Genomic DNA, 144,179 nt, shown 5'->3' with positions numbered 1-144,179 from the left:
CTCACTCAATGTACATTCCTTTGAACATCCTTTTGCATAAAAGTTTCTAATCTAGTCATAGATTTTTCAATATTCAATTCCCAATATAGACACATTTCCATATTTTCCATATGACAACTTATTCTTAATAGAATCTTATCTATTCATAATAATGTCGCTATGGTCCATCCAATATGGAAATATTTCCATATTTTCCAATACTATACTTCCAACTACTCACAAGCGACCAATCCTCGTCGAACTTTGGATTGTCCTTTGATAGTTGTTTAATTATTTTAGTCAAAACCGATTCTAGTCCCTTTTCCCTCTAAATGCGCTCGACATTTGGAAAATTTTAGAATGGTCAAATATTAAAGCATTTGGAATCGATCCTATACCCGAAGCGTATGGGACACGACGCATAATGTTTTATTTGCTATGTTCTCAAAATTCGAATTGTGAAGAGGAATGTCGTAATCATAATCAAAATTTTAAGAACACACTATGTACCTTTGACTAAATTTATTAATATTTCTCAACCTAATCCTTTAGATTTGACATGAAGCATAATACTCTCTCCCTTAATTATAGCAAAACAACTTTACAACCCTTACGACTTTGCAAGGTATAACTCTTGTTTTCTATAATTAATATTGCCAACTTGCAATACGTGCCTTAATAACCATACAATCATAATATTTATGCTCCCACTATCATGATGATTACTATAAAACATAACACTTATGCTCGCACTAGCTTCGACATGTATTCATAAACATCTTAACTTCCAGAAAGACAATACCTATTGAATTTCTTAAGTCCATGTTTCTAATACCTAATGCTTTGATAATCTTTTATCAAGGCCTTTTAAACTTATACTCCTTTGCCTTAGATAGTTCATATGTGTGTCTAAACAATTAAGACTATTGTCAAACCTCACAATTCAAATTATGGAAAGGGATACCGTAACCATAATTGAATTCAAAAATGCAATTTTACAATCACTATCTTCTTAAAATCTTTCTTAGTGAAAGCATTTCCTCATAATCATTTTCATGAAGGAGGAAATCTTATGACACTTAGATTTAAACGGTGTATTTGTTCCTATCCATGTGAATTTGTCAAAACCAAAGTTTGCGACAAATTCAAACTCATATGAATCGAACTTTCTTGATCTCGATTTCCTGCCTTTATGGTAGCACAGCTGCCCACCATGTCTTTTAAGTAGTTAAGCAGCTCACCTTTTCCTATCAATGTACCTTTCATTGATTAAGGTGATTGCCTTTTATGCATTCAAATGAGAACTCATAGGACTCACATGCATAATTAACTCGATTGGATTGGCATAGAAACAAAATAGTGTCAACACGATAGGTTGTAAACTTCAACTCGTGTGCTAGTGATGATTGATAAGGTTTATTTGATTTGTTCTTGAAACCTTTCAAGACCATTAAGACTCCCACTTACTCCTTGACATATAAGATTCTCTTGTCAAAACATTTCTTGACAAACAAATATTCAAGAGTTAGTGTACCTTTTATCAAAACACTTCATAAATTGGTCCTAGTTGGTCTTTGTCTTATATCCAAGACATCACAACTTTCCACATTTGATGAATGTTATAAACCTTCTTAATACTTATCACTCAATTTCACAATCTTAACTTTAAGACTTGTTTTTGGAACGAAGTATGATTGACTTATTGATTTAACCATTTCTTCAATTCTTGATTCCTCTTCTTAGACATACAATTGTACTAAGACTCATTTAGAGGATCAATTGAGATATGGTTCTTAATCATTAAGACCTATCATAAAGCATAAAAGGTACTCTCCCATCTTCTTAGAATGGAAAAACTTTTATCTTTCTGCCTACTTGATTCTTCTTATTCGTTCTGCTATTGATCTAAACCCTTTAATCAATTTAGAATTACACTTAATCTTGTAAGTATAATCATATTTACTAAACCTTTAGTAAATCATGACGAATATCTTTGTTAATCTTATGGTGGAATTGATCAACACGCAACTTTGTGTATTCGATCTCCAAGTCCTTCACTTGACACTTTGTCAATGAATTAGTCTAATTATCAAATATGAGATTTCTCATTCATCGTGCAACCAAGTTGCGTGATTCCAAATTTCTGTCCAATTGAAACTTGGGCGATGAGAAACTCTCCCTATTTGGTAAACTCTCGACTTTCCATAAATAACATAATAAGAACCAAATCTATTATAGAAACATTTTAACATCAATTTTTCATACACGCCATTGCAAGGATAAATAAATAAAATTTAAAATCAAAATTCATTTTATTGCGGAAAAATTTGTCCTTACAATGCAACTCATTGAAAAACTTATGCTAATACATCTTTCTTAGCAATCTAACTCTAACTCTAAGTAGTAGCTTAAGAATCTAATCTTCGAGAAATGCGATCGAAATCCATTCCTTCATGGTTAGATTCTGCTCACTTCTTCCTTTAAGCTCCCTTTCTTTTCTTCGATTCTACAAAACATCAATTGTAATCTTATCACATTATGTATTAAGAATCTAGAACAGAAACTTAAAAGAGTTAGTTAGTGGATTTTACCTATATTAGAGCCATACGTTTCGACTCTCCCATCTCTTAGATTTGTTAGGTAAATGGGGCAGCTTCGTCTCCAATGCCCTTTCTCTTGGCAATAAAAGCAAATTCACTCTTTTGGAACATGACATGGAACTACTTTAGGCATTGTCTTTCTCTTATGATCAAAATTTTCGATCATAGCATGTCTTTCGTTGCCATTGTCTATATCCATAGAGGTCTTGAAGGTAGATTCACCAATCAACTTTGCTTTTCCATTGCGACAAACCATTGCTGATTCAGCAGCAATAAGCATATAGGTGAGATCTATAAGGTTCACATCGCGGTTCATCATATAGTACTCTCTTACGAACTCACTATATGAGTTAGGAAGTGACTGAAGAACCCAATCAACAACCATTTCCTTACAGACAACGGATCCCAACATTCTTAACCTATCAATGTGTGACTTCATCCCTAGGACGTGTGCACACACTGACTTTCCTTCTTTATGCTTACTTGCCAAAAGGGCTTGAGTGATCTTGAACTTTTCAAGCCTTTGAACTTGTGGGTTAGGGAGAATAATTTGATGAGGAGGAGGAAGTGAAGTATGATCTCTTGTTCCTCGATCGAATCGTGAAATATCATCTTCATGTGGAATGCTTGTTCCACGGGATTTGGGAAGACCATAGTTGTCGAATTTTGACATCTACAAAACGGGAGAAAATGAATTCAAGTTAGTTGATTGAATGAGTCCTTAGCAAATCACCTAAATGAGATACTAAGGCTAGGACCCAACACAATATTCTACAACTCGGGAGAGGGATGTCGTAACCCTAATTGCAGAATTTTTGAAGGTAAGTGAATGACGATTCACTAATTTCCACCATGAAAAATGAAAAAGAAAAGTTAAGATTTAAATCTATGAAAACTCCTAGATCCTTTCAGATTCATTGAACTTTCAATGGCATGTTTAAATCTCGATATTCCCCTCTTGTTTGTGACTGGGATGCCGAGGATCACAAAGCGGGTGTGAATAACCATGCAAACTACATGGTGCCCTCACATGTTACAGTCACCTATTCAATGTGTCGGTAAACTACACACGCTCCACCGAACTATGACAAACATTGAGTCACCCTTTTCTACCATTGCTTAGAACCATTTAGTGTGCCGGTAAACCACACACGCTCCACTAACGTCTTCGCAAGGGCAGAAAGTGTAATTTCATGGAATTGCATCAATTCACTTTTGCCTAAGTAACTAAGATTGGGAATTTTATGAAAACATTTAGTTACTTGAATAATTCATTATACTTATAATGGAAGGTTTCGTCCTATCCTACCCGTTCGGCTAACGACCCTCCACTAGTTAAGAGTGCGGTGGGTAAGAGTGGATACCCATTCAATCGCCATTTTATAGGCAATTTCCTTAAACACCCCTTATAGACCAGCTTTGTGAATGAGGCCTACTAACGGTAAGACTGACTTTTACTCGTACATATATATAATGTTAGACTTTTAATGTTATATATATAATATAGGGTGTATTTTACACTTTTAAAATATTAGGTGGTCAAATTTAACGATTATACTTTTAATTCAATTAAATTTTAAACCTAAACTTTTATGGATTTATTAAACCTCTGTTAATTATACACCTTAATTAATTAATAAAACCATAAGGGTGTGATTTGAACTTTTTCAAAACAATACTAGAGTTTTAGAATTTAACATTCCTAATTAAACTTTTAATCAACTTTTAAATTCCAAAACTTGAGGGAAAGTTTTGAAACATTTCAAAACATTAGGGTTTTAACTATTTAAATTTCAAAACAACAAAACTTTTGGGTTCAAATTTAAACTATAAAACCTAAAGGGGAAAATATGAAACTTTTCAAAGCACAAGTATCAAATAACAAATAATCTAAATTAACATTTAATCACATAATTATCCATATTTGATTTATTTAATGATTTCTTGCAAAACAATTTATCAATTTAATCAAAATAATTAATCAATTATCACATAAGGAAACAAATATTTTATTAATTGATAAATATCTTCAATTAGATCAAGAATATAGTCAAATATATCATAAAATCGGATTTATATTGATCTAATGTGATAAGGTAACTATCCCAAAGCAAAACCAGCAAGAAATCCCGAGATATACTCCATCTGACGAGTTGACTCGTCGAGTCAAGCTTGGACTCGTCGAGTCTGCATGGACTCGGCAAGTTCAGCTATGGACTCGGCGAGTCCAACCTCCAGAACATCAAAAATCGGATTTTTCAGTTATACAATGCATCAATACAATTGAAACCAGTCTAGGCTCTGATACCACTGATGGGTTTTAGTCATAAGACATCCTATGTGCTCATACAAACCCTAATGCTTGGATCTAGGTTTCTCTATTGTACATGCTTTGAATCCAAGACTATAAACCCTAATTCTAGCATATGGAAATCGATATTAACATATAATCAGGTTTATGATATTACCTTGATTGTTATGTAGCAATAACAATCCCAATTCCTCCTTGAATTGACTTTGGAAGGCTTAGAGTCACAAGTGTCACTCCTCTAATGGCTCACAAACACCATAAGCAAGAGGATGAAGAGGAGAGAGGATGGAGGCTGCCAAAACCGTGTAAAAACCCTAGCAAGAAGCTTAGCCACGTTTTTGGTCCTTAAGGGATCTATATATAGTGAGGCAATTAGGGTTATCTAACAAGGAAACCCTAATTTAGTTGCTTAAGCCCTAAGCAACCCATGAAGCCCTTTCCATAAGGCCTTGGACGATTTCATATGGGCTTCCCCTATAGAATTCGTCCACCTTATAATAAAAGGCAATCCATGGCCCAAATTGCAATTATCTTATAATTACAATTCCAGTCCCTTAAGTTTAATTAATCTCTTTTAGTCACAAAACTAATTACCAATTAATTATTGACTAATATTAATTAAACAATATGATTTCTCCTTTAATATATTATTCTCATAATATATTAATAAATCATATTTAATCATTTCTCTCCATAATTCATCCTATCAAGTTGCTTTGGTGAAGGCAACCCAAAAGGACCATGCACCATCGGGTCAAGTACATACCAAAATAGTTATGGACTTAAGACACTAATCCAACACAAATATCACATAAAGTCTCCAACTTTTGGGACAAAACCCTAAAATACTCTATTATGATGCACAAAAAAAAGAGTGAGAACGTTTGGAGCTTTATACCTCTTGATGAAGCTCCTAACTCAGATATGCTCAGATCCAAGGCCTGGGCTTTTTACTTATAAAGTTATGTCTTTAACTTTTAACATATTATAATTAATTTATTAGATTTAATATGTTGTTGTATGTAAACCATTATTAGTTTAAAACTACAACTTTTGAACAGTTTGGACAAAATACTTAAATTGTTAATTTAAATATAAATTTTAGTTCCACTTAAAAAAACCCAAATAATAATTTGTAAATAGTTAAAAGTGATAAATTATAGTGCTAAATGCAAAAACTAAATTTTAATCTCAATTTAACTTAAATATTTCCTAAATGTATTTTTATAATCATTAAAAGTTTTCAAATAAGTAGCTTGAAATAACTTACAATAACAAAAGTTAAAAATAACTCAATATAAATTGTTATATTGTTACCTTTAAAATCAAAAAACAATGTTTGATGTTTAAAATAATTATAATGATACAAATTAAAACGTTAAGCAAATAAATTTTTAAAAATTAATTAACAATAACAACAACTATAAGTAACATTAAACTATATATTATATTTAATTTTATTCATGAGTAACTCGCGGGTAGAAGTCATTCAAACGATTGAGATTAAGTAGTTATAATAGATGTATATATTATCATATAATTCAAAATAATCAATATATTATATCAATTTAGTATATGAATTATTATATCAAATTTAACAAAAACATAATTGTTATATTTAAAAAGAAACATATATTTGTAAAGATTTCAACTCCTATATTTTATTCCTACTTATCTTCCTACCATATCAAATGTTGAGATGTGTCACATTTAATGAAATTGATAATATTTTAGTCCACTTGTCACTATTTAGTGTGGATAAGAGGATAGTAGGAATATAATGTAAGAAGATTTTTAATCTCTCTCTCTCTCTCTCTCTAGATATATATATATATATATATATATATATATATATATATATATATATATATATATACACACACACACACACACACTAGGCGAATGCCTACGCGTTGCACAGAAACACCTATATAGTTGAAATTTTTACAAATATATGTTTTTTTCAATATAACAATAACGTTGTTGTTAAATTTGATATAATAATTCGTATACGAAATTGATATATAATATATTGATTATTTTGAATTATATTATAATATATACATCTATTAAAACTACATAATCGTAATTGTTTGAATGACCTCTACCCACAGGTTACTCATTACTGAAAATAAAAATAATATATGGTTTAATGTTATTTGTTATTGTTAATTAATTTTTTTAAATTTATTTGTTTAACGTTATAATTTATATCATCGTAATTATTTAAAACACCAAAAATTGTTTTTTTGTTTTTAAAGGTAACAATATAATCGTTTATATAAAGTTAGTTTTAATTATTGTTATTGTAAATTATTCGAAACTACTTATTTGAAAATTTCAATGATTATAAAAATATATTTAAGAAATATTTTAGTTAAATTGGTATTAAAATTTAGTTTTTGCATTTACCATTACAATTTATCACTTTTAACTATTCACAAAATATTATTTGGGTTTTCTAAGTGAAACTCAAATTTATATTTAAGTTGACCATGTAATGTTATATTTAAATTAACAATTTAAGTATTTTATCCAAACTGTTCAAAAGTTGTAGCTTTAAATTGATAATGGTTTCATATAAATCTAATAAATTAAATATAAAATGTTAAAAAAATTAAAGACATAACTTTATAAGTAGAAGTAATATATTATTTTAATATTAACTATTTACAAAATATTCTTTGTGTTGTTTAAGTTGAACTAAAATTTATATTTATGTTGACCATGCAATATTATATTTAAATTAACAATTTAAGTATTTCATCTAAACTGCTCAAATTTGTTGCTTTAAAATGATAAAGGTTACATACAACAACATTTTTCAACTAATAAATAAATTATAATAATGTAAATGTAAAGACATAGCTTTATAAATAAAAATAAAAATAATATTTTAATATTGAGTTTATATATGATTACATTTTAGGTTTGATATTTATTTAATATTCTTAACCAACTTATAATCATTATTAGAAAGAATTTGAAAAGTCATGGGAGTTTCGAATGAATGTGGTGTCTTGGGAGTTTCAAATGCATGAGGTTCAAGGAAAAATGTTAGTTCTATAATATATATATATATATATATATATATATATATATATATATATATATATATATATATATATATATATATATATATATATGTAGTCAAGATCAAATAAGAAGGAAATTTTTGGTAGGAAGGTAAGAAGTTTTTTTTCTGCATATTTTTTTTGCGAACAAACAAAATGAATCATTAGATGATTCATTTGTAAGATGATTCACAAGAAAAAATTCCCAAAAAAACATCTCGATGATTCATTTATACAATGATTTTGTTGTTATTCACTAAAATTGTTACAAAAGTGAATTTTTTCTTAATTTACTTAAAAATGAACCATAAAGATGTTTTTTTGGGAATTTTTTCTTGTGAATCATCTTACAAATGAATCATCTAGTGATTCATTTTTTTTGTTCGTCAAAAAAATATGTAGAAAAAAAACTTCTTACCTTCCTACCAAAAAAAATTTCTTACTGGATCTATATCCTATATATATATATATATATATATATATATATATATATATATATATATATATATATATATATATATATATATATACCGTTAAGGGTATATAAGCTTAGGTACCCAAAACCACAATAATTAGTCATTTTGTTTTATATATTTATTAGAATGTTCTTAAACTTCAACCCCTAACTCGATTTACTTTGAAGATTTTCGAAATTTACTATTATCTTCCTTCTACATCATATCTTTTTGCCGAACACCTACTAGGATATATATATATATATATATATATATATATATATATATATATATATATATATATATATATATATATAATAGTTGAAAATGAAAATTATGTAAGAGAAAGATAAATGTGAAATTTATAGAAATCATGGAAGTAAATGAAGTTAGAAGTCCAATTATAAAAAGCATTAGACAATTACAATGTATATATAATACAAAACGACGTATTATTGTAAGTTTTGGTACCGAGACTTATATACCCTCAAGGGTATATTCACTTTTCCATATATATATATATATATATATATATATATATATATATATATATATATATATATATATATATAATTTTCGAAGTTATACCCAAAGGAGTATATATCATCATTGATCTCTTTGGAAAAAGAACGAAAAATCGTGAACAATGGTATACTCGGTTTTTTTTCGATAAAAAATATGGGCTAAATAAAATTTTAAACGAAAAAAAGGAAGTGAGTTTTGTTATAATCCGGTGCATGTGCGTCCATTGTAAAAGTCTACGACCCTTCCTTTTACCGTTGATTGTTTTAAATTTCTACGTTTTAGATTGGTTCATTGGTTCCTTGATTAATAATGGTTCTCTATTGAACTATTTCATATATAGGGTGAGGTTCAATAGAGAACCATAGTTAACCAAGGAATCAATCTTTTTTTCAATTTTTAGAGCTTATTTTTATAAAAAAAAAACCAAAAATACAGAAATTCATAACTTTTTATTCTTTTTCCAATGATACAAAATTCGATTTTTTTACGTCAAATTCACAATGTGAATCTTTGAAAATTCACAACGTGAATCCGAAAAATATTTTTCACATTCACAATGTTAATATATGAATTTAGATTTTTTTTGATAAAGAATAAGCTCTAGAAATTGAAAAAAAAAAATTTATCGAAAAAAAAAATTGGTTCCTTAAAAAACCAATAATTATGGTTCTCTATTGAATATATATATATATATATATATATATATATATATATATATATATATATATATATATATATATATATATATATATATATATATTCAAGTTTCGAAGTTATACCCAAAGGAGTTGCGAACGACATTTTTAAAATTCTTTTGGTTTTGGTTTGTAAAAATCCTACAAGTAGATGGGGACCATAATAATTTTGTTGGTAGGCAATAACGGAGTTCGAAATGGTCATCTTCGAAGATGAAGGTCGTGCTGTCTTATTCTCAAAATATAGATCATATTATGATAATCTTTATGGAAACTGAACATTTTGTTTGACTAATCCTTTTGTTATAATATAAGATAACTTTATTTAAGTTTAGGAAGGAAATACCAAAATTCTCTTTACAAATTTCCAAAATTAATGGAATATTGAGGGCACATGCGCGTGAAGTAGACATGATTTCCAGTTTTGGGATTGAAGTACCTTTTCCTTTCGACCCAACGCGTTAGGTTATGGATCCGTTCACACAACCGGGTCCTGTATACAGTAATAGATAAGTGTTTTTGACTTTTATTCTTTTCTGATTAATACTTTTATGAAACATATTTGTTAACATCCCAGGATATTATATGTTTATAAATTATAATATAATAATTATCAGTTATGTACAGAAATTCGGAATATTCTTTAATAATTTCTTAATTACTTATTTTCCCGAAGATAAATCATTTAGGTCGCAATCCGTTTTTTTAATATATATATATATATATATATATATATATATATATATATATATATATATATATATATATATATATATATATATAGAGAGAGAGAGAGAGAGAGAGAGAGAGAGAGAGAGAGAGATGAGTTCAATTGAGAAAAATAAAAAAGGTTGAGAATGGGGGAATCATTCTCAGCCACTCATTTAATCTAAACATAAAAGACACGGTGACAAACTTGTAAATATCGTAATAACCTTCAATCTCAAATACGTAACTATAGAGAATTCGATAACTGTGCGTTCATCATCAAAAATTTTCCTCCAACTTTCAATAATCATCCAGATTTCTTCAACTAAACCGGAATTTCTTCGCTGTTCATAAAATTGGAATCGGAGTTCTGGACTCGCTGTCACAATCGACATTGAGGGACTTAGAATCGGTAGTCACAGGTTCCCAATCGGATTTTCGAAAATCAAAATCAAATTGAGAAATCGATCAGAGATAGGATGTCGCATTTGAAGTCGAAATCGGAAGTATATGATGATTTGGAATTGATAACTTGATGTTCTTAACATTTTTAAAATAGTTAACTTGTTTGCACTTCAACTGTTTGATGAAATGCATAAATAAATTACCACGTTATATTCACATATGAATATGTTTTCTCACCTAAATCAGTATTTGATTATTAAAAACACAAAACAAATATGCAAGTCTGTATGTTATTCATATGTGAATAACATATAAAAATTATATATATTTGTCCAAATACATTCAATATTCATAAGTGAATATACCTTGTAATATTCATATGTGAATATACTGTGTAATATTCATAAGTAAATATATCATCTAATATTCACAGGTGAATATACTCTGTAATATTCACATGTGATATACCATGTAATACTATGTAATATTCACATATGAAATATTATTTAATACTCATAAGTGAATATATCATCTAATATTCACAAGTGAATATAGTATGTTAATATTCACAAGTGAATTCATCGTCCAATATTAAAATATGAATATACTATGTTTATTATATGCTATATTAATATATGAATGATACTTAAATTGTAAAAAAAAAAAATCATATTTTTTATTCATAAGTGAATAACGAATGTACTGTAATAAAACCTGATGCATTGTTATTCATTTATGAATAACGATAGTTGAAAATATAAAAAAAATAAATTTTTTATTTTATCTTAAAACTATATCAATATGGATGTCTATTTGTAGAGAATAAAAAATCATGATTTTTGGTATATTCAAAATCATTTTTTGATAAAAATAGCTTATAAAAATTAAAAAAAAAATGAAAAAAACTATTTTTTGTATATATTAAAGTAATGATTAGCATAGTTTAAAGAAATATGTTATGTTGGAAAACACATGTGCATTCGTTTCCCATTTCCGCCGGTACGTTGGAGGTTTTTGCGGCAAAAATAAATGATTGGCTGAGAATGATTCCCCTATTCTCAACTTTTTTTTTTCTCAATTAAACCCTCCCCTATATATATATATATATATATATATATATATATATATATATATATATATATATATATATATATATATATATATATATATGTATATATATATATATATTATAGTGTGTGTAACTAGGGGTGAAAATGAGCCGAGCCGAGCCCGAGCCTGGTCAGGTTCGGCTCGAGCTCGTTTAAGTTATACGAGGCTCGAGCTCGAGCTCGGCTCGATTCGAGCTTCTTATACTGAGCTCGGATCGAGCTCGTAAATAATTATACAAGCTCGACTCGGGCTCGGGCTCGACTCGTTTTTTGTCTGACGTGTCTAAATAAGCTTAAGCTCGACTTGAGCTCGTTAAGAAGTTCGTTTACTAATATCCTAAATCCTTAATCCCGAAATATGTTTTTATTTTAATATATAAAAATAATAATAAATTATATTATATAAAGGCTTGTTTAGGCTCGCGAGCCTAATCGAGCTTAATGACATGGGCTCAAGCTCGAGCTCATTTAATAAACGAGCTTAATATTAAGCTCGAGCTCGGCTCGGGCTCGGTTAAAATCGATTTCGAGTCGAGCTTTTAACGATCCGATCCTAAGTAGCTCACGAGTAGCTTGGCTCGTTTGCACCCCTATATGTAACCATCAATAGTGTAATATTTCAACGTTTTTTTTTTAAATATTATTTTTAGAAAACAAATAGTTTTGTTTTTAGCTAACGTATCTGTTTGTAACGAATTTTAATATTTGCTCTTATGAGCCATCCAGCATCATGAATATGATTATTGTTTAAAATTGTACCTAGATTAGTAGGTTTATAAGAATCTTTAAGATTTTGCTCAGAGTTATTTATAGATTCTTGGATTTGCTGTATTTTTAAAAGAATATTTCTATTAGGAATACAATTCATCAAGATTTTGTTAGACATAATTAAATGATTTAAGCATGAATTTGATTAATTTGATTATTAAAAACGAGTACTATTTTAACAAAAATTTCAAATCTTGTAGAATTAATAGTTAGAATAACTCGAAATGAAATTATCATGGAGAAATAAAAACAATACAATGATAAAATATTTTAGATAGTACTTTCTTGAATTAAGCTTGAATTACAATCAGTACATACTTCTGGAGAAAGGATTATTTGAAAATCTAAAGACTTTGAACATCTACTAGTAGAAATAGAGACTCTTGGAGATTTTTTAGAAATGGGATGAACATTTTTTTAGAGAATGAATATTTTCTTGTGTCCTCTTCAACTAAAACATAGTCTCTATTTATAATCATCTTGGAGTCTTGAAATCTTCTAGTGATATTTTCCGTAAGAACTCATGGCCAATTAATATAAATAATTACTTGTAAGTAGTTGTCCTTGAAACTGGTTGTCATTCATCTTTTGAAGCAATTGTCGTTTGTAATCAATGACCATCTTCTTTTGATAAAGTAAGCCATCATAGAGCATCTTTTAAAGTTTTTTGCCTTCATATCATCATTGATGATAGATTTGATAATAAATTTGATAATAATTGTTTATACACATCATAAATACATAAATACATACACAATATTTACGCATCCGTTTTTGAAAACAAAATTTTGATAATAGAAGAAACGAAATACCCTACATTGAAGGTATTACACCAAATTTAATGATAAGAATTTCTTATTCTTCATAAGGATCATCAAAAGGGTCTTGAGAGTCTTGAAATAAATCATTTTTTATGGATTTTGGAGAATCGTCCGAAACTGATGAAGTTTGGCGAATTTCTTGAAGTAGTTTTTGAAGTTCTTCAGGAGAAGAGGTAGCAACATCTTTAATTCTTGCAATTAGATCTACATCATTTTGAGGAAGACTGTTGATAAAAGTGGCTTTAACCTTTGGTTTTTGAATATATATTTCTTGATAATGTTTAATTACTGCTTGTTCACTGGCTTGAGAAATCTTCATTTTATCCCACCATTTTGAGCGAAATTGGTGATTAAGCCAGGGAGGAGAGGAATCCTTTGCTTCTTGATAATGAAAAGTCCAAGACATTATCCATGGAACTTTAAATATCATGGTGAATTGTAACATATATTCAAATTCTGGAATTTGTTGAATAAACAATTCCTTAAATTTGAGATATCCACCATAAATTTCTTTTGGTAAACAATTTGAAAGAATTCCCAAATATTTGAACCAATTGATAAACCATCTTGGATATTCACAATTGAAGTTTAAATCAAAGAAGATAAACCATGAGTGTGAATAATTCCGAATAAAGCATGCCTTAGTCCAGGCATCTTGATAATCATAGTAAGAAAATCTGGGATAAGCAGGATACCTTATAAGAGGTTTTTCAGAGTGAAGGTTTGGAACCTAACTTTCTGGAGAAATGATTTTGATAATATGAGCTTTGCTAAAATCAATGTTTCCCTCTTTTGAATTAGAACGATGAACAAGATTTGACTGAACCAGATTCTTGCAGAATAGCTTGATAATATTCTCAGGTTTTATATGAATCAACATAAAAGGTTTTCCCTTGACCAAAGAGATGATTTGGGAGAATATGAAAACCTTGATGTAACTTATGGATTTGAAAATCTTCAAGCATTTGAACTCTTAGGAAATTTGGATTAAGAACATAATGAGTTTTTTTAGAAAGGCTAGGAGTAACAAAATTTTGAGTTTGAGGAGTGATGGGTTTTGCAAAAGGGCTTATTGTGTCGGTTGAAGTAACTTTTGGAGTAACAAGTTTTGACTTAAGGATATTAGAATAAAGTTGTGAATTCTTAGAAGTAGGAGTTAAAGGAGAAAAACGATTTTGATTTTGAAATGGAACAAGCTTTTGAGAGACTTGAAATTTTTTTTGAGAGACTGACTTCTTGTCATCATGTTTGGAAGAGGACGACGAACTCATTTTCTCTGCAAAAATTCTCAAGAAAGAAAGTTAGGAAGCGAATTATTTTCTCCCTTTATAAATTCTATTTCGAAATCAAAGTTACCTAAGAGGGCTTACCAACTAGCAAAAATTTGCTTGGAAATAATATTTTTCACATCTTTTTATAAAATAGTTTTTGCAGATTGACAATCTATTCTTAATAAAAAACTTTTCATAAATAAATCATCATCAAATTTCTTAATATATAAAACAATGCTTAAAATTTCCTTTTTGACAGTTGAATAATTTTTCTGTGTATCATTCCATGCACCAGAGTAATATCGAACCAATTGTTCTTCAGTTAACAAATTTTTGTTTTAAAATTCCTCCGACTCCAAATATCACTAGCATCGGTTTCAACTATAATTTTGGCATTGGGATGAGGTAAATTTAAACATGGCAAAGTAAAAACCTTTTGTTTTATATATTTAATTATATCTATATGTTTTTTGAGTCCATGGTTCAGGATTGTCTTTTAATCTATTATAAAGCGGTTTACATATAATCCCTAAATCTTTGAAAAAATCATGGATATAATTTAAGCATCCTAAAAATCTTTGAAGATGCTTTTTATCTTTAATTTCATCAGGAAATTTAGTAGAAAATTGCAAGCTTCTTGTAATAGGTCTAATAGTATTTTTGACAATATCATGTCCTAAAAAATGAATTTCATTTTTAAATAAATGCATTTTTGCTGCAGAGACAGCTAAACCATTTTGATAAATTAAATCATGAAATTGATTTAAATGTTTAAAATGTTGATCAATTGATTTTGAAAAAATTAGGACATCGTCAATATAAGCAATAGCAAAACTACTCATAGGAGTTATGATATCATTTATAATATTTTGGAATTCAGAATGAACATTTTTTAATCCAAAAGGCATTATATTCCATTCAAAATCCCTGAATGGAACATTAAAACCAGTTTTGTATTTATCTTCCTCGTGAAGTTGTATTTGCCAAAATCCTGATTTCATATCAAACTTTGAAAATATTTTTGAATCATAAAGCTTTTTTAGCAAATTTCGTTTATTAGGAATAGGATAACGAATCCATTCTAAAACTTTGTTTAAAGGTTTATAATTGATAACTAATCTTGGTGATCCTCTTTCTAATTCTGCGGCATTCATAACATAAAATGTTGAACAAGACCACAGTGATTTAGAAGGTCTTATGAGTTTTTTATTTATTAAATCTTGAATTTCATTTTTACAATGACTTTCTAATTCATTATTCATGTGAATGGCTCTAGATTTTAAAGGAATATCCTTTTCATTAAAAAAATTTATATATGATAGTTTTACAATATGTTGTTTTCTATTCCAAAAGGCATTAGGAATATTAGAACAAACATTTTTTTTTCAAATTTTAATTTTAAACCTATTATTTTATTTTGAATATTATTATCATTTAATTGATTAGTTATTCGAACATTATTTATTTCGTTAATAAGATATTTGGCTTGTTGCGTTTTATAATTAAGGACATTAATCGTTGAATATAGAGGAGGTTCACAAAATTTAAATATAATTTCTTTTCCAAAAACATTGGTTCTTATACCATCATCATGAACCATAAAAGGATATAGTTTTGTAATGAAAGACGTTCATAGAATTAAAAGAGAAGAGAGATCTTTTACTAAAATTAGGTGAGTTTTATAGCAGTAATCTTGGACATTACAAATATGAACATCGGAAACTTTATAATTTACAATTAATTTTGTACCTCTGGCACCAGTAAGTCTAGATGCAGTTTTTTCATAAAATTGTGTAGGAAAAATTCTTTCTTGAATACAATTCATATCAGCACCACTATCGATTAAAGCAGTTAGGTTGATTTTAAAATTATTTTTGACTAAAGTAATTTGAGTGTTTCATTTTTGAGAAACTTGATTATTTATAAGTTTACCAATACTTACATTTTCAATTTTATTTTCTTCTTCGTTATTAATTTCTATATTTTTGTTTTTAAAAGTAGAAGGTTTTTCTTTTTCTAAAATTAAAATTTTATTTTTTATTTCTTTTATTTCTTGTTTTACTATTTTAATTCTTCTTGAAGTTCTTGCATAGAAATTGGTTTTGCTTCAGTAAATCTTTCTTATATATTTGTTAAATTAAAATTTTCATTATTAGCAGGAGTTATGTTATTAGTTTTATTAAGCATCTGTTTTATTAATAATTCTTGGATATTTTTATCTTTTATAGAATCAAGAGAGTTTAAAAGATCTTTATCATCTTGCGAAAGAATATTAATGGAACTACTAGTAATTACATTGATTAAATTATTTCAGTGACATTTACCAATACACCCACAAATATCAGAATCTTCTGAACTTGAAGTAGTATTTTCGAGAATATTTAAATCATTTGTTTGAAAATCAGAAATACTTTCATCGGAATCTGAATCAGTATTTAAAATAATTTTTCTTATTTGTTCTTTCAAATCTTCAGAGACATTTAACTCATTTATTTTTGTCTTAGCATAACAATTATTAGCTGTATGACCATTACGCCCACATTTATGATAAATAATAATATCTTTTGATTTTCTTTTAGATTTTTTTATAATTTGGTTTATAAGGTTTTTATATTTCGAGGCGTAATCTTTGCCCTTTTTATAATTTTCTGGAAGATTATATTCTTTTTCCTGAAATATTTTGAAGATCTTTTCTTATATACTTTAGATTTTGAAGTAGACGGACCATTCAAGGGCTGATAACCATATTGTTGGCAAAAATTTCTCAATTTATTTTTACTGTTAATTCTATCTTTTTTGAGTTTTTCTTTAAACCTAAGATCAACACAAACTAGTAATCCCTCTTTATTAATATAGTTTATTAAATCTCCATAAGTTAAATTTTGATAAGGGATGGTATTATTAAAATTTTCTCTTAATGTTTGTCTAACTCTTTCTGCAAAGAGTTTTGGAAGGCCAACAATAAAACGTTCTTTCCAATAAGACTTTTTACAATCAGGTCTCGAAAAAAACTTTAACAAGATAATTATCTTTATACCATCTAAAATCAGTAAGTTTTCTACAATGTAAATTCATTAAAATTTCTGAAGTTTTTTCTTGAAAAGTAGTAGGATCTCCTACAAAGTTTTTGATAATAGCAAAAATTAAAGTGTTAACCATATCATCTTCAAACGTTTGTATTTGTTGTTTATTTTCTTGTTATATAATAGTTTTCTTAACAGATAAAATATAATCTTTTTCTTCTTGTGAAATATAGAAATCCCACCAGCCTTTAAGGCTGCCAGTAAAACCAGAAGTAATAATATTAACAATTTGAAGTTGAGTATTATTATGAGCTTTATAAGTATTAGCAGTCATAGTCATTTCTTGTACAATATTCATAATTTGATGTTCAGAATGGCCATCAATATTCCATTCATAAACAGAATTACCATCATATTGAGAACGATCAAATTGAAAAGTTCGTTCTTCAAGTTGAACATCTGGAAGAGAGGGTTTATTCCAATAATTTCTTATGGTTAGTTTTGGATTTTTTCCGAAAGTGCTTTGCTTTGATTGATGAATTTTATTAAGATTTGAAAAGTCATTAGTGAGTTGATTAATATCATCATTTGTATCACCAAATTGTTGAGCAAGAGTTTCAAAATTTGTTTCACTATTAATATCACTATTTTCAGATTCGTCATTTGTAAGAGTATTAATATTGTTAGTGTTTGAGATATGAAGTTTTGAAAGTCTTTTTTCTAATTTGTTAATTAAATTTGTATTTCCTAGATTAAAATTGTCATCGATTTGTCAAGGAACAAAACTTAAATTACTAGTGCTTGCCATATCAGGCTTATTAACGTTTTTATCTTTGAAATTTTTTTCTTCAATTTTAACTAAATGCTCGGTAATACTAGATAAAGTTTCATTTGTATAATTATTTTGATAAATAATTTTTTGAAGACCCTTTTCAGTAGTTAATTGATTTGGGGCTTGAACTAAAGGAGTTGCAATAAACATATCGTTAATAATAATTTCTCATTTTGGTGGAAAATTAGCAATAATTTCTTTATTTGAAATAATATCTTTATATTTTTTCTCTAGAATGGGTGTGATAGAATTATTTTTAAATGAGTAATTTATTTTATGTTTAGGGGCATAAATTAATTCAAACCATTGAAAAAAAGGAGAATGAATTTTATTTGATAAAACATAATCTTCCCAAAGGCCTAAATGGAGAAATCTTAAGTAGTATGAAAAATTTTCTTCGTGCCAAGCTCTTTTTTTTATTGTTATAATTTTTATAATACTCAATATCTTTTAAGTAATCAAAATCAACTTGATATTCTAAATTCGAGAAATTCATTTTAAAAGGTTGTTTTTGTTAGGATTGAAGAAATATGTTTTATTGATTCTAAATTATGACTTCTTGATTTTTCGTATTTTTTTATTCCTATCTTTAGCCTAGAAATTTTTTCTATCTCTTTATTATATTTATTAGTATATGGAGGTATTTTGTATAAATTATAATTTTCATGAGTTCTAGTTTCTTCTAAATGTTGAATGGTTTTGCATATATTAGAATTTATCTTCCAATGTCTTTTTAACATATTAGCCCAAAGCTTATTATTTTGTGAACAATTAATTTGTACTTTAGAACTCATAATTATTGTTTAAAATTTTGAAGTTCATCAATAAAATCTGATTTAGTAGTACTAGGAAGACTATTTTCACTATTTTGATCATCTTGATATAATGGTTTGGGAATAGAATTAGTATAGTCAATAGTTTTTAGTTTTAAAGATCTCGACTTTAATAATGAAGATTTTGAAGAGTCTGTTTCTGGGATAAAAGAAGTTGATAATCTGGATGATGAAATATTTAAGAAAGAAAAATTTATATCTACAGAACAATCATTATATTCAATAATATTTGAGATTTGTTTTGAAGAGTCTAGTGGTTTTGGATCGATAACATTTTGTAAGTTCCAATTACATGATTGAGGTATATCAGACCATTTTAATCTTTTTGGTGTGTGAACTTTGGCATGGTTAGTATTTGCTTCAAAAATAATTGTTTCATTTCTAGGACTTGATAAACGTGTTTTTGGTTCAAGTGTAGTTGTCATAATTTTGTAACAAACACGATAAATTATTGCTAAAGGCTTTGTATCATCTTTAAATTCTAAATTTTTTGTTTCTATAGTTAACACCAAAGTATCTAAAATACTTTTATCAAATAATCCTACAGAAAAATTTGGATAACAATTGAAATAAATATGTCCGTTAGCAATATTTGTTTCTGCCATAGCTAAAATATAATTTTGAAAATCTTTATGTCTCTTGTCTCTTAAAATAAGGAGAACATGGGCATCTATTCCAATTCTAAATAGAGGTTTGATAGCAATTTGGACTAAACCGACATGTAAAAATTTATATTTTGACCAATAGACAAAGTTTGTTTTGTCATTTTAATAGAATAACCTTGAAAATAATCAAAAGTTCCTATTCTATATATTGTATTAATATTAGTTTTAGGTATTGTCCAATTATTCAAACTTTGTTCTATGTTATTAACGGTTTCTTCAATAGAATTTATTTGATTATCATCATTATCTTGTTCATTGTTGATATTTTTACCAGGAATATATTTTTTGGATAGTATACCTGAAAATTTACTCATATTTAATTAATTTTGCTTTAAAATTCTATAAGAAAACTTACTTGTTTTAATAATGGTGAACAGAGGGGAATCGTCGCGACAATGATTGTGGTCCGGCACCGCGACTTACGTCCTTATCTGCGCGATTTACGCTAATCCAACCAATCACTGGTCTTGTCTTTGAATCATGCTTATTAAAACTTATAAATTTCTTATAGGATACTAATCCAAAATTAAATAAATTTGAAATAAATATACCATGCATAACCATCCCAAAAACTTTTCTTGGCTCTGATATTATATATATATATATATATATATATATATATATATATATATATATATATATATATATATATATATAGGGGAGGGTTCAATTGAGAAAAAAAAAGGTTGAGAATGGGGGAATCATTCTCAGCCACTCATTTACTTTTGCTTCAAAAGCCTCCGTCGTACCAGCGGAAATGAGAAATGAATAGACATGTGTTTTCCAACAAAATATATTTCCTTAAACTATGTTAATCATTACCTTAATATATACAAAAACATAGTTTTTTTCGGTTTTTTTTTTATTTTTAGAAGCTATTTTTATCAAAAAATGATTTTAAATATACCAAAATTCATGATTTTTTATTTTCTACAAATAGACATCCATATTGATATAGCTTTAAGATAAAATAATTTTTTTTTTATATTTTCAGCTATCGTTATTTATAAGTGAATAAAAATGCATTAAGTTTTATTACAGTACATTCGTTATTCACTTATGAATAAAAAATATGATTTTTTTTTTACAATTTAAGTATCATTCATATATGAATATATCATATAATAAACATAGTATATTCATATTTAAATATTGGACGATGTATTCACTTGTGAATATTAACATAGTATATTTTACTTGTGAATATTAGATGGTATATTCACTGATGAATATTAAATGATATTTCATATGTGAATATTACATAGTATTACATGGTATATCACATGTGAATATTACATAGTATATTCACTTGTGAATATTACATGGTATATTCACATATGAATATTACAAGGTATATTCACTTGTGAATATATTTACTTATGAATATTAGAAGGTATTTTGACAAATATATAATTTTATACGTTATTCACATATGAATAACATATAGACTTGCATATTTGTTTTGTGTTTTTAATAACCATATACTGATTCAGGTGAGAAAACATATTCATATGTGAATATAACGTGGTAATTTATTTATGCATTTCATCAAACAGTTGGAGTGCATACAAGTTAACTATTTTAAAAATGTTAAAAACATCAAGTTATCAATTCCAAATCATCATATACTTCAGATGCAACATCCTATGTCTGATCGATTTCTCATTTTGATTGATTTCCGAAAATCTGATTGGGAACCTGTGAGTACCAATTCTGAGTCCTTCAATGTCGACTGTGACTGCGAGTCCAGAACTCTGATTCCAATTTTATGAACATCAAAGAAATTCCGATTTCAATTGATTTCGTTTGCGAATCTGGGAAATTCCAGTTCCAAATCCGTTATAAACTTTAACAAATGCTTGCAAGCTACGAACATTCGGAGTATTCAACAAAGAAATCGATAAAATTGATGAATTTGGGTTGCGAATCTGTCTTGAACGGCTAACCTCCCAGACACGAATATCGATGATTGATTAACACTGGATGACATTGATGATGGTTTAGTTGAAGAAATCTGGATGATTGTTGAAGGTTGGAGGAGAAATTTTGATGATGAACGAACTGTTATCGAATTCTCTATAGTTACGTATTTGAGATTGAAGGTTATTAACATATTTACAGGTTTGCCACCGTTTCTTTTTATGCTTAGATTAAATGAGTGGCTGAGAATGATTCCCCCATTCTCAACCTTTTTTATTTTCTCAATTGAACCCACCTCTCTCTCTCTCTCTCTCTCTATATATATATATATATATATATATATATATATATATATATATATATATATAAGGTTAGGTTCAAGTGAGAACATAGTTTTAAGTGAGAACATGGGGACAAATCTTAGCCATTAGATTTAATTTATGTAAGGGCCAAAATTAATCAATAGTGATTTGTATGTATTCTATGGTGATTTATGAATGGAATAAAATTCAACATAGATGTATACGTATTTAATGAGATGTATGTAACATCCAATACTCATAAAAAAGGTAATCATATCACAAATTAAACTGATCCCAATAAACCCTCGGGGCAAAATTTACCTAAATCGTTTCCTTTTGGGTCAAATGATGTTGGCATAATCTTTTACAAAAATTAAACTACTACCGATAAACCCTTACACAAAAAATCTACCCAAATCGTTTCCATTTTGGTCAAACGATCTTAACATAATCTTCAACAAAAAATCAAAAAGATTTGGTTATTCGTTTTATGTTATAAATTTGAAGCGATGTGAGGTGGACGAGATCATAATGCTTGAGAAGGAGTTCAAGAATGATGGAATCGAGTTTTCAATCAAAGTTTACTAATACGGCTGCGAATGCTATCAATCTTGATGATGTCGACGTCTTGTACATTGAATCAGGTAAGCATAAAGATTATGTTTGTTTTGTGTTTTTTTATGTACGTTCGAATTTAGGGTTTTTCGTCAAGGGTTTTGTTAAGGAATTAGGGTATGTTTGTTGTTTGTCTGTATTGTCGAGGTTTGTCAGTAACAAGTATTTGGTTTTGAATGTCATCGTTTAATGAAATTAGGTTTGTTTTTTCAATTCTGTTGCAGTTAATTGATAGGGTCTTGACTGTGAAAGATTTTGTGTGTGTGAATGTGTAATATTTCATTATATATTCCGTTTGGAAGGAAATCATATTCACATGTTAAGTAAGAGTATGCGAGATAGTTTTTGATTATCGTATTTGGTGATGATTAGGAAGGATGTAAACAGATAATGCAATAGATTATGAAGGCTGTAAACAGTTGAGCATCTAAAAAGTGAAATTGTTGAGATTTGTTGTGTATTAGGGAAGTTTAATTCATCTATGAGTAAATGGAAAACATTAGTATGACTGAACTTGCAAAAATGGAATAGGTAAATGATTAAATGGTATATGGTAAATCTAAGTTGCTTAAAATTAAGAAATTATGTTCTATATAATTAATATTGAAAATTGTATTCATATTAGGTCAAGACTTTGATTAATATTCAAAACTATTATTCCTCTTGTGTGTATGAATGTGTTTTATATGAGTCAATATTATGTATGGAATGCTATAATATTCATTGAGATTATCCAAAAGAGTTTATTATTACCGTATTTAATGATGATTAGGAAGGATGTAAACAACTAATGCAATGGATTTATGAAGTTTATATGTGATTATATGGAAAACATTAATATGGTTGAGCTTGAAAAAATGGAACGGATAAATGGTTAATCTAAGTTGCTTCAAATAAAGAAATTATGTTCTGTGGTTAAAATTCAAAATTGTGTTTTTTGTATGTCCAAACGTTGATATTGGAAAATAAAACGTGAACGGATTTGGATGCTATAATGAATATGTAATGTATGAGTAAAAAAGTATGTGTTGAGTATGGTACTAGTGAAGTTGTGTAGTTTTTTTTTGGTTTGATGAATGTGTATTCACTTATGAATATGTGCAATTTTATTCTATAATTTGTTTGAAAATTTTAAAATTGATTATGGTGATAACAATGTACAGATTCATCAAGTGTCCGTGTACTTGAAGGAAACAATTCTATGATGAATGTAGGGAATAAAAGGGTAGCTGGTGGGGGACGAAAGCTAGAATTACCAAAAAAGAATAATAATGGAAAAGCAAATAAGAATGACAACAATGATGATGATTTTGTTGAGAGGAAAAAGAAGATGGATTCTGGAAAGAATGAGAACCAAATGAAAAGGAAAAGGGTTGAAAAGATGGTTAGGAACAAGAAGGTTAAGGTGAAAGGGAAAATTTTAATTGGATCTCAGGATAAATGTAAAGAAGGGAAGGTAGGAACAGAATTTCAAAGGTTGAGTACTCGTATGTCTCCAAACTCATTGTTTCTAGCAATTAAAAATTTGTCAAAAAATCAGCGAGAAATGGTATGCAAGATGGGTTTTGGATCTTTTTTGGGAATGAAACTTGATACATTACCGGGAAAGCTAGCATATTTTGTTGTAGATAGCTTCACAACTAGTTCTTGCTCCATAAGGGTTAAAAGTGGTGAAGTGGCAATAACAAACGAGACAGTTGAAGCTATGTTTGGACTTCTAAATAGGGGATTGGATTTTAAGACACTGGGTGAATGTGATAAGAATGATCCATTGCTTGAGGCTTGGAAAGGACAATATGGGAAGGGAAATTATTATAATGGCAACTATTTGAAGAATATAAGGAAAACAAATGTTGCGGATGAGATTTTTAAGCTGAATTTCTTGACGTTATTCATTAACACTTTTGCTGAAACAGAGACGATGGGGTCTTGTAGAATTAATTTTATTGAAAAGTTAACTCAATGCAAAGATGTGTCAAGTATTAACTGACGTGAGTACATAGTAGCCTATTTAGAAAAAAAGCAAGAATAAGTGGAGGCCAAACGACAAAAACTGCTACTTCACAGGACCTCTTGCGTTTCTAATGGTATGATATTAAATATTAGTTTAATTTGTTCAATTCTGTTACCATTGAAATTTAATTTTAATTAAAAATTATGTAATGTAATTGTGCAGATGGCGTATGCAGACAGAGTAATATGTGAAGATGTAAATCTGCAAAGGTATAGGTCATTCATCACAGAAATTGATTCAGAGCGCCTAAGAGTTTTGGAAGAATATGAAGTAAGCAGGGGTGTTTGGAAATCTAAGTTTACGGGAAAATGTTGATGGTGTGCTTTTTGATGAGATGATGAATCAAGATCTTTCAAGAGATAGATCAGTTGAGGTAAATATATTTTATAATAAATATAATAGTAATAATCACTTTTTTATGTTAGTGAAAGGTAATTGTAGTGTATTATAAAATATTAGTTTTATAAATTAGCATTAAATTTATTTAAATTGTAGGAGAGTTGTAGAATTATTGAAACCATGGTAGGATCATTGGTTGAGCAGAAAAAGGTCATATAGGCAAGTAGTTTGATGTGTATGGAAATGCATCCGAACGATGATAAGATGAAGGCAGTGATTTAGAAGGTGGTTTAAATCTTTAATGGGACAACACTAAAAGCATTAACTACCGATGGGCATGAAGATAGAATGGAGGTTGATGGTACAAATGAGCATGCAACAGGAGGAGAAAAACAGATGAGGAAATGAACCAGTTGATTACAAATTTGACCAAGAAGATGGGGAAGGATTTACTAAGTGGACCAAAGTTGTATTCTAAATCGAATATCGATAGGGATGACAAAAGAACTCGAACCCGACGGAGAAACCCGAAACTCGATTATTTCGGGTCGGGTAACGGGTCGTTTTCGGGTTTTTTAACGGGTTCGGGGTAGGGAGTGGGTTATCCTCGCCCCGACCCAACTCGCTCCGATTATATATATATATATATATATATATATATATATATATATATATATATATGTGTGTGTGTGTGTGTGTGTGTTAATTGCACATATTCAAAGATACAATACTTACTGTGGACAATCTTTTTAGTTATTAATAATCCGGTGTGAATGATCATTTTTTATGTTTTGACGTATTACACTAAACTTAAATCAAATAATTTTTAATATAACGTCGAGTTAATTTTATTAAAGTGATTCATCATATTTTTTATTTAAAAGGGAGGCTAGAACACGTATTTTTTTATAAGACATCGGGGTACCCATAAACGAAATAAAGATTTCGTTATGAATTGTTGTAAACCCGATAAGATATCCGAAACCCGACGGGACGCCCCGATAAGATACCCGAAAAATATCGGGGCGGGTTTGGGAAACCATGACCCACCCCGAACCCGCCCCATTGCCATTCCTAAATATCGATCCTACCACAAATTCAGATCTGGGAATGGAAGGAATATCCCTAAGAATTGTGAAGCCAACTGGTATGTGCAATGATAAGGTTCTGGTTGAGCATCAGGTTGGTTCAAATCAGCAGAATATGGGAATGCAAGTTGTAGTGTACAATGAGAATTCTAGTTTTGATTATCCTTGTATATTAACACCTGGTTGGATAAAGCAAGCTGATGAAATAGAAAGAAACAAATCTAAAACAAGTATTACATTTAAAAATGATTGTCCATCATTTGAAGCTAGACTTAATGAATGTGCAGATGAGATGAATACTTCGAAAGGGAATGAAGGTAAAGATGATGAAGTTGTTGACCAGGAATGTCCTAAAAGAACAAAGAGAAATATTGAAGCTGTAGTAGGGATTAACATGAGAAAAAAAGAGATATAAAGCATGGGCCTTCATTGAAGTCACCTTTTGTACAAAGAGTTGTTGACTTGAAAGATGCAGTTGAGCAAAAAGAAATTCTCGTTGCACAAGCAATTATTGGATTAGGAATGGATAAAAGGTGCAGTTGAATATTTTTTTATTTGTTTTTTTATGATTAATATAGTGTAAAATATATGATGTATACAACCGTGAAAAATGCATGGAGCTCGTATGGGAATCAAAAGAAGGGTTTGGAATGCATCTAGAGTATTACAACAAAATAACGTACCAGGAAGTTGAATTGTTTCATGAAAATTCTCAGGAAATGTGAACTCACGTTCATTGTGGTGATCCATCATGTCGACTTTTTTGAATGTGGGATTATAATCATCAGTCGAACAACATTCATCCTCACTTGACAATGATTCATCATCGACTGATGCAGTTTCCCAATCATTGATGTCAACGTCTTCATTGCTCTAATCTATATCATCAAACTCGTTGGCAAATGACAAATCCATTAACGGATTCGTATGGACAACTTTGAGTACAAGATAAATTGAATATCCGATTGAGTATGGTTTGTAACTATTGATATTAGAAAATTGGATAGTCTTACAATACGATTCCTGATAGACACCCGATTTCCTCCTGATACACACATGATTGATGATTGAAGAATTCATAAATGTTTGTTAGAAAAAATATTAAATGTAGCTTAATTATAGGAGGTTACCTTGAATATTTATTAAATATGATTAAACAATCTAAAATTGCAATTATTAATGTAAAATAATATAATTTTTTTATTTACTTAATTACATATATTGATTGGTTGAGATTTGTCCTCATGTTCTTACTCTAAAAATAGTTTTTACATGAACTTAATTCTCTCTCTCTCTCTCTCTCTCTCTATATATATATATATATATATATATATATATATATATATATATATATATATATATATATATATATATAGAGAGAGAGAGAGAGAGAGAGAGAGAGAGAGGAATGATCATTTGAGAACTCAAAGTTTCCTGAGAACTCGAGAACCGATCGTGAGCCGCTAGATCAAAATAATAAAAGGCTAGGATGCTTTGTGGCGTTTTTGTAAATACTTTAAGAAAAAGAACACGAGGGCATCATAATTATTATGAATCAGGGGCATTTTAGTAAACAAATAATTCAGACCCCTATCATCAAATTGAATCACATCAACCCCCACCTACCTCTCTCTCTCTCTCTCTCTCTCCATCTCTCTCTCTCTCTCATCCCGACTCCTATCGTCGCATTGCCACCTCCCCGTCAGAGATGACGTCTTCATCCGACAAAACCCAATGTTCTGCAACTTGCAATCTCTAGAAATAATGCCAGTCAGGCCCAACAACACAACTTTTATGGCGAAAGCTATGAATGTTGATAATCCTCACCGTGAAACATTACATAAGTTCTTCGAGTGTTGGATCTGCAATCAGAATTCCTACCTTGAAGAGCTTGTCTCCGTCTCTAACAACCACAACCCGACCGAAAATGACGACGTCGTACTGATTCCATTGACCGAGAGAGTTGTCAGGCATTACGAGCAGTACTACCAAGCAAAATAAAATTAGGACAAACGAGATGTGATTTCGATGTTTTCGCCTACATGGCGAAGCAAGCTGGAGGATGCGTTTCTGTGGATCGGAGGATGGCGGCCGACGTTAAATACAAAGATATGTCCAATGGCTCACGGTCAGGAATTCGTGGATTGAAATCGGTGATCTAATTCGTGGATTGAAGACTGGAGATCTAGGAGATTTGTCACCAAACCAAATGAATCGAATCGACGGCGAAGTAGATACTGAGAAGTAACTTTCATTCTTGATAAGGTTTGATTTTAGCTGCACTTTTGGGTTTATCTGCCTTCTTTTCCATGGCCGAGACTTCGATCACCACTCTTTCACCTTGGAAGGTTTATATCTTGTGTTTGATTACCTACATTGATATATTGGTGCCTCAATATAGTATTTTGTTCACAGGTGAGAGAGTTAGCTAAAAAAGAAGATGGAAATGGCGTCTTCAATCTGCTTCGTACTGATATCACACGATTCCTCACCACCATTCTCATTGGCACAACGTAAACCTTACAATTTCTTTTCGTTTCCAATTAAATCTTTTTATTAACAGTCATAATCTTGTTTCCAGTGTAGTTAATATCGGAGCTACTGCCCTTTTCACTGAAGCAACAACAATAGTGTTTGGTGAAGCTAGTGTTAAGGTTGCAACTGGTGTCATGACTGTATGTATCCAAAACCTAATTTTCAAATCAATACAATAAAAATTCTTCTTAAAAATCTAAATGATTTGGTTTTTAATTTAATTTCAGGGTGTTGTATTACTTCTCATTGAAATCACTCCCAAAAGTATAGTTGTTCATAATGCTATTGTTGTTGCTAGGGCTATGGTAAGTGAATGTATTTGCATCTTTTTAACAAAAAATTTGCATTTTACTATTATTTCAAAGTAATTGATGTCTAAAATAATACATAGGTGTGTCCAGTTGCATGTCTCTCAATTGTTCTATATCTAGTTGGAAGAGTTGTAACTTTTCTTTCAATGGGAATGCTTAAAATTCTTGGGTTAAAAGGGAAAAGGTTAGCCATTTGACATTTCTTTCAAAATGTAAATACTAAACACTTTAAATTTCATTTAATTTTTTAACAATTTATAATAAAATATTGCAAAAGTGAGCCATTTGTGACACAAGATGAACTCAAGTTGATGTTGAGGGTTGCTGAGTTGAGTGGGGCCATTGAGGAAGAAGAACAAGTATGCATATCATATTATCATGATTATAAATTTATAATCCATGTCAAGTTTTCATTTTTTTTAATAGCAGAATAATATTTAAATTCAAAATTTTATTTAATACAGGATATGATTGAGAATGTGTTGGAGATAAAAGATACTCATGTGAAGGAGGTTATGAGTTATGACTCCTCTTATAGATGTAGTTGCAGTTAATTCTCGAGCAACATTAGTTGATTTTCATCACTTATGGGTGACTCATCAATACTCTAGGTAAAATTTTACAACAGTTTTTTTAAAAGTGATTTTTTTATTTAAAAATAACTAATAATTGTTGAGTTGGACTCATAGGGTGTCGGTATTTGAGCAATGAATTGATAACATTGTTGGTGTGGCTTATACAATGGATTTTTTTGGATCTTATTCAAAAAGTAAGTTGATTTTGAATTATTTTATTTTATGTTGTTGTTATTTATTAAGATTATATAATTTATCTTGAAATATGTGAAGGGAGATATGCTGGAAACTGCTATGGTGGGAGAGATTGCTCATAAGCCTGCTTATTTTGTCCCTGGTAAGATTGTATATTTGGTAGTCATATAATGATATATTCATAGATTTGTAAAATTATAAAACTTGGAGAAAAAAATAATCTTGTTAATTAGGTTAAAGTTTTCCCAAATTGTGATTTTGATTCATAAAAACTCCTAATTTAGTCACATATTAGATTATTATCATAATTATTTAGTTTCTTTAAGGGTTAATCACAAAAAATGACTAAAATAGGAGATGCAAACTAATAAAATCGCCATTTTTTTCATATACATAACACAAAATAATCACCCATTTCACAAGTGAATGACATATGAATTACATGTGAATCACATGTAATATATATATATATATATATATATATATATATATATATATATATATATATATATATATATATATTACATGTGATTCACATATGAATTACATGTGATTCACATGTAAATCACAAGTGAATCACATATGAATTACAAGTGAATCACATATGAATTACATTTGATTCACATGTAATTCATATATAAATTACATGTGATTCACATGTAAATCACAAGTGAATCACATATGAATTACAAGTGAATCACATATGAATTACATTTGATTCACATGTAATTCATATATAAATTACACGTGATTCACATGTAAATCACAAGTGAATCACATATGAATTACAAGTAATTCACATATGATTCACATGTAATTTACGTATGATTCACTTGTGATTCACATGTAAATCGCAAGTGAATCACTTATGAATTACATGTGATTCACATGTAAATTACATATGAGTTACATGTGATTCATATGTAATTTACATATTAATCGTATTTAATTTACAAGTAAATCACAAGTGATTCACATATAAATTACATGTGATTCACATGCAATTCACATGTAAATCACATATGAGTTACATGTGACTCATATGTAATTTACATATGAATCACATGTAATTCACAAATAAATCACAAGTGATTCACATATTAATTACATGTGATTTACATATGATGTCATATATAAATGTGATTCATATGTGAATATGTAACACCCAGAATCCAAAAGACCAAGAAAGGAAAGAAAATCCCTTAGTCAAAGGAGTCAACTCGTCGAGTCCAAGGAGGAACTCGACGAGTCGGAGTGTGACCCGTGTCACGGATTAAGTGACTGACTCGGCGAGTCGGGGAGACTGGCTCGGCGAGTCTGGTCTGGGTTGAGAAACCCTAATTTCGGGACTTGGCACCCTATTTCAGCATCTCATTCTCATTTCTAGGTTTTCATTATAGCCTCCATTGTCCAGAGACGAAACCCTAGCCACCCAACTTCATTCTTGAGCTTGTGTGAGAAGATTAAGGCTCTTGGTGTGCATCTTGAAGATTGTGGAAGAAAGGGAGCAAGGAAAGGAGTATAGATCCAGAGTTTGGGTGACATTCCAGATCATTTGAAGGTATAAAGCTGATACCTTGGCTGTTAATCATCTAGATCCCTTTTCTATCTTATCGTTTGTTGCATTTGGACCATTTCCAAGTGGAATCTGGGTGATAAGCCTTGGAGGATGGATTAGACATTAGATCTGGACACTTTTGAGCTCTAGAAGCTCAGAGTTGTTGGCTTTATCTAGCTAAGGCTCCATGTCTTGACCTTGAACTTCTTATTAGCTTGGATTTGGTGTTCTAGCCTCATAACCCCTTGCATGCACATAAAGTTAGCAAATTTACGTGCAATACTAACATAAGGAGTCTAGATCTATGAGTTCGAAGTATGGTATAGACTGAAACGACAGATTAAAGTTGTCACTAGGAGGACTCGGCGAGTGAGTTCATGGACTCAGCGAGTCGGGTTGCAAACCCAAACCCTTCTATTATGAGTCAGATCAGTAAGTGGGGTTAGAGAAGGACTCAGCCAGTCTGTGTCCGTGTTGGACATGAAGATCATGGTACTCGACGAGTTCGAGGAGGAACTCGGCGAGTCCAAGGCAATCTCCTTAGTTGATGAAGATGGACTCGGCGAGTTGTATCACAACTCGGCGAGTCTGTTGAAGATAGTCCCGAGGTGTTAGATGAAGGAGAACTCGTCGAGTTCTCGCTAGACTCGACGAGGGGAGTCAGGGATTGTTTGGGATTTGAGGAGCATGGACTCGACGAGTTGGTAGAAGAACTCGGTGAGTCGAGTCAACCGGAAGATTGACTTTGTCCAGAGTTGACTTAGTTGACCTCGGGAGGACAGTTTAGTTTAAGTGTTATTATTGGTATTGGTAGTTCAGGGAGCTAGAGGAGAAGCATTTCAGAGAGTTTTCGGTTAGCAGCCAGATGGTTACCGACCGAGTTCTGTAGTTCAGGTGAGTATCCTTCCAGTAGGAACCACTCTACGGCCACAATGCCGACCCGTTTAGTTAGCAGTAGTTTCGGACCTCGGTCCAATGCAGTAGTTAGACTGCTTGATGTCTTCGTGATCCAAGCATGTTTTGTGTTATGTGTTCCAGACTCTGGTCCGAAGCAGTATGCAGTATATGTGCTTATGTTATATGCTATGATCATGTTATGCTATGTTCAGTTAGTCCAGACTTTGGTCCGATGCAGGGGCAAGGCCCCAGTTAGTCCGAACCTTGGTCCGATGCAGGGGGAAAGGCCCCAGTTAGTCTGGACTTCGGTCCGATGCAGGGGGCAAGGCCCCAATTAGTCCGTATTTCGGTCCGATGCAGGGGGGCAATGCCCCAGTTAGTCCGGACTTCGGTCCGATGTAGTGGGCAAGGCACAGTATGTGCTTTATATGTTATTGTATGGTATGTGGTAGTTTGGGGGAGCTCACTAAGCTTCGTGCTTACAGTTTTCAATTTTGGTTTCAGGTACTTAGTTTTCAAAAGAGGAGCTCGGGAAGATTGCAGTGCACACACCATTTGTTCAGCCTGCGATGTTTATACTCTGATATACTTGACAGTTGTTATAATATTTTGGGATATACAGTGTTTATGACTTTTATATGAGGTTTATCAACTATGGTTTTTATTATTAAATTAAACAAAATTTTCAGACTGTGTTTTTGGGGTGTTAAAGAATCGTATGTGATTCATATGTTAATCACTTGAAAATCACATATGTATTTTTGTGAGTGTTTTTGCATCAATCAATTTTTTTTATAGATTTGGAAGAAAATTTGGTGAATATTGAAGAAATGAAAAATGATAAATTGAAGAAAATAAGTAAATATTGACACGAAAACATGAAAACACTTTGACATTTGTAGCATTTTTTATTTTTTATATCTTATTTTGTATCGAATAAAATACTTATACTATTATGTTTATAGATTAATTGATAAAAATGAGATTTTATATAATTTACTTACGAATATTATAGTATTAGAAATATGCATATATGGGTTTGAAAAAATATGCATATATGCACCTAAAACTTTGATTTTTATTGTTAAAAAAACAAGTACTTTTTTTAAAATATTCTAGTTCTTTTTTTTTTTTTTTAAATTTATTGATTTTTAAAATTTTACCATTTAAAAAAAAATACAGTTGTTTTGAAAAAATAGCATTTTTTTTAATTGCAGTTTTTTTTTTGAAAAAATGCAACTTTCTTTAAAAAACTTGCAGTTTTTTTTTGAAAAAAAATTATAATTTTTTTATTTAAAAAAGCAGTTTTTTTAAAAAATTGTTGTTTTTTTTTTGAAAAAATATAGTTTTTTTTTTTAAAAAAAAATTACAGTTTTTCTATTGATAAAACTGTACTTTTTTTTTTGAAAAAAAAAACAGTTTTTTTTGAAAAAAAATACGGTTTTATGAAAATAATGCAGTTTTTTGAATTCATGTTTTCTATAAAAAAAAATTAAAAAATCTGCAATTTACAAAAAAATCACAAAAATACAATTTTTAAAAAATCCAAAAATTTGATTTATTATGTAACTTTTTAAACATCTATATTAATATGATCAATAACACAAAAAATTAAACATTATGAAGTTGGTAACCTGACCATCATGTCCTTAATGAATTAATTTTGATCTAACGCTCTACTTTTAGTTCTCAGGTTCTCGGAAAACTATAAGTTTTCAATCGATCTCAACCCTATATATATATATATATATATATATATATATATATATATATATATATATATATATATATATATATATATATATATATATATATATATATATATATATATATATATATATATATATATATATATATGGGAAGGGTTATTTGGAAAACAAAAAAACCCTAAAAATGCATAAAACAAATACCAAGACATCACAAAACTTTTTTTTGAATTTTTTTATCAAAAAATCGCAACATTTTTTACAATTTTGCTGAAAAAAAAATAAAAAATCAATTTTATTTTGTAAAAAAAAATAAAAACCCAATTTCTTTTTTTGTAAAAAAAAATAAAAAACCAATTTTTTTTGTAAAAAAAAGTTAAAAATAATTTTGTTTTTGTAAAAAAGTTTTTTTTTTTTTTTTTCAAAAATTTTTTCAGCGATTTTGACATAAAAGTTGCGATTTTTTGATAAAAAAATTCAAAAAATAGTTTTTTGATCTCTAAGTATTTTTTTTATGCATTTTAATGATTTTTAGGGTTTTTGTTTTCCATAAAACCTAAACCTATATATATACATACTATATATATATATATATATATATATATATATATATATATATATATATATATATATATATATATAAAGAAAAGTTCAATATATAACCATTTAACTAAGGAACCAAAGAACCAATCTAAAACGTCAAAATTTAAAGCGATCAACGACAAAATGAAGGGTTGTAGACTTTTACAATGGACGCACATGCAACGGATTATAAAAAAACCCACTTCCTTTTTTCGTTTAAAATTTTTTAGGCCATGTTTGTTATCGAAAAAAAAATGAGTATGACATTGTTCACGATTTTCCGTCCTCTTTTCAAAGAGATCTATTATGATATATAAAAAACAAACTTTTTTTTTTCGAAAAAACCCACTTCGTTTTCTTTGTTTAAAAAGTTAAAGTCTATTTTTTTTATAGAAAAAATTAATAAATATATCAAAATTCATATTTTTTTTGTACTTTTTAAACATAGATTCATATTTATGTAAAAAAAACGTTATTTCGGTTCAGATTCACATTGTGAACCTGTTGAGATTTATATTGTGAACCTTCTCAGATTCACAGTGTGCATAATAGTAAGTAAGATTCACAGTGTGAATTTGAAATGATCGAGCTTTTTCACATTGTTAATGTTGAACATTGAAATATTTACATTTTAGATTCACAGTGTGAATCTACACTGATCGAGGTTTTTTTTTTTAACCTTCTCCAATTCACAGTGTGTATAATAGTAAGTCAAATTCACAATGTGAATATGAACTGATCGAGATTTTTCACATTATGAATGTTGAAAATTGAAATATTTACAGTTTAGATTCACAGTGTGAATCTACACTATTCGAGTTTTTTTTAAGTCTGTGTTGATGTTTATTTATAGATTACAAAAAAACCTATTGAGATTCATATTGTCAACCTTCTCAGATTCACAGTGTGCATAATAGTAAGTAAGATTCACAGTGTGAATTTGAAATGATCGAGCTTTTTCACATTGTTAATGTTGAAAATTGAAATATTTACAGTTTAGATTCACAGTGTGAATCTACACTGATCAAGGTTTTTTTTTTAACCTTCTCCAATTCACTGTGTGTATAATAGTAAGTCAGATTCACAATGTGAATCTGAACTGATCGAGCTTTTTCACATTATAAATGTTGAAAATTGAAATATTTACAGTTTAGATTCACAGTGTGAATCTACACTATTCGAGTTTTTTTTTTTATTTTTTATTTTTATTATGTGTTGATGTTTATTTATAGAGTACAAAAAATTAATATTTTTTTGTATAATTAGTTTTTTTTTATATAAAAATAAACTTAAATATGAAAAAACTAACAAAATGAAGTGGGTTTTTTCGGAAAAAAAATCGTTTTTTATATATCAACATGGATCTCTATGGAAAAAGGATGAAAAATCGAGAACAACGGTATATTTGGTTTTTTTTTTCATAAAAAATGTAGCCTAAAAAAAATTTAAAACGAAAAAAATAGGTGAGTTTTTTTGGTAAAGAGGTGGATTTTTTGATATAATCCGATGTGTGTGTGCGTCCAATATAAAAGTGTACACCTATTTCCTTGGCCGTTGATCATTATGATTTCCGACGCTCACGATTGGCTCATTGGTTCTTTGTTAATTATGGTTCTCTATTAAACTTCACCATATATATATATATATATATATATATATATATATATATATATATATATATATATATATATATATATATATATATATATATATATATATATATTTAGTAGGTGTACACCCGCGCAAAGCAGCGACAACAATTAATACAGTTTTGACGAATGGTTTTTTAAGAAAATGTTATTTGACGATTTCAATGGCTACAAATTTTTTGGCCGATACGTTAGAAAAATTCAATAGCTAACCTTTGGACAAAGATCTTGCCCAAACTGAGATAATGCAAATCGGTTTTCAGCGTCGAGTCTTAAAAAGATGATTGAAATTAGGGTAATGTCATATTAACCCAACGAACTTTTCACAGTTGTCGGATTTGGTCACCAAAGTTATTTTTCTACGCAATACGTCACTAAACTTGTTGGTAACCTGTTAATTACATCATTTTACCAGTTTATAGGTTGCCAAGTTTGACTTGCCATTTTACTCCGATCTACGTCTCTTCAAAACCATTTTCTCCTTCTTTCCTTTCCTCTCTACACATCTAATTACATTCTTCATTCTGTCCTCTAATCACACACATTTGTGTGTGTAATTTCTCAAACCCCACCTCCATTTCCCTTCAATTTCACCATGGGAAGTGATCCAAAGATGACGATGAAGATCAATATAAAGAAATCATCCACTATTCCTCCTTCAGAACCCATTGTAGGGAGATTGGATAGAGATGAGATCGACAAAATCGTGATTAATTGTAACATAGAGGGAGTTCTATTCATAGAAGCGAAGTTGGATTCCACGTTGGATACCTTTGGCGAGTTCACGTCATCACCGAAATCCGCAGCCTTAATTTGACTATTGATTACCTTGACGACATTTCTTCCTATCCACTATCTTTTGCACAAGTACATCATCTATCCCCTAATTATCTTAGATCTCTTCGCAACAGTAAACGTAATCTTTTGGTTTGACTCTCACCTGAATTTGGATTTGACAATTGAGAATTGGGGATGATTTTGTTTGTCGATAGAAATGGAGGGGATACCATTTTCGAATTTTTTTTGTTTGTGTTGAAAATCTTGTTGTACGTTTGAAGGGTCGGAGATGAAGAAAGGGTATTAAAGGTGACTTTTTTCAGGAGCATGTTGTTTGGTAGATACTTTTGCTGTTAAAAGATATTTTCAGTGTAAATTTTTATCTGAAGAAGATGAAAGGGAAATCATGATGGTGGTTGTAGATGGTGATATAAGGTGGGAGACGGTGGTTTAAGGTGATGGTGTTTTAATGTTCTACAAACAATATGAATAATATTGGGTTTCATAATGAACATGACCAAAGAAACTTTCAAGAACAAAATAATAATAATAAACCTGGTGGATGTTGACACAACAGTTAAACCATTCCTAACATGTATATTACCTTTGAACTCGGTTTTCAGGTAACATAAGGTTATTTTAAAACAGAGAAATACAAGTTTATTCCTTTAATATGCAAAATAAATAGTTTAGTGACAAACAAACACGATAAGTTTGATGGGTTAATATGACATTTACTGTAACACTCGTGTTTCTAGCCTAGGCATTAATATTAAGGTGATAGTCTAGGTTAACCTTTGTAACTCATTTTGAAGAAATGAAAAAGGAATTATGTGAATTCTATGGAATTATGTGAATTCTATGTGTTTTATGTGTTTTATGCTTAATTACTAGGGCTTAATTAATTAAGAATAAAAATAAGCGTCAAAATTAAAGTGTGAGATAAGTCCGATATCTTTGCATAAAGTTGTAGTGGTCGAAACAAGGATTTCAGGGATATAAAGAATACCAAAATCCGAGTTATAACGAAGAAGTTATGACCTGTCGAAGTTTCGCGACAAAGCCGGCACGGTGCTGAATGTCGTAAAAAAAAGAGTTTTTGATAAACTAATTTTTAGCCTTAGTGATCTAAACTAAAGTCGTAGTATTCGTTAAACCGAGAAGTTCGATAAAAAGAACGCCTAAATCTGACTTCGTATGACGAAGTTATGATTTTTCGAAGTTTCAGCTTAGCAGTAGAAAGCTAAAAGCTCGAATTTTAGATCGAGTGATTTTTAGCCAACACAACCTAAACGAGAATTAAAGGTCTCGTCATTAGTAGCACAACGGTAAAAAGTCTGATGAAAACTGACATCGGATGAAGAAGTTATGAATTTTTAACGGATTTCCTGTCCCGTTCTGTTAAAAAATAATAATATAAAAATTAATATCAAAATTAGCCGACGAAGTCTAAACGAAAGTTGTAGAGCATAATTTTACCTACGCGTGCATATAAAGAACGTCAAAAACAGAGCTCGTATGCGAAAGTTATGGATTTTAGAAGTTTTTGCACAAAAACCGAGAAAATTCGCATAATCACGTTTTTGCCACATCACCCTCGCTCAAAACGCGCCACGTGTCTGAAGTCTGCTGAGTCATCCGAGCACTTGGCCTTATCCGAAGTGGTCCAGTAGCGATGCGACAAGTACCTTCTTGCACGAGACCAAGCCCTCGCAAGCTGCCACGATGCCTCTACTTCGGACCAGTAGACCTCGGTCCAATCAGGAGAGGACAACGAGGCCTTCACACGTGCAGCCTCGTGCGAGCCATCCCCTACGAGCTTCAGATCTACTGCCACCTGGGTGCTTCTCATCCGTCCGATCAGAAGCCTCTCCCTATAAATAGAAGGCTGCGAGCCTTCTTGGATAATTTTAAGAAATTGTACATTTTCACCACTTTTCTCATATTTCTTTCATCTTAACATCCCCCGAAGCCCCGGTACTTATTCCAAAGCCTGGAATACTCCATGAAGTGCCCGAGAAGTACGGAAAAATTATCTTTCTGGTTTTGTAGCCCGACCTTCGCAAAGCCCGGTTTCTCAATAAAACTCCTGGTTTTATTAGAAATGATTGTTTTAAGCAACGAATTGTTGCCCGATTATCATCAAATCATGTGAGTGTGTAGTCACTTTCATCTTACACCTAGGTATGAAGTATTTTCTATAAAATACGTGTTATGTGTAATTATATTAAGTGTTTATTTGAGGTGACTATTGAATAAATGTTTTATACAAGTTTTAAATTATATATGTATTTTATCTACAAAATATGTTGGGTAGAACATGGGTAGATGAAATAGTTGATGTGTGTTAAAATGGTGAGAGGCTCGATGTTGTTGTTGTTGTTGTTGTTGTAGTCATCTAGCAGAGTATAGATGATGACCACGGACCTTTCTAGACTGTCCAGTGGAACACTAGCAGGTTTGCAACTTGTAGGTGTTGATGAATTAAATGTTTATTGGCGTACTCCATCCCCCTCATGGTTGCCTTTAGGACATGTATGGCTGAGGAGACCCCTTAGCAGTAGTGTCCATCCCGATGATATTCCTTAGGCTAGGTCCCTTATGATTGGTGTTTAAGGACGTAAAGTGAGGATAACGGGAATGGGTAATCAGGGTTATTGTTGATTGGTGAACTTAATAATTATATTATGATTGTGGGTTGAACACCCTATATGCTCACCAGGCTCCCAAGCCTGACCCGCTCAGTTTTTATGATTACAGGTAGTGGACCCCGAGCATAGTCGGAGGACGATGAGAGATTTTTGATTATAGGCGAGTAGTTGTAAATAATTGTTGAAAGGCTTATAATGTCTTGTTTATGCTTTTGATCTGTATCGGAACATGACATCCCGATGTTTTGATATGAAATGAAACTATACATTTTTTAAAGAAAGGTTTTGATAAAATTTTATCATGTTTTGTTTTGGGGACCAATTCCGCAATATCTTTTAAAAAGATTTCTCTGATTTTATTTTAAAAAGCATAAATTAAATCGGTCTTTTCTGGCCGAGAAATTAGGAGATGTCACAGTTGGTATCAGAGCTTTAGTTTAAGCGAACTAAGAAATTATAGAATTTCTAGACTTGAACTTAGAATGCTAAGTGATGATTGTGAGGTGAGTGTCTACCATATTTTAGACATGAGCACTAGATTATTTTAGGAAAGGTGCCTAAAATGCCTTTATGTGCAAAATGTTATATGTTGCCATATATGCCATTATTTGTTCGGATCTATGGTCTGTTGTCGACCAGATCTGGAAACCTTATGTGTGTAGGATTCTAAGCGTATGATTACAAGATTACGACTAACATGTAAACGTTTCAGAGTGATAAGGGAATTGACATGTCTAACAAGGATAAAGCCCTAAATTCACCTTATTTGGTATATAGATTGTAATGGAAAGAACTCGGAGTGGAGTGGGAAATGCAAACAGAAACCAACAACCTCGGCCTCAAGTGGTGGAACAGGTGCCGATAGTAGGAGCTGCACCCGAACCCATCACCATGGATGGAGTACGAACTATGATTCAGACCATGCTGGTTGAACAAAGGGAGGAATCGAGGCAAATGTTGTTGAACGACAGGGATGAACCTTCAGTTCCTGTTAAACAACGTGAACTAAATGACGATCGATCTAAAGAAGGAAACAATAGTAGATTTGTTGGTCATAGTGAACCGCTTGTGGTTGGGAGAAATAACCACGATGGTAGAATGGAGAGAAATGGGTGCAAGTATAAAGATTTTATGACTTGCAAGCCATCGACCTTCACTAGAAAAGAAGATCATGTCGGAGTAATGGACTGGATCTCGGAAATGGAGTTGGCTTTCATGACTTGTGATTGCCAAGGAAAGTTACAAACCACGTTTGCAGTATGTCAGTTCAGGGGTAGTGCTGCTCGATGGTGGAGCACTTTGGGGAAAACCCTAAGCCCTAATGAGCCACTGCAACTAACTTGGGTAGAGTTCTTGGTGCACTTCAAGCGCAAGTATTGCTCGGCCCAAAATTTTCTTGAGTTAGAAAACCAATTTCTAATGTTGAAGAAGGGAAGTATGACTGTTGACGAATATACGAATAACTTCACAAACAAAATGGAGTTTGCTTTGCGTATTGTCCCAGATGAGTTGGAAAAAATAGACAGGTACGCAAAGGGACTTCCATGGGAGTATGCGGTGCCAGTACGTCAGGCACTTACTTTGGAGGCAGCTATCTGGGCTGCCAAGTCTGTTGAAGATATGATAAAAGGGAGAGCCGCCAGAAAGGTTGAAGTTGGCGAAAAGAGAAAGTTTGAAGGAACTTCAGGTTCCAATAAAAAGAACAAGTTCTCGAAGACTGGTTCGAGAAAGTTTGGAGGAGGAGCCGAAGCCAAGTGGTGTGACAAGTGTAAAAAGAAACATGTTGGGAAGTGCAGCGTGGAAGTCACTTGTTACAAATGTGGAAAACCAGGGCATTATGCCAATGAATGCACCTTCAATAAGAACGTATGTTTTGGGTGCAATGAAGAAGGGCATATTTTGAGGGACTGCTCGAAGAAGAAGGACGCATCAAAACCCAATCTACCACCAAAGCCGAAGGCGAGAGCCTTCCAGATGACGCTCGAAGCTGCGAAAGAAGAAGCCGATGTCGCTTCAGGTACCTTTCTCGTAAACGAATTGCTTGCCCAAATTTTGTTTGATTCTGGAGCCAATTACTCCTTTATTTCGCATGAATTTGGAAGAAAACTAGCTTTGCCTGTAGATAGACTAGTTAATGCTATAATAGTCGAGATTGCTAGTGGCAAGTTTGTACCTGTTAGCCATCGAATGAAAAAAATCCTCATTGACTTGGATGGGAATAAGTTCCACGAGGAATTATTGCCTATCGAATTAATTGGTTTCAACATAGTTCTAGGTATGGATTGGCTTAGCGCCAATGATGCAGAAATATTATGTAGAAAGAAGATAGTAAAAGTAAACCTGCCAGGGAAGGAGTCGTTTATGGTGTATGGAGACAAACGCAGAGTAAATTCTGGAATCAGTTCTCTAATGAAAGCCAGAAAGTGTTTGGCCAGGGGGTGTACATCGTATTTAGCATTCGTGATCGATGCTAAGAACGAAAAGCAGGAAGTGCAGAATATTCCGGTGGTATGTGATTATCCAGAAGTCTTTCCCGAAGATCTTCCCGGATTTCCCGTTGATCGACAAGTAGAATTTCATATCGACTTGTTACCAGGAACGACGCCGATAGCAAAAGCACTGTATCGATTAGCACCAACAGAGATGAAAGAACTTATGACACAACTTCAGGAGTTATTGGACAAAGGTTTCATTCGACCTAGTTCATCGCCCTGGGGAGCCCCTATGTTATTTGGAAAGAAGAAAGATGGGAGCATGAGAATGTGCATCGATTACAGAGAGCTGAATAAAGCAACAATAAAGAACAAGTACCCGTTGCCGAGGATCGATGACCTGTTCGACCAGTTGCAAGGTTCGAGCTATTTCTCGAAGATCGACCTTAGGTCAGGGTACCATCAACTAAAGGTGAGAGAGCAGGATGTCGAAAAGACTGAGTTCAGAACAAGATATGGACACTATGAATTTTTGGTCATGTCGTCCGGATTAACCAATGCCCCAGCAGCTTTCATGGATTTGATGAATAGGGTTTGTAAACCATTCCTAGATATTTCCGTGATAGTGTTCATAGATGACATTCTGATTTACTCGAAAAGCCAGGAGGAGCATGGCAAACACTTGAGAGAAGTGTTAGAGGTATTAAAGAAGGAGAAGTTGTATGCAAAGTTCTCCTAATGAGATTTTTGGATTCAAGTAGTCCAATTTTTGGGTCATGTGGTTAACCAAGAAGGGATAATGGTTGACCCAGTGAAGATTGAAGCTGTAATGAAGTGGGAACAACCAAAAAGTCCTACGGATATTCGAAGCTTTTTAGGATTAGTTGGATATTACTGAAGGTTTATCCAAGGCTTTTCTTCGATCGCTACTTCATTAACAACTTTGACCCACAAAGGAGCTACTTATGCTTGGAATGAGAAGCATAAGGAAGCCTTTGAGAAGTTGAAGAAGAGATTGTGTGAAGCACCAATTCTTTCATTGCCTGGAGGAGTTGATGACTTCGCAGTTTATAGCGATGCATCTGGAGTTGGGTTAGGTTGTGTTCTGCCCCGAAGGGATAAAGTGATAACGTATGCATCGAGGCAATTGAAGGAGCATGAAAAGAACTACCCCACTCACGATTTGGATTTGGCAGCGGTAGTATTCGCCCTAAAAATATGGAGGCATTATCTTTATGGCACAAAGTGTAAACTTTTCACTGATCATAAGAGTCTTCAATATCTCTTTAATCAGAAGGAATTAAACATGAGGCAACGACGTCGGCTAGAGTTACTCAAGGAATACGACTGTGAGATTCTTTACCCCCCTGGTAAAGCAAATGTGGTTGCTGATGCTCTCAGTCGGAAGGTAAAACTTGAAAAGAAAAGGGCAAGAGCGTTGAGAATTGAAGTTGTCTCGACAATTGTGGAAAGCATAAAGAAAGCTCAAGAGGAAGCTTTAGAGAAAAATGACTGAAAGGAAGATCGTTTGGGAAAAACGTTAGTATTCGGTACAAACAACCAAGGGTTGAAGGTATTCCAAGATAGGATTTGTGTACCTAAAACGGGCGGAGTCAGAGATCTTCTGATGGAAGAAGCTCACAAGACCATGTACTCGATTCATCCCGGCAGTACAAAAATGTATAGGGATCTAAAACCCTATTATTGGTGGCCGACGATGAAGCTCGATGTTGCTAAGTATGTGGCCGAGTGTGTAACTTGTGCTAGGGTTAAGGCACAACATCAGAAACCGTATGGGAGTTTAGAACCTTTACCTGTACCCATGGGTAAATGGGAAGACATCACTATGGATTTTGTGACTAAACTGCCCAGAACAAGGAACGGTCACGACATGATTTGGGTGGTCGTTGATCGCTTCACTAAGAGTGCGCATTTCATAGCAGCCAAAGAGAAATGGTCTATGGATAAACTTGCGAATTCTTACGTGAAGGAAATTGTGAGGCTTCATGGTGTTTCGTTAACAATTGTGTCCGATCGTGATAGCCGTTTTACCTCAAGGTTTTGGAGGAGTCTACAAGAGGAATTGGGTACCAAATTGTGTTTGAGTACAGCTTACCATCCGCAAACCGATGGTCAGAGCGAGCGAACGATTCAAACATTGGAGGATATGCTGAGAGCATGTACCCTAGAATTCCAAGGTAACTGGGATGAACACTTACCTTTAGTAGAATTCTACTATAATAATAGTTTCCACTCAAGCATTAAGATGGCACCTTATCATGCTTTGTATGGGGAAAAGTGTCGAACGCCATCATGTTGGCTGGAAGCTGGGGAAAAGTAGTTTATGGGACCTGAAATAGTCCATGAGACTGCTGAAAAGTTGAAAGTGATAAGGGAAAGGATGTTAGCTGCTCAAGATCGACAAAAGAGTTATGCTGACAAGAAAAGACAACCGATAACCTTTAAAGTTGGAGATTCGGTTTTACTTAAATTCTCGCCGTGGAAGGGACTTATAAGATTTGGTAAAAGGGGAAAGTTGAGTCCAAGGTTTATTCGACCATTTAAAGTTCTTCAGAGGACGGGAATCAAGCTTACAAGCTAGAATTACCGGAAGAACTGGAGGGTATTCATAACACCTTTCATGTGTGTTCTTTGAGAAAGTTCATGGGAGATGTGCCTGACATAATTCCTATTTCTGAGTTAAGGTTAGATGAAAACAAGAGGTTGATCGAAGAACCTGAGGCAATCGTTGACCGTAAGACTATGAAGTTGCGACGCAAGATGATTGATTTAGTGCTTGTGCGCTGGAAACAGACGAATGGACCAAATCTCACCTGGGAAACGGAGAGTGACATGATGAGTCGCTACCCGCAGTTGTTTGGTGATATGTCATTCTGGGGACGAAATCATCCTAAGGGGGAGAGAATTGTAACACCCGTGTTTCTCGCCTAGGCATTAATATTAAGGTGATAGTCTAGGTTAACCTTTGTAACTCATTTTGAAGAAATGAAAAAGGAATTATGTGAATTCTATGTGTTTTATGCTAAATTATTATGGCTTAATTAATTAAGAATAAAAATAAGCGTCAAAATTAAAGTGTGAGATAAGCCCGATATCTTTACATAAAGTTGTAGTGGTCGAAACAAGGATTTCGGGGATATAAAGAATACCAAAATCCGAGTTATAACGAAGAAGTTATGACCTGTCGAAGTTTCGCGACAAAACCGGCACGGTGCTGAATGTCGTAAAAAGTGAGTTTTTGATAAAATAATTTTTAGCCTTAGTGATCTAAACGAAATTCGTAGTATTCGTTAATTCGAGAATTTCGATAAAAAGAACGCCTAAATCTGACTTCGTATGACGAAGTTATGATTTTTCCAAGTTTCAGCTTAGCAGTAGACAACTAAAAACTCGAATTTTAGATCGAGTGATTTTTAGCCGACCCAACCTAAATGAGAATTAAAGGTCTCGTCATTAGTAGCACAACGGTAAAAAGTCTGACGAAAACGGACGTCGGATGAAGAAGTTATGAATTTTTAACGGATTTCCTGTCCCGGTCTGTTAAAAATAAGAATATAAAAACCAAATTCAAAATTAGCCGACGAAGTCTAAACGAAATTTGTAGAGCGTAATTTTACCTACGCGTGCATATAAAGAACGTCAAAAATGGAGCTCGTATGCGAAAGTTATGGATTTTAGACGTTTTTGCACAAAAACCGAGAAAATTCGCATAGTCACGTTTTTGCCACGTCACCCTCACTCAAAACGCGCCACGTGTATGAAGTCTGCTGAGTCATCCAAGCACCTATCCTTATCCGAAGTGGTCTAGTAGCGATGCGACACGTACCTTCTTGCACGAGACCGAGCCCTCGCAAGCTACCACGATGCCTCTACTTCGAACCAGTAGACCTCGGTCCAATCAGGAGAGGACAGCGAGGCCTTTGCACGTGCAGCCTCGTGCGAGCCATACCCTGCGAGCTTCTCAGCTGTCCGATCAGAAGCCTCCCCTATAAATAGAAGGCTGCGAGCCTTCTTGGATAATTTTAAGAAACTGTCCATTTTCACCCCTTTTCTCATATATCTTTCATCTTAACATCCCCCGAAGCCCCGGTACTTATTTCAAAGCCCGGAATACTCCACGAAGTGCCCGAGAAGCCCGGAAAAATTATCTTTTTGGTTTCGAAGCCCGACCTTTGCAAAGCCCGGTTTCTCAAGAAAACTCCCGGTTTTATTAGAAACGATCGTTTTAAGCAACGAATTGCTGCCCGATTATCATCAAATCATGTGAGTGTGTAGTCACTTTCATCTTACACCTAGATATGAAGTATTTTCTATAAAATACGTGCTATGTGTAATTATATTAAGTGTTTATTTGAGGTGACTGTTGAATAAATGTTTTATACAAGTTTTAAATTGTATATGTATTTTATCTACAAAATATGTTGGGTAGAACATTGGTAGATGAAATAGTTGATGTGTGTTAAAATGGTGAGAGGCCTCGATGTTGTTGTTGTTGTTGTTTTTGTTGTAGTCATCTAGCGGAGTATAGATGACGACCATGGACCTTTCTAGACTGTCCAGTGGAACACTAGCAGGTTCGCAACTTGTAGGTGTTGATGAATTAAATGTTCATTGGCGTACTCCATCCCCCTCATGGTTGCCTTTAGGACATGTATGGCTGAGGAGACCTCTTAGCAGTAGTGTCCATTCCGATGATATTCCTTAGGCTAGGTCCCTTATGATAGGTGTTTAGGGACGTAAAGTGAGGACAACGGGAATGGGTAATCAGGGTTATTGTTGATTGGTGAACTTAATAAGTATATTATTATTGTGGGTTGAAAACCCTATATGCTCACCAGGCTCCCAAGCCTGACCCACTCAGTTTTTATGATTACAGGTAGTGGACCCCGAGCATAGTCGGAGGATCATGAGAGATTTTTGATTATAGGCCAATAGTTGTAAATAACTGTTTAAAGGCTTATAATGTCTTGTTTATGCTTTTGATCTGTATCGGAACATGACATCCCGAGGTTTTGATATGAAATGAAACTATACATTTCTTAAAGAAAGGTTTTGATAAACTTTTATCATGTTTTGTTTTGGGGACCAATTCCGCAACATCTTTTAAAAAGATTTCTCTGATTTTATTTTAAAAAGCATAAATTAAATCGGTCTTTTCTGGCCGAGAAATTAGGGGATGTCACATTTACCCTTGAAATTAATTATAAAATAAAAATCCAAAATAGATGCTTTTTCAGAGAATGTTTTGAAAGTTTCATCTTTGACAATTTATCTTGGGCTATTTTCAATAGTACGAATGAGGAGGGAACTCATATCTCTTGGAGCTATGAGAGATAGAAAGAAAAGGGTGGAACAAAAGAGAATGCATTTTTGTCCAATTACCATTACTCGAATACACACTAAGCATAATGCATCTTGTTTTGTCGTGTACTACTTAACAAATCGGTCCTATGTAAATTTGTTATCTAGAGGAAAAAGCCACTCGAGATGGTTTGGAAACCGATTTTCATCAAGTCTAAACCACTTTAAATTAGGGCACAAATTTTCTTATCCATATATTCTTTATTTATGCCTTATGAATTTTATTGTGAAATATATAGTTCGTTACATTGAATTTACAATTTCAACAACATAACCAACACAAATAAATATTCTTTAAAAAACTTATTCATCTATTTTAGGTTTTCACATAGGATATGGAAAATACTTTATTTAATGTTATGTGGCAAAGATGATCAATGTAAGCTAATAATTAACCATACATGGAAAATACTTTAGGTTTTCACTAAGCATAATGCATATTGTTTTGTTGTGTACTACTTAACAAATAGGTCCTAAGTAAATTTGTTATCTAGAGGAAAAAGCCACTCGAGATGGTTTGGAAATTGATTTTCATCGAGTCTAAACCACTTTAAATTAGGGCACAAATTTTCTTATCCATATATTCTTTATTTTCTGTCTTATGAATTTTATTGTGAAATATGTAGTTCGTTATATTGAATTTACAATTTCAACAACATAACCAACACAAATAAAAATTCTTTAAAAAACATATTTATCTATTTTAGGTTCACATAGGATATGGAAAATACTTTATGTAATGTTATGTGTCAAAGATGATCAATGTAAGCTAATAATTAACCATACTTGGAAAATACTTTAGGTTTTCACATAGGATATGGAAAATACTTTATGTAATGTTATGTGGCAAAGATGATCAATGTAAGCTAATAATTAACCATACTTGGAAATGTTATAGGATTTAGTAGTTGAAAAACTTATTCTTGCACCATGTACAATCTGTATGAGATTTTCAAATTAACATTCAACCAAATACAAATTTTATAAATTAGGCGGTGAAATTATATAGCTAAGTTGGATATGGAAGCTGTTGTGCACAAATGGTTAAATTATTTGAAATTAATACAACATGAGAGCCATAAATAGAACCAACAAAGAAGATTAAAAATTTGGGTTGGAAACAAACTATAGTTTATTACCTCTAGATCGGTGGTAAAATCTCAAGCAACACTTGTAGTCTTAACCAAAAATACCAAAACAAAGAAACAAAAACTCAAAACATGTCGTTTTCTTCATTTATCATATACCTGAAAAGGAACCGTGAGAACCTGAAACGAACCAAGCTATGAAAAAGTTATGTAGGAATTACGAAAAGTAATTTTTCTTATTAATAAAAAGAGATAAACCGAAATAAGTTTCATGTGACACATATTCTTGATATTGAGCAACCTAAAAAAAATAAGCTTTAAAAAAAAATACACAGACTTAAATGTAACAACAAAGAATAATTAAAAGAGAGAAAAAGAGATCCTTGTTCTTGAGGAGCTTGAACCGACCACCCATCAAAAAGTTGGATGTATGAATGACACTTAATAGCTCTCCAATAATGCTTTGGAGAAGATAATAAATAATATTCATTGTTTTAATCCTCACGCAATTTATTAAAAATCAACTCAAGTTTTCTATAAAATTCATTCAATAGAAGAGAATATGCCCACCATATACAAATCTAATATATACATGGATATATAGGAATTCAAGAATACAAATGCATAATCTTTTCATGTGTAGATATATGAATAATCATGAATAAAAAGATGTGGCCGTGTCATGTCTGTATCAACCCCGAGTCCATAATGACTCTATGTAACAGCAAGTAGTTGTGTTGGGTCCATATTACCCCCTAGTTCATGTCAATCTTAAGTCCATAATGACTCTGAGCCTATTTTGGCTCCATGCATACAACATACAATGATACCAGTAATAGTTACATAAACAAACACATCCTACATATACAAATCAGTGGGCCTTCATTGGTGCCTTCGACCAACAAGTGTGGTGAGAAATCTAACCTCTCAGTCAATGCCCAACTGCTACTGCTCTCACTGCCAGAATACTGATGCTGCACACCACCTATACAATTATACCAGATAAGTCCACCTATACCATACAAGGCTCATGTTAAGAATTGCCTTGTTATCGAGTGAAGGGGTAGAAGGGTCTATGCTCAGTTTAGATTGAGAAGTGGATTCGAATTGGAGGTGATTCGAATGGTCTGTCTCGTGGGGAGTTAGACGGGGTTCTAGGATTATGGATTTCAGGTAGAGTAGTGATGGTTATTCTTTAGTAGTTGTTGTTAGTAGGGCAAGTATCCGTTCGTCGTCAGGGTATGAGAGTTTTGTTAAGTATGGGTTCGGTTTTAGTTTTGGAAGCTCATTATGTGCACTAGTCGACTTTTCAGTTCGTATAGAGGTTGTGAGAGTATTGTCCATGTTAACTGGCGTATCTTGAAGGTAGAAAGGAGTGATTTCGAGGATGAAATGTAGACTAAGTGGATGAGAGTTGTAACACCCTATTTCGGGTCATTTCATAATTTGATGCCATAACCCGAAGATCAAGTATGATAAGGCTCCGGGCATTGGGAAGGATAGATTTAGACCCTTTGGTGGTGGATAATGTTGGTTGTGGGTATTGAGTGTTCGACTTGTATTTTGGAGCCCAAGGGTATAACACTAAAGTGATGGTATGGTCTTTTCATGAATATGGTTTTAAGTTCAGAAGGTTTTAAGGAAAAGAAGAGTTGACAAGATTGTATAGCTTCTCATTACCTTTCCATGGATATAAGTATCATCGAAAATGGAGTTGGGACGCACATGTTATGGCCATCGGAAGATAGATCGGTAAGGAGCATGTCGTGTACGTTGGGCGTACAAGGAATGTTTGTTGGACGTACATGGCTGGAGTAATTGTGAAGGATCATTCACGTACGTTGGGCGTGCCACATGTACGTTGGGTGTATGCGACTCAGCCTCGAGCCCTAATTTAGGGTCTTAAACCGTATTTAATGGCCCTAACTCATCTTTAAACCCTCTTATCTCTAGTCTCCATCCCATTAAATCCTAAATTTGAAACCATAGCTCGTTCTTGAGAGTTCTTGATCTATGGTGGTTAACCTTTGGTTTTTTGCTCACTTTAAAAAGGAAAGAGCTTGGTGTTCAAGCATTGGTTGGAGTGGAGCTCATAGATCCAGAGTCTTCATCCATTTTGCTAGAATTTGAAGGTATAAAGTTTCTAACTTGATGAATCTGTGTCTAGATCTAGTTTTGGGCATAATATGGTCCATTGAGTCATCCTTGTGAGTATAAGCTACTCAAGGAGCTTAGAATGCTAGATCTTAGCATTTCTGAGGTTGTTGGCACATAAAAATATCATCTTAATGGGTTTTGATGAATCATACAAAAGTTGGTGTTCATATTATGGGTTTAGATGGATCAAAATGGGTTTTGGGTCCCATTAAGACATGAAAAGGAGTAAAGTTGGAAACTTTATGGATTAAAAGCTTATATAGAGGTTAGATAAGGGTTTGGACATTTTGGTATTACGCATTAAGTATTTAATGTGAAGTTTGGTCACCTGGTGAGTACGTTGGGCGTACATATGCATACGCTCAACGTAATTCATGAAATCCCCGATTTCAAGCTTAGGCAAGTTGTACCATATGCATCATGAAGCCATATGTTAGACGTGCAAGTTGGTATGCAGGGCGTACACTGTAATAGACTTTTCTTGATTTTGGACCACCTTTTGGATTTTAGGGTTTTAGGCTTATGTTGGGCTACAAGTATTATTAAGATGAGCCATTGTTAGGCTTTTGGCCTTTATGGAATGGGGCCCACATTGAGCCTTGAGTTTCTTTTGGATTTGGTCCATTATTGGGATTTAAGTGTCATTGATTTTGGGCCTCAGTTAATTGGGCCAACTCAGGGGAAGGGTGAAATAGTATTTTACCCTAGGAGTTAGGGTTAGTGAATTAAGTCCCAGTTATGGTTATGACGTGATTATTGATTATGAGTGTATTTGATTAGTTATCGCGGGGATTCTCCGGTCCAGTAGCCTGAGCATCAATTGGATTTTTAGTCGACTGGGGTGAGTTTGCTCACTATACTGTAGGACACTAGGGATTGTATGCGCTTGTAGTCTTTGTGACTCCTGTTGTATGTGTTGTATGCATGTGTACCTGTTTGCTATATGTATGTGAAGGTGAAATAGACCCGGTACAACCTTGTGTTGACATATGAATTAAAATAGAATCGGGTGTGAAATAGACCTGGTACAGCCTTGTGCTGACACATGAGTTGAAATAGTCTCGGGGTGAAATAGACTTAGGGGTGAAATAGACCTGACACAACCTTGAGTTTGCATATTTGTATGGTATGCAGTATTTTAGGGAACTCACTGAGCTTTGTGCTTACGGTTTATGTTTAAAATGTTTTCAGGTACTTTCGGTTTGAAAGGGAAGGTCCTGACTTGATCGCAGCGCACCCACTGATGTTTCCACACTTTATAATTTTGAAATTGTACTCGGATAGCTACTTTTACTATGTAAGACATTTGAATGATTGAAATGGTGTTTATGGTTAAATTAAAAATGAAAACTTATATTTTTTTAGACGTTCCATATTAGGATGTCTTAATGGATAGATTTGGAAACATTTTCCATCTAGAACATGGAAAGTTTCAAATTTGAGAATTGTGGTTCATAGGATTAAGGGTTAAGAGCTTAATCCATTAAGCTATGAGAGCCCAGTTTCCACGGCATGACAGTCTGCTTACTACGACGTGGAGACAGGTGTCACCATGACTATTTTGTCTTGTAGTTGCCACGACATGGCCAATGGGTGGCCACGACGTAGAAGGTCAGTTGTGGTTGACTTTGACTGTGGGATTTTTGGTCCACTTAAGGCTTTTATAGTGTAGACTAAGAGGGTACTTTTATATAGATGAATAGGTGATTATTAATATCGGTCTTCACTGTCAGATAGCTATTGTGTTAGTCTACTATCCGTGAAGTGAGTCTTCTCACTATATTACCTATGTCATAACATGGTGCATGTTGGACTATGTAACAAACCATTATTTCAAACCTATGTAATAGTGTAGGTCAATTTATACTTATTTGTAAATTCATAAAGAGAAATTTTGGCATACTATGTATATTTACATAATTGACTCTCAAAAATAAATTATTAAATAATCTCAATTGGGTTGAACCAAGTGATAGAGATTGTAACAAGGTTTCCAAAAATATAAAGAACACTAAAATCCGAGTTATAACGAAGAAGTTATGACCAATCAAAAATCCGCGACAAAACCGGCAAAACACTGTTCAGTGTAAAAACTAAAATTTTAATAAAAGGCTTTATAGCCTTAACAATCTAAGTGAAAGTTATAGTTTATGTTATGTAACACTCGTGTTTCTAGCCTAGGCATTTATATTGAGTTGATAGTCTTGGTTAACCTTTGTAACTCATTTTGAAGAAATGAAAAGGAATTATGTGAATATTATGTGAATTATGTGTTTTATGGTTAATTATTAGGGCTTAATTAATTAAGAATAAAAATAAGCACCAAAAATTAAAGTGTGAGATAAGCCCTATATCTTTACATAAAGTTGTAGTGGTCGAAACAAGGATTTCGGGGATATAAAGAATACCAAAATCCGAGTTATAACGAAGAAGTTATGACCTGTCGAAGTTTCGCGACAAAACCGGCATGGTGCTGAATGTCGTAAAAACTGAGTTTTCGATAAACTACTTTTTAGCCTTACTAATCTAAACGAAAGTCGTAGTATTCGTTAAACCGAGAAGTTCGATAAAAAGAACGCCCAAATCTGACTTCGTATGAGGAAGTTATGATTTTTCGAAGTTTCAACGTAGCAGTAGACAGCTAAAAACTCGAATTTTTAGATCGAGCGATTTTTAGCCGACACAACCTAAATGAGAATTAAAGGTCTCGTCATTAGGAGCACAACGGTAAAAAGTCTGACGAAAACAGACATCGGATGAAGAAGTTATGAGTTTTTAACGGATTTCCTGTCCCGGTCTGTTAAAAATAATAATATTAAATTTAAAGTCAAAATTAGCCGACAAAGTCTAAACGGAAGTTGTAGATCGTAATTTTAGCTACGCGTGCATATAAAGAACGTCAAAAATGGAGCTCGTATGCGAAAGTTATGGATTTTAGAAGTTTTGGCGCGAAAACCGAGAAATTTCGCATAGTCACACTTTGCCACTTCACCCTCGCTTAGAATGTGACACATGTCCTGCTGAGTCACTAGGCTGCTGAGTCACCAGGCTGCTGAGTCACCGAAACTACTGAGTCATGTGAAGTCACGTGTCCTCTTCTGATTCGACCAAGGAGGAGGCCCAATCCGAAGCAGCCAGCTCCCCAGCCGAAGCTTCGCCCTGCTGCCGCTTGTGTCCGAGCCTCGCTTAGCCTAGCTCCGAGCCTCGCTTAACCTAGCTCCAAGCCTCGCAGGTGCACCAGTAGACTCCGGTCCACTTAGAAGCCGCCAGCGAGCCCTCGCAGGTGCGAGCCATGTGCGAGCCTTCTCAGCCGTTGGATCAGAAGCTTCTCAGCCGTCCGATCAGAAGCTTCACCCTATAAATAGAAGGTTGCGAGCCTTCTCGGATATTTTTAAGAAATTGCCACTTTTAACCCCTAAACCCATATTTTCTTCATCTTAACATCCCGCAAAGCCCCGGTATCGATTGTAAAGCCCGGAATACCCCACGAAGTGCCCGAGAAGCCTGGAAAATTTATCTTTTCGGTTTCGAAGCCCGACTTTTGTAGAGCCCGGTTTCTCAATAAAACTCCCGGTTTTATTAGAAACGATCGTTTTAGGAAAGGAATTGCTGCCCGATGTTCACCAAAATAAGTGAGTGTGTAGTTACTTTCAATTTACACATAGATATGAAGTATTTACCTTGAAATACATGTTATGTGTAAATATGCTAATTGTTTATTCGAGGTGACTCTTGAATTGATGTTTTATACAAGTTTTAAACTGTATATGCTTTTTATCTACAAAATATGTTGGGTAGAACATGGGTAGATGAAATAGTTGATGCGTGTTAAAATGGTGAGAGGCCTCGATGTTGTTGTTGTTGTTGTTGTTGTCATCTAGCGGAGTATAGATGACGACCACGAACTTTCTAGATAGTCCAGTGGAACACTAGCAGGTTCGCAACTTGTAGGTGTTGATGAATTAAATGTTCAGTGGCGTACTCCATCCCCCTCATGGTTGCCTTAAGGACATGTATGGCTGAGGAAACCCCTTAATAGTAGTGTCCATCCCGATGATAATCCTTAGGCTAGGTCCCTTGTGATAGGTGTTTAGGGACATAAAGTGAGGATAACGGGAATGGGTAATCAGGGTTATTGTTGATTGGTGAACTTAATAAGTATATTATTATTGTGGGTTGAAAACCCTATATGCTCACCAGGCTCCCAAGCCTGACCCACTCAGTTTTATGATTACAGGTAGTGGACCCCGAGCATAGTCGGAGAACGACGAGAGATTTTTGGAATATAGGCCAGTAGTTGTAAATAACTGTTGAAAGGCTTATAATGTCTTGTTTATGCTTTTGATCTGTATCGGAACATGACATCCCGAGGTTTTGATATATATATGGAAAACATATACCTTCTTAATGAACGGTTTTGATAAACTTTTATCATATTTTGTTTGGGGACCAATTCCGCAACATCTTTTAAAAAGATTTCTATGATTTTATTTTAAAAAACATAAATTAAATCGGTCTTTTCTGGCCGAGAAATATGGGGATGTCACAGTTGGTATCAGAGCATTAGTGTAAGCGAACTAAGAAATTGTAGAATTTCTAGACTTGAACTTAGAATGCTAAGTGATGATTGTGAGATGAGTGTCTACCATATTTTAGACACGAGCACTAGTTTATTTTAGGGAAGATGCCTAAAATGCCCTTATGTGCTAAATGCTATGTGTTTGCCATATGTGCCATTATTTGTTCGGATCTATGGTCTGTTGCCGACCGGATCTGGAAACTTTATGTGTGTAGGATTCTAAGCGTATGATTACGAGATTAGAACTAACATGTAAATGTTTCGGAGTGATAAGGGAATTGACATGTCTAACAAGAATAAAGACCTAAATTCGCCTTATTCGTTATATAGATTGTAATGGAAAGAACTCGGAGTGGAGCTGGAAATGCAAACAGAAACCAACAACCTCAACCCCAAGTGGTGGAACCGGTGCCTATAGTAGGAGCTGCACCCGAACCCATCACCATGGCTGGAGTACGAACTATGATTCAGATCATGTTGGCTGAACAGAGGGAGGAATTGAGGAAAATGTTGTTGAACGACAGAGATGAACCTTCAATTCTTGTTGAACAACGTGAACTAAATGACGATCGATCTTAAGAAGGGAACAACAGTAGATCGGTTGGTCATAGTGAACCGCTTGTGGTTGGGAGGAATAACCATGAGGGTAGAATGGAGAGAAATGGGTGCAAGTATAAGGACTTTATGACTTGCAAGCCATCGACCTTCAATGGAAAAGAAGATCCTGTCGTAGTAATAGACTGGATCTCGGAAATGGAGTTGGCTTTCATGACTTGTGATTACCAAGGCAAGTTACAAACTACGTTTGCATTACGTCGGTTCATGGGTAGTGCTGCTCGTTGGTGGACCACTTTGGGGAAAACCCTAAGCCCTAATGAGCCACTGCAATTAACTTGGGCAAAGTTTTTAGTGCACTTCAAGCGCAAGTACTGCTCGTCCCAAAACGTACTTGAGTTAGAAAACCAATTTCTAACGTTGCAGAAGGGGAGTATGACCATTGATGAATATACGAATAACTTCACAGACAAAATGGAGTTTGCTTTGCGTATTGTCCCAGATGAGTTGGAAAAAATATACAGGTACGCAAAGGGACTTCCATGGGAGTATGCGGTGCCAGTACGTCAGGCACTTACTTTGGAGGCAGCTATCTGGGCTGCCAAGTCTGTTGAAGATATGATAAAAGGGAGAGCTGCCAGCAAGGTTGAAGTTGGCGAAAAGAGAAAGTTTGAAGGAAGTTTAGGTTCCAATAAAAAGAACAAGTTCTCGAAGAATGGTTCGAGAAAGTTTGGAGGAGGAGCCGAAGCCAAGTGGTGTGACAAGTGTAAAAAGAAACATGCTGGGAAGTGCAGCGTGGAAGTCACTTGTTACAAATGTGGAAAGCCACGGCATTATGCCAATGAATGCACCTTCAATAAGAACGTATGTTTTGGGTGCAATGAAGAAGGGCATATTTTGAGGGACTGCTCGAAGAAGAAGGACGCATCAAAACCCAATCTACCACCAAAGCCGAAGGCAAGAGCCTTCCAGATGACGCTCGAAGCTGCGAAAGAAGAAGTCGATGTCGCTTCAGGTACCTTTCTCGTAAACGAATTCCCTGACCAATTTTTTTTGATTCTGGAGCCAATTACTCCTTTATATCGCATGAATTTGGTAGAAAGCTAGCTTTGCCTGTAGATAGGCTAGTTAATGCCTTATTAGTCGATATTGCTAGTGGCAAGTTTGTACCTGTTAGCCATCGTATGAAAAACATCCTCATTGACTTGGATGGGAATAAGTTCCAAGAGGAATTATTGCCTATCGAGTTAAATGGATTCGACATAGTTTTAGGAATGGATTGGCTTAGCGCCAATGATGCAGAAATACTATGTAGAAAGAAGATAGTAAAAGTAAACCCGCCAGGGAAAGAGTCGTTTATGGTGTATGGAGACAAACGCAGAGTAAATTCTGGAATCATTTCCCTAATTAAAGCCAGAAAGTGTTTGGCCAAGGGATGTACTGTTGGGTTTTTGAGCATTCTAACACTCCTAAGTGTACATGCAACCCTAAATACCTTAGATCTATGTTTTCTCTATTATACATGCAAATAAGAACTTCCAAGATATTATCCTAATCTAGCATACAAATCAATGAATGTAACAAGATAGAATACATACCTTTTGATGTAGCTTGATGTCTTCAAGCTTTAAGAACTTAGCCCCAATAGTGTGGAAGCTTCAAGTGGAATCACAATCACCAAAACACTTAGAATAGCTTGAGAGAATTCTACAACTCATGAAATCGGCTAGCCCTTTCACTTCACACTCTAGTGGCCGATTTTGGTCAAGAATAAGAAGCTTATATAGTTAGGGTTACACCATGTAAACCCTAATTGACATGGCCTTTCATTTCCATGATCCATGGGTACAAATACACCATGGAGCATCCATGGACCTTCCTATGGGTTTTAGCCCAACTTGATTATCCATGGAGCATTAGCCCACTATACAAGTATGGATGATTTACACAATCAACCCATATATTTAATTAGTCTTCTTTTGATCACTTAATTAATCCTAGATTAATTCTTGATCAATACTAATTAAATAATCTTATTATTCTTATTATTAATATACTAGAACTTATAATATATTAATAACCATAAGTGTCTTATTTCTCTCATTATAGTCTATCCAAGTGCATGATGGTATGCAACCCAAATGGACCATGCCGGGTCGGGTCAAGTCTTACCAATTATAGTTATGGACTTAGACATTAATCCAACAGTCTCCCACTTAGATAAGTCTAAAACTATTATTGCGTATGACTTCAGGAACCAACTGGCAATCGTAGCTCTCAAAAGCTTCTGTCGAACTCTGACCTTGTAGATGAACTCTGACCTTTGTCAATGACTTGTCCATTAGATAAGGGATCATATATTCCTCCATTCTAGATATCATATGGACTGAGACATGGATTGTAATCATTCTCTTTGTCCATTTGTTGTTTCCCAATTTGCGATTTATGACGACTGACTAATTGAACAAATCAAATCAGTCCTGGCCCGGCCGAGCACTTCCATTTGTCATCATCAAATCATCGAGGGGCCCACAGATATCGCTTTTATCTCGAAGGTAAAAGGAACGGATAAACTTCGACTTATATGGCTTGTTCTACTACTTGTTGAATCATACACAAAGGCACGTTTTATAGCACCGAGTTACCAAATGCGTTTTCGTGCAATCAATGTACTATCAACTCATAGTAACAACTCATATCTCTAGGTTTGAAGAATATAAGATATTATCGTCTCATGATCACTCGTGATAAAATCCATGAAGTGATTCCAATGAGCGCGGGTTAAATCCAATACTCAGAACTTATGAGCACTCATGAGTGTTGTAGCCCTTTGTCCAACACCTTAGACCTCTACAAGCCAACCCATGACAGTCTTAATTCATATCTACTTCCAACATATGACCGACTGTGGATGATTTGAATAACTTAGTCATTCTGGAAGAATAACCCAGTTTATTCGGGAAGTCAAAACATGCAAAATGAAACACAATAATAATTGAATCCAATATGGTATCAACCCTTTGAACATAAATAAAACACCTTTTATTTATCACCATATGATTACACATTATTCATTGTATACTGTTTCAGCTATCAACTTTATTCTTGAATTTAAAACAATAGTTGTCCCATGCTCCAAGCATGTACACTATGTTTTCTAAACACTAGTCATGCCATACACCAAGTATGCATACTATGTTTGTCTATGACCTTTACTTTGTGAACTAGATCAATTGAACATAACTTCAATGATTCTCTTTTCACACTCCCAAATCCTTACCGCAAATGCAAGAATTCCAAATTCATGCCATTTACTGAAATCTGTTAGATTCTAAACTTATATGCATTGATCCTCTCGTAATGATTATGCACAAAGTCATAAAGACTTGACAACAAACATTACAGAGCATTCCAAAGGAGATCAGTTCCTTGGAAACATCCTTCTTGCATTAAGTTTCCTTAATCTTACACAGATTGAAAATTCTAACTTTGAAACATTTCCAGATTCCATTTTTGACTATCACTTCTGACCAAGAGTTGCCTCCTTACAGACTATGCCAATATGGTCCTTCCAGAATTATCACTACACTTCCAACTATCCTTGAGCAACCAATCTTTGGTAAACCTTAGATTGTTCTCGACAATTGTTTAATCCTTTTAGTCATATCCAGTTCTAAACCTTTTCCCTTCTTAATGCCCCAGGCATTTGGAAAATTTTAGAAAGGATGAATATAGCACATGTAATCGATCCTATATCCGAAGCATATGGGACACAATTCATGATGTCTCACATAAAGACTAAACCAGTCTTTTGCTATAACACTTCCATTTCTATTTGCCAAGTTCTCATAATTCAGATTATGAAAAGGGATGCCGTAATCATAATCGAATTTTAGAACGCAAATAAAGAACCTGTATACAGAATTTCCTTATGTTGAGCCATTCCAACATGAAATTCATATATATCCTTGACTAAATGATTAAAACCTCACGATCTAAACTTATAGATTTGAGATGAAGTATAATTTCCTCTCCCTTAATTATAGCAAAACAACTTTTTCCCAATTGAAACTTTTGTTTTCTATATTTAACATTGCTAACTTGCAATACTTATCATAATTATCATGCTCCCACTAACATGATGATTATTAGCATAACACTTATGCTCCCACTAGCTTTGACATGTACTCAGAAATCAGCTGACTTTCTTACCAAAGTTCAGATTTCTGATACTAGATTGTTTTGATAAGACTTTATCAAAATCATACGCCTTCCCTTAGATAGCACACTTGTGTATCTAAACAATTATGAAGAGGGATGCCGTAATCATAATGTTTAGACCTTTTTGCCACTTCTCACAAGTCCATATTAGTGTGCCGGTTAACCACACGCGCTCCACTAACGACTTTGAGAATGCAAATATCACAATTGCTATCTAGATAAAATCTACTTAGTGAAGGTGTTTCCTCACCATCATTTTCATGAATCGGAGAGAAACCTTATGACACTTAGATTTATTTGGTGTATAAGTTCCTACCCATATGAAGTTTTCAAAACCATAATCACAAGACACAGATAATGACAAATCCAAAACCATATGGATTGAACTCAATCTTAATTTCTTGCCACCTGGCAGCTCAAGGGCCTGCCATTGCTTCCAAGTTGTTGTGCAACCAATTGAGAACTCTAAGAACTCATATGCAAAGCCAACTTTAACTGGAATAGGCACAGAATATGTCAACATGATAGGATATAAACCTCAAGTCGTGTGCTAGAGAAGAACTTCAGGTTTTATTCTTGATTAGTTCTTGAGACTTTCAAGACCTTTAAGACTCCCACTGTCCTCTTGACCTATAAGACTCCCTTGTCAAACATCCAAGAGACAGTGTGGATTCTAATCAAGACAAACACTTCACACATTTGGCCTAAGTTGGTCTTTGTTTTATCCAAAACATCACAACTTACCAATTTCAAATGTACAAGAGTAGAAAACTTTTACTCTTACATTTGACAAGTGTTTTAAACCTTCTTTAAGACATGTCACTCAAATGACAATCTTGGAGTATGACTCTAAGACTTGTATTGGAACGAAGTATGACTCATCTTCTTGATTTAACCATTTCAACAATTCAAGATCCCTCTTCTTAGTCATAAGAATGCACTAAGACTTCCTTAGAGAACTAATTGTGCTGTGGTTTCTTAATCATTAAGATGATCATAAAAACTGATACTAAAGTACTCTCCCATCTTTTCAGATTTGAGAAACTTTTATCCTTCTGCCTAATTTGATTCTTCTTATTCGCTCTGCCTTACATTGGAACCCTTTTCCAATGTCTCAGAATTACACTTAAGCTTGTAAGTATAATCATATTTACTGAGCTTTAGTAAACTATGACGAATAGTCTTATCGATCTTATGTGGTGGACTTAATCAGTGCACAAAGAATGTGTACTCGATCCCTTAGTCCATTACTTGATTCACACATCCATGTGAACAAGTAATTAGTCTTAATTTTCCAATACTTGAAAGTTCTCATTCATCATGCTATACAACTTGCATGATTCCATGTTCCGGTCCAATTGAAACTTGGGTGATGAGAATCTTTCCTTATTTGGTAAATTTAGACATTACCACAAATGAAAGAATCAATTTCATATTTCCACTCTTGCTATTAATGGAATCATATAAGCAACAATTTTTCCTCAAATGCCATTGTAAGGATATTTTAAAATAAATAAAATCAAAAATTTTCCTTTATTTTAAAACTTTGCGGAAAAAACTTGTCCTTACAATTCATATGAAAACTTGTTGTTATCTATACCTAAGCAATATCTCATAACTCCTGAGAAGTAGCTCAAGAATCCGATCTTCAAACTATGCGATAGAAATTCATCTATGCGATCAGATTCAACATATTCCTTCTTTAAGTTTCTTCACTTTTCTTTGATTCTTAAAACATCACCATGTGACCCAGTCACATCATGTATCAAGAATCTCAGAATAGAAACTTAGCAGAGTTAGATAGTAGACTTTACCTGAAGTAGAGTCAAACTCATTGACTTTAACATCCTTAGGTAAATCTGGCAGCTTTGCAACCAATGACCCTTTCTTTGGCGATATAAACATATGGACCCTTTGATAATGGTACACGGGACTATCACAGACTTAGCTTTTCTCTTTACCATTTGGTCAACCGAGTTGACTATAGCCGATCCCTTTCCATTGGGAAGAGAATGCTTTCCGGGATTTCCTGTGTGACTATTGTCAATGTCCATCAAGTTTTAAGGAAGTTGATCTCAACAAATAGATAAGATCATTAAGGGTCTTGTCATAGTCTGTTTCATAGGTGTCCCAAAGGAACTCACTATGTGACTTAGAAAGTGATTGAACCATCAACTTTCTCAAGACTTTGACACCCAACTCTCCCGGCTTGTCAATATGTGACTACATCTCCAAGATGTGATCACACCTAGACCTTGCCTTGCCAATAGGGCCTGAGTGACCTTAAACTTTTTTCTAGAACTTGTGGGTTAGGGAGAATGGATGGAGGAGGAGAAAGAAGTATGATATCCACGGGACATCATCTTCATTAGGAAACCTTGTTTCAAAAGATTTGGGAAGATCATAGGTGTCTAAACTAGACATCTTTTGGGAGATATTCAAGATAGTTGATTTTAAAGTCCTTAATATGACACCCAATATGAAATATTAAGGCTAGGACCCAACAAACTATTTTATAACTTAGAAGAGGTATGCCGTAATCCAAGCTATAAAATATTTGAAGGTAGCTGAATGACGATTCACCAATTTCCACCAAGATAAACGAAATGTATTATTAGGTTTTAATTGGTTTTGAAACTCCTAGATCTTTGAGATTCATTGAACTGTTCAAAGGCATGTTTCAATCTCGAGTGTGCCCTTCAGGTTTTGTGACTGGGATGCCGAGGATCACAAAACAAGGTGTGAAGTAACCATGCAAATCACTTGGTACCCTTAATAAATTACCCCTCAATCGATGTGCCGGTTAACCACACACGCTCCATCGATACTATGATAAATATTAAGTCACCCTTTACCTACCTTGTTAAGTCCAAGTTAGTGTGTCGGTTAACCACACACGCTCCACTAACGACTTAGACAAAGTGTAAAGTGTAATTTCATGGATTAGCACCTTATTCACATTTTCCTAAGTAACTAAGATTGGGTATTATTAAGAGTTTAGTTACTTAGTATTATCATTAATACTTTTAATGAAGGGAGAATTCTAGTCCTGTCAAACCCGTTCGGCTAACGACCCTCCACCAGTCAAGCAAGTGGTGGGTGAGAGTGGACACCCATTAAGTTGCCATTTTATAGGCAACAACCTTATACCCACCTTATAGACTGGCTTCGTGAATGAGGCGTACTAGCGGTAAGACTGACTTTACTCTTATACATATATATATTATTAACTTATAATATTATAAAGTATAAGGGTTGAATTTTAACTTTTAAAATTCTAAGGGCTAACTTGGAATTAAAGTATTCATAAGGAAAACTTTTCAAATTCCAAAACTTGAGGGCAAGTTTTGAAACTATTCAAAACTAATTAATTCCATAACTTATGTGTTTAAAGTAGTTTTAATCCAAAAACTCTTCAAGTTCCATAACTTGAGGACAAGTTATGGAAGACTTTAAACTAATAAAAGAATTAACTTTTCTTTATTTTATAACTTATGAAATTAATTATGGTTACATATTTTTCTTTAATGAAGTGACTCTTGAACTTCCATAACTTGAGGACAAGTTATGGAGTCATAAAAAATTATTCAATGACACAAGACTCTTCATTTTGTAACCATTGCCAACTTTTATGAATTTTATGAGTCTTTAATGTGACTCTTCATGTAACTTGAGGACAAGTTACACAAACACATTTTATACTCAACTTTTAGATTAAAATGGATTGAAAACAACTATTTCAATTAACTTTTCTATTAATCTAAGCAACTCATAAGTACAAGATAATTCAAATCAAACATTTTCATGTAATTAGTCTAAACCTTAAACTAATACAAAACATGAATCTATTGACAATTATCTTTGAAAATGGATTAGCATGAACATTACCACATCAAAAACAAGTTTATAAGTTCAAAAACAACTTAGGGTAATGTTCCTAGTCCATTTCTAGCCAAAAAACTCGAAAATATGCTGTCTGAGGGTCCAACTCGTCGAGTGCATGAACCAACTCGGCGAGTTGGATCAAATTGATCAAATTTTAGGCATGGACTCGCCGAGTCCTCTGATGGACTCGCCGAGTCTGATGATCAGACAACAACAAATTCGTTTTTTCAGCTTCTATTGCAGGTATAACAAGAAAACAAACCTGGCTCTGATACCACTGTTGGGTTTTTGAGCATTCTAACACTCCTAAGTGTACATGCAACCCTAAATACCTTGGATCTATGTTTTCTCTATTATACATGCAAATAAGAACTTCCAAGGTATTATCCTAATCTAGCATACAAATCAATGAATGTAACAAGATAGAATACATACCTTTTGATGTAGCTTGATGTCTTCAAGCTTTAAGAACTTAGCCCCAATAGTGTGGAAGCCTCAAGTGGAATCACAATCACCAAAACACTTAGAATAGCTTGAGAGAATTCTACAACTCATGAAATCGGCTAGCCCTTTCACTTCACACTCTAGTGGCCGATTTTGGTCAAGAATAAGAAGCTTATATAGTTAGGGTTACACCATGTAAACCCTAATTGACATGGCCTTTCATTTCCATGATCCATGGGTACAAATACACCATGGAGCATCCATGGACCATCCTATGGGTTTTATCCCAACTTGATTATCCATGGAGCATTAGCCCACTATACAAGTATGGATGATTTACACAATCAACCCATATATTTAATTAGTCTTCTTTTGATCACTTAATTAATCCTAGATTAATTCTTGATCAATACTAATTAAATAATCTTATTATTCTTATTATTAATATACTAGAACTTATAATATATTAATAACCATAAGTGTCTTATTTCTCTCATTATAGTCTATCCAAGTGCATGATGGTATGCAACCCAAATGGACCATGCCGGGTCGGGTCAAGTCTTACCAATTATAGTTATGGACTTAGACATTAATCCAACATGTACATCATACCTAGCGTTCGTGATCGATGCTAAGATGGAAAAGAAGGAGGTGCAGAATATTCCGGTGGTGTGTGATTATCCGGAAGTCTTTCCCGAAGATCTTCCCGGATTGCCCCCTGATCAACAAGTAGAATTTCGTATCGACTTGTTACCAGGAACGACGCCGATAGCGAAAGCACCTTATCGATTAGCGCCAACCGAAATGAAAGAACTTATGACACAACTTCAGGAGTTATTGGAAAAAGGTTTCATTCGACCTAGTTCATCACCCTGGGGAGCCCCTGTGTTATTTGTAAAGAAGAAAGACGGAAGAATGAGAATGTGCATTGATTACAGAGAGCTGAACAAAGTGACGATAAAGAACAAGTACCCATTGCCAAGGATCGATGACTTGTTCGACCAGTTGCAGGGTTCGAGCTATTTCTTGAAGATCGATCTTAGTTCGGGATACCATCAACTAAAGGTGAGAGAGCAGGATATCAAAAAGACTGCTTTTAGAACGAGATATGGACACTATGAATTTTTGGTTATGTCGTTCGGACTAACCAATGCCCCAGCAGCTTTCATGGATTTGATGAATAGGGTTTGTATACCATTCTTAGATAAATCCGTGATAATATTCGTAGACGATATCTTGATTTATTCGAAAAGCAAGCAGGAGCATGAAAAGCATCTGCGTGAAGTGCTAGAAGTCCTGAAAAAGGAGAAGCTCTATGCAAAGTTCTCCAAGTGTGAATTTTGGATTCAAGAAGTCCAATTTTTAGGTCATGTGGTTAACCAAGAAGGAATAATGGTTGACCCAGCAAAGATTGAAGCTATAATGAAGTGGGAACAACCAAAGAGTCCTACGGAGATTCGAAGCTTTTTAGGATTAGCTGGATATTACTGAAGGTTTATCCAAGGCTTTTCTTCGATTGCTACTCCATTAACAGCTTTGACCCACAAAGGAGCTACTTATGCTTGGAATGAGAAGCATAAGGAAGCCTTTGAGAAGTTGAAGAAGAGATTGTGTGAAGCACCGAGTCTTTCATTGCCTGAAGGAGTTGATGACTTCGCAGTTTATAGCGATGCATCTGGAGTTGGGTTAGGTTGTGTTCTGACCCAAAGGGATAAAGTGATCGCGTATGCATCGAGGCAATTGAAGGAACATAAAAAGAACTACCCCACTCATGATCTGGAGTTGGCAGCGGTAGTATTTGCCTTAAAGATATGGAGGCATTATCTTTATGGTACCAAGTGTAAACTTTTCACTGATCATAAGAGTCTTCAATATCTATTTAATCAGAAGGAATTGAACATGAGGCAACGATGCTGGCTAGAGTTACTCAAGGACTACGACTGTGAGATACTTTACCACCCTGGTAAAGCAAATGTTGTTGATGATGCTCTCAGTCGAAAGGTAAACCTTGAAAATAAAAGGCCAAGAGCGTTGAGAATTGAAGTTGTCTCGACAATTGTGGAAAGTATAAAGAAAGCTCAAGAGGAAGCTTTAGAGAAAAGTGACCGAAAGGAAGAACGTTTGGGCAAAACGTTAGTATTCGGTACAAACAACCAAGGGTTGAAGGTATTCCAAGATAGGATTTGGGTACCTAAAACGGGCGGAGTCAGAGATCTTCTGATGGAAGAAGCTCACAAGACCATGTACTCGATTCATCCCGGCAGTACAAAAATATATAGGGATCTAAAACCCTATTATTGGTGGCCGACGATGAAGCTCGATGTTGCTAAGTATGTGGCCGAGTGTGTAACTTGTGCTAGGGTTAAGGCACAACATCAGAAACCGTATGGGAGTTTAGAACCTTTACCCGTACCCATGGGTAAATGGGAAGACATCACTATGGATTTTGTAACTAAACTGCCCAGAACAAGGAACGGTCACGAAATGATTTGGGTGGTCGTTGATCGCTTCACTAAGAGTGCGCATTTCATAGCAGCCAAAGAGAAATGTTCTATGGATAAAGTTGCGAATTCTTATGTGAAGGAAATTGTGAGGCTTCATGGTGTTCCGTTAACAATTGTGTCCGATCGTGATAGCCGTTTTACCTCAAGGTTTTGGAGGAGTCTACAAGAGGAATTGGGTACCAAGTTGTGTTTGAGTACAACTTACCATCCGCAAACCGATGGTCAGAGCGAGCGAACGATTCAAACATTGGAGGATATTGTCACACCCCAAAACCACAAACGGCGGAAACGTTCAGGGGTGGAGGACGTCATGTACAATATCACAACAGTGTAATATAATAAACAAGCGACAAAATCATCCATTGCATTATAAGTAGAGTTTTAATACATGTGTGTTCTTTCATAATGTACGACAATAAAATGAATAATCAAAATAAGGCGAGTCTTGTCTGTGCTCCATCTTCTCCGGTAACATGGCCATCACACCTGTCTAACTGATGACCTGAGAATACAAGTTATTTTGAAAGCGAGTATCAGCTTTAAAGCTGGTGAATTCATAAGTATTTATGTGTTATTGTCTTGTTTTGGAATGTTGTTAAGAATGTCGTATAAATCCTTAAATAGAACAGTTGATATAATTATGAAATGTGGTCTTCTACCAAGACCCGAATGTTTTGTTATGAGCAGTAAAATGATAGGTTTTCCTTTCTATTGACTAGTACTAAGAGTACTTAGTCTAACACATCGTTTATGTGAATATATCACAAAATAAAGTAACATAGGAAAATGATATGATAGTCTTCTACCAAGACCTAAACGTTTTGTAAGTAAAATGATAGTTTTTCCTTTCTATCGACTAGTACTTAAAGTACTTAGTCTAACTCATCGTTTATGTGAATATATCACAAAATAAAGTAACATAGGAAAATGATATGATAGTCTTCTACCAAGACCTAAACGTTTTGTAACTAAAATGATAGTTTTTCCTTTCTATCGACTAGTACTAAGAATACTTAGTCTAACTCATCGTTTATGTGAATATCTCACAAAATAAAGTAAAATAGGAAAATGATATGATAGTTTTCTACCAAGACCCTAATGTTCTGTTATGACTATGTAGTCTTCTACCAAGACCCGAATGTTTTGTTATGACTAAGTAGTCTTCTACCAAGACCCGAATGTTTTGTAATGACTAGGTAGTCTTCTACCAAGACCCGAATGTTTTGTAAGTAATATGATAACTTTTCCTTTCTATTGACTAGTACTAGAGTACTTAGTCTAACTCCTCGTTTATGTGAAAGTATCACAAAATAAAGTAAACAGGAAAAATATAATCATGTAAGTGTTATTATCTTGGGTTACCAGGACAAACACGACATCGCCGAAGCGAAAGATAGACCCTATGGACATTCGAAGAGTGTCCCCTCAGCCTCTGTAGCGGCAGCAGGGTGGAGGGAGTGTTAGTCCCGATATCGATCTCTTAATACAGATCGCTAACCTAATGATCCTCCGAAGATTCACATCTCATCCACTGTTGCAACAGTGGACAGAGGGATGGTTAGTCCCGTCACTGACTACTAAATAAGTGACAACCTTAGACATCCGTAGACGTTCATCGACCACTGGTGCTAATCAGTGGGGTTCGGAATGGTAAGTCCCGCCGAATTATCCCATTGAACTGGGATAGGAAAGATAATTTACACAATAAGTACTAATAAATCACCCTCGTAGTTCTAAGTACAAGTATCCAGGTAAGTAAATACAGAATAGTGCACCTAAGTAACAGTGTTCCTGTATGGTATTGATGTAAGTGTGTTCATGTAACAGGTAATTATATGTAAACATATTCATGTATCATGTAATCCTAAGTAAGTGTACTCATGTATCATGTAAGGTATTGATATAGACTCATGAATGAACTGACTCTTGTGTGATTCTTTGTAATAGGAATAAATGTTTATTTCTTCTAACTATCCCTATGATAATTAACTGGAAAGTAATTGATTGTTCTAGTAGATTTATGCACCCTTGCTACCCAAGAGTATTGGAAACTAAATGAAGGGTGAAAACTATAATCTCTAACATATAAATGAACATATGCGCATAAGTATAGTTTGATTCAAGAAGGTAAAATAATGGTTTTGCAAGATATCTAGGAGGTTTGAACAATAATTAAGAGTGACTTGATGTTATTTTAATAAACATTTCAAAACTAATACTTTTGTTATCAAAGTATTTTAAGATAGAAGACCATTTCATGTGACACCTTTTGAAATATGTGAAATCTACTGAGTGAAAACACAGTTATAAAATACATAAGATTGATTTAATAACATATTGTTTTCTACTTGTATTCCCCCCCCCCCCATTAAAGCATTTAAAATCATTTAAAACATTGATTAAGGGGTATGAACTCACATGTTGTTGGTAGTTTAGATGAACTAGACGGCGTAGGATTGTTAGGCGTCAAGTGAGGACTTGTACACACACTACGATCCTAATGAACATATAATCACCCATATATGCACTCAATTAGTCTCAAATCACTAATTGATAAAGTTAAGACATCCTATACATAATAAACACTTTATATAAGTGTTTTAAGCCCTAAGGATTGCATCTAAGCTATTGTGGGACAAGGCACATGGATTTTACGGTTGTAAACTCTTGAGTTTATGGCCGTAAAATCCAAGACTCAATGTCTTTGGTTGTTTTAAGGTGTTAAATAATCCCTAGAATTATTCCAACTTAGTGGTTAAGTCCTTGGAAGGGTTTAAGGTCTAGAAACACTCCCTAGAGGAGTTTACGGCCCCAAGGCCATTTCCTTTGGAGTTTACGGCTGTAAACTCCCTTGGAATGGTGTTTTTGTTGTTTTCAAGTCTCTTGTATATGAAGGATAGGTTCTAGACTTTTACCTAAAGCATATGAAGGCATTTGGCACTCTTTGGTGCCCTTTTAATGAGTTTATGGCCCAAGAACCATGTCTTGGCCGTAAACTCACTTCGGAAGGTGATTTTGATGTGTTTAAAGCCCTTGATTTATTGGGAACAAGTCTAGTTAAAAGCCTAAGGCCTTAGGTGCCTTGAAAGCACCATTTAGAGTATGATTTTGGAGTTTACGGCCTAAGAAACTCTTGGGCCGTGAACTCCCAAACTTGGGTGGTTCTTGCTTGATTTCATGTCCCTAACACACATATAAATGAGTCTAAGGCAGTAGCATAACACAAGGGTCGGTCTACGCTTTGTTTCGGGAGTTTACCGCCCAAGAACACATTGGGGAGTAAACTCCTAAATCTAGTGATTTAGCCTTCTAAATCATGTTATGAACACATTTAAAGCTATATAATACTACTAGAGAGGGGTACTCACGATTTGGGATAAAAACCCGAAGATCCATGAGAGAGAAAATGGCTTTTCTCTAGTTGGAAATGCGAATAATGAATGAATTTGGTTCAGAATTCTATTTATAGTCCTGAGATATTTTTGGCAGAAAATATTTTTATTCCTGAAATGATTTCTCATATAACAGAGTGTTGGAATAACAATGTTGCACAAAACCCTAGTGCAACCATTCTCCTGATATCTCCTTAGGTGTAAATCCTGAAAAACTGCCAAACTTATACCCTAAGTCTGGAATTTCACTAAAACTGTTCTAAGCTCAATTGTCTTGATATGGTTCGTTCTGAACGGAAATTTCGGGTTGTCACATCATCCCCCTGTTAAAGGGAATTTTGTCCCGAAATTAGAATTTAGACAAGTAAGTATGTACGAATGATCGAGTCGTTATGTGAACTTCCTAATCGATTGGTTCTCGCACTCCTAAGTGAAATCGGGTTCTCGGTTAGTATCCCAACGAACCTTCACTAACGGGCGACAACGTTGCTTCGTCCGCTTGACCTCTCAGTAGAGGGTCACTACGGTTCTAATATGAAGGCAAGGATCTCATAAATCTCGATCTCGTCGAGAGGGATTACGAAAGTCCTAATGGAAGGATACGGTTTCAAGTTCGAGACGCGAAGGGGAAAATGTACGTCACTGAGTTCGCGGAGTAGGTCTAGTTTGTGAAACGTAGGACCGATTCTGATAAGAATATCGGAGGTCCTAACTATATTGGATTTTAGCTTTCCATGCTTTACGAAGCGTATTAAGCCGTTCCCATAGTGAGGTTTCCTAAAGAATTTGGTCTCTCACTTGGAATTCCAAAGGTTCTTTCTCTCGCTTACTTCCCAGTCAAGGGCCATCCCTTGCTGGGTTAAAGTCGAAAGGGTTTCTGAAATTTGTGGGGAGTTCCGAATGGACTATGATAGTAGGTCTGTAAGACCTAAAATTTGGCGAATTTTCCGTCGATGACTATGGTGCCGACAAATTCCCAACGGTTTTGGATAATTCGACAGAGTACTCAAGAATTTCCACAACACTAAAAGTGTGTCTCAGGAAATTTGACTCTAAATTCCAAAACTCTTGTTCAGAGAACTTTGCGGAAAGTATCTCCGAGGGTAATGTTTCTATGGGTTCTTTCTTACGACGAGGGTAGATAAGTAAGTCATTACATGGAGAAATGACGAACTGATCCCAGTAAGAAAGGCGTACTCCACTCATTCAGCTCATGAATACTATGGGCGTATTGGTCCTATCCGAGGGGTATCACTTCGGACTTGAAGTGTCCGCATCGAGTTCGGAGGGTAGCCTTTAGGACATACTTCCCTAACACTCGAACTGGTGATATTCGGATCTTAGGTCCATTTCTGAAGAAATTCTTTCCCTGTGTTTGCCCAATCAATTAATCTATGCGAGGCAGAGACAAAAATTTCTAAAGGAAATCTTAATGAAGTCTCCAGTCGTCGAGGTACATAAAATGCACTCCGTCGACTTCTGGTAAGAATAAAACCGGAGCTCTCAAGGGTGAGAAGCCTGGTCTTCTAATTCTTTTGTTGAGTAGTTCGCTGTGTTGTCCGGGCTATTCTTGTATCTCCCGTGGGTGTTTAGACCGTAAGGCGATATGGTTATAAGAGTCATATTGGGTTCTAAGTTTGTTCCTATGCCAATGCAATTACTCGTACTCCTGGACAGTCTCCGTCCTGATTCATATTAGAATTCATACGTGATTCAATGATCACAATTTCGTGTATACGAGTCGTATATAATTAAGACTGAAAAGGTAGTCGAATGACTGATTCTTCCTTAATCTCACATCTCATCGAGAGAAAAGAAGTTAAAGTGGAATCATCAATTCTAAACCTGTAGAACATTGATTATATATCACTCTCATGTATACATTCTTCAGTGATAGATCAACCGTATAAATCCTGGAATTGAACTTGACGTACTGCACGAGTAATACTGTGGGGATTCCTTCGGAAAGGAAAAGAACTATAAGGTACTCCTTGTATGAGTACTTCGGTGTTCTGATATAATGGCTTTGCTAAAAGACGATTTCTGAGGAGAGATGCACGTATGGAGCTGGTATTGCGAGGATCAAATTTACTCGAGTCGTATGATAAAGTCGGAAACATATGGAAACTAAAGACATTAGATTTGAACATAAGGCGTTACAGACAAAACACAACAGTGCAACCATTACAGAGTTACGTACTTAGGATTTACTACTAGACTATTGCTGCGAACAAGGTATATTACAAAAGACAAGTATACGCAGCACGAGCATCCCTAAACGGACGGGATCCTGCAAAAGATAAGACTCTGGTTGCACTAGTTTTGGGATGGTTCATAAGTCTGTTACAACGAAACGCCTAAATCACATTAACGGGGGTCCGGAGTAGACTCTCCTACGGTGGTGGTCGGTAGCATACTGCCGTGTGTGCCAGCATTTGCTGCCTCTGGACAGTTCCTTTTGTAATGACCTACTTTGCCGCAACCGTAGCAAACTTGGTTCCCACTGGTGTTTGGCACATGAGCGTCCTGAGCTGTTGGCGTCCTGCAGAAACGGGTTGTATGCCCCTTCCTGTTGCAGTGTGAGCACTGCATCTCCTTACAAGGTCCATGGTGGTGAAAACTGCATTTAATGCATTTTGGGAGACTTCCAGCATAAAGTTTGGCTGGTTTAGGGACAATTGGGATGTCCGAAGGGATGGTAGTTGGAGGTGCTGATGTAGTAGCTGTGAAGGTTGTTACTGGTGGTTGTTTCCTGTTCGCCCTTCGAAGCGACTTGTCCTTAGAGTTAGTCCAAGACTTTCGTTTGATACTCTTGGTCTTAGGACTCGGGGTATCGTGGTAGTTTGTTGCTTGCTGGGGTATTGGATTGTTACTTGGATGGGAATAGTTGTTAACAATCCTGCTAACACTTGCGTTGTTAGCGTTCATATGGTTCAGAATGGCTGACACGACAGCCGAGACTGCAGCTTGAAAGGTAGCTGCATCAATCTGAAGAGTTGGTGATTGGTTGATGGGCTGATCGTCTTTCTTGGACGACATGATTCTGTTACACGAAAGGAAACAAATTTGTGAGCGAAAATGGTTGAACCTAGACGTAGTTCGATCGCTCATGAAAAGAATAGAAGTATGTTCTCTAAAGTTCGACCTACATCCCTATGATGCAGTCCTAGTATGGAATGGAAGTATGTTCAGGAAAGTTCGACCTACATCCCTATGATGCAGTCCTAGAAAAGATCGGAAGTAAGTTCATACAATGGTCTCAAGATGTTTGTCGTTCTAGCCGAGGTATCAATGGTTGGCGAATAACGTGATCCAACCATTAGAAGAGACTCGGAGATGTCGCCAGAGTCAAATTGCTATAGTCCAATGACTTGACTAGAGCATGTTTCAAATAGACTCTAATGAAAGTATGATAAGAGTATTCGAATAAAGAACGACACAGAAGTTAGTCGACTGTCAATATCTTTGATATTCATGACGTACAGGTTCGGGAAAATGACCTTGTAAAAGGTCTTACATCATATCTAGAGGGGATAGTTCCTGACAGTATAAAGACCTAACTAATGTACTTACAGTACAAGATAGTTTTATAGAAAATACCACATCGGGCATAGACAGGAACACGATTCCTCTCTAACAAGGAATATAAAGTAACGCATCTACTACTGGCGACGTTCATCACTCTGGTGAACTCTCAGTTCAGCCATTTGGCGTTCCACATCAAGTAGGTGTCTTTCGTACATTCTCTGGCGTACCCGAAGTTCCATGACTTCGGCTCATGATTCAGCCAGTGCTTGCAGCAGGGTTTCATGGTCTCTCTCAGACCTCTCATGAGCATGTTCAAGGCGACTGGTGCAAAGCATATGCATTCCTCCATTTGTATTGACTTCTGCGATACGTTGTAGAGCCGTCCTGCCCTGAATTTCGTTTCGGGCAACTCTTCGGATCAGAATTGGCATGATTCTGTCTTTTGAGCCCCCATTGCTCAGGTCATAGAAGCTTCGGTCACCATTAAATGGCATGGGCTGATCTTGTCCTTGACTCCATGTTCCCAAACATTCCACCCACTCAGGCGTCGAGCCATGAAAAGCCGGACGAGGGTTAGGAATCTAAAAGGGAGCTGCCTGAGGTAGGTTCTCAACCTCGGGTTCGGAGATGGCATCGTCTGAAAGGTCTTCAGCATGGTGATCATTCAGAGGGATTGGATGATCATTATCTGGTTCTTCTCCAAACCATCCAGCAATAACTGCGTTCGGAAGGAACAGGTTGTCGTGGGGATGGAATCCAGCCATGTTATCTACGCGAGAATTTGGGGTAAGAAAATAATTATTAGATGAACTATCTAGATAATTATTTAGGAAATCTTCATTAGTTCCATCGCTATTTGTAAAGTGCATACCAGTTATATGTAATCAACACAGGATAGGCCTTCGAATAAGTGACCTCAACTCCAAATTCACAAGGAATAAGGGTAAAGCAAAAATTTCACCGATTCTAAGTCTATAACATCCTAGTTACATATAACTTTAGCGTATCCACTTATCAATTATCAACTTAGGAATGAAGATTCCATTTTAGTTCTCAAGTATAAAGTACTTATAGTAACACAAAACACCCCTATGGTATTTTAGATTTAGGTTCTGTTATAATGTTCTCATTGTGGTGATGTTGGTAAGTTTTTAGACTTGTTGCCATATCACAACCATTCTTGGGCATGTGCTAATCACTCTTTGGAACAGCATAGTTGATTAGGCTATGCCACTCCCAAGACTGACCATACATCCCCGAGCTTACCTGTGATATTCAACAATCGTAATACTTTTGTTCTTGTCATTGTGACACTGATTTTAGTATGAATGCAGGCACGTATACTTTGTTAAATATTTTATTATTTAAAAGTACATTCTCTTAGATAGAGTGTTTTAATCCCTATGTATTTATAGTTAGTATATCTTTTATGGGTTGATATACTTAATTCACTATAAACAATGCTCTGATACCAATCTGTCACACCCCAAAACCACGAACGGCGGAAACGTTCAGGGGTGGAGGACGTCATGTACAGTATCACAACAGTGTAATATAATAAACAAGCAACAACATCATCCATTGCATTATAAGTAGAGTTTTAATACATGTGTGTTCTTTCATAATGTACGACAATAAAATGAATAATCAAAATAAGGCGAGTCTTGTCTGTGCTCCATCTTCTCCGGTAACATGGCCATCGCACCTGTCTAACTGATGACCTGAGAATACAAGTTATTTTGAAAGCGAGTATCAGCTTTAAAGCTGGTGAATTCATAAGTATTTATGTGTTATTGTCCTGTTTTGGAATGTTGTTAAGAATGTCGTATAAATCCTTAAATAGAACAGTTGATATAAGTATGAAATGTGGTCTTCTACCAAGACCCGAATGTTTTGTTATGACCAGTAAAATGATAGGTTTTCCTTTCTATTGACTAGTACTAAGAGTACTTAGTCTAACTCATCGTTTATGTGAATATATCACAAAATAAAGTAACATAGGAAAATGATATGATAGTCTTCTACCAAGACCTAAACGTTTTGTAAGTAAAATGATAGTTTTCCTTTCTATCGACTAGTACTTAGAGTACTTAGTCTAACTCATCGTTTATGTGAATATATCACAAAATAAAGTAACATAGGAAAATGATATGATAGTCTTCTACCAAGACCTAAACGTTTTGTAAGTAAAATGATAGTTTTTCCTTTCTATCGACTAGTACTAAGAATACTTAGTCTAACTCATCGTTTATGTGAATATCTCACAAAATAAAGTAAAATAGGAAAATGATATGATAGTTTTCTACAAGGACCCTAATGTTCTGTTATGGCTATGTAGTCTTCTACCAAGACCCGAATGTTTTGTTATGACTAAGTAGTCTTCTACCAAGACCCGAATGTTTTGTAATGACTAGGTAGTCTTCTACCAAGACCCGAATGTTTTGTAAGTAATATGATAACTTTTCCTTTCTATTGACTAGTACTAGAGTACTTAGTCTAACTCCTCGTTTATGTGAAAGTATCACAAAATAAAGTAAACAGGAAAAATATAATCATGTAAGTGTTATTATCTTGGGTTACCAGGACAAACACGACATCGCCGAAGCGAAAGATAGACCCTATGGACATCCGAAGAGTGTCCCCTCATCCTCTGTAGCGGCAGCAGGGTGGAGGGAGTGTTAGTCCCGATATCGATCTCTTAATACAGATCGCTAACCTAATGATCCTCCGAAGATTCACATCTCATCCACTGTTGCAACAGTGGACAGAGGGATGGTTAGTCCCGTCACTGACTACTAAATAAGTGACAACCTTAGACATCCGTAGACGTTCATCGACCACTGGTGCTAATCAGTGGGGTTCGGAATGGTAAGTCCCGCCGAATTATCCCATTGAACTGGGATAGGAAAGATAATTTACACAATAAGTACTAATAAATCACCCTCGTAGTTCTAAGTACAAGTATCCAGGTAAGTAAATACAGAATAGTGCACCTAAGTAACAGTGTTCCTGTATGGTATTGATGTAAGTGTGTTCATGTAACAGGTAATTATATGTAAACATATTCATGTATCATGTAATCCTAAGTAAGTGTACTCATGTATCATGTAAGGTATTGATATAGACTCATGAATGAACTGACTCTTGTGTGATTCTTTGTAATAGGAATAAATGTTTATTTCTTCTAACTATCCCTATGATAATTAACTGGAAAGTAATTGATTGTTCTAGTAGATTTATGCACCCTTGCTACCCAAGAGTATTGGAAACTAAATGAAGGGTGAAAACTATAATCTCTAACATATAAATGAACATATGCGCATAAGTATAGTTTGATTCAAGAAGGTAAAATAATGGTTTTGCAAGATATCTAGGAGGTTTGAACAATAATTAAGAGTGACTTGATGTTATTTTAATAAACATTTCAAAACTAATACTTTTGTTATCAAAGTATTTTAAGATAGAAGACCATTTCATGTGACACCTTTTGAAATATGTGAAATCTACTGAGTGAAAACATAGTTATAAAATACATAAGATTGATTTAATAACATATTGTTTTCTACTTGTATTCCCCCCCCCCCCCCATTAAAGCATTTAAAATCATTTAAAACATTGATTAAGGGGTATGAACTCACATGTTGTTGGTAGTTTAGATGAACTAGACGGCGTAGGATTGTTAGGCGTCAAGTGAGGACTTGTACACACACTACGATCCTAATGAACATATAATCACCCATATATGCACTCAATTAGTCTCAAATCACTAATTGATAAAGTTAAGACATCCTATACATAATAAACACTTTATATAAGTGTTTTAAGCCCTAAGGATTGCATCTAAGCTATTGTGGGACAAGGCACATGGATTTTACGGTTGTAAACTCTTGAGTTTATGGCCGTAAACTCCAAGACTCAATGTGTTTGGTTGTTTTAAGGTGTTAAATAATCCCTAGAATTATTCCAACTTAGTGGTTAAGTCCTTGGAAGGGTTTAAGGTCTAGAAACACTCCCTAGAGGAGTTTACGGCCCCAAGGCTATTTCCTTTGGAGTTTACGGCTGTAAACTCCCTTGGAATGGTGTTTTTGTTGTTTTCAAGTCTCTTGTATATGAAGGATAGGTTCTAGACTTTTACCTAAAGCATATGAAGGCATTTGGCACTCTTTGGTGCCCTTTTAATGAGTTTATGGCCCAAGAACCATGTCTTGGCCGTAAACTCACTTCGGAAGGTGATTTTGATGTGTTTAAAGCCCTTGATTTATTGGGAACAAGTCTAGTTAAAAGCCTAAGGCCTTAGGTGCCTTGAAAGCACCATTTAGAGTATGATTTTGGAGTTTACGGCCTAAGAAACTCTTGGGCCGTGAACTCCCAAACTTGGGTGGTTCTTGCTTGATTTCATGTCCCTAACACACATATAAATGAGTCTAAGGCAGTAGCATAACACAAGGGTCGGTCTAGGCTTTGTTTCGGGAGTTTACCGCCCAAGAACACATTGGGGAGTAAACTCCTAAATCTAGTGATTTAGCCTTCTAAATCATGTTATGAACACATTTAAAGCTATATAATACTACTAGAGAGGGGTACTCACGATTTGGGATAAAAACCCGAAGATCCATGAGAGAGAAAATGGCTTTTCTCTAGTTGGAAATGCGAATAATGAATGAATTTGGTTCAGAATTTTATTTATAGTCCTGAGATATTTTTGGCAGAAAATATTTTTATTCCTGAAATGATTTCTCATATAACAGAGTGTTGGAATAACAATGTTGCACAAAACCCTAGTGCAACCATTCTCCTGATATCTCCTTAGGTGTAAATCCTGAAAAACTGCCAAACTTATACCCTAAGTCTGGAATTTCACTAAAACTGTTCTAAGCTCAATTGTCTTGATATGGTTCGTTCTGAACAGAAATTTCGGGTTGTCACATCATCCCCCTGTTAAAGGGAATTTTGTCCCGAAATTAGAATTTAGACAAGTAAGTATGTACGAATGATCGAGTCGTTATGTGAACTTCCTAATCGATTGGTTCTCGCACTCCTAAGTGAAATCGGGTTCTCGGTTAGTATCCCAACGAACCTTCACTAACGGGCGACGACGTTGCTTCGTCCGCTTGACCTCTCAGTAGAGGGTCACTACGGTTCTAATACGAAGGCAAGGATCTCATAAATCTCGATCTCGTCGAGAGGGATTACGAAAGTCCTAATGGAAGGATACGGTTTCAAGTTCGAGACGCGAAGGGGAAAATGTACGTCACTGAGTTCGCGGAGTAGGTCTAGTTTGTGAAACGTAGGACCGATTCTGATAAGAATATCGGAGGTCCTAACTATATTGGATTTTAGTTTTCCATGCTTTACGAAGCGTATTAAGCCGTTCCCATAGTGAGGTTTCCTAAAGAATTTGGTCTCTCACTTGGAATTCCAAAGGTTCTTTCTCTCGCTTACTTCCCAGTCAAGGGCCATCCCTTGCTGGGTCAAAGTCGAAAGGGTTTCTGAAATTTGTGGGGAGTTCCGAATGGACTATGATAGTAGGTCTGTAAGACCTAAAATTTGGCGAATTTTCCGTCGATGACTATGGTGCCGAAAAATTCCCAACGGTTTTGGATAATTCGACAGAGTACTCAAGAATTTCCACAACACTAAAAGTGTGTCTCAGGAAATTTGACTCTAAATTCCAAAACTCTTGTTCAGAGAACTTTGCGGAAAGTATCTCCGAGGGTAATGTTTCTATGGGTTCTTTCTTACGACGAGGGTAGATAAGTAAGTCATTACATGGAGAAATGACGAACTGATCCCAGTAAGAAAGGCGTACTCCACTCATTCAGCTCATGAATACTATGGGCGTATTGGTCCTATCCGAGGGGTATCACTTCGGACTCGAAGTGTCCGCATCGAGTTCGGAGGGTAGCCTTTAGGACATACTTCCCTAACACTCGAACTGGTGATATTCGGATCTTAGGTCCATTTCTGAAGAAATTCTTTCCCTGTGTTTGCCCAATCAATTCGTCTATGCGAGGCAGAGACAACAATTTCTAAAGGAAATCTTAATGAAGTCTCCGGTCGTCGAGGTACATAAAATGCACTCCGTCGACTTCTGGTAAGAATAAGACCGGAGCTCTCAAGGGTGAGAAGCCTGGTCTTCTAATTCTTTTGTTGAGTAGTTCGCTGTGTTGTCCGGGCTATTCTTGTATCTCCCGTGGGTGTTTAGACCGTAAGGCGATATGGTTATAAGAGTCATATTGGGTTCTAAGTTTGTTCCTATGCCAATGCAATTACTCGTACTCCTGGACAGTCTCCGTCCTGAAGTTCATATTAGAATTCATACGTGATTCAATGATCACAATTTCGTGTATACGAGTCGTATATAATTAAGACTGAAAAGGTAGTCGAATGACTGATTCTTCCTTAATCTCACATCTCATCGAGAGAAAAGAAGTTAAAGTGGAATCATCAATTCTAAACCTGTAGAACATTGATTATATATCACTCTCATGTATACATTCTTCAGTGATAGATCAACCGTATAAATCCTGGAATTGAACTTGACGTACTGCACGAGTAATACTGTGGGGATTCCTTCGGAAAGGAAAAGAACTATAAGGTACTCCTTGTATGAGTACTTCGGTGTTCTGATATAATGGCTTTGCTAAAAGACGATTTCTGAGGAGAGATGCACGTATGGAGCTGGTATTGCGAGGATCAAATTTACTCGAGTCGTATGATAAAGTCGGAAACATATGGAAACTAAAGACATTAGATTTGAACATAAGGCGTTACAGACAAAACACAACAGTGCAACCATTACAGAGTTACGTACTTAGGATTTACTACTAGACTATTGCTGCGAACAAGGTATATTACAAAAGACAAGTATACGCAGCACGAGCATCCCTAAACGGACGGGATCCTGCAAAAGATAAGACTCTGGTTGCACTAGTTTTGGGATGGTTCATAAGTCTGTTACAACGAAATGCCTAAATCACATTAACGGGGGTCCGGAGTAGACTCTCCTACGGCGGTGGTCGGTAGCATACTGCCGTGTGTGCCAGCATTTGCTGCCTCTGGACAGTTCCTTTTGTAATGACCTACTTTGCCACAACCGTAGCAAACTTGGTTCCCACTGGTGTTTGGCACATGAGCGTCCTGAGCTGTTGGCGTCCTGCAGAAACGGGTTGTATGCCCCTTCCTGTTGCAGTGTGAGCACTGCATCTCCTTACAAGGTCCATGGTGGTGAAAACTGCATTTAATGCATTTTGGGAGACTTCCAGCATAAAGTTGGCTGGTTTAGGGACAATTGGGATTTCCGAAGGGATGGTAGTTGGAGGTGCTGATGTAATAGCTGTGAAGGTTGTTACTGGTGGTTGTTTCCTGTTCGCCCTTCGAAGCGACTTGTCCTTAGAGTTAGTCCAAGACTTTCGTTTGATACTCTTGGTCTTAGGACTCGGGGTATCGTGGTAGTTTGTTGCTTGCTGGGGTATTGGATTGTTACTTGGATGGGAATAGTTGTTAACAATCCTGCTAACACTTGCGTTGTTAGCGTTCATATGGTTCAGAATGGCTGACACGACAGCCGAGACTGCAGCTTGAAAGGTAGCTGCATCAATCTGAAGAGTTGGTGATTGGTTGATGGGCTGATCGTCTTTCTTGGACGACATGATTCTGTTACACGAAAGGAAACAAATTTGTGAGCGAAAATGGTTGAACCTAGACGTAGTTCGATCGCTCATGAAAAGAATAGAAGTATGTTCTCTAAAGTTCGACCTACATCCCTATGATGCAGTCCTAGTATGGAATGGAAGTATGTTCAGGAAAGTTCGACCTACATCCCTATGATGCAGTCCTAGAAAAGATCGGAAGTAAGTTCATACAATGGTCTCAAGATGTTTGTCGTTCTAGCCGAGGTATCAATGGTTGGCGAATAACGTGATCCAACCATTAGAAGAGACTCGGAGATGTCGCCAGAGTCAAATTGCTATAGTCCAATGACTTGACTAGAGCATGTTTCAAATAGACTCTAATGAAAGTATGATAAGAGTATTCGAATAAAGAACGACACAGAAGTTAGTCGACTGTCAATATCTTTGATATTCATGACGTACAGGTTCGGGAAAATGACCTTGTAAAAGGTCTTACATCATATCTAGAGGGGATAGTTCCTGACAGTATAAAGACCTAACTAATGTACTTACAGTACAAGATAGTTTTATAGAAAATACCACATCGGGCATAGACAGGAACACGATTCCTCTCTAACAAGGAATATAAAGTAACGCATCTACTACTGGCGACGTTCATCACTCTGGTGAACTCTCAGTTCAGCCATTTGGCGTTCCACATCAAGTAGGTGTCTTTCGTACATTCTCTGGCGTACCCGAAGTTCCATGACTTCGGCTCATGATTCAGCCAGTGCTTGCAGCAGGGTTTCATGGTCTCTCTCAGACCTCTCATGAGCATGTTCAAGGCGACTGGTGCAAAGCATATGCATTCCTCCATTTGTATTGACTTCTGCGATACGTTGTAGAGCCGTCCTGCCCTGAATTTCGTTTCGGGCAACTCTTCGGATCAGAATTGGCATGATTCTGTCTTTTGAGCCCCCATTGCTCAGGTCATAGAAGCTTCGGTCACCATTAAATGGCATGGGCTGATCTTGTCCTTGACTCCATGTTCCCAAACATTCCACCCACTCAGGCGTCGAGCCATGAAAAGCCGGACGAGGGTTAGGAATCTAAAAGGGAGCTGCCTGAGGTAGGTTCTCAACCTCGGGTTCGGAGATGGCATCGTCTGAAAGGTCTTCAGCATGGTGATCATTCAGAGGGATTGGATGATCATTATCTGGTTCTTCTCCAAACCATCCAGCAATAACTGCGTTCGGAAGGAACAGGTTGTCGTGGGGATGGAATCCAGCCATGTTATCTACGCGAGAATTTGGGGTAAGAAAATAATTATTAGATGAACTATCTAGATAATTATTTAGGAAATCTTCATTAGTTCCATCGCTATTTGTAAAGTGCATACCAGTTATATGTAATCAACACAGGATAGGCCTTCGAATAAGTGACCTCAACTCCAAATTCACAAGGAATAAGGGTAAAGCAAAAATTTCACCGATTCTAAGTCTATAACATCCTAGTTACATATAACTTTAGCGTATCCACTTATCAATTATCAACTTAGGAATGAAGATTCCATTTTAGTTCTCAAGTATAAAGTACTTATAGTAACACAAAACACCCCTATGGTATTTTAGATTTAGGTTCTGTTATAATGTTCTCATTGTGGTGATGTTGGTAAGTTTTTAGACTTGTTGCCATATCACAACCATTCTTGGGCATGTGCTAATCACTCTTTGGAACAGCATAGTTGATTAGGCTATGCCACTCCCAAGACTGACCATACATCCCCGAGCTTACCTGTGATATTCAACAATCGTAATACTTTTGTTCTTGTCATTGTGACACTGATTTTAGTATGAATGCAGGCACGTATACTTTGTTAAATATTTTATTATTTAAAAGTACATTCTCTTAGATAGAGTGTTTTAATCCCTATGTATTTATAGTTAGTATATCTTTTATGGGTTGATATACTTAATTCACTATAAACAATGCTCTGATACCAATCTGTCACACCCCAAAACCACGAACGGCGGAAACGTTCAGGGGTGGAGGACGTCATGTACAGTATCACAACAGTGTAATATAATAAACAAGCAACAACATCATCCATTGCATTATAAGTAGAGTTTTAATACATGTGTGTTCTTTCATAATGTACGACAATAAAATGAATAATCAAAATAAGGCGAGTCTTGTCTGTGCTCCATCTTCTCCGGTAACATGGCCATCGCACCTGTCTAACTGATGACCTGAGAATACAAGTTATTTTGAAAGCGAGTATCAGCTTTAAAGCTGGTGAATTCATAAGTATTTATGTGTTATTGTCCTGTTTTGGAATGTTGTTAAGAATGTCGTATAAATCCTTAAATAGAACAGTTGATATAAGTATGAAATGTGGTCTTCTACCAAGACCCGAATGTTTTGTTATGACCAGTAAAATGATAGGTTTTCCTTTCTATTGACTAGTACTAAGAGTACTTAGTCTAACTCATCGTTTATGTGAATATATCACAAAATAAAGTAACATAGGAAAATGATATGATAGTCTTCTACCAAGACCTAAACGTTTTGTAAGTAAAATGATAGTTTTCCTTTCTATCGACTAGTACTTAGAGTACTTAGTCTAACTCATCGTTTATGTGAATATATCACAAAATAAAGTAACATAGGAAAATGATATGATAGTCTTCTACCAAGACCTAAACGTTTTGTAAGTAAAATGATAGTTTTTCCTTTCTATCGACTAGTACTAAGAATACTTAGTCTAACTCATCGTTTATGTGAATATCTCACAAAATAAAGTAAAATAGGAAAATGATATGATAGTTTTCTACAAGGACCCTAATGTTCTGTTATGGCTATGTAGTCTTCTACCAAGACCCGAATGTTTTGTTATGACTAAGTAGTCTTCTACCAAGACCCGAATGTTTTGTAATGACTAGGTAGTCTTCTACCAAGACCCGAATGTTTTGTAAGTAATATGATAACTTTTCCTTTCTATTGACTAGTACTAGAGTACTTAGTCTAACTCCTCGTTTATGTGAAAGTATCACAAAATAAAGTAAACAGGAAAAATATAATCATGTAAGTGTTATTATCTTGGGTTACCAGGACAAACACGACATCGCCGAAGCGAAAGATAGACCCTATGGACATCCGAAGAGTGTCCCCTCATCCTCTGTAGCGGCAGCAGGGTGGAGGGAGTGTTAGTCCCGATATCGATCTCTTAATACAGATCGCTAACCTAATGATCCTCCGAAGATTCACATCTCATCCACTGTTGCAACAGTGGACAGAGGGATGGTTAGTCCCGTCACTGACTACTAAATAAGTGACAACCTTAGACATCCGTAGACGTTCATCGACCACTGGTGCTAATCAGTGGGGTTCGGAATGGTAAGTCCCGGCGAATTATCCCATTGAACTGGGATAGGAAAGATAATTTACACAATAAGTACTAATAAATCACCCTCGTAGTTCTAAGTACAAGTATCCAGGTAAGTAAATACAGAATAGTGCACCTAAGTAACAGTGTTCCTGTATGGTATTGATGTAAGTGTGTTCATGTAACAGGTAATTATATGTAAACATATTCATGTATCATGTAATCCTAAGTAAGTGTACTCATGTATCATGTAAGGTATTGATATAGACTCATGAATGAACTGACTCTTGTGTGATTCTTTGTAATAGGAATAAATGTTTGTTTCTTCTAACTATCCCTATGATAATTAACTGGAAAGTAATTGATTGTTCTAGTAGATTTATGCACCCTTGCTACCCAAGAGTATTGGAAACTAAATGAAGGGTGAAAACTATAATCTCTAACATATAAATGAACATATGCGCATAAGTATAGTTTGATTCAAGAAGGTAAAATAATGGTTTTGCAAGATATCTAGGAGGTTTGAACAATAATTAAGAGTGACTTGATGTTATTTTAATAAACATTTCAAAACTAATACTTTTGTTATCAAAGTATTTTAAGATAGAAAACCATTTCATGTGACACCTTTTGAAATATGTGAAATCTACTGAGTGAAAACACAGTTATAAAATACATAAGATTGATTTAATAACATACTGTTTTCTACTTGTATTCGCCCCCATTAAAGCATTTAAAATCATTTAAAACATTGATTAAGGGGTATGAACTCACCTGTTGTTGGTAGTTTAGATGAACTAGACGGTGTAGGATTGTTGGCATCAAGTGAGGACTTGTACACACACTACGATCCTAATGAACATATAATCACCCATATATGCACTCAATTAGTCTCAAATCACTAATTGATAAAGTTAAGACATCCTAGACATAATAAACACTTTATATAAGTGTTTTAAGCCCTAAGGATTGCATCTAAGCTATTGTGGGACAAGGCACTTGTGTTTAGGGTTCCAAAGGACCCCATATATGAGTTTACTCCTCATATACCAACACACATGGAGTTTACGGTTGTAAACTCTTGAGTATACGGCCGTAAAATCCAAGACTCAATGTCTTTGGTTGTTTTAAGGTGTTAAATAATCCCTAGAATTATTCCAACTTGGTGGTTAAGTCCTTGGAAGGGTTTAAGGTCTAGAAACACTCCCTAGAGGAGTTTACGGCCCCAAGGCCATTTCCTTTGGAGTTTACGGCCGTAAACTCCCTTGGAATGGTGTTTTTGTTGTTTTCAAGTCTCTTGTATATGAAGGATAGTTTCTAGACTTTTACCTAAAGCATATGAAGGCATTTGGCACTCTTTGGTGCCCTTTTAATGAATTTACGGCCCAAGAACCATGTCTTGGCCGTAAACTCACTTTGGAAGGTGATTTTGATGTGTTTAAAGCCCTTGATTTATTTGGTACAAGTCTAGGTAAAAGCCTAAGGCCTTAGGTGCCTTGAAAGCACCATTTAGAGTATGATTTTGGAGTTTACGGCCTAAGAAACTCTTGGGCCGTGAACTCCCAAACTTGGGTGGTTCTTGCTTGATTTCATGTCCCTAACACACATATAAATGAGTCTAAGGCAGTAGCATAACACAAGGGTCGGTCTAGTCTTTGTTTCGGTAGTTTACCGCCCAAGAACACCTTGGGGAGTAAACTCCTAAATCTAGTGATTTAGCCTTCTAAATCATGTTATGAGCACATTTATAGCTATATAATACTACTAGAGAGGGGTACTCACGATTTGGGATAAAAAACCGAAGATCCGTGAGAGAGAAAATGGCTTTTCTCTAGTTGGAAATGCGAATAATGAATGAATTTGGTTCAGAATTCTATTTATAGTCCTGAGATATTTTTGGCAGAAAATATTTTTATTCCTGAAATGATTTCTCATATAACAGAGTGTTGGAATAACAGTGTTGCATAAAACCCTAGTGCAACCATTCTCTTGAAATCTCTTTAAGTGTAAATCCTGAAAAACTGCCAAACTTATACCCGAAGTCTGGAATTTCACTGAAACTGTTCTAAGCTCTATTGTCTTGATATGGTTCGTTCAGAATGGAAATTTTGGGTTGTCACAGATATGCTGAGAGCATGTACCCTAGAATTCCAAGGTAACTGGGATGAACACTTACCTTTAGTCGAATTCTCCTATAATAATAGTTTCCACTCAAGCATTAAGATGGCACCTTATCACGCTTTGTATGGGGAAAAGTGTCGAACGCCATCATGTTGGCTGGAAGCTGGGGAAAAGCAGTTTATGGGACCTGAAATAGTCCATGAGACTGCTGAAAAGTTGAAAGTGATAAGGGAAAACATGTTAGCTGCTCAAGATCGACAAAAGAGTTATGCTGACAAGAAAAGACAACCGATATCCTTCGATGTTAGAAATTCGGTTTTACTTAAAGTCTCGCCATGGAAGGGACTTATAAGATTTGGTAAGAGAGGGAAGTTGAGTCCAAGGTTTATTGGACCATTTAAAGTTCTTCAGAGAATCGGGACTCAAGCTTACAAGCTAGAGTTACCGGAAGAACTAGAGGGTATTCATAACACCTTTCATGTGTGTTATTTGAGAAAGTTCACAGGAGATGTGCCCGACATAATTCCGATTTTTGAGTTAAGGTTGGATGAAAACAAGAGGTTAATCGAGGAACCTGAGGCAATCATTGACCGTAAGACTATGAAGTTACGACGCAAGATGGTCGATTTAGTGCTTGTGCACTGGAAACATACGAATGGACCAAATCTCACTTGGGAAATGGAGAGTGACATGATGAGTCGCTACCCGCAGTTGTTTGGTGATATGTGATTCCGGGGACAGAATCATCCTAAGGGGGAGAGAATTGTAACACTCGTGTTTCTAGCCTAGGCATTTATATTGAGTTGATAGTCTAGGTTAACCTTTGTAACTCATTTTGAAGAAATGAAAAGGAATTATGTGAATATTATGTGAATTATGTGTTTTATGCTTAATTATTAGGGCTTAATTAATTAAAAATAAAAATAAGCGCCAAAAATTAAAGTGTGAGATAAGCCCTATATCTTTACATAAAGTTGTAGTGGTCGAAACAAGGATTTCGGGGATATAAAGAATACCAAAATCCGAGTTATAACGAAGAAGTTATGACCTGTTGAAGTTTCGCGACAAAACCAGCACGGTGCTGAATGTCGTAAAAAGTGAGTTTTCGATAAACTACTTTTTAGCCTTAGTAATCTAAACGAAAGTCGTAGTATTCGTTAAACCAAGAACTTCGATAAAAAGAACGCCCAAATCTGACTTCGTATGAGGAATTTATGATTTTTCGAAGTTTCAGCGTAGCAGTAGACAGCTAAAAACTCGAATTTTAGATCGAGCAATTTTTAGCCGACACAACCTAAACAAGAATTAAGGTCTCGTCATTAGGAGCACAACGGTAAAAAGTCTGACGAAAACGGACATCGGATGAAGAAGTTATGAATTTTTAACGGATTTTCTGTCCCGGACTGTTAAAAATAATAATATAAAATTTAAAGTCAAAATTAGCCGACGAAGTCTAAACGGAAGTTGTAGATCGTAATTTTAGCTACGCGTTCATATAAAGAACGTCAAAAACGGAGCTCGTATGCAAAAGTTATGGATTTTAGAAGTTTTGGCGCGAAAACCGAGAAATTTCGCATAGTCACACTTTGCCACGTCACCCTCGCTTAGAATGTGACACGTGTCCTGCTGAGTCACTAGGCTGCTGAGTCACCGAAACTGCTGAGTCATGCGAAGTCACGTGTCCTCTTCTGATTCGACCGAGGAGGAGGCCCAATCCGAAGCAGCCAGCTCCCCAGCCGAAGCTTCGCCCTGCTGCCGCGTGTGTCCGAGCCTCGCTTAGCCTAGCTCCGAGCCTCGCTTTACCTAGCTCCGAGCCTCGCAGGTGCACCAGTAGACTCCGGTCCACTGAGAAGCCGCCAGCGAGCCCTCGCAGGTGCGAGCCATGTGCGAGCCTTTGCCTGCGAGCCTTCTCAGCCGTTGGATCAGAAGCTTCTCAGCCGTCCGATCATAAGCTTCACCCTATAAATAGAAGGCTGCGAGCCTTCTCGGATATTTCTAAGAAATTGCCACTTTTAACCCCTAAACCCATATTTTCTTCATCTTAACATCCCGCAAAGCCCCGATATCGATTGTAAAGCCCGGAATACCCCACGAAGTGCCCGAGAAGCTCGGAAAATTTATCTTTTCGATTTCGAAGCCCGACTTTTGCAGAGCCTGGTTTCTCAACAAAACTTCTGGTTTTATTAGAAACGATCGTTTTAGGAAACGAATTGCTGCCCGATTTTCACCAAAATAAGTGAGTGTGTAGTTACTTTCAATTTACACATAGATATGAAGTATTTACCTTGAAATACGTGTTATGTGTAAATATGCTAATTGTTTATTCGAGGTGACTCTTGAATTGATGTTTTATACAAGTTTTAAACTGTATATGCTTTTTATCTACAAAATATGTTGGGTAGAACATGGGTAGATGAAATAGTTGATGCGTGTTAAAATGGTGAGAGGCCTCGATGTTGTTGTTGTTGTTGTTGTAGTCATCTAGCGGAGTATAGATGACGACCACGAACTTTCTAGATAGTCCAGTGGAACACTAGCAGGTTCGCAACTTGTAGGTGTTGATGAATTAAATGTTCAGTGGCGTACTCCATCCCCCTCATGGTTGCCTTAAGGACATGTATGGCTGAGGAAACCCCTTAGCAGTAGTGTCCATCCCGATGATAATCCTTAGGCTAGGTCCCTTGTGATAGGTGTTTAGGGATGTAAAGTGAGGACAACGGGAATGGGTAATCAGGGTTATTGTTGATTGGTGAATTTAAAAAGGATATTATTATTGTGGGTTGAAAACCCTATATGCTCACCAGGCTCCCAAGCCTGACCCACTCAATTTTATGATTACAGGTAGTGGACCCCGAGCATAGTCGAAGAACGACGAGAGATTTTTGGATTATAGGCCAGTAGTTGTAAATAATTGTTGAAAGGCTAATAATGTCTTGTTTATGCTTTTGATCTGTATCGGAACATGACATCCCGAGGTTTTGATATATATATGGAAAACATATACCTTCTTAATGAAGGGTTTTGATAAACTTTTATTATATTTTGTTTGGGGACCAATTCCGCAACATCTTTTAAAAAGATTTCTCTGATTTTATTTTAAAAAGCATAAATTAAATCGGTCTTTTCTGGCCTAGAAATATGGGGATGTCACATGTTAAACCGAGAACTTTCATAAAAAAACGCCAAAATCTGACTTCGTATGAGGAAGTTATGATTTTTCTAAGTTTCAGTAAGCAGTGTACAACTAAAAACTCGAAATAAAGATCGAGTGGTTTTTAGCCGACACAACCTAAACGAGAATTTAAGGTCTCGTCATTAGTAGTACAACGGTAAAAATATAGGCAAAAACGGACGTCGTATGAAGAAGTTACGAAATTATAATGGATTCACGTCCCGTTCTGTTTAAAATAATAATATTAAAAATAAATTCAAAATTAGCCGACGAAGTCTAAACGAAAGTCGTAGAGTATAATTTTACCTACACGTGCATATAAAGAACGTCAAAAACGGAGATCGTATGCAAAAGTTATGAATTTTACAAGTTTTGGCAAAAAATTAAAGAAAAATAACAAAAACCGGGAATATTCGCATGAACAGTAACTGCCACGTCACCCTCGCATGCGAGCCTCCACGTGGCTTCTTCTGATTGGACCGCAACCTCGCGTGTCACCTCCTGATTCGACCAAGTCCGAGGTCCACTTAGAACCTGACAGCCTCGCATGAGACACACTGGAGACACCCCTCGCACGCCCCTCGCACGCTCCTCGGACACCCCCTTCGCACGTGTCGTCTTTCCGTTGGACCAAGGGTTGGTCCAATCCGAGCCAGCCAACGGCGATCCTCCGGTCCGAAGAACTGCCCTCGCCTCGCCATCTGTCAAACGCGTGTCACCCTCGCATAGGTTCGGGTCCGAGCCTTCGGGCATGCGAGGGCTTCCGAATAATTTCACTTTTTTACCCTAAATTTCACCCTCTTTCACATTTTCCACTCCCTTAGGCTCATATACAACCCCTAAAGCCCCGGTATCAAGACTCGAGCCCGAAGTAAGCCGTGAAGCCCCGAAATTCTCGAGTATTCATCCTCTCTCCTGTCAAAACTCTGCTCGATTTGAGCCGGTTTCTCGACAAATAAACTCCTTTTCGTGAAACGAAACTCTGTCCGAATTACCACCTATCAAGTGAGTTCATACCCCAGCATTTTCATAATTTCCACTGTTTTAAGGGGGGAAATACAAGTATAACACAACAACTTTGTGTTATAAATAAATGATTTCAAATCATGATAAAATGATTTTAAAGCATCAAAAATACTTCAAATATTGAACTCTTTTATAAACATATATTTTTTTTCCCAAATATACATATTTGTATATATAATTTAATATAAATAAGATTTAAAAGGCTTAGGACTAATAATTCATTCTAGGTCCTTTTCCTTGTTTGGATGTGGACTTATAGTACCGGTTATTTGCCGAAGGTCGTTCAAATTTTACTTATATATAAAATTGTATATGTATATAAAAATAAAAGTTATTTCATCAATTTAATTACCCTTTGTAACATGTTGAGCAAAGGATTACATGCAAAAATAGTTATTTACCAATTCATAAAGTACATATAAATTATAATATGTATAATTTATGATACATAGAGCAATAATTCATATGAATACACTGTTTTACATGCAACAAGGGTTTTAATTCAAAACAAATCAAGGGTTTACACTTATCAAATACATGTTCGGGATACTAAGTCAAGAACATACTGTCAATCATTTATTTCAGAATGATTGGGTTTTCATAACTAATATACATGTAACGTTTATATGCTTTTTATGAGACATTCAATTCAGGTTGTTTAATTCATTTTAGACAACCAAGGTAAAGCCCTGGAATTATAACCAGAATCTCCAGTCCGGGGATCGAAACAAGTTGTGTGTAGATCTATATCGGGATTGACAACCCCGCACTCAGGCTGCTAGCTACAGTCAGGCATACACGCCAATGAGTGGCAATTGTTATCAACAGTTTAAGCGCTCATCAGACGTTCTTTTCAGGCGTTCATGTCTTAGTATGGTTATAATAACTCATTAAAAAGATATTAACAACACGTTAGTGTATAAACAACTAAACGTAAGTATATCTTCAAAGTACCAGTTTACAAAATGCAAAGTACAATGGTACACTATAGTTTTCAATAACAGCTGGTGAAGCCAGGCACACTCTCAAATACAAGTTTTACAAATACATTAGTTTACAAATAGGACGGTTTTATGGGAATAAAACTACTTTTCACATACCACAAAAAATATGGGATTTTCTAGAAGTGTTTTCATATTCAAAATACAAAGACACCCATTCAAACATAAAGACTTATGTACTCACCCAACTTATTATTGATACTCTCTTTTCAAATTACTTGTATTATGAGTCTTATCTTCTTCTTTTGTATAACTATTTTGGTTTCAATATACAATGATTGAACACATGTAAATATTATACTTTTAAATACAATGGTTGTTTGTGCTTTGATTACTATGATACATGTGTTGTGATACTACAAATGAAGTCCTCCATCCCTGGACATTTCCGCCGTCTGGTTTGGGGGTGTGACAGATTGGTATCAGAGCATTGTTTATAGTGAACTCAGTATATCAATCCATAAAAGATATACAAACTATAAATACATTGGGGCTGAGAGCTCTGACTACAAGTATACTTTTAAGAATTCTAAGTATTTTTACAAGAAGTATACTAACCCTCATACCTACAAGTACATAGTCATAAGAACTTAAAAGTATTTGGATGTTGAACATTACAGTTAAACCCGGGCAGTTATGTAATCATATCTAGAATTAATATAGCCTGATCAACTATATTGATTTCAGACATGACCAACATGTGTTTGGGAGTGATAGTAGTGTTGTGACATGTCTAAAACTTACCAACTACCGAAGAAACTCTAAGAACAGAACATAAAATACTATAAGAATATTATAAACATTGATATGCTTTATTTTTATTTTCAGGCATTTCTCATAAACTTATTCTCGTACAGACACAATGGCAGGACATCATCTACCAAGGGACCCTTATTTTCCAAATCATGGCAATCAAGGATGGATAGTGGAAGATCCGAAGGAAGATACGGAGGAGGATCCAGAAGAAGACTCATATGAAGAACCATTTGAGGACATCGAATCAAGCGGTACAGATACAAAGCCACAAGTCTGCAACCCGGGGATACATCCCCCTACACAAGAGGAAGCAATACCCATACCCGAGTGGGGCCAATACATAAACCATTGGAGTCGACAAGACGGCCAATGCCCTCCCTACGGAATGGCACGGGGTTTTTATAACGTCTCAAAAGGAGGAACAACCAACAGAGCTCTTCCAATTATAGTGAATCAAATTGCCCGACAATTTGATCAATCAAGGATGTCAATCAATCGTATCCTAGAAGTGAATGCGGCTGCACAGGCTAACGTTGCCGATATTCTTCGTCTTGACGAGATGCAAGATGATACCCAACACCATACTGAAGCCCTTCAAAGGCAACTTAATGTTGCCGAATCAGAGATCATAGGACTGAGGGAGCATCAAGCTGCCCAAGAAAGGCGCTGGAAATCGCAAGATGAAGCGGAACCCAGTAACCGTCGTAGCAACCGCCGCAAGTAGTGTTACACTACTTTCTAGTTTAATATACTGAATGTATAGACTACTTTCAGGATATGCATAAATCAAGTATCAATAAAATAATGACCACTTTACTTCAACAAGAGTTATTACAATTTACATAAACATTCCATTCCAAAGTTTTGGGATTTTCGATATGTTCCAGTGTTATTTTTCATACTTTTCAAATACGACCGCGAAAATTTTTATTTTCGGTAGGCCGGTTTGATGTCGATACTTTTGCAATATTGTGGTTTATTAAAGACTTACTTTAGGGTTAAGTATCCAAATTACATATACTTAATATACCAATACAACGGACATGTACTTTCATACTCTTTGAAAAATAACCACTTCATTTTAATCTATCCAGTTGAAATTTGTACTTACAATGGACATCCATTTTCAATTCCTTACAAGATTCTTGTTGAATTAAGTGTTTAAGTTCAGAGATATCAAATTCATATTCATTCTTGATATCTCACTATCTTTTTATCTATTGACTTTTATAGGAAAAGATGCCTCCTCGTAGGAATCCAAGACGTAACAATGAAACGGAAGCACCAACGCCACCTCCACCACCACCTCCTCAATTCGATGCTGCCATGTCCCAAGCGGCAGTCACGACAACTATAGCGGCTGCCTTATCTCATATCAATACTCCTGGTGCTAGTGGTTCGGGAGCTAGTCCACGTTCTTCTAACCTTGTCGAGGGTCATGAGCACTCGAGAGAGTGCACTTTTAAGGACTTCTCGAATGCCAAACCCAGGACCTTTAATGGAACTGGAGGAGTGATGGTTTTAAGGCAATGTATTGAGAAGATAGAAGCAGTCTTTGAAATTTGCTCCTGTCCAGAGGATAGCAAAGTTAAATTTGCTGCCTTTACTTTCTCAGATAGGGCCCTGACATGGTGGAATGGCCATGTTAAGTCACTAACTTTGATAGTGGCTTATACTATAAGCTGGGAGAACCTAAAAACCATGTTGATGCGGGAATACTTCCCACGAGGGGAAATTCAGAAACTGGAACAAGAAATTTGGGGTCTTACCATGGCCGGTGTAGACATAACAACTTACACGAATCGGTTCTGTGACTTGGCGATTCTGTGTCCGGAGATGATTGCTCCAGAGAGCAAAAAGATTGAAACGTATATTTGGGGATTGTCGCCCCAGATACAAGCAAGTATCATTGCATCTAAACCTGTCACTTTTAACAGTGCCAAGGAAATGGCACAGTCACTTATTGACCACGGAAACTGTCAAAACTTTGTGGTTACTACCCCAGAACAACCTAAGGAGAACAACAACAACAACAACAAGGGTTGGAACAAAAGGAAGGGAAAATCTCCTCTGGAACCTTTAAAGAAGAAACAAATAGTGGCAGTCCATGCTACTACTATGCCTGCTACCATACCTACTAATACGCTTGCTGTTGCCCCTAACAACCCAACACCAACTAAACCCTATGTCGGTAGCCTCCCTAAATGCAACAAGTGCAATTTTCACCACACCGAAAATTGCCCTGAAATGCAGTGCCGTAACTACAACAGGAAAGAGCATACTACCCGATTCTGTAGAACACCACCTCAACCCCTTAACCAAGTACCTGCCGCTGGAGTAAGTCGAGCATGCTACCAATGCGGTGATGTGGGGCATTTCAAGAAAGATTGTCCAAAAGATGGAAATGGTGGTGGGGTTGGGAGAATTCTAGCACTAGGTCACGAAGAAGCGGTGGCAGACCCTGTTGTGGTCACGGGGACATTTCTTCTCAATAATACTTATGCATGCATTCTTTTTGATTGTGGTGCCGAGAGGAGCTTCGTGAGCCATAACTTTAAACATCTACTAAATCAGAACTCCCAACCACTAAATAAAATCTTCATAGTAGAAATGGCTAACAGGAAATCCGAATCCACCAATGATATATACATAGGATGTACCCTTACCTTAAATGACTTGTCTTTCCCAATAGACCTTATGCCGGTCTCTATCAAAAGTTTTGACATCATAATAGGTATGGATTGGTTGTGCCCCAACCATGCTGACATCCTATGCTATGAAAGAGCTATTCGTTTGAACTTACCAACTAACGAAACTCTTATTATCTATGGCGACAAACCCGGAACGAACCTTCAGATCATTTCATGCATCAAGGCACAGAAATACCTTCGCAAGAGTATTGTGCATTCCTAGCTCATGTGGTAGACAAAAAGCAAGAAGTGAAAGACATCGCAAGCATTCCTGAGGTCTGCAACTTTCCCGATGTATTTCCCGATGATCTTCCAGGGGTGCCTCCCGAGCGACAAGTTGAATTCCGAATCGACTTAATCCCTGGAGCTACCCCTGTGGCCAAATCCCCCTATCGTCTTGCACCTTCTGAAATGCAGGAATTATCCAGCCAACTTAACAAACTCCTAAGCAAAGGTTTCATAAGACCAAGCTTTTCACCTTAGGGAGCACCGGTTTTGTTCGTAAAGAAGAAGGATGGATCATTCCGCATGTGTATAGACTACCGCGAGCTGAATAAACTTACCATCAAGAATCGATACCCTCTGCCGCGCATTGACGATCTGTTCGACCAACTTCAAGGGGTGAACTACTTCTCGAAGATAGACTTAAGATCCGGGTATCACCAGTTACGGATTTTGGAGGAAGACGTTCCCAAAACCGTGTTCAAAACTCGTTATGGTCATTACGAGTTTATAGTGATGCCATTCGGATTGACGAATGTACCTGCAGTGTTCATGGACCTAATGAACAGAGTGTGTCGTCCATTCTTGGACAAATTCGTTATAGTCTTCATTGACGATATCCTTATCTACTCAAAGAGCAAAGAGGAACATGGCCAACATCTTCATCAAATATTACAAACTCTTAGATCGGAGAAGCTCTATGCGAAGTTTTCAAAGTGTGAATTTTGGATCAGGAAGGTAGATTTCCTAGGTCACGTGGTCAGTTCAGAAGGAATACACGTTGACCCTTCCAAAATAAAGGCAATTGAAAACTGGTCAGCACCTAAAACACCTATAGAAATCCGTCAATTCTTAGGTCTTGCTGGCTATTATCGCAGATTCATTCAAAATTTCTCTCGAATAGCTAAGCCTCTTACTACTCTGACCCAAAAGGGTGTAACTTTTAGCTGGGGAGAAAAACAAGAAACAACGTTTCAAATGCTGAAGCGAGCCTTGTGTAGTGCACCGATCCTGTCTCTCCCTGAAGGGACAGAGGATTTCGTAGTGTACTGTGATGCTTCTAATCAAGGGATTGGATGTGTTCTTATGCAAAGAGGAAAGGTTATATCCTATGCCTCAAGACAGCTAAAGACACATGAAGTCAATTATACAACACATGACCTTGAACTAGGAGCAATAGTGTTTGCTCTGAAGATCTGGAGACATTACTTATATGGCACGAAATGCACAATATTCATGGACCATAAAAGTCTCCAACACATCTTCGATCAGAAAGAGCTGAATATGAGACAACGACGATGGGTGGAGCTACTGAACGATTACGAGTGTGAAATTCTTTATCACCTTGGTAAAGCAAACGTAGAAGCTGACGCCCTTAGTAGAAAAGAATACTCGGGACGCCGGGTAAAGTCGTTGACCGTGACAATCCATTTGCATCTGTCCACGCAGATCAAGGAAGCTCAACTTGAAGCCTTGAAACCCAAAAACGTAGCAGGAGAAACTCTGAGAGGAATGGATAAGAACTTCAAAGTCAGGGATGATGGAGTCTATTATTTCATGAATCGGATCTGGACACCAAAGTTCGGTGGTTACAGAGATGTGGTTATAAATGAAGCACACAAAACCCGATACTCCATCCACCCAGGTTCAGACAAGATGTATCCGGACCTTAAGAAGCTATATTGGTGGCCTAACATGAAGGCCGAAATCGCTACCTTTGTGAGCAAGTGCCTTACTTGCGCCAAAATTAAGGTAGAGTACCAGAAACCTTCAGGCTTATTACAACAACCTGAAATCCCTGAATGGAAGTGGGAGCGGATTACAATGGATTTCATAACCAAGTTACCCAAGACATCAAGTGGTTATGATACTATTTGGGTAATCGTCGATAGATTAACCAAATCCGCACACTTCTTACCAATCAAAGAGACTGACAAGATGGAAAAGCTAACCAGAACATACCTCAAGGAGATTGTTAGACTACATGGTGTACCAATATCTATTATTTCATACCGAGATAGTAGATTCACCTCTCATTTTTGGCAGTCTTTACAAAACTCTCTGGGAACTAGGCTAGACATGAGTACAGCCTACCATCCGCAAATCGATGGACAAAGTGAGAGGACGATTCAAACGTTAGAAGATATGTTACGAGCTTGCGTGATAGACTTTGGAAAGGCATGGGATATTCATTTACCCCTTGTTGAGTTCTCTTATAACAACAGTTATCACACTAGCATAAAAGCTGCTCCATTCGAAGCCCTCTATGGCTGTAAGTGCAGATCCCCTCTGTACTGGGCTGAAGTGGGTGACACGCATCTAGCTAGAGGTCAAACTCTTGACAGTGCTCTCACTGGTCCAGAAATTATTCGAGAAACTACCGAAAAGATCGTACAAATTCGGGAACGACTTAAAGCTTCCAGAGATAGACAGAAAAGCTACGCAGACAAAAGGAGAAAACCATTAGAATCCCAGGTTGGCGACCGAGTTTTGCTAAAGGTCTCACCCTGGAAAGGCATGATACGCTTTGGAAAGCGTGACAAACTGAACCCAAGGTATATAGGACCATTCGAGATTCTTGCCCGAATTGGCCTTGTAGCTTACAAACTTCGATTACCCCAAGAACTAAGTAACATTCATCCTACCTTTCACGTTTCGAACTTGAAAAAGCGTCTTTCCGACGAGACTCTTGTGATACCACTCGAGGAAATCGAGTTAAACGAGAGCCTCAATTTTGTGGAAGAACCCGTAGAGATACTAGACAGGGAAGTTAAGAAAACCAAACAAATCCGCATCCCGATAGTGAAGGTTCGCTGGAATGCAAGGCGGGGACCTAAATTCACTTGGGAGCGGGAGGATCAAATGCAACAAAAGTACCCACATCTTTTTCCCTAGTCTATCTGTAAAGTAAATTTCGGGACGAAATTTTCTCTAACTGGGGGATAATGTAATAAATCGTTATTTCAAACCTATGTAATAGTGTAGGTCAATTTGTACTTATTTGTAAATTAATAAAGAGAAATTTTGGCATACTATGTATATTTACATAATTGACCCTCAAAAATAAATTATTAAATAATCTCAATTGGGTTGAACCAAGTGATAGAGATTGTAACAAGGTTTCCAAAAATATAAAGAACACTAAAATCCGAGTTATAACGAAGAAGTTATGATCCATCGAAAATCCGCGACAAAACCAGCAAAACACTGTTCAGTGTAAAAACTAAATTTTTAATAAAAGGCTTTATAGCCTTAACAATCTAAATGAAAGTTATAGTTTATGTTAAACCGAGAACTTTCATAAAAAGAACGCCAAAATCTGACTTCGTATGAGGAAGTTATGATTTTTCTAAGTTTCAGTATAGCAGTGTACAGCTAAAAACTCGAAGTAAAGATCGAGTGGTTTTTAGCCAACACAACCTAAACGAGAATTGAAGGTCTCGTCATTAGTAGTACAACGGTAAAAAGACAGACAAAAACGGACGTCGTATGAAGAAGTTATGAATTTATAACGGATTCACGTCCCGGTCTGTTTAAAATAATAATATTAAAAATAAATTCAAAATTAGCCGACGGAGTCTAAACGAAAGCCATAGAGTATAATTTTACCTACGCGTGCATATAAAGAACGTCAAAAATGGAGTTCGTATGCAAAAGTTATGAATTTTACAAGTTTTGGCAAAAAATAAAGAAAAATAACAAAAACCGGAAATATTCGCATGAACAGTAACTGCCACGTCACCCTCGCATGCAAGCCTCCACGTGGCATCTTCTGATTGGACCGCAGCCTCGCGTGTCACCTCCTGTTTCGACCAAGTCCGAGGTCCACTTAGAACCGGATAGCCTCGCATGAGACACACCGGAGACACCCCTCGCACGCCCCTCGCACGCTCCTCGGACACCCCCTTCGCACGTGTCGTCTTTCCGTTGGACCGAGGGTTGGTCCAATCCGAGCCAGCCAGCAGCGAGCCTCCGGTCCGAAGAACTGCCCTCGCCTCGCCATCTGTCAAACGCATGTCACCCTCGCATAGGTTCGGGTCCGAGCCTTCGGGCTATATATAGCATGCGAGGGCTTCCGAATAATTTCACTTTTTTACCCTAAATTTCACCCTCTTTCACATTTTCCACTCCCTTAGGCTCATATACAACCCCTAAAGCCCCGGTATCAAGACTCGAGCACGAAGTAAGCCGTGAAGCCCCGAAATTCTCGAGTATTCATCCTCTCTCCTGTCAAAACTCTTCCCGATTTGAGCAGGTTTCTCGACAAATAAACTCCTTTTCGTGAAACAAAACTCTGTCCGAATTACCACCTATCAAATGAGTTCATACCCCTGTATTTTCATAATTTCCACTGTTTTAAGGGGGGAAATACAAGTATAACACAACAACTTTGTGTTATAAATAAATGATTTCAAATCACGATAAAATGATTTTAAAGCATCAAAAATACTTCAAATATTGAACTCTTTTATAAACATATATTTTTTTCCCCAAATATACATATTTGTATATATAATTTAATATAAATAAGATTTAAAAGGCTTAGGACTAATAATTCATTCTAGGTCCTTTTCCTTGTTTGGATGTGGACTTATAGTACCGGTTATTTGTCCGAAGGTCGTTCAAATTTTACTTATATATAAAATTGTATATGTATATAAAAATAAAAGTTATTTCATCAATTTAATTACCCTTTGTAACATGTTGAGCAAAGGATTACATGCAAAAATAGTTATTTACCAATTCATAAAGTACATATAAATTATAATATGTATAATTTATGATACATAGAGCAATAATTCATATGAATACACTGTTTTACATGCAACAAGGGTTTTAATTCAAAACAGATCAAGGGTTTACACTTATCAAATACATGTTCGGGATACTAAGTCAAGAACATATTGTCAATCATTTATTTCAGAATGATTGGGTTTTCATAACTAATATACATGTAACGTTTATATGCTTTTTATGAGACATTCAATTCAGGTTGTTTAATTCATTTTAGACAACCAAGGTAAATCCCTGGCATTATAACCAGAATCTCCAGTCCGGGGATCGAAACAAGTTGTGTGTAGATCTATATCGGGATTGACAACCCCGCACTCAGGCTGCTAGCTACAGTCAGGCATACACGCCAATAAGTGGCAATTGTTATCAACAGTTTAAGCGCTCATCAGGCGTTTGTTTCAGGCGTTCATGTCTTAGTATGGTTATAATAACTCATTAAAAAGATATTAACAACACGTTAGTGTATAAACAACTAAACGTAAGTATATCTTCAAAGTACCAGTTTACAAAATGCAAAGTACAATGGTACACTATAGTTTTCAATAACAGCTGGTGAAGCCAGGCACACTCACAAATACAAGTTTTACAAATACATTGGTTTACAAATAGGACGGTTTTATGGGAATAAAACTACTTTTCACATACCACAGAAAATATGGGATTTTCTAGAAGTGTTTTCATATTCAAAATACAAAGACACCCATTCAAACATAAAGACTTATGTACTCACCCAACTTATTGTTGATACTCTCTTTTCAAATTACTTGTATTATTAGGGAAATAATAACATGTACTCCCCGAGCTTTTTGAGAAGATGGAGCCATTAGGAGTCTTATCTTCTTCTTTTGTATAACTATTTTGGTTTCAATATACAATGATTGAACACATGTAAATATTATACTTTTAAATACAATGGTTGTTTGTGCTTTGATTACTATGATACATGTGTTGTGATACTACAAATGAAGTCCTCCACTCCCGGACGTTTCCGCCGTCTGGTTTGGGGGTGTGACAGACTACATGAGTCTTATTTGTTGATTGTTGTTATGTGTATTTATTGATTTTCTGATAAATCCAGGACTGCTGATAGTACATAGGGTTGCTGATAGTCCATAGGGATTCCGCAAGCCCATAAGACTGTTGATAATCCTCAGGAATGCTGATAGTCTCAGGGTTGCTGATAACCTATAGTTGTTTTTTATGTTGGTGTTGTACGTGGTATTTTGAGAAACTCACTAAGCTTCGTGCTTACAATTTTGTATTTAAATGTATGTTGGGTACTTTAGATGATTGTGTGAAACCGAAGGCTTGACTGTACACACACTTCGGCAGTTTTTGTGATTCCACATTTTATGATACTTTGATTTTTGCGATGAATGTATTTTCATACTTATGGTTTCTTGACATGGTTTATGGAAAGAATGTTTTTACTTAATTTAAAAATGAAGAAATTGGTTGTGGAAATTGGGACGATACAATATATATATATATATATATATATATATATATATATATATATATATATATAATACAGGCTCGAGGATTTAATCACGCACGACGAATGTCAATGAAATGTCATTTTAGTGGGTTATATATATATATATATATATATATATATATATATATATATATATATATATATAATTGTTTTAAAAAAAAATAAATATTTATATTCTCGTTCTAAGGGTTTTAATGTATTTACTACATATTTGAAGTTATTACTATTTTTTACATTTATTTTTATTTTTTGATTTGTATTTTATTTTCTTATGTTTTTAAGCTAAATATTGGTTTGAGTTTTAATGTTTAAAAATTATAAAAATTTTAAATATTAAAAATATTAGGCATTATAATATTTTTTGTTCATATTATTCTTAATCATATTATTTTTGGATCATAAAATTTTGAATTAAATTATTTTGAATCAAAGTATTTTGGATCATATCATTTTTGGGTTATATGATTTTGAACCAATAATATATCCAATAAAATAAAGTTTTTGCCCAACAAACAAAATTTGGATCATTATATATTTTGAATTACTTAATTTTGAATCACAAAAGATATAATTAGTGATCATAAAATAATTGCATCAAAATATTTTTAGATTATAACAAGCTAAGGATCATCAATGTATTGAATTATAATATTTTTTTGAATAGTAAGTATTTTGAATAATCTCATTTTAGATTATATTATAGTGCATACTAAAAAAAACTTATAATCTTTCAAAATAAAGTTTGTTATCGAACCAACCATTTTTTTTAAAATTTCTTTTCAAAAAATTCATAATATATGATATACGATAAAATTTTAAAATGATTTTTAATTTTAAGAACGAAATTTTCAATGTCCTATTTTTTACAACAATTTATAATCATTTAAACAAAATTTTGTTGGTCACCTTAATAAGAATCATATTTTTGAATTTTTTTTTATAAACTCATTGAAATAGTATTATGATGATCTCAATCATTTGCTTTTATAAAATTAGATAAAAAAATTCGTTATACTTTATAAAAACTAATATTTCTTAAAATTTAAGTATAAAAATTTCAAAAACTTGTTTTTAGTTTTTTTTATTACAAAATCACTGGTATAGCGAGTAGATCTATCTCTTAAAATTTTATTAATTTTAGAGATTTTTTTCCTGTTTTTTTATAAAATTAAAAATAAAAAATAATTTTTTTTTTCAAATTTCATTGTTGAACTCATTTTGTAGAGAATTTAATTTAAAAAACTATAGTCGTCACTTGATCATAATATATATATATATATATATATATATATATATATATATAGAGAGAGAGAGAGAGAGAGAGAGAGAGAGGTATTTAGGTTCAAATGTTTCTCACATTTATTGTGTGCTAAAATGCACCAATAATAATTTAGTAATAATTATATGTATATTAAATGTTATCAATACTTATAACTCATTTTTATGGAAACTAATTAAATTCGTCATTAATGTCAGCAATAATATTCTTTTAGAATGAATTCGTATCTAGAAAAATGAGAGTGTATTCCAGCAGAATGAGAGTGTATTCTAGTAGAATACACCCTCGTTCTTCATATTCCGTGCAACTTTATTATATTTTAAGTGAATCAGTCGTGAAACAAAAAACAAACTCATATATAAAATCATAGATGCGAATTCATTCCGAAAGAATGTTAGTGTCGACATTAATGACAGGTGTAAACCGTGTAATTAGTTTCCATAAAAATAGAATTATAATTATGGATATCATTTAATATATATATATATATATATATATATATATATATATATATATATATATATATAATTATTGAAATCATTTAATATCTACATTTATTTAATTAAATAATTATTTAATTTACGAAATTCATATTAGTACATTCTAGCATACAATAAATATAAGAAACACAATAACCTAGCTTTCTTTCTTTCTCTCTCTCTCTCTCTCTCTCTCTCTCTCTCTCTCTCTCTATATATATATATATATATATATATATATATATATATATATATATATATTAAAGAAGTGCCATCATAAGACAAATACCAATAAATTTTGTTCTCAAAATACCATTATAAAATAAAGGTATTTTGTCAATAAAACGTATATTTTTTGTGGCATATTTTTAAAATAATTATGTTTTTTAAATGAAAAATAAGTTGTTATTCCATTGTGACACTAACCCACGATTTAGCTTATACATAGGAAATTCATAATTATGTGTCAAACTAAATATTTGTAATTTCCATTCAAATCCTTATTTATTGAAATATTATTTTCTGCACACATATATCGTGCATATAGGAATTTGGAGCAGTTTTACTTTTAATATTCTTTCTAACCAACATATATCGTATATTTAAAAATTTAGTGAACGTTATATATCCTCATGATTATTGCTGAAATAACTAAATCGTTGTTAATTATTTCAATGCTTAGTATTTGGAAACGTTTACTAGTTATTTGCTAACGACAAAGCATGATTTTGTTAGAAATGGTTTTATGATTATAAAATAGCTTTAACATTGTTTTTTTTAAGTTTTTATTTATTGTTTCCCCACTCATAAGTTAAAAAACGTGCGTTTTTTTGTTTCATTATCTTGGCGTATACTTTATTAAAGTTAAAAAGAAAATGTTGCAACAGTATTATAACCAAAAGATCAAAACCATAAACATTATTTTATACCTACTTTACTTATATTTTAATTTTATAAGTAATATACTATTCTTTAAAATATAAAATTATGATAATATAAAACAACAATTTCAATACAAAATTAAAAATCAATAATGTTCAGATAAACACTTTTTCCTTTTTCCATTTTTACTATTTCAAGAAAAACTTCATATATATATATATATATATATATATATATATATATATATATATATATATATATATATATATATATATATATATATATATGTCCCGATTAATCTTCGATTAATCCCTAGCCGCTACTCAACCGATTAGAGGGCGCCTAGCGATTAATCCCTGCATACATAATGATGAAACATTATAAAACGATGAAATTTTAACATTTTGAAGAAGTTTTATTTCAATTGAAACTATTTGAAGCATGATTAGTGTTATATTAATCATATTAACATATTTTGTTATTATATCAGCGGTATTTACAAACTTTGATATGATATTAGTTACATTTAACTTTTTAAAATTCTACAAATTATCAATTAATGGTCCTCGATTAATCCTCCGATAAATCTCCGCTTAGCGATTAATTCCTCGACCTCAGTCAACCGACTAGCTAACGTCGAACGTTTTTACAACCTTGATATATATATATATATATATATATATATATATATATATATATATATATATATATATATATATATATATATATATAAAGAACCATTATTAACCACGTAACTAAGGAATCGATAATTTTTTTTTGAATTTTTAGAGCTTACTTTTTATCAATAAAAAACAATAAATATACAGATTGATAACTTTTTATCCATTTTCCAATGATATCAAAATCGATAAATATCTTTTCGTCAAATTCACAGTGTGAATCTGTGTTGAATGGACACGGACTATATATATATATATATATATATATATATATATATATATATATATATATATATATATATATATATATATATACACACACACACACACTGTGTCCATTGAGCATCCAAAAAATGGTGAGAATGGATTGGAATAATTATTGACCACTAATTTTATTAAGGGCGGAAATATAAACAATAATTCTTAGATGTGACATAATCACATGTTGCGCACGTCTATTAAATCATTTTGATTTTTTTTCAAGATTATATATGATACGATCACATATATCACATGTCCATATATTAGAAGGAATACCTTTGTTTTTTAAACCATGATATCATTAGTAGATCATTTGAATCATTTTGAATTTTTGTTTTCTTCTCCATTAATTTGTAAAATTTAGGGCATCTACAATGCATTGAACTCTATAGAGTTCAATGGAGTGTCGCATCATCATTCACTAGTCTATACAATTCTATTCATTTTTATCCCACAATGCATTAAACTCTACAAGTTCAATGGAACATATTAAGAAAATATTTATTTAAAGATTTGAAGACTTTTCATTTTTCCCATTGAAGAGTTCAATGGTCATTGAACTCCAAATCCATTGAATGTTAAGGTGACATTTCACAATGATAAAGTTGTATCCATTGAATGAAAAGTAGTAATGACACCTCATTCAATTCTTCCATTAAACTCCCCACTATGGATGTTCTTAATCTTCTTCTTTAACTCCAAAAAAAGTATTAAAAGGGAGCGGTTTGAAAGTACAAAAGCTTTAAAAATGTGATATTTCAAACACACATAATGCATTTAATAAATTACCTCTTATGATATCTTGTTATATTCCTGTTGAATATAAAAGTTATTTTGCTTGGTATTAGTTTACTTATATAGTTTTGAATACCTTATTTTTTTCATGAGGTTTCATATAATTATTTTAATAAGTTCAACAATTGGTCATTGAAGCTAATTTAACAACAAAAATATCCAACATTCCAACTAATAAAGCTTTCTAAGTATAATTTTGAATACTTTATGAAGACTTGATTATGTGCATGAAGTAATATAAGCAAAGTCACAATAATGCAAATTCAAGAACTTTAGTGTATAACACGTTTAGATCATAACTTTATTATAAAATATGTTGTTTTATGATACAAATGGGAAAAGTTTTTAGAGATTGTACCATGCAAATAAAAGGAATGAATTAATGTTATGATGCAAAATGAAGACAAATGGATCATAATTTTATCATAAAACATGTTGTTGTATGATACAAACGGGAAAAGTTTTTAGGGATTGTATGATGCAAATAAAAGAAATGAATTAATGTTATGATGCAAAATGAAGACAAATGATATGATGCAAATGGTATAAATCAAATTTAAATGCAAATCAAACAGAATGATGCAAATAAAATGTGGTAATTGTATAATACAAAAATTGTAATGTAAATAGAAGATTAATAGTATGATGCAAAAAATATAATGGAATTTTGAATGCACGCTCAAATGGTTTGTCAAATGGTTATATGTTTTAAATCATATCATTTTGATTCTCGTCCCAGGGAGGGAAAGAAAAACATGAAGAGTATGGGAGCTATTAACTCTATTTTATTTTCTAATTTTAATCCTTTTAACTATTTTTCTTTCTTAGAAATACAAATTGCATGCTCGAAATTTGAACACAACCATTTTCACTAAAACACTAAAAACAGAACAATTTAGTTTTACCTTGAACGAGTTTGATGATCGTGATCTTCACAGTCCATCTTGAATGAGAGTTTAGAAAACCAAATTAGTTGTAGTATGAATCTCTTTATTTATATGCTTTTATTTTAAATAGTTTGTTGTGTCTTTTGTATATGTTTTTCGATATATTTGAAATTATGGTTAAACTCTTTTTAAAAAATAATTATTATGAATATGTTTAAGTTATATATATATATATATATATATATATATATATATATATATATATATATATATATATATATATATATATATATATATTGATTTTTTCTTTTTGAATTCCACCGTCTATTAGTATTAAGTATAACAAGTTATTTTTCTATTTTACGCTTTTAACTGAAATTTAAATTTTTATTATAAATCTGGTCTATAATTTAAATTTTATTACGGATATTGTCAAAAACTACTCTTTTGTTTTTTTTTTTTTTGCATATTTTCATAAAAACATTTTTTTTACAAATCTATTTTTATTACTTTTGTGTTGCTTTTTATGATATTTTTTTCACTTTTTAACAACTTTTTTTTTTAATTTTCTTTCAAATAATCTTATACTTTTTTTTGCAGAATCATTAAACTTATTTGACATTTTTTTACACTTCCATTCAAAATTTCCCTTTGCTTTTTTTTACAAAATTATTAAAATGAAAGCATTTAAAAAAAAAAAGTTGTGAAAAGGTTTTTAAAAAGTTTAAGAAAAATTGTAAAAAAAATTAGAAAATATTGTAAAAAAACTATAAAAAGTTTTAAGTGGTTGTGAAAAAGTTCAAAAAGTGTAAAAAAGATGTTAAAAAAATATAAATTTTGTTCTATAAAAATTCTTAAAGCATGTAAAAATATTGAAATAAGTGTAAAAAAAAGTTTTAAAGAGGTATATTGGTAAAGGAAACTAATTCTGGGACGAAATTATAAAAAAAAAATGATACGTAACAAAATTTATAATATAGAAAAAATTTAATAAAAATTAAAATTTAGATACAAATATAAAATTAAAATATGACCTGTTAATTGTTACATCTCATATAACAGTTAGATATCAAAAAGTAAAAATTTGTTATCTTTTTATAAATATTTTTGATTTTGTTAGGAACTTGAAAAACATTAATTAATAGCGTTAAATGTCAAAGCGTTGTGCATTTTTTTCTTATATGATTTTCTATTAATCTTGAATTATTGATAGGTTAGTTATATTAAGTCAATAGCAATTTGGACAAAAAACAAGCAAATTTTAATTAAACTGGTAAATAATATAAGTTGGTTTTGGTTCAACAACTGCTACACAAACATTTATTCTATTAAACATCAAGAAAATACAACCTCGCTATATTACTTCTATATAGTTTGTCCTAATGTCAACTGCTTTGTAGTTGAAATACTACTATATATATAAGATAATTATAAAATACATTATATATGATTGAGTTTAATAAAGCTTGATAAACTACATTTGATCATCTTTGGTTAACTAGCAAATTTCTCGTGCGAACACAAAAGGTGATCAAGTCCAAAGCGGCTCAAAGCTGCCTAAATTGGCGTTATCGTCGAAAAAACTTGCGTTTTCATAATTAGGTGTTTGTTGATGCTGTGGTGGCGAAACTGGTGGTGGTTGTTGATCCATTTGCATTCGGATTAGTGTCAGAAAATTGGATTGCCGACATTGCAAATTCACCACCTCTGCTTGTGTTTTCGCTAATTCTGCTTGGAGCGCACTTAATTGCTTCTGAAGCTGACAAATTGTTCCTGCACATCCATACACAGGATCTCTAAGCCTTGCATTTGCTTCATACACCATACTGCTAACAGCATCTGCTCTACGAGACTCCGGAAGTTCCTATATCATCATCATCATCATCATCATCATCATCATATATACATGAGTCAATGTCAAATTGTTGTTTTCAAAAGTAATGAGAATATATAATTAAGAAAATCTTTTTACCTGCAATAGCTTGATGATGTTACTAGCTCCGAATACGCGATGTGCAATGGTGAACTTATGGGGGTCAGTGGGTGGGAAGTAGGGTGCCAGCATGCATTTCTCGATGCACCGTCGTCTGAGAATCTTGCAGGCAGCACAAGGGCTGAGCACCACCGGATGTGCCAGAGGAGACGATGGAGGTGAATGGGAGTTTGAGTAATCAGATTCTTCTGTCGGTGTGGAAATGTTCATGGATGTGGCGGCGGCGACAGAGGTTTTCAGGCGGGCCTCCATGAGTTTTCTGCGGTGTAGAGAGAGAAAATGAAAATGTAGAGGGAGATAGAAAAGGGGTTAATGGGGATCGAGGTAGCTTTAATTAGGATTTTGGCAAAAGAGGGAGGCGGGAATATATATAGAGGGGGTTGCATGAGGGTAGAATAGGTATGATCTGGTCTGTCTTCGGGAAACGAGAAAACCGTATTTAAATTAAAAATGAAATTCCATTTTGATCTCTTTCACATGCACAAAAAAAAAAGGTATTACCTTATCATTTTATTTTAGTTTTATGTTGTACTAGTATTTTGACATAAATATTTAATATTATTAATCTCTTGTTTTAAGATGGACAAAATGTATAAAAATATTATATTTTATTATTTACAACCTCTTAAATTTAATATCAAAAATTTTATTTTAATAATATTAAAACCATAATAAAAAACGTTTTCATAAAACCATAAAAGAAAATTAGAGTATATCAATCAATCATTTCAATACATCAGAGTCAAATAAACAAAAGTCGTGATGTGTGTGATGCGATCATCCTGAGTTCTTCCCCTTCGATCCGGAAGTACCTGAAACATAAACAGAAAACCGTAAGCACGAAGTTTAGTTAGTTCCTCAAAATACCTCATACCATACATATGAAACATATAATGGGTCATGCCCAACAACCGTCAGGTCTCCCGCTTGGAACATATATATCAGTAACATGAGATGGGTTCCGCTCTATCACATTCATCAGGCTCCATCTGGGATCGGGCTCCGCCCAACATTCATACAGATACATAAAATACATTCAAGAATCACTAAGATAAATAGCATACAATACACTCATCAGGCCCAACCTGGCATCGGACCTCGCTCGGTATATATATTACATACTGCACATGCAAGAGTCACGCAGACAACTAGCATCCTAATCATAATAAATCATGGGCCGACATTGGTGCCTTCGACCCGCCAAACACAGTTACGAGACTCACCTCAAACTGTTGAAAATTAGATAAATTCTCGGATTGCTGATCTGGAAAGTCTCTGCGCTAATTAATCAAATAAAACTCCAATTAATAATTGGGCTATAAACCGTAACTAGGAATCTATTTCATTTGTCCAACTCCGAGGGTAAAAGACTATTATACTCCTTCCTTACTTTGCCTAATAATCGAGGCCTAATCCAATGGATCCAAAAGCCCAATATGGCCCAAAATCCTAAACGATGACCACAGCCCATTATGGGCCCAAATCTAGGATGGCCCAAAGTCAGAAAGGATAGTAGCCTAACAAGGCCTACAACCCCCAATAGCCTAAAAGCGGCCAAACCGCAAAGCCCAAAGACCAGGCCTGGTATGTTGCGTGTACTAGACATACGCTGCGTGCACTAGGTTGTGTGTTGGATCGGGGACTCGGCAGCGTACGCGTAGTGTACGCTTGCATACGCCCATACACACCCATTAAGCACTTTTTATATTAAGTGCTTAGTTCTTGCAACCGAATGTCTAATCTTCAGATCTAAGCATTGTTGAACGTCTTAATCCATAAAGTCATGAACTTGGAGCCTTTGTATGTCTCAAAGGAACCCAAACCTTACATTTAGCATTATGTTTTCACCAAATGGACCTAAACACATGAATGGTTGATCCACAACCATCCACATGCTAACTTTATGGACTATGGACCTCAGAAACATCAATAGAAGCAACTCCTAACTTTTGGAGTGGAAGAAACCCACCAGATCTCATCATAGGACCAAAAAGGGACTAAAACCTCTTAAAGATTATATCTAAGCATACAAGGAGCAAGTTCCAAGCTTTTTTCCTCAATGAAGCTAGCAATGATGTGTGAAATCTAGATCTACAAGTTCTCCCTTGATCAAGGCTCGTTCTGCCAAGCTCTTCTTCCTCAAATCTCACCAACACATACTAAAAACACATATAAGAGGACCAAATCTGCTCATGAGGGGCTAGGGTTTCAAAATGGGACTCAAAGGGTAATGCAGGCTAACAAATGAGAGGATCAAGGGTCATAATGTTGTTTAAATAGGGTCCAAACCCTAAAATTTAGGGTTTGTGCCCTGGGTGCGTACACCCTATGTACTCCCATATTTCCAAAATGGCAAAATTGCCCCTTAGGGACCAAATTTGCAAAATATTTACACAACAAGGGTCAAAAATGAAAAGTACCTTGAATCGGGTGTTATAGTTTACATATTAAGTTATTTGATGTAATTCTTCAAGTTTTATAATATGTTTATGCTAACAAGTAAAAAACCTCGCACTTCATCGCAATTTGTAAGGTGATCTATTTACATCTTTTTCTCCACCATTTGGTTATCCTATATGTTTGAAACGACAATAGGTGTAGCAGTACATTTCTAAAACCATTAAAGAGCGCGACGAAAAAATTTGGTTAAAATTACATTTTTTTAGGCTTAACCAAGTAAGCTGCTATCTTTTAAGATGAAAAAAAAAATACATCTCTTTGAAGTTTTATATAAAGCCAATTTTAGGTCTAATAAAACTTGATTCTTGGCTAATAAAACACCTGATACTCGATGAGAGGTGTAACACACCAGTCTCTTTGACAGGAGTACCTAAAGCTTATGGTTCGTTCGTGTCATCACACCTCACAGCACTGTATACAGGTCGTACCTGGAACAATATGATTTTATGCGTGGTCAACATTTCTATTCACAATCACACATAGAAGAAATACAAATTACAAATTACAAACTTACAAACCTCTAATCTCTTATGATGAAAGGAATAATTAAAATTGCTAGGTCTAAACGTGAAACATCCCAAAAATACAGTCCAAACATTTTGTTTTGATTATTTATAAAAACCATAGATACCATTTGTCATCTCATAAAAAGAACATAAGTAATGTATCTCAAATCATCATAATAAAATACTGTATCAAAATCATGTGCCAAATATCAGAGTCTAAACATCTCAGGCTGAAACAATAGTATGTGCACTACAATCATCTCGAGCTCTTCCCCTTGCTACTAGAAGTACCTGAAACCAAAACTGAAAACTGTAAGCACGAAACTTAGTGAGTCTCCCCAACTGTCACATGCCATACACATATCACATAAACATAGCTTGGGCCCCGCCCCTGCTATATCGAGTCAGGCTCGACATTAGCTTTCCTAGCATCAGCTTTCCCGGCATCGAGCCCCACCCGTCATCGAACCCTATTCGGCATCGGGCCCCGCCCGACATCGAGCAGATCTCGACATATATATGAGCATATCAACTAATACATAACATAAGCAACTAACACTAACATATAAACATTCTTCGGGCCCCGCCCGACATCGGACCAAAATCCGAAAGCATACTAATATTCCTCGGGAACCACCCCGACATCGGACTGAAGCCCGGAAACATACAAATACAAATACATGCAAGAATCACAAAAACATCAAGCATACACGCATTCCCCAAGACCGCCCCGAGATCGGATCAAAACCCAGAAAAACATGTAAGCTTACATCGGGCCCCGCCCGACATCGAACCGTAGCCTGGAACTACTACTCTCTAAACAGGCCGACCTTGGTGCCTTAGAGACGTTCCTACAGGAGAAAACTCACCTCATATGCTAAACGTGAAATCTCATGTAAGGAATCTCTGACGGCTGCTCCAAAGACTCCTCGACTATTGATTTAACAAAAACACTTAATCAAAACCTGATAATTCTCCTTAGGGTAAAATGACCAGTTTATCCTTGGTCAAAGTCAACCTTCTGGTTGACCCAACTCTTCAAGTTGCTCCATCAACTCGTCAAGTCCTGGAACCTGAAATCGCGATCTAACTCGTCGAGTCTCCCCCCGCCCCCTGACTCGTCGAGTTCCCAGGCTACTCCTAGTCATGATCTATCGAATCACCTCGTCAAGTCCCTTCATCGACTCGTTGAGTTCTACCTTAGGCTAAAACGGGACAAACCAAATCAACTCATTGAGTCCTTTTATGGACTCACCGAGTTCCTCTGTCTGATTGAGCCGTCTCAATGGATTAAACTCCATACTTCATCTACGCACTGGTAATACACTTTTAAGGGTAAACTTTCCAACTTTACCCGCTATTAGTCCTTCTTAATGGGTTTAGCTCAAACACTAACTCTGTAGAACATAGATCTTGGTCTACAAGCCGTAATACTCTAAACTGTGACATCCCCAAATTTCATGGCCATAAAAGACCGATTTGTTTATGCTTTGTTTTAAAATCAGAGTAATCTTTTAAAGAAAACTGTTGCGGAATTTGTTCCCAGAAAACAAGATAAATACTTTATCCAAGCATCTCTGAAGAGATGTATTTTATTCGTTTTAAACATTTAGGATATCCTGGTCAATACTGACACATAAGCATAAACCGAACTTACATTCATCTATACTAATGATATACATCTCTTTAATCTCTCAGTGAAATGTGTCTTTGAATCGATACCTGTGATACAAAAATATTGAGAGGGTCAGGTTTGGAAAATCTGGTGAGTACATATGGATTTCAATCCCGCAATGTTATAACATATATATATAATTTAGAAATCACACAATATAAATCTCTCTCTCTCTCTCTCTCTCTTTTTCTTTCTCTCCCTCTGTGTGTGTGTGTGTGTATGTGTATATGTATATATATATATATATATATATATATATATATATATATATATATATATATATATATATATGAAACCAACTTTTACCCCACCCCTTCAATCATCTCAACGAAACTATCCATACCCCTGGACCTTAAATTTTAACTCTTACTCCCGGATCTAATCCATATTCTCGAGTCCATGATTGTGCCCATTCCATACTCCCGGATAAGGGACAATTTGTCTATGTCTAAATCCATACTCTCGGACTAATGATAGATTCTATGTCCTGTCCATACTCTCGGACTAAGGACAACTAACTATGTCTTAATCCATACTCCCGGATCAATGACAACTGACTAAGTCTTAATCCATACTCCCAGATTAATGACAATTAACTAAGTCCAATCCATACTCTCGGACTAGGGACGAATAACCATGTCTAATCCATGCTTCCGGATCAATAACACATTTCAAAGTTCTATTCTCCGTATATATATCGCTCATACTCATAAAGTGATACTACCCCATAACCATTATAACAAACCTTAAGTTTACTCTTTAACTTGATATTATCATAAACAATCATGTATGTTTTTTAACACATAATTCAGACATCATCAAATAACTCACACAAAACATATATTTAATACATTCAAACAATACTATTATTAAAACCATGTTCATGAAAGGGACTATGCACTCACTTGATAAGACGATTATTGAACAGCACTACGGCTCTTAAAGTAGTATTCTTTGGTGAACCCAGGATATCTTCACACACCGGGCTTCTCGCGGGCAAAGCTTCGGGTCGAAACCCTTTTCTCCTCGAGATCTTCGGGGCTTCGGGACTCGCTTTGAGTGTCGGGATGATATCGGGGCTTCGGGGGTATAACTTTCACGTAAATTAAGAGAATAAGGAGTAAAGGAAAGAAAAGTAGCAAAAAAACCCGAAGGTCTTGCACTCAAGTTATAGGGCTGGGTCTGGCCCCCGAACGCAGCGCGTTCCGGTGCGTCATTGCTTACCGAGCTTCGGAAGTGATGGCTATGCGACTAGAGGGCGACGTGGCCAATCCGAGGCCTAGTAATGAACGCGGGGCGTCCCCCTTCTGATCGCGGGGCGTTCCTCCTTTGGATTTATCCTAAGTACCATTATCTTCTTTATTCCTAAGTACCTTCCCTAAGGATTTATCCTAAGGGTCGTCTCCTACATCATATTTACCTCTCATCTCCTTACATCGCATTTCCTTATATGTTTGTTCCTAAGGACTCTCCCTAAGGATCATCGCCTACATCGCATAGACAATATTAATTCATGGATTACTCCCTCAATACGTGCCCAACAAGGGTTAGCGTATCATCGCATGAATACGTAGTTACAACATTGCCTGAACTCGTAATTTATAGTAAGGGGTTAGGGTATCATCGCATGAATACGTAGTTACAACATCGCCTGAACTCGTAATTCACAGTAAGGGCTTAGAGTATCATCGCATGAATACGTAGTTACAACATTGCCTGGACTCGTAATTCATCACCTACAGGTTATGATCCTGCTGGTGTTTCCACGGGGTTGTCTATAATAGTCTGTGGCCGCCATCTATACTCTGGTAGATGACTACATCTCCAAATTGGCGGACAAGGTTATAGTATCTTTCATCCTACATCACCGATTCATCATCACCTATCTATCCTCACCTAATTATCATCACCTTCCTATTATAACCTATCTCTCATCATTTTATTTCACATCAACTATTTCATATACCCATGTTTTACCCAACACATTTTGTAGATATAAAATACGTATACAGTTTAAAACATGTATAAAAATCTTTCACCCAGCACAGACAACAAGTATTCAGACAGTATACACAGAAAGCACATAATTTATATAAAATACTTCATATCTATGTGTAAGCTAAAAGTAACTATGCACTCACTTGGTAAGGTGGTGACTCGGCACTCGGACAACACTTCGTTACTCTTAAAACAATTTCCTCGACAAAACCTAGTATCAATATCACTAGGGTTTAGTATAAAGTTAACCGCGACTATTTAATAGTCTAACTATTATTATTATTATATAAGCGTTAACACAATACTTTTCACCCACTATATACAGACGAGGCCAGACATGGAACACTGGTGGGCAGTATCATTTTGGCATATAAGCACTTCTTAATCCAGCAACCCAAGAGGCCCTCCAAACCGGAACCCCCGTACCGTGAGTGGTTAAAAAGACATTATAATGACACTTATATAACTCATAATAATAGTCTAAATGCTTATTATAAGTTCCTAATGACTTTACTATATTGAAACATAAGTTATACTAAAGATAGGATAGGTACACCTCACTTACAGCGGGTTTCCTTGGAAACCGGGCTCCACGGGAGCAGAGTTTCTAAGCCGAAAGGCTCTTTTCTTGAGGCTTCAAGAGCCTCAGGGCTTCCTTCGGGTGCTAGGGGGTTTACCTAGACTTTAGAGGGGGTTTGGGGCTTTAGAGAGAGAAACTAGAGAGAGAAAGAAGGGTTTGAAGGTGTGAGGAAGTGAGGGAACCCGACACCTCTATTTATAGGGGTTTTGACTGATGGAATCACCGAGTAGGAGGACCTACTCGCCGAGTTAGGGCATGTGGCAGCCTTCTGGTGGTGCCACGCGTCCAATTCTGGCGGTGCCACGTCACCCCCTATCGCGTAGCAGCCTTCAAACTTAGAAAAATCATAACTCTCTCATACGAGCTCCGTTTTCGACGTTCTTTTTTTCAATGCATAGGTAAAATCAAGATCTACAACTTTCATTTAGAATTTGTCAGTTAATTCTCGACTGATCTCAAATTTAACAGTAGGAGGCGTTTAAACTGTTAAATGACCGCGAAGAATTTGTAACTCCATACGGACTCCGTTTCGTCTATCTTTTTACCGTTGAGTTCCTATTAATGAGATCTTCAACTCTCATTTAGTTCGCATAAGCCAAAAACCGCTCGAACTAAAAATCGAGTTACGGGTCGTGCACTGCTAAGCCAAATCTTAGAAAATTCATAACTTCCTCATACGAAGTCAGATATGGGCGTTCTTTTTTTGTATGTTCTCGGTTTAACATATACTACAACTTTCGTTTAGAAGGCTAAAAGTCGCTCCATCATAAATTTACTATTTACGCTTCCCGGTGTTGTGCCGGTTTTGCCGTAAAATTTCGACGAGCCGTAACTTCTTTGTTATAACTCGAATTTTGGCGTTCTTTATATGTACGGAAACCTTGAGACATATTCTACAACTTGGTTAAGACTATTTATTATAAATAATCTTTTTGCCAAAAATTCATTTTCGACTCTTATTGTCTCTAAATTGACTAGCCCGGATCTGCGGGCGTTACACTCTACAACTCTCGTTTAAAATCCGTAGGCTAATTTTTACTTTATTTTTATTATATTATTTTTAGTAGGCCGGGACAGGAAAACGCCGTTAGAAATTCATAACTTCTTCATCTGACGTCCGTTTTCGTCTGTCTTTTTACCATTGAACTACTATCGACGAGACCTTCGATTCTCGTTTAGATTGTTTCGGCTAGAAACCACTCAATCTCATATTCAAACTTTGGGTTGCATACCGCTAAGTCGAAACTTCGAAAAATCATAACTTCCTCATACGAAGTCAGATTTAGACGTTCTTTTTATGCACACTCTCGGTTTAACGTATTCTATGACTTTCGTTTAGATCACTAAGACTACATATCGCTCTATCGTAAATTCACTATTTACGTCACGCAGTTTCCTACCGGTTCTGTCACGTAACTTCAACAGGTCATAACTTCTTCGTTATAACTTGGATTTCGGCGTTCTTTAAATATCTGGGATCCTTGTCACGACCGCTATAACCTAGTTAAGATTATTCATTCTAAATAATCTTTTATCAAAAAGTCACTTTTGATGCTTATCGTCTCTAAATTGACTAGCTCGGATCTACGAGCGTTACAATTATCTCCCCCTTAGGATGATTACGTCCTGAAATCATCAACGAAAATAGGACTTCAATAATGATCCCATACGTTATCTTTCCATCCTAAGTAATAACCGTAATATATATGTTTCTTCGAACGAGTACCTAACTCTTGGACTTCTTGACCGCTGGTGATGCTCAATCTTTCACCTGCTCCTCGTACTATGTTGGACCTTCAATCGTAACCTTCGAGTTACAAAATAAATCCTTATTGAGGACTCCTTCTTCTTCTTAGGATAAGTACTTTCCTAAATCTATTGTAACAGACCGATGGTTCATGTTCTAATTGATGGGTTTTGGCCATAAGAAAATCCTATGTGTTCGTGCAAACCCTAATTCTTGGATCTAGGTTTCTCTATTGTACATGCAATTCATCCAAGACTTTAAACCCTAGATCTAGCATACAATTAATCATATTAACTTATGAATGGGGCTTAGATCTTATCTTGATTGTTATGTAGCAATAACAATCTCAAATCCTCCTTGTAATGACTTTAGAAAGCTTAGAGTCACAAATGTCACTCCTCTAATGGTTCACAAACACGAAGAGCAAGAGGATGAAGAATAATGAGATAGGAGGCTGCCCAAAACGTGTGGAAACCCTACGGAACAAGTTCACCACGTTTTTGACTCTCAAGGGTCCTTTAAATAGTGAGGCTATTAGGGTTATCTAACAGGGAAACCCTAATTTGGATGCTTAAGCCCTAAGCAACCCATGAACTCCCTCCTTAGAGGCCTAGGATGATTTCTAATGGGTTTCCCCATAGAATTTGTCCACCCCTCTAATATGGAGTCCATTAGCCCAATATTCAACTATCACACAATTGACAGTTCTAGTCCATTAAGTTTAATTAGTGTCTTTTAGCCACAAACTTAATTCTTATTAATTCTTGACTAATATTAATCAAACAATATGATTTCTCCTTTAATATATTATTCTCATAATATATTAATAAATCATAATTAATCCTCTCTCTCCATAATTCATCCTATCAAGTTGCTTTGGTGAAGGCAACCCAAAAGGACCATGCACCATCGAGTCAAGTACATACCAAAATAGTTATGGACTTAGACACTAATCCAACAGTCTCCCACTTGGATAAGTCTAATAACTATTCTGCGTATGACTTCAGATCCTGATCTGTAATCGTAGCTTTCAAAAGCCGCTGTCAACTCTGATCTTATCAGATACGTGTGTCCTTTAGATAAGGGATCATATATTCTTCCATTCTAGATATCGTATAGATATAAGACATGAATTCTAATCATTCTCTCTATACTATTTCCCGACTTCCAATTTATGACGACTAACAACAGACTACAATTGATCACATCAAATTAGTCCCGGCTTGGCCAAGCACTTAGGTGCCATCACTAAATCATCGAGGGGCCCAAAGATATCACGTTTATCCCACTTTGGATAAAAGGAACGGATAAACCTTGACTCAATGCTTGCTTGCACTCACTTACCAAATCACACACAACAATATGTTTTATAACACCAAGTTACTGGTGCATTTACATATTATCAATGTGCAACCGGCTCGCAAGATACAACTCACACATCTCGGTTTCAAGAATATAAGATGTTATCGTCTCACCAATCACTCGTGATGAAATCCATGAAGTGATCCAAGTGAGCGTGGGTTTAATCCAATTCTCAAATCATATTTATAAGCACTCATGAACGTTGCAGCAAACATTTGCTTATGTCTAATACTCTTTAGACAATCCACACACCAATTCACGACAGTCTTCATTCATATCTACTTCCAACATATGAACGACTGTGGCCCGTTCGAATAATTTGACTGTTCTGAACCAATTAAATTATTCAGGAAGTCAAAACATGCAAAGTGAAACACAAGAATAATACTAATCCCATATGGCCTCAAACCTTTGAGTATAAATAAAACACCTTTTATTTATCACCATATCGATTACTCATTATTTGTTGTTTCAGGTAATCAACTTCTTACTTGAATTATTACTACACTTGTCCCATGCTCTTAGCATGCACACAATGTTTACCTACGGTTCTTACTTTGTGAAATAGATCAAATAAACACATTTCCAATCATACTCATTTCACAACTCCTAATCCTTTTCACAAGTGAAAGAATATTAAATTCTTGCCACTTATAGAATATGCTAGATTCTAACATTTTATGCAATGATCATTTCGCAACGTCATAGCACAAAAGTCACAATGACTATTGCCAATGAGATTACAAAGTCCTGTATTTGAGATTGTTACAATACAATTCTATGGACGTGATGTCTCTCACTCAAAGTACATTCCTTTGAACATCCTTTTGCATAAAATTTTTTAATCTAGACATAGACTCTCAATATCCAACTCCCAATATGGAACCATTTCCATATTTGCCATATGACAACTCATTCTTAATAAAATCTTTTCTATTCATAATAATGTCGATATGGTCCATCCAATACCATACTTCCAACTACTCATAAGCGACCAATCCTCAGTGAGCTTTGGATCGTCCTTAGATAGTTGTTTAATTATCTTAGTCAAAACCGATTCTTGTCCTTTTTCCCTCTTAATGCGCTAGACATTTGGAAAATTTTAGAATGGTCAAATATTATAGCATTTGCAATCGATCCTTTACCCGAAGCGTATAGGACCCGATGCATAATGTCTTACATAAAGATCTGATACTTTATCAATCTTTTGTCATAATATTTTATGTGTCACCTTCTCACAATTCGAACTATGAAGAGGGATGCCATAATCATAATCGAAATTTGAGAAAGCACTATGTATCCTTGACTAAATTTATTAACATTCCACAACCTAAGCCTTTAGATTTGAAATGAAGCATAATATTATCTCCCTTAATTATAGCAAAACAACTTTTTAACCCTTACGACTTTGCAAAGTATAACTCTTGTTTTCTATAATTAATATTGCCAACTTGCAATACTTGCCTTAATAATCATACCAGCACAACATTTATGCTCCCACTATCATGATGATTATTATCACATAAGTATAACACTTATGCTCCCACTAGCTTTGACATGTATTCAGAAACCAGCTTAACTTCCAGAAAAACAATACCTATTGAATTTCTTAAGTTCATATTTCTAATACCTAATTCTTTGATAATCCTTTATCTAAGCTTATACACCTTTGCCTTAGATAGCTCATATGTGTGTCTAAACAATTAAGACTAATTTCCAAACCTCACAATTCGAATCATGGAAAGGGATACCGTAACCATAATCGAATTCGAGAATCCAATTTTCACAATCACTATCTTCTTAAAATCTCTTTCAGTTAAAGCATTTCCTCACAGTCATTTTCATGAAGGAGGGAATCTTATGACACTTAGATTTTAATGGTGTATTTGTTCCTATCCATGTGAATTTTTCAAAACCAAAGTTTGCGACAAATCCAAACTCATATGGACCGAACTTTCTCAATCTTGATTTCTTGCCTTATGGTAACACCAGTGCCCACCAGGTCTTCCAAGTAGTTAAACAACTCACCCTTTCCTATCAATGTACTTTTCATTGATCAAGGTGCTTGCCTTTTATGCGTTCAAATGAGAACTCATAGAACTCACATGCATAATTAACTCGATTGGAACGACACAGAAACAAGATAGTGTCAACACGATAGGTTGTAAACCTCAAGTCGTGCGCTAGTGATGTTCGATAAGGTTTATTTTTGATTTGTTCTTGAAACCTTTCAAGACCATTAAGACTCCCACTGACTCCTTGACATATAGGATTCTCTTGTCAATAAACATTTCTTGACAAACAAATATTCAAGAGTTAGTGTAGCTTTTATCAAGACAAAACACTTCACAAATTGGTCCTCGTTGGTCTTTGTCTAATCTAAGACATCACAACTTACCAATTTCAAATGTGCAAGAATAAGAAAACCTTTTTCCAAATTCTACATTTGATGAATGTTATAAGCCTTCTTAAGACTTGTCACTCAATGTCACAATCTTAACTCTGAGACTTGTTTTGGAACGTAGTATGATTGACATCTTGATTTAACCATTTCTTCAATTCTTGATTCCTCTTCTCAGACATACAAATATACTAAGACTCACTTAGAGGATCAATTGAGATATGGTTCATAATCATTAAGACCTATCATAAAACATAATAAAATGCACTCTCCCTTCTTCTTAGAATAGAGAAACTTTTATCTTTCTGCCTACTTGATTCTTCTTATTCGTTCTGCTATTGATTTAAACATTTTCAATCAATTCAGAATTACACTTAATCTTATAAGTATAATCATATTTACTAAACCTTTAGTAAATCATGACGAATATCTTTGTTACTCTTGTGGTGGACTTGATCAACACACAACTTTGTGTATTCGATCTCCTAGTCCTTCACTTGACACTTTGTCAACGAATTAGTATAATTTCCAAATATGAAATTTCTCATTCATCGTGCAACCAAGTTGCAGATTCCAAATTTCTGTCCAATTGAAACTTGGGCGATGAGAAACTCTCCCTATTTGGTAAATTCTCGACATTTCCACAAATAACATAATTAAGAAACAATCCATTATTGCTAATAATAGAAACATTCAAACATCAATTTTTCATATACGTCATAGCAAGGATAAATAAATAATATAAAATCAAAATTTATTTTATTGCGGAAAAATTTGTCCTTACAATGCAATTCATTTAAAAACTATGCTAATACATATTTCTTAGCAATCTTATTCTAACTCTAAGTAGTAGCTTAAGAATCTAATCTTCAAGTAATGCGATCGAAATCCATTTCTTTACGGTTAGATTCTGCTCACTTCTTCCCTTAAGCTTCCTCTCTTTTCTTCGATCCTACAAAACATCAATTGTAATCTTATCACATTATGTATTAAGAATGTAGAATAGGAACTTAAAAGAGTTATTTAATGGATTTTACCTAAAGTAGAGACATACATTTTGACTCTCCCATCTCTTAGATCTCTTAGGTAAATAGGGCAGCTTCGTCTCCAATGCCCCTTCTCTTGGCAATAAAAGCAAATTGACTCTTTTAGAACAGCACATGGAACTACTTCAGACATTGCCTTTCTCTTATGATCAAACTTTTTGATCATGGCATGCCTTTCATTGCCATTTCCTATATCCATAGAGGTCTGGAAGGCAGATTCACCAATCAACTTTGCTTTTCCATTGCGCCTAACCATTGCTGATTCAACAACAATAAGCATATAGGTGAGATCTATAAGGGTCACGTCGCAGTTCATCATACTCTCTTACGAACTCACTATACGAGTTAGGAAGTGACTGAAGAACCTAGTCAACAGCCAGCTCCTCACAGACAACGGATCCCAACATTCTTAACCTATCAATGTGTGACTTCATCTCTAGGGCGTGTGCACACACCAGCTTTCCTTCTTTATGTTTACTTGCCAAAAGGGATTTAGTGAGCTTGAACTTTTCAAGCCTTCGAACTTGTGGGTTAGAGAGAATAATTGGAGGAGGTGGAGGAAGTGAAGCATGATCTCTTATTCCTTGATCGAATCGTGGAATATCATCTTCATGTGGAAAGCTTGTTCCACGAGATTTGGGAATACCATAGTTGTCATACTTTGACATCTACAAAATGAGAGAAAACACATTCAAGTTAGTTGATTGATTGAGTCCTTAATAAATCACCCAAATGAGATATTAAGGCTAGGACCCAACACAATACGCTACAACCTAGAAAAGGGATGTTGTAATCTAGTTGCAGAATATTTGAAGGTAAGTGAATGACGATTCACTAATTTTCCACCATGAAAAATGAAAAACAAATTAACTTTTAAATGCTTTGAAAACTCCTAGATCCTTTGAGATTCATTGAACTTTTCAATGGCATGTTTAGATCTCGATATGCCGCTCTAGTTTGTGACTGGGATACCGAGGATCACAAAGCGGGTGTGAATAACCATGCAAACTTACATGGTGCCCCCACATGTTATAGTCACCTATTCGATGTGTTGATTAACCACACACGCTCCACCGAACTATGACAAACATTGAGTCACCCTTTGCTACCTTTTCTTAGAACCATTTAGTGTGCCGGTTAACCACACACGCTCCATTAACGTCTTCGCAAGGGTACAAAGTGTAATTTCATGGAATTGCATCAATTCACTTTTGCCTAAAGTAACTAAGATTGGGAATTTCTAAAACATTTAGTTACTTTTTTACTTCATTATACTTATAATAGAAGGTTCTGTCCTATCCTACCCGTTCGGCTAACGACCCTCCACTAGTCAAGAATGCGGTGGGTAAGAGTGGATACTCATTCAATCGCCATTTTATAGGCAATTTCCTTAAACACCCCTTATAAACCAGATTCGTGAATGAGGCCTACTAACGGTAAGACTGACTTTTACTCATACATATATATAATGTTAGACTTTTAATGTTATATATAGTATAGGGTGTATTTTACATTTTTAAAATACTAGGTGATCAAATTTAACAATTATACTTTTAATTCGATTAAATTGTGAACCAAAACTTTATGGATTTATTAAACCTCCTTTAATTATCCACTTTAATTAATTAATAAAACCATAAGGGTGTGATTTGAACTTTTCAAAACAATATTAGGGTTTTAGAATTTAACATTTCTAAATTAAACTTTTAATCAACTTTTAAATTCCAAAAACTTGAGGGCAAGTTTTGAAACATTTCAAAACATTAGGGTTTCAACTATTTAAATTTCAAAACCAAAACTTTTAAGTTCAAATTTAAACTATAAAACCTAAAGGGGAAAAATTGAAACTTTTTCACAAATAATTCAAATCTAAATTACAAATAATCAAACTTTATCTAATAAAACAAATGATTGTCTAAATTTTCACAATTATCTTCTATTTTGGTAAAGATAATCACCAAATATTGATAAAATTCGGATTTTATAACAAAAACACGTTTATGGTAATTATCCAAAGCCAAAATAGGAAGAAAATCGCGAATATGAGCTGTCAGACGCTTTGACTCGTTGAGTACAACTGACTCGGCGAGTCAAACACTCAGAAGCAAAATTTTTTGATTTTCAGTGCTGATTTCGATCAAATATGCGTCAATACAATAGAAACCAATCAAGGCTCTGATACCACTGATGGGTTTTGGCCATAAGAACATCCTATGTGTTCATGCAAACCCTAATTCTTGGATCTAGGTTTCTCTATTGTACATGCAATTCATCCAAGACTTTAAACCCTAGATCTAGCATACAATTAATCATATTAACTTATGAATGGGGTTTAGATCTTACCTTGATTGTTATGTAGCAATAACAATCTCAAATCCTCCTTGTAATGACTTTAGAAAGCTTAGAGTCACAAATCTCACTCCTCTAATGGTTCACAAACACCAAGAGCAAGAGGATGAAGAATAATGAGATAGGAGGCTGCCCAAAACATGTGGAAACCCTAAGGAACAAGTTCACCACGTTTTTGAGTCTCCAGGGTCCTTTAAATAGTGAGGCTATTAGGGTTATCTAACAGGGAACCCCTAATTTGGATGCTTAAGCCCTAAGCAACCCATGGACTCCCTCCTTAGAGGCCTAGGATGATTTCTAATGGGTTTCCCCATAGAATTTGTCCACCCCTCTAATATGGAGTCCATTAGCCCAATATTCAACTATCACACAATTGACAGTTCTAGTCCCTTAAGTTTAATTAGTGTCTTTTAGCCACAAACTTAATTCTTATTAATTCTTGACTAATATTAATCAAACAATATGATTTCTCCTTTAATATATTATTCTCATAATATATTAATAAATCATAATTAATCCTCTCTCTCCATAATTCATCCTATCAAGTTGCTTTGGTGAAGGCAGCCCAAAAGGACCATGCACCATCGGGTCAAGTACATACCAAAATAGTTATGGACTTAGACACTAATCCAACACTAATGACCTCTCATCGTATGATGCAACGATTAGAATCAAGTCTCTTAGAGTCAAATTCCACAATGGAATATACCTTCCTTCATATTCTAATGTGATATAATCACATTTTTAGCATGTAACATTTCTAGCTACTAACTTCTTTAACTACGAGCGCGATTATATTGATCGCTTTGATTTCAATCTTCCGACTTAAGTCAGATGCTACATCGCACTTGGTTCTTCGAACCACGTTACAAACTCATCGTATTCGGACTCAATTTCATATGACCACTAGGGTCAGAATATCAATCATATTTTTAGTCATTACCGAAACAATGATAATGACATACCTGAACAAAACGGAATCAATTACTAGAGTCTTGGTAACCTTGTGACTTTCCTCGATCCAAGTGCGAGTCCTATGCTTCCGGTAGTATAGGCCTCTACTACCATTCACACCTACTCATACTCGTCGCAAGTATTGTCCCCCAGTCAATCCAATTCACCACACAAGAAAATCACACAATCATCTAACACACCAGATAACAAAACTAGGGTTTATATTATTTCTTGAAATGATTACATAGAGGTTCAAGTTCACCCTATACTATGCCTCTAATAGGCTACACTTCTTAATACTAGGTATATCTTGATATGAAGTCTTTATCCTTGATTCCCCGCATTGTCATTTGCTTCGTCAAGGATCATTTGAAATGCTCTTGTCTTTTGCTGTGGCGGCAGATTCGACCTTGTTGCCTCTTCTCTTCTTGGGCAGTTTTGCATGAAGTGTCCTTCTTCACCACACTTAAAGCAGGCTTCTCTTTTGGTTGTGCATTCACTGGCGTAATGACCAGTCTTCCCGCATTTGAAGCAGGTCATCTCTTTAGAGCATCTCCCAATGTGTTTCCTCTTACACTTATCACACCATTGTGCTCTTTGTTCGTACTCCTTCGAATCATACTTTGAGAATTTTCTCTTCTCATCGGACCTTGAGGATCCTTCAATCTTTCTTTTCTCACCCACTTCAGTCCTCTCCAGATTCTTTTCCCTTATTTGGTTCTCGAAGTTCTTAGCAACCCAGATGGCGGCTTTCAAAGTGGTTGCTTGATTGCCCATCGGACCAAATTCCACTGGTAATCCACGGGCAAACTTGTTAACCTTTGAGAGTTCAGTTGGAACTAGATAAGGAACAAGCTTATTCTTCTCCGTAAAACTAATAGCGTACTCGGTGACGCTCAATCTTCCCTTCTTCAGATTCTGGAACTCATTGTTGATTTCCAGAAGATCCTACTCAGAGCAGTATTGCATTTTCAATTGCACTACAAAATCTTCCTAAGACATCTTACCAGCTTCTCCCTTGGGCATCGAACCAGCTAGTAGCTTCCACCAGCTCAGCACTCCATACTTTAACAGGGGTATCACGAGAGCGGTTTTCTGTCTGTTGCTACACTCGCAATTCTCAAACATTGTCTCCATCTCGGAGATCCAATCCATAACTTCCACTGGTGGCGGGCTTTCAGATAGACACGGCGGTTTGGATGCCATGAAATCCTTGTACTTGCATCCGTGTCCGTCATTTCCTCCATCCTGATTGTTTCGTCTATCTATCAGTGGGTTGGCTTGACCAACGGTCCCACTATAGTTCCCTCCTTTTGACTGCCCATCATTCATCTCAGGCTGTTGAATTGGTATTGAGGGTTCACTCCTGTTATTCAGCAACAATTGTCTCATTTACTCCCTTTGTTCAACCATCATGGCCTGGATCATGGCTCACAGTCCAGCCATTGTGATTGGTTTAGGTGCTTCTGCTACAACAGCCACTCGCTCAACCACAAGTGGTTGATTCCTGTTTTCGTTTGTGTTTCCAACTCCGCTTCTTGTTCTTGCCATTTTTGATCTATACACCGAATAAGGTGAATTTAGATCCTCATTCACGATAGATATTCAAATCATCCTTATCACTCCAAAACGTTTACATGCTAGTTCTAATATCGTAGTCGTACGCTTAGAATCCTAAGCACATAAGGTTTCCAGATCCGGACGACAACAAACCATAGATCCGTACAGACAATTTCATATATGGCAAACATATAGCATTTAGCACATAAAAGCATTTTAGGCGTCTTTCCTAAAATAAAATAGTGCTCGTTTCTAAAATATGGTAGACACTCATCTCACAATCATCACTTAGCATTCTAAGTTTAAGTCTAGAAATCCTAAAAATTCCTAGTTCGCTTAAACTAATGCTCTGATACCAACTATGACATCCCCAAATTTGACGGCCAGAAAAGACCGATTTGTTTATGCTTTGTTTTAAAATCAGATTAATTTTTTAAAGAAAACTGTTGTGGAATTTGTTCCCAGAAAACAAGATAAATACTTTATCCAAGCAACTCTGAAGAGATGTATTTTATTCGTTTTAAACATTTAGGATATCCTGGTCAATACAGACACATAAGCATAAACTGAACTTACATTCATCTAAACTAATGATATACATCTCTATAATTTCTCAGTGTAATGTGTCTTTGAATCGATACCTGTGACACAAAAATATTGAGAGGGTCAGGTTTGGAAAACTGGTGAGTACATAGAGATTTCAATCCCACAATGTTATACCATATATGTAATTTAGAATTCACACAATATAAAATTTTTGTAAGTCCCTAATTTGTCTGTGTATCAATCAGATCCATTTGATGGTGCAGAATCCCAATCAAACGGATGATGTCAGGTCAAATAGAAGATAAGGAGAAGAAGAATAATATGAATCTTCGTATGAATTGATTAGAATTAAAGTTCCAGATACAAAAGATTCACACACACAAAATGCTCTCTAGTTTCTCTCTTCTCTCGTTCATCAACCTCTAGGTTCATCAATCTGTTCCTCACACCCTAACACCTATATTTATACTTGGGAGTATGGGCTAACTGAACTTGGGCCGTAAATGGGTTTACGGCCGTAAATGGGTTTACGACCGTAAACATGACCTTAAACTCCAAAAATATTACAGAAAAGTACATTTGCCCAGAAAAGCAAAGTATAAACCATATTTTGACCCAACAATCTCCCCCTTGGTTTATAGCTTTCTTTTCTTAATGACCCAACAAGCTCCCCCTAAAAAGTAGCCGACTCTTCTTGTCAATCTTCAATGGGAGCTTGGCTTCAGCTTTAACCTTCGATTTCTTCACAGCATCAGGATGAACATATGAATCTTCAATTAATGACTTCATCTTGAGCACTTGAGGTTTTCTTCAGAATTTGGCATTGAATGCACATTGGGTGAGGAGGCTTGACGTATTGATTCTTAAAAGATGGCACTTTTAGCTTGAGAATCTTCAGAGAGAACATCAGAGAGAACAAATCTTCTGGATCACTTCAGCAGGTTTAAGATAGCAGCTGACTGATTGAGGAGGCTTCAATGCAATCCGTCACGTAATCTTCAATTTCAGCTTCAGCTTGCTTCTGGGGTTGAAAGATTGAATTTGAAAGAATAATCTTCATTTCTTGCTCCTTCGAATGAGAATTCTTCGATTCTCATGGACGAAACTTTTGGCTCAGAAATCTTCAACACAAACTCCATGAGTTTCATCTTTACCTGAAATCACTTTTCAAGACAAAACTAAACTAAAAGAAAACTTAGCACACAAATTAAAACAAAAACAAAAATATTTTTGGATTTTTCATATTTTCTGAAAAAGAAATAAAAGAGAAATAACACTATTTTTTAACTTTTAATTTTCTAATTTTTTTATTTCTTCCCCTAATATTTAAATTAGAAGAACATTATGAACAAACTTAACAAAAACCAAATGATATCTAACTTTAAGAGTGATTTTGGATCAAAGTTGTTGGACAGCCTTATTCCACTTGTCGGTACCCTTATCTTCACATCTTCGTCTGATCGATCGCCGGTATTGTGGTCCACTTAAACACGAAAAATTTGTGACGGTTTTGGAAAATTTACCAATGACATGATACATGCATATATCTAATTGTAACTTTATCATCATGATTGGTCCTAATTTTTAAATAAATTTTTCTTATGACCATTTAACTGACTACAACCAGGGATATTGTTGTCCACCTAAATCGAGCAGCGAGATCTACAGACAATCTGTATATGTTCAATTTTAAGTGTACTAGAATGTGTTTCCCGCTTCCTGATATGCCCCAGCCATCAAGAACTTCTAGAGTACTCCTTACACCGGGTGAGAAGACAACCATTCAGAGAGAGGATAGATTCATAATTCTATTACTTATTGTTTCAGAGGGGTTGAGAAGTAGAAGGTTGCATATGCTGTGTACCAGGTCGGATTAGAGGTCACGCAAAGGAGACAGCATATGGATAACAAATGAGAGGAATTTCATATATATAGCCTGCAGAGAAATAGAGTTGCATATGTTGTGTACCAGGTCGGATTGGAAGTCACGCAAAGGAGACAACATATGACTAACAGACAGAAAGAAAGAAAATGATATTCTACAGACCTAATTTATCGGAATTTACCATTCGCCCCATCCAACCGGAATTAAGGACAGAATCTGCACATCGAGGAAAAGTCAATCCACAGTTCTAGATACAGGTTATTTAATGTGACCGGTAGATTCCCATGTATATCTCCCTGCTCAACCTATCCGAGCATCGTGAAATTAGGTTAAACGGATCTAAATAGGTCAAAGTTTGTCAAGTCCTTAAATTCATTAGGTTCAACTCTCCCTAGTCAAGTCCATTTAAAATCTTTCGTGCCTACCAGCGCATCGAGCACAGAGCGTAGACGATTCAACTTAGGTACATTACGCCGATTTAGATTGCCAGTTATCACTTGCTAATTTCATTTCCCAAAACATCTCCTGCAAGCACATTCCATTAACACCACAGTTTTGATTTTCTGATTTTCTAATGTTTTTGGATTTTTTTAAATTAAATTTTTTCTAATTTTTGTTTTGTTTTTATTTCTCCCCCTAAATTTGTGCATAGGAGAGAAACGAAAGTAAATGCGCAAATTTAAACTATCCTAAAACAAAAATTAGTCATTAAAGCGAATCAGCTTAAGAAAAATTCAGGAGTATAGAGAAGAAAATTCAAACCGTAAGTCACCGATTGAATTTGCATCCAGAAGATCTAAGAACAGCACGCGTAATCTTAGAACAGATCCAAAAATTCTTCACATCGTTAAGCACTAACCCCATGAGTGATCCTTCCTTTCTTCCCTTCCCGCAAAGGACACATACTCTCAAAGAAAATTCCAAGTGTTGTATAGTTGAGAGATGCCTCCTATCATATGCCAGGAGCAGCCACTACCAACAAACCGAAGTCTGATGATATGCCTCCATAGCTGCTCCAGCACAGAGCGGGATCAATTGGTCTTTGGAACCCAGTCCATTTTGAAACTGGGTCGACCTTTGTCATCAACGCAAGGCACTTTCTCCAATGACATGTCCTGTTTATCACAAACAGAAGATATAGAAATATTAGAATTGTTAGAAGATTTGGGAGATTGAGCCTTCGGAACCCATTTGTAGTTGGTTTTAACCCATTTCTTTTTCGATCTGATGGGTGGCTCAGTGCTTGGTTTTGATCTTGATGTCGGCCGTTGAGATGACTTTGACCTAATCGGTCTTTGTTTCACTGGAGCATCTCTTGGATTGGGCTTGTTGGCCGACACTCCCTTCTTGCCTTTGGGATTCAGATTCTCGGCCTTCTGCGCGTTCCAGTCAACATTGTTTGAACGTGACCTTGAGGGGTTTCTTTTGAAGTACCTCCCTCTTGGCGCGTTCTTCCATCCTTGTGCATAGTAGGGAACATATGCGTGATTTGGACAATTTCTAGCAATATGTCCAGGTGTTCCACAATGAAAACAAGTATTTTTCTTCACTGGGAAATTGTTTCTTCCTGCCCCCGGTGGCGTATCCTTGCCTTGTCTCTTGCTTTTCCCACACGTACAGTTGCAACAGGCACTCTGTTTAGCTTGAAATGGTGGCCTGTATTTACCAATGGCAGGTTGATTAGAGGCAACAGATTCAGAGTTCAAGGGGTCGCTTGTTTGTTCAGAAGAACTCTTCTTGTTCTCATCCTCTGTTACTTTGCCTGCACAAGACGTAGCAACATTAGTATCTTCAATATTAATAATTCCTCCTGACACAAATGCAGTTCGTTTGCCATATTTAAGATGTACCTCCCTGCCAATTTCTTCTAGTGTCATAGGGATGGATGTGTAGTTATGATTGAAAGGTGGAGGAACACTATCATACCCTAGAGCCTTGTTTTAATTACCTTTAAATTTTAATTGGGTTTCAAACAAGGACTCGACTGTCTGACTTGACGCAGTATAATTTTTAAAACTAACGTCTGTTTTTGCACACTTAATTTTTAAAGCGTCAAGTTCTTCAGTCACAGCAGCAAGTTGTCTCTTAATATAGTCATAATTTTCACACTTGTTGCTATACTCTTCCTGAAGTTTCCTAAAGTCCTTGGTTTTTGCTTCTAATTCAGCCTTTAGGGGCTTTTGTCCTTTCCTGAGTTGATATCCTTCATATCTCAGGTCCTCAACTTCTCTTTTAAAGAAATCAATTTGTTCCCGAAGAAATTTAATCGTAGCTTCACAAGCTGGAGTACATGTAACTTTAGTAACCGGAATGTTTTCAGAACTCATTGTTTTTCTACACTTCAAGGCATCAAGTTCTTCAATTACATCAGCAAGACTAAGATGATTGAGATTTTTTTTCTTCTTGATGATAGCCACGTCCATATCCCACGATTTCGGAAGTGAATTCAATAGCTTTTTGTTTATCTCAGATTTAGACAAGAAGATCCCAGCTATATTCATCTCAGTAGTGAGTGTGGTAAATCGCTGCAACTGAGTATCGAGGGTTTCTCTAGGGATATAATAAAAAATGTTGAAATTTTGTCTTAACATATCCTAACGACTATCTTTCATGTTTTCAACTCCCTTATAGACCTTAAAATCAATTAAAAAAACACAACTAGAAGCTAAAATAAAACTTAAATGACAAATTAAAATAAAAAAATTCCCTTTGATGATAAACCTCAAAAGTCAACCTTAAAAGTCAAATTTAAAAAGTTAAACTCAAAAGTCAAAATTGAAAAGTCAAACCGAAAAGCTAAATTTGAAAATTTAAACGTTAAACGAAAAAGTCAAAGTTTAAAGTCAAAGGTCAAACCTGAAAGTCAAAGTTAAAATTTTAAATAAAAGTCAAAATTTAAAAACTAATTTTTTTTAATATTTTATTTTATTTTTTTTATATATAATTTTTTTATTATTGGAAATGAGGTTTTACAAATAAAAGAAATTGATTTTGGGGGTTAAAAGTGATAATTTTTGAAATTTAGATGCGAAAACGAGAGGTTTTGAATGGAAAAACGGAAGGAAAGAAGCATGTGCCAATGTAGATCAACTGGTAAGGCGTTTGTCTTCTATGGAGGAGACCCGGGTTTGAATCCCTGCACCCCCGCCCCTTTCCGATTTTTTATGAAGGTGCTGATGCGAGCTGCTGCTTAGGCGGCCACTGAGCCGAGCCGCAAATTCCGAGCCGTATACTCCCAACCGAGCCACAAACCTCCGGCGACCGTGAACTGTTTCCGGCAGTAAGCTCCGGCCGTAAACCCTTCAAAAATTACGTGAAAAACAACGTTTTTCACCTCTTTTTGCTCCAAAACTCGATCAAAAACCCGTTTTTATGAAAAACGTGAAGAACAAACCCCCCTTATTTTTCAGATATCTATCCAAAAATGCAAGAATATTTCGAAGATAAGATCAAATTATGCCCCAAATCTGACAAAATTGACTGATACAACTTGGCTCTGATACCAATTGTAAGTCCCTAATTTGTCTGTGTATCAATCAGATCCGTTTGATGGTGCGGAATCCCAATCAAACGGATGATTTCAGATCAAATAGAAGAGAAGGAGAAGAAGAATAATATGAATCTTCGTATCAATTGATTAGAATTAAAGTTCCAGATACAAAAGATTCACACACACAAAATGCTCTCTAGTTTCTCTCTTCTCTCGTTCATCAACCTCTAGGGTTCATCAATTTGTTCCTCACACCCTAACACCAATATTTATACTTGGGAGTATGGGCTAACTGAACTTGGGCCGTAAATGTGTTTACGGCCATAAAGTCAACCGTAAACTCCAAAAATATTACAGAAAAATACATTTGCCCAGAAAAGCAAAGTATAAACCATATTTTGACCCAACAATTTCTCTCTCTCTTTCTCTCTCTCTCTCTCTCTCTATATATATATATATATATATATATATATATATATATATATATATATAGATAACCAACTTTTACCTCACCCCGTCAATCCTCTCAACGAAACTATCCATACCCCTGGACCTTAAATTTTAACTCTTACTCCCAGATCTAATCCATATTCTCGAGTCCATGATTGTGCCCATTCCGTACTCCCGGATAAGGGACAATTGGTCTATGACTAAATCCATACTCCCTGACTAATGACAGATTCTATGTCCTGTCCATACTCCCGGACTAAGGACAACTGACTATGTCTTAATCCATACTCCCAGATCAATGACAACTGACTAAGTCTTAATTCGTACTCCCAGATTAATGACAATTAACTAAGTCTAATCCATACTCTCAAAATAGGGACGAATAACCATGTCTAATCCATGCTTCCGGATCAATGACACATCTCAAATTTCTATTCTCCGTATATATCTCGCTCGTACTCATAAAGAGATACTACTCCATAACCATTATAACAAACCTTAAGTTTACTCTTTAACTTGATATTATCATAAACAATCAGGTGTGTTCTTTAACACATAATTCAAACATCATCAAATAACTCACACAAAACATATATTTAATACATTCAAACAATACTTGTATTAAAACCATGTTCATGAAAGGGAATATGCACTCACTTGATAAGACGATTATTAGACAACACTACGGCTCTTAAAGTAGTATTCTTGGGTGAATCGGGGATATCTTCACACACCAGGCTTTCGCAGGCAGAGCTTCGGCTCGAAACTCTTTTCTCCTCGAGATCTTCGGGGCTTCGGGACTCGCTTTGAGTGTCGGGATGATATCGGGGCTTTGGGGGTATAACTTGCATGTAAATCGAGAGAATAAGGAGTGAAGGAAAGAAAAGTAGCAACAAAACCCGAAGGTCTTGCACTCAATTTATAGGGCTGGGTCTGACCCCGAACGCAGCGCGTTCCTTGGACGAACGCAATGCGTTTGTAACGCCCCGTTTTTGGTATGTATTTGATATACTTTAATATCAACTGTATTAGTGACTCGACGAGTGGCAGCCCTAACTCGTTGAGTAGAAGCGAGGTTGGGACGCGGGTTTAAGTAATCTACTCGCCGAGTCCGCGCTTGGAATCGATGAGTAGGCCAGTCTGGATGAAACCCTAATTAAAGGGTTGGCACCCTATTTAAATAACATTATAAGCTTCAGGTCCAACCTCCATCACCTCCAGAGCGTTACTTTCAAAACCTTAATTTTTGTTTGGCAAACTTGAGCTTTCTTAGTGACTTGGAGGGTTTTTGGTGCATTGTGTATCTAGTAGAAGAGTTGGAAGGAAGAAGGATTAGATCCAAGAGCAACATCAGTTTCTCTTCACTTTCAGGTAATCAAGCTCAAAACTTGACTTCTGGTTTTATAGATTTTCTCCTTTTCCCCTTTATGGAGTTTTGGGGGTCAATAAGCTTGATCCTTAAGACTTTGACGTCCCAAGTCGATTCACCTTCAGATCTAGACTCTAGAACCGAGTTCATGGCATAAAGATTCAAGCCTTATGGCCATATTAGCCCATGCACCTCTTTAGAAATCGGTCTTAGAAGCCCAGATCTACATTTTGAATGAGAGTTGTACGCCAGAAATCGAGTTATAGACTTGGACAATAGGTGATTCTCCGAGTTGTTCTTGGAACTCGGTGAGTCCGGGGCTTCAGTCCCCAATTTGTTGTGGTTCAAAGGAACCCAGCTGAGTGATAGCAAGGATTTTAACAGGTCCAGAGGAGTGATTCGATGTTTTAAGACATAGCCATGATCTGGAAACCATGGGACTCGATGAGTGTTAGAACACACTCGGTGAGTCCAAGGCAATCTCCTTAGCCACATGAACAGACTCGAAGAGTTGTTCATACAACTCGGTGAGTCATAGTCTAGATGTGTTCATATGATGAAGGAGGACTCGATGAGTTGTTCATACAACTCGGCAAGTCAGATGAAGGTTGACTAAATGTCATTATAGAATGGGAACTCATCGAGTCTTTTCTAAACTCGATGAGTAGAGTCAGATAGAAGGATAAAAGAAAGGATAGGGACTCGACGAGTTGTCGGCCCAACTCGATGAGTCAGGTCAACTGGAAGATGACTTTCACCAGGGGTAAAATGGTCATTTTACCCTAAGATTAGTTATCAGTGTTTGATTAAGTGTCTTTATGGGAATTGTAGTCGGGGAGTTACCGGATCAGCAGTCAGACAGTTCCCGATCAACATTTCAACAGTCAGCCTTACGATGTGAGTTTCCTTCCAGTAGGAACGGGTCTATGACCACAATGCCGACCCGGTTAGATGATAGTAGTTTCGGACTTCGGTCCGATGCCGGGCGGGGCCCGATGCAGTAGTATGTATGCTTGATGTCTTTGTGATTTATGCATGTTGTGATATGTGTTATATGATCCGGACTTCGGTCCGATATCGGGCAAGCCCGATGCAGTATGTGATTATGCTATATGTTCATGTTATGTTATGTTCAGTTTATTCTGGACTTCGGTCTGATGTCGGGGCGGGGCCCAAGTTATTCCGAACTCTGGTCCGATACCGGGCGGGGCCCGATGTAGTGGGTGGGGCCCAGATTATGCTGGACTTCAATCCGATGTCGGGCGGGGCCTGATGCAGTGGGCAAGGCCCAGTATGTGTTATTTGTGTTATTGTATGGTATGTGGTAGTTTGGGGGAGCTCACTAAGCTTTGTGTTTACAATTTTCAGTTTTGGTTACAAGTACTTCCACTAGCAAAGGGAAGGGCTCGGGTTGATCGCATGGCACACACCATAGTTACAGTCTGGGAGTTCACTCTGATGATTGATATGAGATTTTGATTTGAGATAGATACTATGATGTTTTTTGATACATGATTATGATTTTACTTATGATTTTGGATGGTTGATGGTTTTATTAATGTTTTAAAAACGAAATTTTTGGGTTGTATTTTTGGGATGTTTCAAGTTGGTATCAGAGCCTTGGTTTGAGGGATTCGGGCACGCTTTCGGGTGTGTCTGAACTCAAACTAAGGAAATGGTATAAGGTTTTCAAAAAGGAAATAATTTTTGAAAATAATTTTTGAAAAAGAAACTTAAAAAGAGAAAAGATTTTGAATAAGAGAAAAGGGTGTGGTGCATGCAATCAGCCGAGCTCAAGTAAGTACTCCTAATCTACCCATACAAGTTTATGTATGATTATCAATTTTAATAGAACAACATGCTAGATTAGGGCTAAGGATCTAGGAGGATGCCTTATGTGCCTGCTATATGTGTTTCAGCTTTATGAGAATTGCATGCTAGTACAGATTAGTCAGGAGGATAGCCTGAGTAGTATATGCTTGATTATGTGTGCTCGATGTCTGAATGCTGCTTGCTTTGTGATTTTAGGAGTTCTAGTTGTCTTTCACTAGCTAGTAAACAAATATGTTAAGTTACATATTGCAAGGACTAAATAGTTCCAGAAGGTTAGGTCTAGCCCAATTTCGCAGCTCTTGTTTGAGTCCAAACATTGTAGGGTAGGTTCTCTCATTCGAAGAATTCTCTAGTCTGAGTGATATGTAATAGTATTTGCGAGCTAGTTAGGGGAAGAAAGCAGGGACTTCTTATGCAGCAGATGGCGGAGAGTGGGTTGGTGATTACCCTAGGGCAAGCCTAGGAAGAGCGTAGCAGAGATTAGTAGCAGCAGAAAAGACTTTGTGGAGTCAAGGCAGTTCTTGAGGAAAGTACGGATAGATGTGGAAGGTAGTATAGGCGTGTACTATTGAAAGCAGAGGATCCGTACTCGAATCGAGGAAGGCTGATACAAGACCAGGAAACTTGATGTAGATGTGATCCCTCTAGTTATATCAGTGTTTCTGACGATTGTCATTGTGTGTTTCAGAATGGTGGTTTTACGCCCTAGACCAGTAGTCGGAAGTTCAGGTGCCGGAGAGGGATCAGGTTCAGGCTCGGGAGCCGAGCATTTGGACGAGCAGACCAGAGAGTTCATCTCTTCATAGGTCACGCATAGCATACTCAAGCAGACTCCTGTGATCTTTGGATCGGTCAAGTAGGGTATCCTAGAGCTTCTGGATGAGAAGTTGGGCGCGTTCCGTACTGAGTTAGCGGCCATGATGGGATCACGCACATTGATGTTCAGGGAGTTCAGAGCTTGTGGAGCTCCCGACTACCATGGGGCTCGGGACACCATTGCGAGTATCGGGTGGTTGGCAGATGTTGCCAACGCATTCCGCACCAGCAGATTTCCCAATGGGGACAAGGTCAGATTAGCGTCCTGTATTCTGAAGGACAAGGCTCCAGATTGGTGGGAGGAGGCGGGAGAGCTATTGGAGATGACACTGTGTTGGATGATATGACCTGGAGTGCTTTCATGACCAGGTTCAGAGCCGAGTTCGCACCTGTTATTGAGGTGCAGCAGGTTGCTAGGGAGTTTCAGGACCTCTAGCAGACGACAAAGACTGTGGCGGAGATTACCGCCAAGTTCAGGGATAGGGCCCTCCTCGTTCCGCGGTATGTGGCAGACGAGGAGATGAAGAAGGCCCGATATCATGAGATGTTGCAGAGTGATATCCACCAGTTTGTAAGCCGCTCCAGCTGCAAGACGCTGGAGGACATGATTGCGAGGGCTCGTGAGAGGGAGATTGATCTAAAGATGGAGAGGAAGAGGAAGCCAGAGGTGACGTATGGTGTAGCAGGTTCGGGCAAAAAGCCTAAGGTGTCCAATCATAGGTCTAGGGGACAGCAGAGCTGCAGTGGATATGGCAAGTGTGGCAGGATGCACGATGGGGTGTGCAAAGTATGGAATTTCGGCTGCTTCAAGTGCGGTCGGACTGGGCATATGAGTAGGGATTGTACAGCTACTACCACTACCACCACAACATCTGATCTGATTTGCTTCCATTGCAATCAGAGGGAACATAAGAAGTCCCAGTGTCCGAGTTTAGCACCTGCAGGACAGGTGGTGGTACGCGCTCCTACCACATTGAGGATTTCATACGACCGACAGGGTCGTGTTGAGGCGCCGGTGGTGAAGAGTAGAGATTTCCAGTTGACAACAGAGGAGGCGCGAGCCACTCCTGATGTGGTTGCTGGTACATCTTTTCTCCATTTCCTCTCTATTACTCTTGATTATTACTCGTGTTTATGTGTTGTTTATAGGGTCGTTCCTAGTGAACGACATTTCAGCCATGGTATTGTTTGATTCGGGGGCTAGCCGATCGTTTGTGTCGCTTGCACTTAGCAAGCGATTTAGCAGAACTCCGGGGGAGCTGGATTGTCCACTCGAAGTTGAGATATCAGATGATAGGACCGTCAAGGCCGTGAGAGTTCATAGTGGATGTACACTGCGGTTATTTGATGAGCAGTTCCCAGTTGACTTGGTTCCTATTCCCCTGCGAGGGAATAAGGTTATAGTAGGTATGGATTGGCTGAGTTCCAATGGAGCAGTGATTGATTGTGAGCTACAGTTGGTGAGGGTTCGCACTCCTAGTGGGGGAGAGTTAGTGATTCAGGGCGAGAGGCCACAGCGCGAACCGATATTACGAGAATACCCGGACGTATTCCCAGAGGATTTTCCTGAGACACCTTCGGAGAGACAGGTTGAGTTTCAGATTGACCTGGTCCCCGGTGCGGCTCCGATAGCCAAGGCACCATATCGGTTGGCTCCTCCCGAGATGCAAGAGTTATCTACGCAGCTGCAAGAGCTGTTAGACAAGGGTTTTATCAGGCCGAGCAGTTCACCATGGGGAGCCCCGATCCTGTTTGTGAAGAAGAAGGACGGGTCGCACCATATGTGCGTAGACTACTGGGAGCTGAACAAGGTGACGGTGAAGAACCGTTACCCACTCCTGAGGATAGATGATTTGTTCGACCAGCTTCAGGGAGCATCTTGGTTCTCCAAGATTGATCTACGGTCCGGATACCACCATATGCGGGTCAGAGATGATGATGTGCAGAAGACTGCTTTTAGGACCCGCTATCGTCACTATGAGTTTGTGGTGATGCCGTTTGGGCTCACCATTGCTCCAGCCGTGTTCATGGACCTCATGAACCGCGTGTGCAGGCCGATGATGGATCGGTCTATGATAGTATTCATTGATGATATCTTGGTTTATTCCAAGACGAAGGAGCATCATGAGGAACATCTGAGAGAGGTGCTTGAGACCTTGAGGAGGGAGAGACTTTTCGCAAAGTTCTCCAAATGCGAGTTCTGGTTGCACGAGATGCAGTTTTTGGGTCACCTCGTCAACCAGAAGGGTATATTAGTCGATCTGGCCAAGATAGAGGCCGTGATGCAGTGGGAGGTTCCGTGGACTCCATCAGAGATTCGGAGCTTCCTGGGATTGGCAGGGTACTATAGGAGGTTCATCCAGGATTTCTCCAAGATAGCAGTACCCTTGACCCGGCTGACCAAGAAGTCGATGGTGTTTCGCTGGGGTCCTGAGCAGCAGACAGCCTTTGAGACGCTCAAGCAGCGGTTGTGCGAGGCACCGATTCTTACCCTGCCAGAGGGAGTAGATGACTTTGTAGTCTACTGTGATGCTTCGATCATACGTGTGGGAGCAGTGTTGATGCAACGGGGGCATGTGATAGTGTATGCCTCAACACCGTTGAAGCCTCACGAGGCTCACTGCCCGACGTATGATTTGGAGTTGGGCGCTGTTGTGTTTGCCCTCAAGGTTTGGCGGCATTACCTCTATGGTGTCCGATGTACTATTTACACAGACCACAAGAGTTTGAGGTACCTCATGGATCAGCCGAATTTGAACATGCGGCAGCGTCGGTGGTTAGACGTGGTAAAGGATTACGATTGTGAGATCCTCTACCACCCGGGTAAGGCCAACATAGTGGCCGACGCCTTGAGCCGCAAGGCAGTAGCGGCTCCGATTCGAGATATCTGCTTGAGGATGATAGTGATTACTCCACTGCTAGAGAAGATTAAGGAAGCGCAGGTTGAGGGCCTGAAGGACGAGCTCCATAAGTGCGAACGGATAGTGGGCCGAGTGGCTTCGTTTGATTACAACAGTTGGGGATTGTTGACCCTGCATGGGAGGGTCTGGGTACCGTACTAGGGTGGAGTATGACAGGTGTTGATGGATGAGGCCCACAAGTCTCGGTTCTCCATTCACCCATGGGCGAGAAGATGTACAGAGATCTTCGACCCGATTACTGGTGGCCCTGCATGAAGCGGGACGTAGCTTGGTATGTGGAGAGATGCCTTATCTGCAGGAAGGTCAAGGCAGAGCACCAGAGGCCCCACGGCAAGATGCAGCCGCTCGACATTCCCGTGTGGAAATGGGAGGATATCACCATGGATTTCATTACCAAGCTTCCCAGGACCGCACGTGGGGTAGATTCGATTTGGTTCATCATGGATCGGTTGACCAAGAGTGCGCAGTTCATACCGATACAGGAGAGCATCTCAGCCAAGAAACTGGCTGAGATTTATGTGTTAGAGGTGGTAGCACGTCATGGAGTGCCTGTCTCAGTAGTATCAGACAGAGACGTCCGTTTTACTTCCAGGTTTTGGAAGCGGTTTCACGACAAGATGGGTACTCATCTCCATTTCAGCACCGCTTTCCATCCTCAGACGGACGGACAGAGCGAGAGGATGATCCAGACTCTCGAGGACATGCTTCGGGCATATGTGCTAGATTTTGGGGGTAGATGGGATACGTATCTTCCGTTAGCAGAATTCTCGTATAACAACAACTATCACTCCAATATAGACCAGCCTCCCTTCGGGATTCTCTATGGGAGGAAGTGTAGGACCCCAATCTGTTAGGGAGAGGTCGGTCACGGAGCAAATTCAACAAGTCTGGAGCAGACTCCAAACTGCTCAGGGCCGTCGGAAGAGTTACACCGACAAGTGGCGTTCGGACTTGGAGTTTCAGGTGGACGATATGGTCCTCCTGAAAGTGTCGCCCTGGAAGGGTGTTATCAGATTTCAAAAGTGGGGCAAGCTGGGACCCAGAGTCATTGGTCCCTTTAGGGTTTCGGACCGGGTGGGTCGGGTTGCGTATCGGTTAGATCTTCCGGCAGAGCATAGCCAGATCCACAACATTTTCCACGTTTCTTAGCTGCGGAAGTGCTTTGTGGATGAGTCAGCAGTTGTACCATTGGAGGATATTCAGTTTGATGGCAAATTGAATTACATCGATAGACCCGTTGCGATCGTGGATCGGAACACGAAGACCTTGAGGAACAAGGTGGTTCAGCTAGTAAAGGTGCAGTGGCAACATCGCAAGGGCTCAGAGTGGACGTGGGAGCCCGAGGAGGAGCTGAGTGAGCACTACCCATAGTTGTTTCTAGAGACAACAGGCTTCGAGGACGAAGTCTAAGATAAGTCGTGGGGAATTGTAACGCCCCGTTTTTGTATGTATTTGATCTACTTTTATATCAACTGTATTTGTGACTCGACGAGTGGCAGCCCTAACTCGTCGAGTAGATGCGAGGTTGGGACGCGGGTTTAAGTAATCTACTCGCCGAGTCCGCGCTTGGACTCGACGACTAGGCCAGTCTGGATGAAACCCTAATTAAAGGGTTTACACCCTATTTAAACAACATTATGAGCTTCAGGTCCAGCCTCCATCACCTCCAGAGCATTACTTTCAAAACCCTAATTTTCTTTTGGCAAACTTGAGCTTTCTTAGTGACTTGGAGGGTTTTTTGGTGCATTGTGTATCTAGTAGAAGAGTTGGAAGGAAGAAGGATCAAGGGAGAAGGACTAGATCCAGGAGTACCATCAGTTTCTCTTCACTTTCAGGTAATCAAGCTCAAAACTTGACTTATGGTTTTATAGATTTTCTACTTTGCCCCTTTATGGACTTTTGGGGGTTAATAAGCTTGATCCTTAAGACTTGGACGTCCCAAGTCGATTCACCTTCAGATTAAGACTCTAGAACCAAGTTCATGGCATAAAGATGCAAGCCTCATGGCCATATTAGCCCATGCACCTCTTTAGACCTCATTTTGGGTCCTTAAATTTATACTTCCATGCATGCATGTAAAGTTCATAACTTTACGTGCTAGATTGGTCTTAGAAGCCCAGATATACATTTTGAATGAGAGTTTTACGCCAGAAATCGAGTTATAGACTTGGACAATAGGTGACTCGGTGAGTCCGGGGCTTCAGTCCTCAATCAGTTGTGGTTCAAAGGAACCCAACTAAGTGATAGCAAGGATTTAGACAGGTCCAAAGGAGTGATTCGATGTTTTAAGACATAGCCATGATCTGGAAACCATGGGACTCGATGAGTCCAAGGCAATCTCTTTACCCACAAGAACAGACTTGACGAGTTGTTCATACAACTCGGCGAGTCATAGTTTGGACGTGTTCATATGATGAAGGAGGACTCGATGAGTGGTTCATACAACTCGATGAGTCAGATGAAGGTTGACTAGATGTCATTATAGAAGGGGAACCCGTCGAGTCTTTGCTAAGCTCGACAAGTAGAGTCAGATAGAAGGATAAAAGAAAGGATAGGGACTCGACGAGTTAGTGGCCCAACTCGGCGAGTCAGGTCAACTGGAAGATGACTTTGACCAGGGGTAAAATGGTCATTTTACCCTAAGATTAGTTATTAATGTTTGATTAAGTGTCTTTATGGGAATTGTAGCCGGGGAGTTACCGGAGCAGCAGTCAGACAGTTCCCGATCAGCATTTCAGCAGT

The 144,179-nt window shown here is 35.7% G+C and overlaps 1 protein-coding gene and 1 pseudogene across 1 annotated transcript; one reads left to right on the top strand and one right to left on the bottom strand.

The window, feature by feature from the left end:
• The first annotated feature begins 28,394 nt into the window (after positions 1-28,394).
• LOC145066736 (putative DUF21 domain-containing protein At3g13070, chloroplastic) lies at positions 28,395-93,753 on the top strand (annotated as a pseudogene).
• Positions 93,754-108,787: 15,034 nt separating this feature from the next.
• LOC145070787 (LOB domain-containing protein 1-like) lies at positions 108,788-109,834 on the bottom strand. The gene is made up of 2 exons (XM_079017747.1): positions 109,469-109,834; positions 108,788-109,360 (listed from the first exon to the last, which is right to left on the bottom strand). The coding sequence occupies exons 1-2, from the start codon at positions 109,739-109,741 to the stop codon at positions 109,028-109,030; spliced, it is 606 nt and encodes a 201-aa protein (XP_078873873.1). The 5' UTR covers positions 109,742-109,834; the 3' UTR covers positions 108,788-109,027.
• Positions 109,835-144,179: the final 34,345 nt, after the last annotated feature.

This window comes from Lactuca serriola, chromosome 8, assembly GCF_051521515.1.
Source record: "Lactuca serriola cultivar US96UC23 chromosome 8, Lser_US96UC23_V15, whole genome shotgun sequence".
NCBI classification, from domain to species: Eukaryota; Viridiplantae; Streptophyta; class Magnoliopsida; order Asterales; family Asteraceae; genus Lactuca; species Lactuca serriola.
Note: the sequence above shows the minus strand (reverse complement) of the source record. Positions and strands in the feature narration are given on the sequence as shown.

What these genes read in the sequence shown, in the direction of transcription:
- LOC145070787 (XM_079017747.1), bottom strand. Translation starts at nt 109,741, where the DNA reads ATGGAGGCCCGCCTGAAAACCTCTGTCGCCGCCGCCACATCCATGAAC. An exon ending in ACATCATCAAGCTATTGCAG is followed by an intron (nt 109,361 to 109,468) that starts GTAAAAAGATTT and finishes ATGATGATATAG; the next exon opens with GAACTTCCGGAGTCTCGTAG.